This window comes from Carcharodon carcharias, chromosome 23 (genome assembly GCF_017639515.1).
Source record: "Carcharodon carcharias isolate sCarCar2 chromosome 23, sCarCar2.pri, whole genome shotgun sequence".
Lineage (NCBI taxonomy): Eukaryota > Metazoa > Chordata > Chondrichthyes > Lamniformes > Lamnidae > Carcharodon > Carcharodon carcharias.
This window is the reverse complement of record NC_054489.1, coordinates 26,817,747-26,961,925: the sequence shown is the minus strand read 5'-3', so window position 1 is coordinate 26,961,925 and position 144,179 is coordinate 26,817,747. Positions and strand designations below refer to the sequence as shown.

Genomic DNA, 144,179 nt, shown 5'->3' with positions numbered 1-144,179 from the left:
AATAGAATGATAATTACAACAGACCTGGAAAGCTTTTCCTTGGCAATTGCAGCCACATGTGAACAAGGCCCATTTCTCCTATCTGCTGCTTGTCCCTCTTTATGTCTACTTCATTCCAGATGTATGCAAGCTCCGTTTCACATATCCCTTCTGTTTTGTGCCTGTGTGTCCACTACTTTCTCAGGCATTTCTGACCAACATAGGTCATGTAGTTCTTAAAATCCGCTCTACATGCAACCTAAGTTTTATTAGGTTTTTTCAACCTAACTGATCAGGGAGCTGTTAGAAGCTGAAAAGGCAATCTCACCTGGCTCGACTTTGTATTGTAAGACTCTTGGTCATATGGGCCCAAACAAGAACTCATGGTAATTCAGTTTTTAATATATATATTGTTCGAGAAGTGCAAATTTCTAACTTAATATTAAAATAAGTGCCCCACCACCTCTGCTGAAGGCACTAACTTGGGAAATGTTTATTTTTCATTTAGTTATTGTCAGCAAACAATGTGACCTTAGAAGCAGTAAAATTGACCCTGATCATGTTTATACTCATCTGAACATTGGTGCTCAATTTGTGGTCAGGATTAGAATCTCTGGGATGAATTTTACACTGCTAAAGTGGAACTGCTGTCGTCTCGTGGAAGCGTCATCACGTCAGTCCGCAATAATACGGTGGCGACGCAGGCTCTGAAATTGGCAGCCTGCCCGCTATTTTGTAATTTAAATTAAAGGCCTTTTAAGCTAGTTAGCAGCACAGTTGATGGCGATAATACGTTCCCAAAGGAATAATAAGGTGGGTGCACGTGCAACATGGGTGGTGGGATCTCATGAAAGGGCAGATATAATGGCTGGAGGTGGGCCTGTGCCTGAGTTTAGCAGGAGGAGCTGCTGACAGTTGTTCATTTAGGAAATCTTTGCTGTTCATAAACCTCTAATCATAATCAGGGCTATTCCTCTTTGGAATGACCAGACAATTGTTAATCCTGTCAATTTACATCACTACACCATTTGTGCTGAGAGACAGTGTCCACTATGGGCATTGCGTATTCTTTGGGAAATATCTCCTCCAATGAGGAGGAGGAGTAGGCGAGATCTTCAGGAGCAGGATCTACATAATTTGGAAGAAAACGGCCAAACTTCTGAGGAGCCAGGGACTCGGAAGAAGAGGCAGCAGGCACTCAGATGTAGGCAGAGGTCATACCCTACCAATCGTGTGTATAGAGTGCAAATGTCATGTCTTCAGATGATAGCGCAACAGTGTCTCCGTAGACTTCACTTTTTGCAAGTCACTGACACCTTCCTATGCAACATGCTTGCCCCTAAGATAGCAACCGATTGTGTGAGTGGTCACCTGATGCCTATGGCATTAAAAGTCACAATGGTGCTGAACTCCTTCACCTCAGATTTATTTTAGGCCGCCTGTGGAGATCTGAGTGGGATCACCCAGCCTGCAGCACATCACTGCACAAGGGTTTACACAGATGCCATGTTTCACCATGCACATCAGTCCGTTACCTTCACTACAGACAATAGTTGTCAATTGGAAAGAGATTTTGCGGCCATAGCTGGTTTCCCAAGGGTGCAAGTGATCATTGATTGTACCCATGTAGCCATCAAGGCACCAGCAGAGCAGCCAGGGGCATTTATAGACTGCAAGGGGTACCACTCCATCAATGTCCAGATAGTGTGTGACCAACAACAACATATGCAGGTGTATATAAGGAAGCGGGGGAACAGCCATGACTCGTATATCCTCAGGCACTCCCAGGTACCGTGAATGTTCACAGGTTCAGATGCATTGGATGGATGGTAGCTTGGTAATAAAGGTTAACTTTAAAGAGGTGGCTGATGACTCTGGTTCAAAGTGCTAGATGCAATCGGGGCAGGTCCAGGTCCATCATTGAGCAGAGTGTTGGTCTGTTCAAGATGAGATTCAGATTCCTCAGCAAATCAGCTGGATTCCCCCAATATGCTGCAGCCAGAGTATCCCTCATGGTCTTAGTCTGCTAAGCTCTGCACAACCTGGCCATTCAGAAAGGGGAAACCCTTTCAGAGGATGAGTCAGAAGAGACAAACTGGTCCTCCGATGAGGAGTCAGATGAAGAGAAGGCTGAGTCGCAACAGCTAAATGTGCATACCAGTCCCAGAGAGGGTCTTGATGGCTGTGAGACATGAGAAGCAACCAGCCAAACTTTGTCACGTGTTAGGATGGAAAGAACCAAATAAGGCTATCAATTAAATCCTTCTCCATACATACAAACACATATACTTCATGAATGATTGCAGCCAGGTAAAATGTAGAAAACACCATTCATTTATATGCACAGAAAGGCATTAAAACGTGCAAATCCCACAAATGAAAAAGACACCCATGTGCACCCATGAATGACTAATGTGGGGTTTTCTTATTATTTTCTAGGGGCTGTGGTGTGGTGCTACCCCCTTGCCTCCAGCTGCACTGGAGACAGGCTGCTGAACCTTATGCCTGGGGTAACTTTGGCGGCCACTGATTGGTTGCCTGAGGCCATGAGGGCCCTGGCATGGTTGGAGTCCACTGCACAGTTGAGGTCACCCATATGTGAGTGCTGTACTCACAGGTATCTGTGCTAATGGCAGATGGATGGAGGAGAGTCTTTCCCCATTAGAAACACCCTGAGAGGTGCCCGTCCACCCACCCCTCCCCACCCCGGTTGGAATCAGCTCTTGCTCATTCACCGCCATGCAGTCCATTTGGGCGTGCCTGCTTACCTGAGAGGGACCAGGAGCTGGATGTGACTCTAGCTATCCCCCTCTCAGCCTGGCTCTGGATCCTAGAGCACAAAGACAAGGTGATGGAGTGCAGATCAGAATACATACCCACTTATCACATCAGTTATCTGCTGGGCTTGACCCTCCATAACAGTTGCCAGTCTGTCAAAGGAGGAAGCCCTGCATTCTGTAGAGTGCTCATGGCCTGGATGAACTCCTCCAAAGTCCGTGCCAGAATGAGTGACCTCTCTAATGTTTTGCTACATCTTCACGCAGCTCATGCTGCGTATCTAGCATCTACAGCCTAACAGACAACTCAACAAGCTCGTCTTCAGACAGGGGCTCAGCATCTTGGTCATCTCTAGCACTCCTCTGACTGCCAGAGGCCTTCTCCATTTCAGTCTCTGGCAACGTCACATGTGAGGGTGATGTGCCCTCGCCAGTTTGTGATTCCCTTACTGCCAAGGTGCATATACACCCTGAGGTGTCTGTATCTGCACTGGTGTTGGATATGGGGCAAGGATATGTGATGCTGCACCCTCTGAGGATTCCTCTTCCTCTTCAGAGGTTAATGAGACCCTCAGTGCTAGTGCCAGCAGCTGCTGATGTTGCCCCTGGGTAGGAAGCAAAAGAAGGAGAGTCGGGGCATCTTGAACCTTCCAGGTGAGTGCGGTAAATCACCCTTCCTCATGAAAAGCACTGGAACGATTATGAGATGCACATCAGTGTTTGAACACTGCATCTTTCAACATTAATTGACATACTCCTCCCCCATTCATGAAAGCCTTCAAAGTAGTTAATCATCAATGATTCATTCCTGACAGCTTTTGCAATCCTCATGCACTCACCCTTCCCCAGCCCTCATAGCACAATTAGTGGAATTATAAAAATGCGCCCTTGCAACCTCACCACTATGAGGCCTTCCTCCTATCTCGCCTCAACCAACAGACCACCTCCAATCATTGGCAGCCAACTGTGACACCAAGTTTGGCACTCCACCTCCAGTTCTGTTTCTCTCACTTGCATTGTGTGCCCTCTTCTCCTTCAATTAAAGACAGACATTGTAATGATATGATACTGTGCTATAATCATTCCTTCACATGTATGGCCTATATTAATGACAACTAACAGGTGTGGCATTTACCCCCTGCTACCTCCATCCCTTCATAATCCCCATTGCAGAGTATCATTGCGTGTATCATGCAGCCTTATACATTGGGCATTATAAAAATGACAATTGCATAATAGAGCCAGCACATAATCTTCTATGTATGTCCATCTCCAGAATGGTGATACGTTCATTCTTGCAGATCTCAGAAGGTCATTGTGATGTTTGGTGCACTGAATCCGACTCCTCCACTATGACATACATCCAGGCTGCTTTGGTCAGAATAGGAGGTCTCCTCTTCCCCTCAAGCATGAGCATGAGAGGAGCTAGGTGTTCAAAAAGGGCGTGAGAGGAGCCGAGAGTTCAAAAAGAGTGCGAGAGGAGCTGGGAGTTCAAAAAGCACTCGAGAGGGGCAGGGAGTTCAGAAAGAGCACAGGAGGAGTCAGGAATTCAGAAGGAGCTCAAGAGGAGCAGGGAGTTCAAAACCAGCGTGCGAGGAGCTGAGATTTCAAAAAGAGCACAAGAGAAGCCAGGAATTCAGAAAGAGAGAGAGAGAAGCGGGGAATTCAAAAAAAGCACAAGGGAGCCAGGAGTTCAGAAAGAGCATGAGAGGAGCTGGGAATTTAGAAAGAGCTAACTGCTGCTGCTGCTGCTGCTGCTGTTGTTGTTGATGTTGTTGTTGTTGCTGCTGTGGGTCTCAGTGGACTGACCAGATTTAGAAAAAATCAAATGTGACATCATATCAAACTAGTTAAATAATTGGTTGGTGAATATTTTACTTGTTTTGCTCATTTATCTTTTAAATACTGGTACAATTTATTGGTAACTATAAAAATTTTTCTTCATGGTAAGGTTTTTCTAATAGCTAATGCTTAAAGAGAGAAATAGGGTTCATTAAATAAATGAAATAAAAATAAATAAATATAAATAACTACAACTTTAAAATAAATAAAATAATTAAAGTAAGTAACTAAAACACATACCTGTGTAATTAAGAAATGTATAGCTTTTATTTGTAAATGGTATAGTTTTTAATGAGTACAGTAAGTTGTAGTGTACATAGGAATTATTCCAAATTAGTTAAGAAAGTAATTAAACTAAATTAACTAAATAACATAAGTAACAATGGCAGGACATGTGATATATTGCAGCTGTGGAAAGTGTGATCCAGGACAAATACCTCCACAAAAAGTGTAAGCAGCTAGAGGAAATCCAGATCAGGATTACTGATCTGGAAGCTGAGCTGCAGACACTGTGCAACATAAGGGAAGGAAAAAATTGCCTGGCCACTAAGGCCAGGATATTGAGATCGACGAGCGGGGGGCATTTCAACTTTCAGGTCAGCGGGGGCGCAGCCGAATCAGCTGTATACCTGCCGACCTGTCAACAGCCTATTGAGGCCTTTTAAAAACTAATTAAGGTTGGTGGGCAGGCCGGGAGCCCTGGCGGGCTTCAGAAAAAGCATGAACCCTCATCCAGGAGCAAGGTGAGGTTTCATGAGGGTTTTTAAAGATTTAATAAAAGTTTGATTAAAAATGATGGACACGTCCCAACTCATGTGACAGTGTCACATGAGGGGACATGTCAGGGAAATTTAATTTTTGTACGTTGATCATTTTTAATTTTGGCGCCGATCTCCCTGAGGCAGCACTTAGCTTCAGCTGAGGGAATCCCCCCACCCGCACAGGGAGTTCATAGCGCTTCCTGGCGGAAGTCATGCTGGGCAGGCTTTAGTTGGCCCGCCCATGTAAAATGGCGGCACGCCTGCAAGCGTCAGCTCCTGCACTTTCACCCCGATGGTGAGAAGATTCTTCCCTATGTTCCAGAAGACAGTCATACCTCTTAGAATAAGGTTGTCACTTTGGTCAGCAGTAATGGACAAGAGGATGTGACCATGAGCGAGGTGTAAAGGAACTGAAGAGACAATAGCGGAGGACCTTCAGCCTTTGCAATTGTCAAACATGTTTGAAGTACTCTCAACCTGAGTGGACAAAAGTGGGGTCTGAAGGGTGGATGAACAGGCTGGCCATGGCACCATTGCACAGGAAGCTGTTCAAGTTGGGGGGAGAGCATAAAGGAATGTAGTGGTAGGGGATAGTATAGTGAAGGGGGTTGACACTGTTTTCTGCAGCAAAGAGCGAGAGTCCAGATGGCTGTATTGTCTGCTCGGTACCAGGGTTCAGTACATTTGCTTAGGGCTGGAGAGAAACTTAAAGTGGGAGGGGGAGGATCCAGTTGTCATGGTCCATGTAGGTACCAACAACATAGGAAGGGCAAGGAAAAAGGCCCTGCATAGTCAGTATGAAAAGCTAGACATCAAATTAAGAAGCAGACACCCAAAGGTAATAACCCCTGGATTATTACCTGAGCCATGTGCAAATTGGCATTGGGAATAAGATTAGATAAATGAATGTGTGGCTCAAAGACTGGTGTGGGAGAAGTGGCTTCTGGTTCCTGGGGCACTGGCATCAATACTGGGGAAAGTGGTGGCTGTACCAATAGGACTGTATGCACCTGAACTTTGCTGGGTCCAATGTTCTAGGGACCGGCATAACTAGGAAAGTAGAGATGGTTTTAAACTAAGCAACAGGGGGTGGTGAAGAATCAAGCTTGGGTAGAGGTAGCAAATCAAAGTGTAGAGTCAAGGCAGGAGAACAAAATAGTCACATGGGAAATAAGGGTCAGAGAAAGGCAGGCAGGGAAAGAGAGAAAAAACTTAAGAATTCATTAACAGTCAAGACTAGATGTTACAAAGATAACAAAAAGACAAAACTGAAGGCTCTGTATCTGAATGCGCACAGCATTCATAACAAAGTAAATGAACTGATAGCGCACATTGAAGTAAATAAGTATGATCTGATAGCCATTGCAGAGATGTACTGCAGGATGACAAGAATTGGGTTCTGAATATCAGGGAGTATATGACTTTCAAAGATAGGAAGCGAGGTAAAGGTGGACGGATAGCACTGTCAATCAAGGATGGTATTGGTGCAATAGTTAGAGATGACCTTGGTTCAGGACATCAGGATGTCGAATCAGTTTGGGTGGAGGTGAGGAATAGTAGGGGAAAGTAGTGGGACTGGTCTACAGGAACCCCCTAACAGTAACCACAATATAGGGCAAAATATACAAGAAGAAATATTGGGTGCTTGTGGCCTTCCAAGAGTGAGAATGGGGAGTTAATAGTAGATAATAAGGAAATGATGGATGAAATGAATAAATATTTTACATCTGTCTTCACTATAGATTAATAATTAGGAGGTGGAAGACAAAGGGGAACTTGGTGAAATTACAATCACTAGGGAAGCGGTACTGAGAAAACTGATGGAGTTGTGGGCTGACAAGTCTCCAGGTCCTGATGGACATCATCCTCAGGTCTTAAAAGAAGTGGCTAATGAGGTATTAGATCCGTTGGCATTAATTTTCCAAAATTCGTTAGATTCTGGAAAGGTTCAACCAGACTGGAAAGCAGCAAATATAATCCTTCTATTCAAGAAGGATGGGAGGCAAAAAAAAAAATACTATAGTCCAGTCAGCTTGACATCTGTCCTGGGGAAAATGTTAGAATCAATATTGAGGATGTTATAACTGGGCACTTCAGAGAAACTCAAGGTAATCGGGAAGAATCAGCATGGTTTTGTGAAAGGGAAATCATGTTTAACCAATTTATTGGAGTTCTTTGAAGGAGTCACATGTGCTGTGGATAAAGAGAAGACTGTAGATGTACTGTTCTTGGATTTCCAAAAGACATTTTGAAAGGTGCCACATCAAAGCTTATTGTGGAAAATAAAAGCTCATGGTATAGGGGGTTAAGTATTAATGTGGATAGAAGATTGGCTGGCTGGCAGAAAACAGAGTATGCATAATTGAGTCTTTTTCTGATTGGCAGGATGTGATGAATGGAATTCCGCAAGGCTCTGTGCTGGCACCTAAACTTTTACAATTTATATCAATGACTTAGATGAGGGGAGCAAAGGTATGGTAGCTGAATTTACAGATGATACAAAGATAGGTAGGAAAGTATATTGTGAAGAGAAGGTTGCACATGGATATAGATAGACTGAGTGAGTGGGCAAAGATCTGGCAAATGGAGTATAATGTGGGAAAATGTGAAGTCGTTCACTTTGGCAGGAAGAATAAGAAAAGCAGAGTATTACTTAAATGGAGAACAACTGCAGAGTTCTGAGGTGCAGAGGGATCTTGGTGTTCTGGTGCATGAGTCACAAAATGTGAATATGCAGGTACAGCAAGTAATTAAGAAGCTAATGCAATGCTATCCTTTATCACGAAAGGAATTGAACATAAAAGTAAGGATGTTATGTTTCAGTTATTCAGGGCATTGGTGAGCCGAATCTCGAATACTGTGTGCAGTTTTGGCCTCCTTGTTTAAGTAAGGATGTAAATGCATTGGAAGTGATTCAAAGGAGGTTTACTGGCTTGGTATCTGGAATGAGTGGGCTGTCTTATGAGGAAAGGTTGGACAGACTAGGCTTGTCTCCACTGGAGTTTAGAAGATTGAGAGGTGACTTAATTGAAGTGTTTATGATACAACAGTCTCGACAAGGTGGATGTGGAAAGGATGTTTCCTCTTGTCGGTGAGTCCAGAACTAGGGAGCACTGTTTTAATATAAGGGGTCATCCTTTTAGGACAGAGGTGAGGAGAATTTTTTGCTCTCAGAGGGCTCTGCAACTTTGGAACTCTCTGCTCTAGAAGGCTATAAAATCGGGGTCTTGAATATTTTTAAGGCAGAGATAGATAGATTCTTTTTAGGCAAGGGAATCGGGAATGTGGAATTCGAAACACAAACAGATCAGCCATGGCCTTATGGAATGGCAGAACAAGCTCGAGTTGTTGAGTACTTCTGCTCTATTACGCATGTTCATATAAGGACCTCCTGCCTATCACTTACAGCCCGGAGGAGGGCTCGCAGGGAGTCATTGTCAAACCTTGGGGTCGTCCTTGATCCTTTGACCTGCCCATCACTTGGCCATCTGTGGAGAGACACAGAGAGTTAACAGCCTGCTGTTCAGTATCCCCCTAAACACCTGACATTCATCAGGGTGATGGGTCAACTGCATTCCAATTTTATTTCTTCCCTAGAAATGATACCAAATGCTTCCCAGCTATAAGAACAGTCATACACATTTATAAATAGTCACTTACCTTCTGCAATGGTTTAAATAAATTCAAATTCACCAATACAACATTCTGATGTGTGGGATTTTCCAGTCATGCCAACGGTGGGTATTATTGTGGGCAGGGTGGGAAAATTTGGAGAGCAGCCAAAATTCAGTTGATGGGACCGGAAAATGCCGGCCTATATGTTTCCAGTCCCGTGCCAGTGGCCCCTTTACATGAGTGGTCGTGACCTCCTTCGGGTTACAGCCTGCATCCCCCCTGTGCCTAGCTGTCCTGCCAGTTGGGTGTGCTGCCCACAATCTCCCGAAGCTGTTAGCTGGATTTCCGCCGAGCAGCGTTTAATTGGACAATTCACATATTATCGGACATCGTTCCGAGTCCGGGGTGGGAGTCGGCAAAGTACTGACTTCCAGAACGGACTCCTGCCCCGGTGCGGCGAGGCACGTTTATTTTTCCCTCCCAAAAAAAGGAAACACTGAGGCTATACTTGTAGCACCTGTATAGTAACCCAGGCCAAGAACAGTTAACTCAGCACAGACTGATGATCGACCCTGATTTAACATTCAGAGGTAAAGTTGAAATCACAATAGGAATGCCTTGTAGGAAATAAAATGCTCTCATTGCACAAATATTCCAATTCAGCGAACATTTCAAATGTGTTTACCGATCCCGGTCTCTGCACTCATGTTTTCTGTTAAATGCCTGCTTTCGTTAATCCTATCTCTAAAAATGTTTCCATTACTATACACGATAATATGATATAAATCTAAGCCATGAATCACCTCAGGATGTGGTGTATTATATAACAAAAGCAGGAGGCTGTATACAACTGTGTAATCCTGCTCACTGTAATTCATGTGTTCATGAAAAACATTGTACTCATCATAAGGGACTATGCTATCTGGTTACACAATTAATGTCACAATGAGTACTCCCTTTTAACAATCAATTGCAAATGTTTTACCTTATTTTGTACGAGGAGGGAGAAGGCAGGGGTTATATTTCCAAATGCGAACATTTTATTTGCAAGGGCACTGGCTTCGGGACTGCGCCTCAGCCTTCTCACTGGCTAGTATTATGTACACAATAAAGGTACTGAGTGATGTTGACAGCTTCAAGTGCATTATCAAGATTGGGGTCAACTGTACTACTCCCTTAGTCAAAAGGCCAACTGATACTCACTGCATGAAGAATGGACATTTAGATTCAGTACTGGATTTAGCCTAGGACAAGTTAATGCCTTCAGTGGAGGTAGTAGGGAGAGTTAATGTAGGTAATTACTCAGCCTTTGTACCATAGGGTGTAATCCATGGCATGTAAAATCTGTCTTTTAGCTGTTTCAACACAGAATTCACCATGCTATATCAAAAAAATTACAATTAAGTACACCATTCCACTTCTTACCTTTATAAAATCTTTCATAACATTTTTCTGAGAATGAACTTGGAGGGGTTACTGAACTTTGTAGTGTGAATTAAAAGAATTCAGAGGTATAGTTATTGACCCAGCATCATTCAGCTTAATCTGAATACATGTTAATTCAGTTCCCCCAGATGCTCGTAATAGTGATACTTGCTTTTTAACTAACCGCGGATGAAGCCATCATTTTTGCCCTAAGTGTTTACATCTGCTAGTATCATGGGGAATATGCATTTCTTTGTAAGGAAATGAACTGTCTTCATAATGTGGTCAGAAATCTGGTTTAATGGTTATTTAGTAAAGAACTGAAATTGAACATAAAGGAGTAGAACTTGCCTTGGGTGGTCGAGCAAAACTGACTACTTCAATGGAATTGAGTATCATGCGGGCCATATAACAAGATGAATTTCTATCCCTTCATTTCTTCAGCGTACTGTATACAGTGAATCATATCTGGGGTCATAACTGATGGAAAGCAACATCGGGAAATATGGGATAAGAGTAGAGGAACAACTGGAATGGTTCTAGACTCTTATCACAAATGTGTTTGAAAAGGTTTCTTCTACTCCACATTTCCAGTAAAATCATAACTGTATTTCATTAAAAACATATTTACAATTCCGCTAGAGTTACCGGAGGCAATTTTCACAAACCTGCTTGCTATGTTACCACATATGGTAACTGAAGGAATTCTTACTCCACTGTTTAATATTATTCAATATATTAGCAGCCTTGGGACTATATTGATGAATGCAGTTATTTTAGCTGATCTATATTATGTGTGCATAAGTGTTCAATTCAAAAACTCATATTTCCCACTTCTCTATCACAGAGAGTTAAAAACAAAACTGCAGGGTCAGATCACAGGCCTGTGCACAAGGCCACTCTGAATTATAATGAAAACAAATATCTGGCAGTTCCTGCAAGAGATTATTGAACAACCAATTAAAGAGCCAAGGTTCAAATCACAGCATTTACTGATGTCTGAACTACCCTCACTATGCTTTTTATTAAAGACAAATTTATTACAGTTATTTGAGGATGTAACAAGCAGGGTGAATAAAGGGGAACCAATAGATGTGGTGTATTTCAATTTCCAAATGGCGAGCAATAAGGTGCCACATAAAAGGTTGCTACACAATGTACGAGCATGTGGTGTTAAGGGTAATATATCAGCCTGGATAAAGGATTGGCTAACTAACAGGAAACAGAGAGTCAGGATAAATGGGTCATTTTCAACTTGGCAGACTGTAACTAGTGGAGTGCCACAGGGATCAGTACTGGGGCCTCAAATATTTAGAATATATGTTAATGACTTGGCTGAAGGGACCAACTGCATTGTAGCCAAATTTTCTGATAATTCAAAAATAGTTAGGGAGGCAGGTTGTGAGGAGGATAAAAAGAATCTGCAAAGATTGTTAAGTGAGTTGGCAAAAAATTGGCAGATGGAGTACAATGTGGGAAAATTTGGAAATGTCCACTTTGGCAGGAAGGATAGAAAATCAGAATAGTATTTAAATGGAGAGAGACTGCAGCATGCTATGATACAGAGGGATCCTGGTATCCTCACACATGAATCACAATAAGTTAGCATGCAGCTACATGGAGAGCTGGCCTTTATTGCAAGGGGGATGGAAAAGGAGGGAAGTGTTGCTACAACTGTACAGGGCATTTGCAAGACTACATCTAGAGAATTGTGTACAGTTTCCTTTCTTAAGGAGGGATATACTTACATTGAAAATGGTTCAGAGAAGGTTCAGTAGGTGGATCCCCTGGATGAAAAGGTTATCTTATGAGAAAAGGTTGAGCAGGTTGGGTCTATGCTGGTTGGAGTTTAGAAGATGAATAATATTCTGAGGGGGCTTGGAAATTAGCTGATGAGAGGATGTTTCCCCTCTTGGGGGAATCTAGAATTATGGCAGTTTAAAAATGAAGGGTCTCCTGTTTAAGACAGAGATGAGGACAAATTTCTTTTCTCAGAGGATCATTAGTCTTTGGAATTCTCCTTCCACAGAGAGCAGTGGAGGGTGGTTGTTGAATATATTCAAGGCCAAGTTAGACAGATTTTTGATTGACAAAGGAGTCAAGAGAAATGGGGGGCAGACAGGAAAGTGAGTTAAGGCCACAGTCAATCACTTATTGAATGGCGGAGTAGGCTCATGGGGACAAATGCTGACTTCTGCTCCTATTTCTTATGTTCTTATATATTTGGCTAGGTGACATATATTAATTGAATCAACATGCTCAGCAAAAGGTGACGTTAAATGGGTAAACCTGGCCTATAGTGCTGAGGATATAGTCTGATTTGGTTGGACTGAGTTAAGTGCCAAATAAATGCCATTTCTTTCCTTCTTTCAGACTTTCAAGTGATATAAACCACCTTCCCACTGAGGCTCAAAGTTTACCGTGGTCAGCTAGCTGGCAACTATCACCAAGGAGAACAAAAAATACCACCCCTGGTGTATTATGGGGGTATTTGGTGCTCTCCCTGTTGGTGCAGTTTGGAGGTGGAGAGGACATTTAATCGGCTGGGGCTGGTGGTTGGTGGGGATCCCACCACATACCCACCTCCACCCTGATTAAATTGTGGTGGGGTGACCATTGGGCAGCCTCCTATCCCGCAGCCAGTTGAAGCTCTTAAGAGGTAATAAATGTCCATTTAAGGGCCTCTTCCCTCTGTCACTAGTATTAGCCCAGCAGTGAGCAAACCTGTTGCCATGCAGGAAGAACAACATGCAAACCTGTGTGGGTCACTTGTGGGTTTCCGGGGGTTGGGGCCGGGTGGGGAGTGGTGGGGTGGCGCAGGCCCTTGTTCAAAGGTATTCAGTGGCTGATCGAGGGACCCAGCATCAGGAAGGGCAATGGAGGGGGATGCCTAGAACCATGCCCGTACCCTTGCTGCTGATTCCCTAAACCAACCTCCCCCATGACCCCCACACTGTGAAACTCCTCCTGCCGTCACTTATACCTCTGGCCTGGGTTGCTCTGCAATCCTGGGCCTCCAGTGGTGTCATTCCGGCAACAGCAACTGCCTCCTGGTGAGCAAAGGAGCCGCCGGCCAATGTTGGCAGGCAGGACTTCCCGCCTCCAGGGTCCTGATTTCATGGAAAGCCTGCTGATAGCCTGTTAATTGCCTGATTGGCTGGTAATTTGGCGGGCCTTCTCCAAAGGAAGCGTAGAGGGTCTCTTTTCAGCTCTCCAGCCAGTGGCCCAAGACCCCCATCACCTCCATAAAATTCCACCCTCATAATACAATGCAGGTACATTGCCACAACCCTCAAGTGAACATAATGTCCAGGGCAGCATCTATTGTTATTTTCCTCAGGCAAAATGCCATCAACTTCATTTAATATATGATTTCTTTTCTTTTCAATTCATCAAACTGCATTATTTCAGGTAAAACATTGACCAGGATTTTACACACTCTCCCACTTGGCGGGATATTACAGTCCTGCTGAACTGAGTGCAGATTTAAGTGACTCGCCGCATCCTCCAGGGGGAGACATGCCGTGGCGGGGTTGTAAAACCCTGACCATTGATACATTTTGTTCTAAGGTTCAAAGCTGTTTTTAAAGTACGATTTTAATTGCACTATTACAGCTTTGCACTTCAGGCAGGATCATGTACCCTTTGTTTTGCAATGGAAACTGTCCTGCACAAAGTAATATTGCATACTTTCTACAAAATAAAATCCTGTATTTTCCATTTTCATAATTGTATTTAACATGGTCAAAATTCATATCAATTTGCAATCAGTTAGTTTGATATAACAATTTGCTTTCATTATGAATTATTCTCAGTCTTTTAAATTTGTCCAACTTTCCAAACCAGTGCATAGTTAATGTAGATGATGTAATTAACACTGCAGGGCATTCCTGCTGTATTTCCACCAGTAGATGTACTTTTGGTGTCCAGAATATTTGGACCATAATCAGTTGCTCTCAATGGTGTGTTTGATTGACTGTGCGAGTGACTGTGAGCAGTAAGTAAAAGGGATGCAAGTTATTGATGTCAGATTGACTGGTTGGGGAAGCTTGGTGGGGTGAATAATTTCCATGATGTAACACAGATTCGTCCTCTGTTGAGGCACCCATGGCAGGTCAGTGGAAGCTTTGAATTAGAAAGGTTGCATGAAATAGTACAGATGTCTGATTAAGCCATACTGTGTAGCTTTAAAAAAAAAACACTCACTTGCATATTGCACCTACCCTGTATTGCGAATAGAACGTTGCAAAAAATGATAAAGAGCAGATTCATTTTAAATGACATATTATCCACCAACAGCATATGTTGTGTGAAATTCATTCCCCACCCGCACCCTCCCAGTTCCTAATTCAATGCAATATATCTGGAAACCTTAACAATGATTTTCACAGTGTCATTATACATTACCGTTGTAATGCCTACAAAAAGTGCAGCCAGCAGCCTCATTGTTATGTTGGCTGGCTAGGAATCATACTCTGCCACCTGGAAAGGGCTCTGTATATGCTTGCTTACCACTACAACCCTGACTAGGAATGTCGGCTCTCTCCAAACATGAGTTAGATTCTGCAATAAGCTCCTAAAGTGCTCAGTGGTCCAACATGCCACATGAGCACTTTTAAACCTGGTTGCACATTGTGTTGGGCTGATATTGCGCACCATATCAAACGTCCAGGGAGTGTGAGATGGCCTCGCTCCCCACGGAGTTTTCATACCGCTTGAGTTTAATGAGGTCTGCTGAAATTATTGTTTTCCCTCATACAATATCATCAAAAGAGATTATCTAGTTATTTACCTCACTGTCACTTGCAAATTGGCTGCCCTGTTTTCTTACATTATATCATCCATACTTTGAAAGTACTGCGCATTGTTTGGTGTGAAGAATTTTGGGACATCCTGAGGCTCTGACTGAAGGTATATATATTCAAATTCTTTTTTGTTTTCTTCAAGTTGACGTGAGTTTTATTATATAACTCCAATCATAAGCCTAGTGGTTATTATTGATGTCATTTGACATTTCTCTTTTGCTATTTTATTGAATTAAACTAAACAGATTATTTTGTTTGAAATTAGCACTTAAGGAAATATCACATGAATGCATCTAGGTTTTTTAATTTATTCTTGGGATGTAAGCGTCACTGCAAAGTCAGCATCTGTAGTTCACCTCCAATTGGTCTTGAGAAGGTGGTAGTGATCTGACTTCTTGAGCGGCTACAGTGGTGTAGCACCCACAATGCTGTTAGGGAGGGAATGCCAGGATTTTGACCCACTGAGCGAATGATGAAATAGTTCCAAGTTAGGATGGTGTGTGGCTTGGAGGGGAACTTATAGGTGGTGGTGTTCCCATGTATTTTCTGCCCTTCCCTTTGAGGGGTAGCGGTTGATTGTGGCTTTGGAAGGTGCTGTCAAAGTAGCCTAGATGTCCCTGGACTTATGTTGACAATTTCTAGACTCAAACCAATCACCTAATATGTTGTTGAAGGAGGACCAACCAACAGGGTGGGTTTCTATATCATAATGAAAATTGCACAACATATCTCTGACTGCTTTTATAATTGAGGAACTTCAATTCATTAAGTATCTTAAGGTCACATGTCCTCTTAGCCACTACATCAACAAAATCCCTGGGCAAGATCACAGTTTTCATTGCAAAATGAAAGATATCAGATAATTTCTCTGGATACTCAAACTGTGAGCCAGATTATATATCTCTTACATTCTAACCCACTTTGATTGCACTGACATTGTGTGGTGTATTTGTGACAAGCAGCCCCTTCAAAAATTACAAGCTTCAGGCAATTGAGGTAACCCATATATCTCTCAAGCTAAAGGAAAGCTCTTAGCTTCAAATGAGGTTGTTTTAACACACTAAGCACTCCCTTAACATCTAGTTCCAGTGTTAATACTCTAGAATGTGATCTACACAGTAAAAGCAAACATGAAATGAAAGTATTCACTCAGCTTTTCGATGTATGAAACAGTATGCCTTTAGCTTAATTAGCTGCAGACTTGCAGTTATACGGCCCCTAAGTCTTCATCATCAATGTGCAGGATAGTCACTGACACAGAGGAACCCTCTTTTTAATACTGGTAACAGATATTTTTCCAACAAAAACAAATTTTAAATCACCTACAATGTTACAGATTCTTTATATGTGCTAGTATCATTTACAAGGGCTATATCATTTTTTGATCATAAAGGGCTGCCAGGCACCCATCTGGAAATGGCTGTTCTCAGGGGAGGTATTTAATGCCCTCCCCCGAGGCATATTTGGCAGCAAGGGGGCATTTAAGTAGGCAGGAGGATGGCGGGCGGGGACCCCGGAGCCCTCCCACCTCTGCCCCCATTAAGTCCGAGGTGGAAACACTTGTGGCCTGTTGCCAGTTAATGCCCTTAAGTAGGAATTAAGGGCCTCATCCCACTACTGATGGGACTTGCCTTGTGGGAAACCAATAAAAACCAGCCCTGTTTGGGTTGCATGTGGGATTCCAGGGGAGCTTTATTTATTTGTTCATGGCCTGCAAGTGTTGCTGGCTGGACCAGCATTTATTGCCCATCCCTAATTGCCCTTGAGAAGGTAGTCCGCCAGTCAAAGCACTCAGTGCCTGATCAAAGAACCTGTCATTGGGAAGTAGCGGGGATGAGGAGGTGGTGCGCTGAGAGACACACCCCTGCCCATGCTGCTGACCGCCCCACCCCCGCTCCCAGAAGCCGTCCCCTCCCCCATGGCCCCATCCCACTATCACTCACTCATAGCCTAGGTTCCTCGGAGATCCTGAACATCAGGTGGGTGTATTACCAGCAGCAGGTACCACTCCAACTGGTGATACAGAGCAAAAAATAACTGCCAGCTTCTGATTGGCTGAAAACTCTCGGGGTGGGGGTAGGGGTGGTGGTGGAGTGGTAGGATGGCTTTTCATTTGTTAGGCTTTCCTGAAAGGAGGTGACATGGGGCTGTCATCGACTCTCCAGCCGATAGGGGAGACCCCCATTGCTTCTGTTCAATACCATCCAGTGGATAGAAAAATAAAATCCAGTGACTCTAAAACTGCAGTTATACTGCAACTAAAAATTTCAAACTGGGGAATGCAATATGTAACTGACACATTGGAGTTATCCTAGAATGCTCATTGCTGCAGGTTGCACAAAGATCAGCCACAAAGTACACACATGACTACACATAAAGCTCTAAAAACAATTCATCTTTAATGTTAGGAGAGAGTGAATGCAAACATCTACCCTTCACTAATGTTGAAAGCAGAGAAAAATAACATTTCCAGAGATGAGATAAACTCCATGAGAAGAAGAGGAACTTACATAGAAATTTTATAATAACTCAGGTTATCACAAAGTGCTTCATAACCAATGAATCTCTTTTACAGTATAGCTATTGTTGTTTATAGGCAAATACATCAGCTTAATTGGTATTGTTGGTTGAAGAATAAATAATGTTATGACACTGGAGTAAGTCATTGTTTTTCTTTAGTTTGTGTCACGGCATCTGATTAAACGTTGATTTACTATCTCATCTAAAAGATTGAACTTTGGATCAGACAGCACTCCCTCAATACTGCATTGGCATGCCACTTTATATTATATGTTCAAATCCTAGAACGGGGATAAACCCATGGCCTTCACATTAAGTGATAACAGTGCTACCACTGAACCATATTGATGCTCAGATTGGTTCTAATGTGCCTGAGAGTCCAATCTCACTCAGCTCCCAAATGCTATGCATCCAAAAGTAGCTCACATCGATATATTAGTTGAAGTACCATTTCGTTATTAGATGTCTTTTCTTTCTGTGAATCACATAATCACAGAAGAGGCAATAAAATAGAACTTCTTCTGGAAATTGAATATTGGTGTTCTACAAATTGAGCAGAACTTCCCTCCGATTGTAGTTTATTTGAATCATCCCAGTCTAACATGACATTAAGCTATAGAATTCTGTACTTTTAGAAATTGGATGAAATATGCCAATCTGTACCATGTAATTGAAAATTAATTGCTACGTTCTGTCTGAATAGCACGTCAGTTTAGTCCAATACTGTTATGGTAGAAAACAGGCAAACAAAATTTCTTGTGTGTATATATAATTGTTATGTATTTGATTATAATTTCCAATTAGATGCATATGTAAAAGGGGCTCATTTTTTAAATAAATAATGTGCAGCTTTTTTTCACCATTATGTTGTTATTTCTTACCCCACCCTATTTCTTTAAGATCCCCTTGACATATATATCATTCTCTGTTGAGAGCTTGGCTAAGATCATTTCATGCATTCTTGTATGGTAACCTGGTCAAGGGTAGATGCGCGAGTGACTGGGAGGACTTGTCCCTTTATTTGTCTTCCACCAGTATCTGGCTTTTGTCATTGCTTCCTCTGCCCAATCATTTTAAGATCAGAGTTCTCTATCTCCTTCTGTTATAAATCCAAGACATAGCACCTTTTAGTGCAATACAGTGAAGCATTAAAAAAATCCTCTAAGTATTTGTGTGTGGTTTTAATTTATTAATTCAATTGAAATGTGTTTATTACAAAAAAAGCTAAGCATTTTTTATAAGGGTGACTAGTCCTGACTTTAAATCACTGAAAATGACAGAAAATAAACTGTACTGAGCCATTTGTTGGTTTCATTAATATGCTCTAGTCAGTTTTTTAAATTAAATATTTTTAAATACTTAAAATACTTTTAAAATGTGCTTATTAAGGCCTGTGCACCTGAAAATTCAGCTCAATTTGAAATGACTCCTCCAATGGCCACAAATGAGCAGAAACTCAGCATGTTCATTGTTCAATCTGGGGGCATGTTCAGTTTTGTAACTGGGCTGGCTTCCAATGCAAATTTCTTTAAACCAATATTAAAGATTGCAGAACCTCATGTCAAAATTAACGTCACTTGTGGTTAAAATTTCAAGATCTTTTTGCATTGGTTTCAACCAGGTTGTGCTGATCATCCATGGAAGAGGACACTTAAGACCATGGTCTATAACAAAGGACAGGACTTTCCAGCCCTGCCCACCGCTGGGATGGTCCGGTCCCTCCAAAAGTCAATGGACTTTTGGCTGGGCCGCCGAATCTCCCACGGTGAGTCCCGCCATGACAGGGCCGGAAAACCCCAGCCAAAGACTTGCATTGGTGTGTAGGCAACAGTACCCTGCTCATGTGGAAGTGTTCCATTATTGGAGTTACCCCACGTCCACAGAAATCTCTGTTTTCTAGCAATAAATCCAACTGCCTCTTTTATTTTGTACTTTTACTAACCTAATGACTGGTATTGCACTAACAAGCCTGAAGATATGTGTTGTAACACATTCTAGGAATGCTCAGTTTGAACCCAAAAATTCCATGTTGTAGCTCAGTTGTCACATAAGTAAATAATACTTCTGTTATAATGAAGTGATTGCCTGATTAGAGTAAATGAATAATAATTTTAATTGTTTAGCCAATAAAGTGGCATAGCATCGATCTCCAAGATTGAGAGAAATTGGCTTGTTATTTATAGCACATTTAATCTGTCTGTACATTGGATGAATCTCTTAATTACACATTTAAAAGCATTTAATTCCAGCTCAGCAACAGGAAACTGCGTTAAGATCGTACGTGTTTGATGAGTCAGTTTTATTCCATGGTATTAACCTGTGGCTTAGTCCTGAACCACAGGCTTCCAGTTGATAGCAGTCTGTGGTCTTAGCAATGGCCATGCTGTTGTCTGGCAGTTCTAAAGTTGAATAAATATAGTGTATGATGAAAATTAATTCTATCACAGTACTTAAAGGAAGTTAAAGACTTATTTATTTGATGGTTATTTTGGTAAGTATTTCTGAATTTACCAAAATGATGGAGCTTTTAGTTGCTATGTGACAGGAATTTGGATGCACTAATCTCTGGGTGCATGGGGGTGGAGGAACAGGACACCATCTCAGGATGAAGTATAAAATTATATTTAATCAAGCTACAACACTTTAACTCTTGTATGGAAAGACAATCTGGCCTAGAAACGTAGCTGTGCAGTACACATTTCTCAGATGCTAAAAGGCCTACAAAGCTCCCAATATGGAGGACAGGACATTTCTGCAAGAATGGGCACTTGGCCGATCATATTGGATAAAGTAGATTTGCTGGCAACAGAATTGCATGGTGCCAGCATTTAAAGTGAAGAATAATTTATTTAAATTAGGGTCCTGCGCACCCAGGATCTACTTTTGATTTTTGAATCAGTGCTGAACTCGCAGACAAGGAAGACTCAGGTTTTGAAATGTCTGGTTCAGCCTAAAATCTGAAGGGAAGGTGATGGAATCAAGGGCAAGAACATGGATTTTGTAGGGAAGGCCAAAAATGAAGAGATTGAGAGAGGAAAGGTGCCAGCAGAGTAAATATGGAGGCTGAGAACTTATCTCCAGATGACATAACCAAGGGGCAGTATGCTGTTGGCAAGGATAAATCCCCAGTGGATTCTGAGAGAAGTGTTGCTGGAGCAAGATGAGAAGTCTTTGATGGTTATGATCGGATGGGTAAGAGTGGAACCAAGGGCAAAATTTGGTGCCTCGCGGGCAGGCGCATGCCCAACCCGATTGGGTGTAAAATAGCACGAGAAGACATCCCGATGTCATCCTGCAGGTGCTCAATCTTCAGGTCGGTGGACGCGCAATGGTGTCGGAGCCACACCCGCCAGCAATTAAAAGGCCACTTAAAGCTATTAAAAACCCAATTGAACCTGGTTTTAAGTTGCACGTGTGATTTCACGCACATCGCACGAACAAAATGGGCAGGCGGGCAGCCCACATTTTGCAAAACCTCATCCAAGGGCGGGATAAAAAGAGTCCACAGCATTGCCATTGTGAGCGGTGAGGAGTTTAGGCGATAGTTTGCTGCTGGTTGCTTATTTGAACTTGACAGCTTCATCTCTTAGCATTTCTAGGCTTCATTTCAGAGCTCATTGGTGTCTCCTAGGCTTCCGGAGAATTTTGACCGTGTGGACCCTTCCAGGTTTCAGACAGCCTCTGTTACCCTAGTAATGGAGATTTTGGTTTCTGCTGGTGACACCTCATCTGAGGAGGAATAGAGGAGCAGAAGGGAGAGGAGGCCGGGTGTCCCAATGCAGCTTCTGGGGGATGGACCTGTGGGAGGAGAAGCGCAGGCACAAGGGGCGCAGGGCCAGCAGGAAGCCCAAGGTGAAAGGGGCTGCAGAAGATGGCACTATCCTGCTGTCATGGTTTACAGGCGGTGATGCAGTTACCTCAATATGTCCGAGGTGCAATGCTGAAGGAGGCTCTGCCTCTCCAGGGAGACCGTGACCTCCATTGGTCAGGTGATTGAACCTGAGATCAGCTCCCACTGTGTGGGTGGACACCCCATAACTGTGGCTCTAGAGGTCACAATGGCCCTCAACGTCTATGCCTCTGGATCTTTCCAGGCGTCAGTGGGGGATCTTTGTGGAGTCCCCCAATCAGTTGTCCACAGTTGCATCAAACTGGTGACAGAAGCTCTGTTCAGGTGGGTAATGAAATTTATTCATTACCATGCCGACAAGGCCAGCCAGGCTGAGCGAGCCAGCGGCTTTGCAGTGATTGCTGGGTTTCCCCACATCCCTGGTGCAATCGACTGCACGCATGTGGCCAGCAAGGCGCCAGTGGGTCAGCTGGGTGCCTTCATCAACAGGAAGGGATTCCACTTGATGAACGTCCAAATAGTGTGTAACCACAGTGTGCAGATTCTGCATGTCTGTGCAATGTACCCAGGCAGCTCCCATGACACTTATATCCTGGTGCCAAGACTATTCAGTGTTCCTGCCTGAGTAATGGATGGCTGCTGGGTGACAGGGGCTATCTGTTGAAAAATTGACTTATGACAGCTCTCCACCACCCAAGAACAATTGCAGAACAGCATTATAATAAGAGACATGCCTCCACAAGGGTGGTGATAGAGAAGACCATAGGCCTTCTGAAGATGCACTTCTGATGTCTGGACCATTCAGTGGGACCACTACAATACCCCCCTAGAGCAGTTGTCACTGACAGTGGTTGCATGCTGCGCTCTCCACAATCTGGCACTGGCAAGGGAGCACCCAATGGAAGAAGAGGATGTTAATGCAGCTCCACAGGTCACAGAGGATGAATCCAGTAGTGAGTCAGAAGAGGAGCATGGTAAGGAGAATGCTAAGGGCTCAATCTGCCTCCGCCTGCTCCTCAAGTGAATGTGAAGTGCCCTCACCGCTATGCTTCAACATTCTAACTGAAGCTCTAACTGAAGTGCTGGTATCTGCGCTGGTGCCTGGTTCAAAGAGTGGGTGTGAAGTAGGTGCAGCTGAAGCACAGCGGCCCTTGGCTTCAGGGGTGGCTCTCTGGGGTCCTGCGAATGAGTGCGTGCTGGCAAATCTAAAGGCAAAAAATTACATGTCATTAATTAAAGTCATCACACTCTCACTGTGCATGCCAGGCACCCTGTCGGGAAACTGGAGATCTGCATCATGGTGCTATCATCTTTCAAGGATCAATAGGGATTCCCGTTTTGAGGCTCCCATCAATGAAGAGACTAAACAAGAATGTTTGCACCATCCGAAACTCTGTGCACTGCACTCTTACCTTCGTCTGTCACCCCAGCCTCTCCATGACCGGCTGACCGAGGTGCATGGCACCTCTCCAGCTCCAAGGTGCCCTGCTTGAATCTTTGGGCTCCTCTGCCTGTCCATCATCTCTCAATGTTGTTAGGTCTTCTCCTGAAAGAACAGAGGAGCATTGATTAGTCCACTCTCTACCTGCAGCACCATTGCAGCCTGGCCAACCCCACCTGAGGAACACCTCACAGGGCATACCCAAGTTATGGCCCTTGAGTCGCAAGGCACTCAATCCAAGCAGCCAGGGCTCACCCCCTTGGCCAGCTCTGGCATCTATGACAGTTGGCACTCAGTCTATAATACCTCTGAGTTCCACAGGGGGACAGCCAGCCCTTAACACTTCAACACACTGACCCATGCCAACACAGTACTCACCCTTCCTGAGCGCCACAGGTTATTAAACCTTTTGTGGCACTGCACCCATGTGCGCCGCACAATGTCGTGACTGCTGACCTGCACTGCCACCTCCATCCCAAGCGATGACCTCCTCCTTCCATCTCTGGGGACAAGGGTGTCCCTCCTGGCAGCCAACTCCTCCAGGAGGACTGCAAGACACTCATCCGAAAACTATGCTTTCGCAGGCATATCTGCCAAACAGCCAATGGAGCCCATGACCCAGGGTCTCTAATCCAGCCCTGCAGAAACCTCCAAAGAGGAATCTGAAGGCACCACCTTGAAGTCCCATCACAGCGCTCACCCACACCCTCCACCAGCGCAGTGACGCACACCTCGATGGAACCTAGTTTTGGAGTAAATTTGGGATCACAATCTGGCGAGCACATTGCATTTTCTGATCCACAGCAGGTGGTGACAGGGACTTCGAGGTCCCCAGCACTTGGAGAACTGCTGGAGGCTAGAATGTTGCTGAGTCCAAGTCAGATGATGATCCTCTGGACTTGGTCATCTCACAATTGCTGGAGCTGCAAAGGCAAACTCAGGAACATCACGAAGGGATGCCCGCTGCAGTCTTCAGATTGCAAGGAATGATGGAGTAGTCTGTCCACCTTCAGGCTGAGGTGATCATGCTGGCATGCCAACGCACCGAGGTCAACACTGGTAGGATGGCAGCCACTGTGGAGACCTTGGTCCAAGATGTTGCTCCAGCACTGCTGCGCTGGCTGAACTTCATCGCCAACGCGATAGTTGGCCTCCAACAGTGCGTACGCGAGAGGGGTGCGGGGCAGCCCGATATCACACCATCTACCCTATCTCCCTCACCAAGTCAGCCAGGAGCCCTTGGGCACCCAAAGGGAGGAGGAATAGCAGGTGTACCCCCCCCCCCCCACCCCAGCACCATCCATCCACGTGACTCCGGGTGAGTCCGGCCCCCCTGAATCCCATCTTCCTTGGCCTCAGAAGCTCAAGCTCCACAGGCCAAGGAGGGTGAAACTGCCACACAGTAGGACCCCGAAAGCAGGCCAGGGCCCTCCAGGTTTCGGCCCTCCAGATGAGACCCAGCAAGGTCATTACAGACAGGGAGTAGCAGTCCACAGGCTGCCTCCACCTCCTCTGTGGATGACCGGGGAGCACCAAGACGTAGTGGCAGAATTAGGAGAGTTAAGGATTTGTAGTTGCACAGCCTGGGCATGGATGTTAATCACTTATACATAATGTTCACTATTGTAAATAAACTCCCAACAATGTCTCCCTGCCAATGGCTTCTTGTTCTGATGAGCAATGTTTGTGTCACTCAGATGTGAAATCTTTCTGCACAAGATAAAGGCAAGTGTCTCAGTCTGGAGCCTCTTCCCTGTGCTCTGTGCAGCCTTAGAACAAAGTGGTGGTCTGGCCTCACACTCCCTGGACACATTACTGATTCCTGCACTTTGACAGTGCTTGTCATTGCTGCCAGAATGGCGTGGGCAGGTGTCACAGAGTTCTATCATTCTCTCTGTGTGCTTTCAGCACCTTCAAGGTGGGCTGGCCCCCATCACTTCAGCATCTGTGACCAGTGATGCTGTGCTCCTGATGGGGTCAGTTGCTGAAGGCAGACAAAGGATGAGGCACATTAAGTTTCACAGTTGCGTAACTATGATATTTCCCTGATCACAGAGCACAAGTGAGCTGCCCTCAGCCAGACAGAAGTCAGACATTCTCAGAGTCTATGTGAAGATCTATGGGGTGTCCTGACTGTATGTTATCATTATCCACCTGCAATCTGGCAACTATTAGGACCCCCACTGCCTCTCAATGACAGGAGCATTAGCACAGCGGGTAGATGTGCTGCTATAAGCCTGACTGGAGTCATCCGTGGTGTCTCCTCACCACATGTCATCATCATCCTCCACAAATCTAGCAACTATGAGGGTCTCCTGTGCACACCTGCCACGTCTGGCCAGTCATCATCACCTTGAGGGCCTCCTAACCCTCATCACCATGAGTGTCCTCATTGTAGGAGACTTCCAGCTCCTGCACTTCCTCCTCAGCCGACTCGTCTCCCTCTTGCAGTGCCAGGTTGTAACGGACACAGCAGATGACGACACTGCATAACACCATCTGTGGACCATACTGCAGAGCTCCACCAGACTGGTCCAGACACCAGATTCTCACTTTCAGCATCCTGATGGTTTGCTCCACCAAGTTGCAATTTGCAGCATGAGTCTCATCATACCTTCACTCTGCTGCAGTCTGAGGCTGCCGCATGAGTGTCATCAGCCACAGCCTCCATGACTAGCCCTTGGTCCCCCAGAAGCCAATCCTGCAGCCTCTGTGGACCCTGGAAGACATCAGGGACCTGTGACCGACTGTGAATATAGGAATCATGGACAGTCCCTGGAAACCATATGCAGATCTTTAGGATGCCTTTGTGGTGGTCATACACCAGCTGCACATTCAGTGAATGGAATCCCTTGCGGTCAACATAGTTGACCACGTGCTGTGGCAGAGACTTGAGCGCCATGTGAGTGCAGTCAATGGCACCCAGTACCTATGGGAAACCCGAGATCTGGGCAAATCCAATTGCTCTTGCATCCTGGCTCCCGTGGTCCTGGGCAAAATGCATAAAATTGTGTGCCCTCGCAAAGATGGCATCAGTGACCTCATGGATGTATTTGTGGGCAGAGGCTTGTGAGATCCCACAGAGGTCACCTATGGAGCCCTGAAATGAGCCATTGGCATAAAAATTGAGTGCTGCGGTCACTTTCACGGCCACTTGCAATGGATGCCCTCCATGTCCCCATGGTGTCAAATCCTATAGTAGCCAGCAGATATGACAGGCCCGTTCCCTAGACAGGCGCAATCTTCAGCAACACTTGTCATTTGCAAGAATGAATGGCAGCATCTAGAGACCCTAGGTCTAGCTTAGTGCTGACGAACGACAGCTCACTGTGGCTCTTCAGCAGCGTGTGTGAGAGCCCCAGCTGCCCCTTTGTCCTGAGGGTGCTGCTCCTCCTTCTGCTCAGCCAGGAGCCTCTGTTGCTCTCTTCCCTGTCATCTCTTCCCTGTCCCCCATGAGGCATACCGTTAGTTCTCCAGGCTCTATGCTCCTGATGTATGTCATGAAGAGATTAATGTTTATAATGCTATTGGAAATTATTTTTAAAAATTGAGTTTAGTGGTGTCTACGTATGTGCATGTGTGTGTGTCTTAATTGGATTAGCAACTTAGTCTGGGTGCTTTGATGTATAGAAAAAGTGGCTTTGAAATGGTAATTAGAAAAACATGGGAAAGTTTAGAAATATAGGTGCCAAAGGACACATTTGTATTTGTTGAATAAACCATTCAAGAATGGGGCTGAAATATTGTACCTAACTAGAATAACCAAGCAATTGAATTCAAAGCTTGCATCTCGAAACGTACAAATTGAAAAATTAGATTATGACAGTTGTTTCAAGTTTATCCCAGGCATTTGAACAACTCAGCCTTTACCATCAGCTGTGTCATGGTAATTGGGGGCTTGCACAGGATATATTTACAATTCCTTGAGGTGCTTTCATTGTAATGAAGTGCAGCACACAAAGTCAGTGTGTTAGAAATTGCAGGAAAAATCTGTTGGAATTATTGGGGTGCAGCAAAGTTCTGGAGGTAAAAATACATGGGTTCTGAGGTTCAGGCACAGGAAAAACCTATGGTTTGTGTACCAGTAAAATAGGGAGTATCAGATAGGTAAAGAGGTGGAATTGTGTTCACAATTTATCCAAGAGAATTCTGAGGAACTGGTTGCAGAAATTTTTAAAGATTCTGTGTGTGAAGGGAAAGTCTTTCCATGTGTACAGGGTGGTGTAGGTAAACATGTTGAAATTTTAAGAGACACAAGGGCTAGTCAACCCTTAACATTGTGGGATAGTTCAGAGGGAGTATTGCAGGAGCAGGTGATAATAAGTGGGGTTCATGGAGATGCTCAACCGATTCCATTGTGGAAGGTAAATTTAAAGAGTAAATAGAAGACAGGTAATGTTACTGTTGAAGTGGTGGGAAAATTGCCCATTGCAGGGGTTCAGTTTATTCTAGGTAATGATATAGCTGGATCACAAATGTGGGTGAAGCCTATGGTAGTTGGGCAGTGTGTAGAAGTGCTCTCAACAGATGTGTTACAAGAAGTGTTCCCAGACTGTGTGTTAATGAGATCACAGGCACACAGGTTGAAACAAGAAAAAACAAGACAGACAGGCAGCTCAAAGGCAGGAAGAAGGTGTCAAAATCCAATTAGCTGGCACAGTGTATGATAATGTTGTTCCAGAAGAAAGAATACAGGACAATTCAGCTGAAGTGTTTAATAATAGGCAGTTGATTGAGTTGCAGCAGGAGGACTTGCAATTAAAATAGTTATATCAGAAAGCTTACTCAGAAACAGAAGCAAAATTTATACCAGAATGTGTTAACCTTAAGGGTGATACTTTAATGAGAAAATGGAGGCTGGATCATGTCTAAGCAAATGAAAACTTGAAGGAGGTGCATCAGATTTTTTATCACATTAGGGTATAGAAATGAGATTCTGAGGATTGCTCATGAAATTCCAATGAGGGGACATTTAGGAATTAGAAAGACAGAGGTAAAAGTACAGAAACATTTTTATTGGCCAGGATTGCATAGGAATGTAGTCAAATTCTGTAGAACATGTCATACATATCAGAGAACAGGGAAACCACAAGCAGTAATTAAGCCACAACAATTAACCCCAATACCAACATTTGAAGAACCCTTTATTAGTGTCATGATTGATTGTATAGGACCCCTTCCTAAGGCTATAAGTGGAAATCAGTACTTACTGACAATAATGGATGTGTCTACCAGGTTTCCTGAAGCAATACTTTTAAGAAATATTACAACTAAGAAGATTGTGGACGAGTTAACTCAATTCTTTACATGATATTGTTTACCTAAAGAAATATAATCAGATCAGGGATCAAATTTTATGTAACAGCTGTTTAAGGAAGTAATGAACAGCTTGGGATAAAGCAGTTTAAGACAACATCTTACCATCCAGTGTCACGAGGAGCTTAGGAAAGCTGGCATCAAACTTTACGAACTATGATAAGAGTGTACTGTCAGAATTATCCACAGGATTGGTATAGGGGAATTCTATTCTTGTTATTTGCTATTAGGACACTCCTAATGCATCGACTAGTTTTAGTCCTTTTGAACTAGTTTATGGTCATGAGGCAAGGGGACCACTGAAATTGATTCATGAGAAATTGGTGGTAAAAATCCAGACACTACTCTCCTGGATTATGGATCAAACTTCAGAGAGAGATTAGACAGAACATGTGAGTTGACTAGGGAACATTTAAAGATATCGCAGCAAGTAATGAAAATGAAGGCAGACGAGAAAGTGACAGCTCGTAGTTTTGTTTCTGGAGAGAAAGTGCTAGTTCTGTTACCAGTAATAGGTGATTCATTAAATGCAAGGTTAGTGGACCTTACAAGGTTGAAAGGAAATTGAATGAAGTAAATTATTTAATAAAAATACTCAAGAAAGAAGAAAGACGCAGAGGGTGTGTCACTTTGGCAGGGAAGAGGACCAAAAGGAAGTGTTAGTAGTGGTAGATAATGAGAAAGAGGTAGAGATGCAAGACTCTGAAATTGATTTTCCTCTAATCCAATTAAGATAATGAGGGAGCACTTGAAAACTTAAACGTAATATTGAGTTACCTTCCAGGCAAGTGTCAAAGTGATTTGGAAAAGCTATTGCAGTTACACAAACCTATTTGTGGGAATAAGTTGGGATGGGCAGATTTAGCTGTACATAATGTCCCTGTAACATGTTCATCTTCGATAAGGCAACATCCTTATAGGTTAAACCTGGCAAAGTTATCACAAGTACAAAAAAAAAATTGGTTTCATGCTTCAAAGTGATATAATTTATCATTTTACAGTTACAGTAACTGGAGTTCACCTATTGTGCTGGTACCAAAACCGGATGGAATACTAAGACTGTGTGTACTCTAGCCAAAGGTGAATGCAGTGACAAAAGTGGATTCATATCCTATACCACAGTTGGAGGATTGTATTGAGAAAGTGGGACAATCAAAATTTATCACAAAGATTGACTTGCTAAGGAGATATTGGCAGGTACCATTGTCCGAGAGAGCAAAGGAGATATTGGTTTTTGTGATCCAAAATGGACTATATCAGTTTAAAGTCATGCGATTTGGTATGAAGAATGCACCTGGAACATTCCAAAGACTAACAAACAAATTAATTGCATGTCTGAGCAATTGTGCTGTTTATATTGGTGACTTAATTGTTTTCAGTCAGTCATGGGATGAGCATTTACAGCATCTGGAAGAATTATTTACTCAGTTACAAGAAGCTAATTTGATGAACTTGGCTAAAAGTGAATTTGCAAAAGCACAAGTTAAGTATCTAGGCCATACCACTGGACATGGTAACATGGCTCCAAGAGATGTGAAACTCAAGGCTATTGTCGATTTCCCAGTGCCTACAACAAAACAAGAAGTTTTGAGATTTCTGAGGATTAGTGGGTTTTACCAGAAATTTGTACCAAATTTTAGCAGCGTGGTTCCTCCACTGACTGAACTATTAAGAAAGAACAAAAAGTTACAATGGAAACTAAAGTGTCTGAAGGCATTTGATAGTTTGAGAACTGTATTAACTACAACACCAGTTTTGGCAGTACCCAATTATGCCAAGCAGTTTAAGTTGGCTGTTTACACGAGCAATATAGGCATTGGGGCCATACTGTTATAAAAGGATGACACTGGAATTGAAAAACCAATAGGGTATTTTTCACGGAAGCTGAATGTACAACAGAGAAGATATTCAATGATCAAGAAAAAGGCCTTGGGTTTGGTGTTAGCATTGCAGTATTTTGAAATTTATGTTGCAAACAATTCATCAGAAACAATTGTTTATACAGCTCGCAAACCTTTGAAGTTTTTGGACAAATTTTAAAGCAAAAGCACAAGACCTTTCAGGTGGAGTCTATTGTTACAACCATTTAATGTATGGATTATACATGTTGCTGGTAGAGAAAATCTGTTTGCAGATGCATTATCAAGAGTTTGAAGCTAAAAGGAAAATATGGACATTTTAAAGCTTGGATACTGAACTGGAATGGTTCCTGCTGATACCCAAGATTTGTGTGTGTGTATATATATATATATATGTATAAAAATATATGAGTGTGTATATATAAACATATATATATATATATATATAATATATATAAATGGCCATGTAATAGTGTAAGTATATAGATAAGTATAAGAGATAGTGTAAGATGGGTTAATAAAAATGAAGCCGTCTTTTAGAATAATGACGGTTGATTATTCGATAAGGAGGGGGATGTCTTGAAGAGATTAATGGCTATAATGTCACTGGAAATTATTTTTTAAAATAGAGTTTAGTGGTGTCCGTGTCTGTGTGTGTGTACGTGTATGTGTCTTAATTGGATTAAAGCCTAAACAAAAACAGAATTACCTGGAAAAACTCAGCAGGTCTGGCAGCATCGGCGGAGAAGAAAAGAGTTGACGTTTCAAGTCCTCGTGACCCTTCAACAGAACTAGGAGAATCCAAGGAAGGGGTGAAATACAAGCTTGTTTAAAGTGGGGGGGGGGTGGGGGGGCGGGAGAGAAGTGGAGGGGGGTGTTGTGGTTTTAGGGACATCAAAAGATGTCCAGACCACAAAACAAAAGAACACATAGGTGTTGAAGTTGGTGATATTATCTAAACGAATGTGCTAATTAAGAATGGATGGTAGGGCACTCAAGGTATAGCTCTAGCTCTGGATTAAAGCCTGCTGGTCTGGTTGCATTGATCTATAGAAAGAAGTAGCTTTGAAATGGTAATTAGAAAAAACATGGGGAAGTTTCAAAACATAGGTCTCAAGGGGATACATTTGCATTTGTTGAATAAACCATTCAAGACTGAGGGTGAAATCTTGCAACTAGCTAGAAGGTGCCAAGCAGTATGTTTTTTTTAGCTTAAAAAAATTGGTGGAATCAGAGGGTGTTATTGTTAGAAGAGGTAAAATTAAAAACCTAGTAATACAATGGGAATTTACATTCAAAGGAGAAGCTAGGTATAAACAGACAGGAGTTTGTATATGTAAGGCAGAGGCATTTAAGATCTAACCGGCCTGTAAATTTCAAGTCTGTCTGCAAGGACCCAGGGCTGAAAGAAACTCATTTTGAATATGACTGTCCAGGGTGTGCTTTATCAGGGGTCTGTTTAAATCTATCAGTTTTATTGTTGCCTAAACGGGGACGGGGGAGAGGGGTGTTGTAATTAGGAGTCAGATTATTTAGGGGATTTTTGTAGTTATTATAGTAGGAATTTTGTAGACATATATATGTGCTTACAATCTTTAGTTCTATAAAAAACCTCGAGATTTAGTGGTCTTATTAAAACTGAATTCAAAGCCTGCATCTCAAAACATGCAAATTGCAAAAATGGATTATGACAGCTGTTTCAAGTTTCCTTCTGGGCTTCAAATAACTCAGCCTTTACCATCGGCTGTGCCATAATAATGTACTCCTCCTACAGGATGAAAGATAGAGACACGTGGTTTAACTTGGGTATACTAAGAACCTGTCTTGGTTAAGTCTGAAGGCTCCTTAATGCATCCCAGTGGGTGCTGGCCACCACTTGGATGGCCAGAGATTAGTGCACTGCATGACTGCCCGAAACCCCACCCACCTTCGCTCCACTCCACCCGACCAATTGGTGGCAGCTTTGCCCAGTGGACTGCATGCTGTGCTCTCAGCTGAGGCACAGGCATTCTGTGCTGCACTGTTAGCTTGAACCATGGGGGACACTGGTCCAAACCAGGATGATGACATTGCAAGGGACTGTGAGTGCCTCTACCAGTGACTGCTCCATGGCTAGCTTTAGCAAGGAGATTGTACAATTTGCCCAATTGTCCAACTGTTCTGCAGGCCACTAAAACGCTCATTAGTTTGTAGTCAATGCCGGAGGGATGAAAAGCTCTGGAGCACTTGGTGGCACTTGCATGCCTCTGTATGCTTGAGTGGGCACATAAGCTCGAGACCTGACTCCATGCATGTCAACGTGGCTGCATCTGAACTGTCTCAGCCGCAGGGAATGGTCACTTTATACGAGGTTTCCCTAATGTGTGGCCGCTTCCCTCCCCCACCCCACATGTGTTTGTGCACCACCTTCAACTGCAGGGCAGCCCTTGCACTCCTTCCCCCCAATACGCCTCAACCTTCAGGGCAGTCCTTGCTCTTAACTGCAACTCAACTTTGGGGCAGCCCTTGCCCTCCACCCCCACAACGCGCCACAACTTTGAGGTCCAACAGGCGACCCGGACAAGCACTGTGCAACGTTACTGTACATTCATTTCCAAGTTCCCCTCAAAGTGCAGCCTGACAAGTGCACGCCTTATATATACTGGTGTGAAACATGTCGGCAGTGATTGGTGGGGGGATGATTCCGGCAGGTTGACTTTATAATGATGTGCAGATGTATTACAATGGGTTCCTGATTCCCGATGGTGGGAAACATGGCGTGCCATCGATGGGCTGAGCGGACATTCGCAAACTGGTTTCATGACGTCTTGAAACCAATTTTTGCCCTTCTCACCATATTGTCTGCTCATGCCGTCGAACATGCCCAATGCCAGTGGGTATGAAAACTTCTGCCCTTTGAACCTTGAGGATGGCTTGGTGACATAGGCTTTGAAAAAGAGAGGAACTGTCCCCAAGGAAACTGAAGCAGGACTAGTTACAATATTAGCTGGCATAGGAACCAAGAAGGAAAACTGGTTAATAAGATCATAAGATTACAAGGAATAGGAGCAGGAGTAGGTCTTTCAGTCCATCGAGCCTGCTGCATCATCCAATAAGTTAATGGTTGATCTGATTGCGGCCTTAAGTCCACTTTCCTGCCACACCCTTGACTTTTTTTTATGCATTCACGGGACATGGGCTTCACTGGCTGGGCCAGCATTTATTACCCATCCCTCGTTGCCCTTGAGAAGGTGGTGGTGAGCTGCCTTCTTGAACTGCTGCAGTCCATGTGGTGTAGGTACACCCACAATGCTGTTAGGAAAAGAGTTCCAGGATTTTGACACAGCGACAGTGAAGGAATGGCGATATATTTCCAATCAGGAAGGTGAGTGAATTGGAGGGGAACTTCCAGGTGATGATGCCCCATCTATCCCTTGTCCTTCTAGGTGGTAGTGGTTGTGGGTTTGGAAGGTGCTGTCTAAGGAGCCTCGGTGAATTCCTGCAATGCATCTTGTAGATGGTACACACTGCTGCTACTGTGTGTCAGTGGCGGAGGGAGTGAATGTTTGTGGATGTGGTGCCAATCAAGCGGACTGCTTTGTCCTGGATGGTGTCCAGTTCCTTCAGTGTTGTAGGAGCTGCACTCATCCAGGCATGTGGGGAGCATTCCATCACATTCCTGACTTGTGCCTTGTAGATGATGGACAGGCTTTGGGGAGTTAGGATGTGAGTTACTCGTCGCACAATTCCTAGCCACACAGATCAAAAATCTGTCTCACTGAGCCTTGAATATATTCAGTAAGCCAGCTTCCAATAAGCTCTTTGTGAAAAAGAGTTCCAAAGACTGAGAGAAGAAATTCTTCCTCATCTCCGTCTTAAATGGAAGACCACTCCTCTATTCACAGATTTCCAACCTGAAAATGATCCATTTATCCCAACTCTCTGTTTTCTATTCCTCTATCCATGCTAATATATCACCCCAACAACATGAGCTCTTATCTTGTGTAGTAACCTTTTATGTGTTACCTTATTGAATGCTTTTGGAAATCCAAATACATTACATCTTCTAGTTCCCCTTTATCGATCTTACCTGTTATATCCTCTAAGAACTTTAATTATTTTGTCAAATGTGGCTTCCATGAAAGGCTGGTAGTCAGTAGTTTGGTTGGAACAAGGTCAAGGGAGTGAGGGATGGGCCTCGTGGAAGAAATAAGCTTGGAGAGGATAAAGGAAGTTGGATGAAAATCCTGTGAGAAAGATGAGATTGGGGCTTATGCAGAGTGGAGCATGGGAAATGGAGGAGAAGGGGAGGTAAGGGGAAGATAAAGAAGCAGAGGAGTTGGATAGAGTTAGTCTCCATGACAAAGATGTCAATGAGCTCCTTCTGAACTAAAAACAGCAATCCTATTATCCTTCTCTCCCAAATTCTCTCTTAGTCTATTTCTTTCACATTAAGTTGGATGCCTTGATGTGAATTTCCCTATAGAATTACTCCCTACTTCATAACTGGTCAAAATAAGAATTATCTCCTATCTTATCTTTTAAATTTTTTGACATAAATTCAGTGGGGACTACAATATTGGGATGGGGACTACATTGAAAGTGCACTCCCTTAGACTATCTTTTACCCTTGTCATCGGTTAGAATAAGATCCAGTTTGTCTTTCCACATAATGGTAATAGCACAACTTCATATCAGCAGTGCTGAGGCAGTAGAAACTGTATAAGGAGGTATACAGATTAGTCTTTCTTGGCTGCTGGAACATTGAAACACTTGGAGAAGTTACACAGGATAACCAACAGGAAAAACATTTCCCAGAACCTAATATTTGAAACGAGAACCATAACTTGGCAAATGACGTTAACTCAGATTAAGTAAACAAACACAACTGAACAGCAGGGCTCTGATGATAAGTCACAGGCTTGAAATCATAAAACTGTTTCTCTCTCCACAGATGCTGCCTGACGTGCTGAGTATTTCCAGCATTTCAGTTTTTATTTCTTATTTTACAATGGAACAGCTTATTGTTACAAAGAATTTCTCATAATTTCCAATAATGCCTATGTTAAAAGAAGAATATTGACTAATAGCATTGTTCAATCTCAGTACCAACATCATTAAAACATGGGAGTGAACCCTCAGTGAAAATGTTAGGATGCATAGTTTTCATTCAAGTTGGCTTTAAAAGGGAAGTTTCACCAGTCCTGGAAGAAGATCTCCTTGTAGGTTTGAGGAAACACTGACTATGCAGGTTTCTTGATCACCTATCTATTAGTGCTCAGGGAGTAATACACAGCTAGTAGTGTCCTTATATTTGGAAGAGACTTTAAACAGAGGTCCCATCTGATGATCCAGGTGCGTGTAAAAATCCCCAAGGCGCTACACAATGAAGAGCAGGAGAGTTTTCCCAGCATCCTAACCAACATTCCTCCCTCAACCAACAACATCAAAAAGAGATTAATTGATCATTTAACTCATTCAGTTTAACTCATTAAACCATTTGCCAGCCTTTGCATGTAAATTAGCTGCTGCATTTATCTACATTAAAACAGTGCCTTTGCTTCCAAGGTAATTCTTTACTTGTAAAGCCCTTTGGGGCATCCTGAGGATGTGTTAAGAAGATATAGAAGTTCATTCTTCATCCTTTAACTAAACATTTTCCCCAAGTGGGTCAGCCAAGATCTGGAGTCCACAAAAAATTGTCTGTTAACTAAAATAGCCCTGTTCTTCCAAATATGCAGCTCACTTAGTTGGGGTGGATGAGTGCAGCGGATGCAGTGGGCATGGGGTGTGGGAGAGAAAATTGTGAAAAGGTGAGGTGGAAGCAAACAATAAACATCATGTATAATGTGTTCTCAGCAAAAAATTTAAGCACATTGGCATTGTACAGCATTAGTTTCTGTGCCTTTGGGTGATGCACTCACTTTACCAATATCATGTGTTAGGATAATCTCACTGGAGAATTATTGGAGAATTTTCCATTGTATGGTTGGCTAAATCTGTTTATAAATGGAGACAGAAAAAGAGAAATTACACATTGGCACAGGAATTTAAAAGCAGTCGAGACCAATCTTAAGTCAATGTAGCATCAAAGTGCACAATGTGACATGTAAAAGCCAATCTGCAGCTTTTTGGTTTGTAATTAACCAAAATTTAGGGTTTTTGAATCCAAGACTGAAAATTATCAAACGCTCGGGATTGTTCAGAGAAAATCAGCTGTGACAATTAACATAATTAAGAAGCATCACAGAAAATAATCGGTGATGGAAAACATCCAAAAGACTAAAGTTTCCCCTTCAGACCTTGTTACGTGTCACTCCTTTTGAAAACAAAAACTCTTTGTCTTGTCTCACTTTGATTCTCACAGAAAGGATTTTAAAGTAGTGACTGGACCAATTGTCAATGGTTTTGACAGGCCAGTCTGACAATAAGAATGCTTCCAGTAAATCCTTTCCAGTTGTGCCATGCTCTTTTATTGGAGAGGGATTTGTTCTGCTAATGAAGATCAGACATAACAAAGAAGGAAATATTTTTTAAGTCTCATAATGTATCCAATAAAAATCACTGAGAAAGGATATTACACCATTGAGGCTTGCATGCAATGATATTTGTGATGGCCCAGTATTAACTGGACTGGTTTTGGAAAGTATTATCGGAACCAGTAAGACCAATATGGGTCCTTCTTAAGATAGTTATACTATGTCCAGCATGGGTCTAATATACTGTGTTACGGAGTCAATTTGGTCTGAATTTGATCAAACTGCTTGATCTAAACTATTGATCTATATCTGACACATTTATTTATTTGCAGAATCTCAAATAGAGAACAGTGCATCTGAGATCAGTGGGGAAAATAGTTCATCAATTAAATTTCATAAGCCACGTATTACAAAGTTATCACATTGGTCCAGGTTCCTGTTTAAATATTTTTGTTAAGCAGTGAACTCCTGTGTCATATTGTATTTATGATATGTTTTTTATTAATAGTTCTTGGTGTGATTTCAGTTGTCTTTACCAACACCTGAGGGGCGCTGATGGCCTTTTGTTGTTGCCTCAGTTGAGCTACTGGAGAGAAAGGTCCCTTTGTGCGGTTGCCACCAGCCATGGACCAGTTGCATAAGCGGCAGGGATGTGGGTGCTTCAGGGCTGCTGTTGTCGTCGAGTTGGAATTTTCAAGATAGCTTCAGGAAGGTATTTATCTGGTTTCTATGGGAAGAGATGGGGTAATTTTAACCTAACGCATGAGTGGAATGTTGGTTTTGCACACCACCCAATATTGCTCTGCACCGACTTCAATATGAAATCTGCGTTGCAACAATCTCATTGGTTTCCCAATAGAAGGGTTTGGTTAAAGTTGCCCCTTACAAATAAAGCTGTATAATCCACTTGCACTGATATGGTTTTTGTTCAAAAAGTTTGTGTTGAAATGTTACTAATTATTTTAAGACCATTCAGAGCTGACAGCAGCTGACTTAGGCATAGTGACAGTCTCACTCAAATAACTTGAAGATCATGCTTTGCTTTGACTTTGGGGAGGTATATGCTTGCATGATATTGAGTTTAGCAATTGATCCAGAAAAGTGGTACAGTATTTGATATCTGGTAGGTAGGAAGTAATTCTGTCACTTCTTGTGGTGCCATGGTAATATAATGCCATATTAAGATGGCAAACCTGAAACTAGCAAGATCCAGTAACGAACCGATAACAATACTTGGCATTTATATGTCATCTTCGTGGGCATTTGCACAAGACTAGATTTCCATCTACTTGAGAAGACTTGAGGCCTGTGCCTATGTCCAGCAATGTCCCTTCTGTCCAGCAATAAAATGTTGTATGTAGATGGAACTGTATTTTAAAAAGGGTTTTATATTAGTTGTGCAGGATACCCTTTAGCTGAGATGAAGAGATGAAACAATAACTGAAAAAGTGTACAAATGCACGCACCTTAAAGTCAAATAGCAATGACTGGTCACCTCTGTAACATCTCACAGCTTTTAATCCATAAAAAAGATGAAGTGCACTGTAATTTACCCATGTGTTGTACACTAAAAACAATTTTAAGCACAAAATATTCACATCACAATAAACTGTATCTTATTTTCTCTCATGTTATTAGGTACATTTCTTTTCTGTCTTGTTTCTCATGCTGGGTGTGGAGTCGTGGGTAGAGATTAGCATGTGTTGTGTTGCATCAGATTTGTTGGGGACTCCAGCCTGAACTTGCTTCTTAATTCCGAGCTGCTTTCTGTCAGTGGTCCCCTTGCTTGCAACATCACTGATATGTGTGTGGGGAAGAGCATAACAAGACAATGGTTGAACCAACTTTCTGTCATGTTCCTCAATGCTGATGCACACAGCAGTTTGCCATGTTTGCAGAATGTTTTCAGTCAATCTGGGATAAACAAAGTAAAAAATTACTTGGGAATGTCCCTGCCTCCAACTACACTCCCACATTCCCCATTCACTGGGTTCAGTACGTCTACCTATATATATTTTCCCAAGGAGATTTTGCTCCTCCCCCTCCACTGTCCAGCCACACTTGTTCGCAGTTGGTAACAACATAAACTTAATTTGCTCGACTGTTGAAACTTATTGCTTTCAGACTTTTCAGCTTGTTGCGACACAAAGCTAAGAGGCATATGGGATCCACAGTTTTATTCATGGAGGAGTAGAGTACAAAAACAAGAAGTTATGATAAACCTTTAGAAAACACAGCTTAGGCCTCAGCTGGAGTATTGTGTTCAGTTCTAGACACTGAATTTTAGCAAGGCTGTAAAGTCCTGGGAGGTGGTGCAGAGGAGATTTACTAGAATGTTACCAAGGGTGAAAGATGACAGTTATATGGAGAGAATGGAGAAGCTGGGGTTGTTTTCCTTGGAGCTGAAAAGGTTTGACAGAGGTGTCAAAAATCCTGAAGGGTTTTGTTAGGGCAAGTAAGTGTAAACCTTTTGCAGTGGCACAAGGCTCGGGAACCAGATTTAAGGTGATTTACCAAAAGAACCTTATCAAGTTATTGTGATCTGGATTGCACTATCTGAAAGGGTGGTGGAAGCAGATTTAATAGTAACTTCCAAAAGAGAATTAGATAATACTTGAAAGGAAAAAAACAATTAGAGGTGTGGGGAGAGAACAGAGGAATTAAGATTAATCGGATAGCTATACCAAAGAGCTAGCAAAAGCATGAAGGGCAGAATGGTCACCTTCTATGATGTATAATTTTAAAATTTTATGAAAATTAGTAAAATATTGCAGTATGTATGGCAAGGTAGAGTCAAACAACAAACAAATGAAGAAATTGCCATGATTCAGTTTTTATCACATATTTGCAATTTTCAAATCTTTTTTACTATGCATTAGTACTAATAATACTTATAATGCTCACACAGTGTTTGTTGGGTAACTACTAAGCCATTCTACTCTTGGTGTAGATTGGAGCTATTATTTACGCTCTATTGCCCAGATTTACAATGGGCTTCCATGATTCTGCATATTTGTGAACATTGAACAAAGTGAATATAGGGTAAAGTTACACGTTAGGAATTTTTCAACAGTGCTAAGACACACTGCTGCACTGTATGGGTCAAAACTTTATTCCTCAGGAGCAGAGTTTCCAACTCCCACTTTTAGCATCAGGATAGGGTTACTGGAGCTATCAGATAAACAGCAATTAAACGTGTTAACGTGACAGGAGCGGGGTTGGAGTTTAATCCAGTTTAATGAGCCATAATACAATTGACACATGCTTAAAGAGTCTGTGGACCAGTCACTTATCAATCTAATTTAAAAGAAAAAGGGAGAAAATTCGCCTGAAAGCCCAGAAACATCCTTTCAGCTGGGCAGGATAAATGGTGAGTCAAGGTACACGTATGCAAAGCTCTTAAGAGAAGTCCTTGAACATTGCATCAAAGAGAATGGGTCAACTGGGCCAAATGGTCTATATGGAACCGTTAGGGAACAGTGCCCGAGAGCTTGAGGCTTTCTGTAGATGCAGTTGTTGGACCGTTTCAAATGTTAGCTGATGAACCTGTAGATCTGCTGTGTGAGTAGAACTGCTCGACCAGTGGCTATAAAGATCTGCCTTGAACGCTTTTGCTATTTGATAATTTTGTTAGCAGCCTTAAGTCCACCTCTATGTAAAAAAATGTCTGTTACACTGATTCACAGCAGAAGTAGGCTCATTCCTACAGAGGTGCATGGCAACAGCAGCAGAAACAGGAACAATTGAACGCTATTGTGTCTTCCTTAAGGCCTTGGGTGTCATTGACTGCACAAACATAGTGATTAGGGTGCCTATCATCAATCCCATGGCTTATATTCACCGCAAAAGCTCTCATTCCACAAAACAAAGATCCAACATGTCAATGCATAGCTCCAGGAGTCAACACATTACTCCTTCATCCCCAGTCAGTCATCACTTGTTGTAGTATTTCACCATAATGATAGGTTACAAGACTGATTATCAGGGATTTTGGACTATAGCCTAAAATTCAGGTTCACGACCTCATTGGCTAGCGCGCAGACACCAGAAGAACAAGGCATATAGATGACGCACCATCATTGAGCAAACAGTTGGTTCTTGAAGCAGTGTTTATGGATTGAACACTTGGGGATTGGAACACTTTGAAATATAGGTCAGCCAAAGTGTGCTTTGTGATTCCAGTTCATCATTTGCTGCCTAACTACAATGGTAACGTGATCTTGGTAGAAGGGAAGCTCCATCTGCTATGAGCCATAAAGGATGAGACATTATATGCCCGAGAAGTGAGGGATATTTGATTAAGACCCACTTCATCAGAGATGGATCTCCAGTACTAATTACAAAGCACATGATCAAATGATGTCTTATCAACAGTATACCTGTAGAAAATATTATTGGTATTAAAAATATGTTTCATTTATGAATTAAATGAATAAAATTATCTAACATTGTACTATTTGTTTAACCCCTTGGGTGGAATCATCCCAGATTTGCATTAAGTGTGGTAGTGGGCAGGTTCCTGCCAGCTGCAAAGGCAGCATTTCATGCTGTATCATCCCAAACCCACCGCATTAATTATGCAGTCCTGGGAAACATGTCGTTTTGATGGCAGGCAGGCTCCAATCCACCTCACTGCTTCCTCACGCCGGGTGCCACATTTAAAGCACAGCCACGTCACCCCTGTCAGTGCTTCCAGCCCAGGACTGCTACAAATAAGACATGACCCTGAAAGACAAGAAGTCTACAGTCCCCTGATTTAGTGATGCATCCCTTGGGTGCCTCAAGTGCCTCGAGCACCTTTTGGACACCATAGAGGCCCTCCATGATGTCCTCTACCCCCACCCTGACCACAGGAAGGGCAGCAACATTACCACTCCAGCTTGGGAGGCGATGGCAGTGGTGATTTGTGCCAATGCTGCATAGAAGAGGTTGGCCATCCAATGCAGATAGAGGGGTGAATGATGTAATCCATGCCACCAGGGTATGGCAACCATCTCATCACTCTAAACTCACACACTCAAGCCCATCACATATGCATTGACATCTCACTCACTGCCAACTCAAGGGGCATCACCATCCATTCTCACACACATACCCTCACATCTCCATCTGGCCTCATCTCCTCTGGAGACTGCCTTCTCAGCCCTCACCATCTTGAGACCACTTGCAAAGATCAACTTGTGCCACCACACAAACCCTGGGATATCCCCCTTCGTCAGTACAGCCCTCACCCGCAGCCCCTTCCCTTGCCTGAGGCCACTTCTCGCCCTTCCCCAAGCAAGCCCTAGCCCTGCAGCTGTACAAAGCCACTCCCACCTTAGGGCTGGTCTGATAGGTAGAGACTTGCCCATGAGCCCCCCCAAAGGTGATGTGGTGCTGTCTGTGAAGCCTGGTGCTAATGACTGCAAGTGCTGCCCGAAGCAAGGTAGGCAAACAAATCTCAAAGTTCCAAGCGAAGTGCAACTTGCCAGGTGCATGTCACTTATGTGCACTTGTGAAGCCAATGTGGGTGGACGATCCAATGTGTAGGGATGAGTCTGGTGAGCTAGCCTTATAATATGCAGATGTATTACAATGAATTTCCTGATGTCTGATGGCGGGTAATGTGGCCCACCATCAATGGGCAGAGCTGACAGTCGCAAACTGGCTTTATCATGTCATGAAACCAATTTTTGGCCTTCTCGCCATATTGTCCCTCACACTGCCAAGCACACCCAACACCAGCAGGCACGGACGATTCCACCCGTTATGTTACACCTGTAACTGTTTTAAGCATGTGAAACTCCCTTTGCCTCATGGCTTATCAGAAAAACACATGGGCCGGGACCCACATGGGAGATTCGGCGGCCCAGCTAAAAGTCCATTGACTTTTGGTGGGACCAGACGGCCCCGGCAGCCGGAGGGTCTGGAAAATCCCACCCATGGTAAATGTTTCTATTTTGTTCACAACTTGGTCCTTTCCCTGTGTTCTTTTCACCCCATGTGGATGTAACTGTGACTGCTCTGTCTGTGCAGAGCATTATGACTGTTGAAAATGATTCATCCAAATATGAACTCTTAAATTCTTGCAAAGAGAGTGGTGAAGGGATCAATACCACTGCTTGAAAATGAACTATCCAAGTGAGGGATTATACCATGCCTACCAATGGGGCACATGAAGAATTCAGACCAAGGCTGTGTGCCATTTGGGACAGCGCACAGGCCTAATTTCCACTTCCTGCCCCTGCAGTCTTCTACCTATGCCACTAGTGATTGAATCTCTTCCTAGCTGAGACTGATCTGTTTAACATAGACAGTTTAAGGTGACCAAAATCTTTCCAATGATTGACATCATTTTTTTCTCCAATATTAGCTCGCCCTTAAGTTATGGATCGGTTAGAGTTCTAACATCCATTATGTTAGAATAACAGGGAGTCATATTGAGAAGCAATATCCCTGTACTACTCAAGTCCATACTTCCTGGGTCCAGTGTAACCCACTATGTCCCCAGCAATCAACTAATGCTTTTATCTCTGAGATGCACTTATTTATCTCGGCCATGGATCAGTGTACATCCAGGAGATAAGGGGTCTCTAACCACCTGGTCTTTCTTCCACACTTGGGAAAGCTCAACGTAGAATTCTTAGCATCATTTCCAGATTCACACATTTTAGTTCCAGTCTTATAATCTAGAATTTCAATCCCAGTGCAGCTTTCCTTGGTCATAGTATCTTTTTAAAAAATTTTGTGGGGCCCACCAAGCTTCAGCATTGATGTTTTCTTAATATCATGAAATATTGTAATGACATCCTGCCATGTTGTTCATGTAGGATACGTGGTATTCATTAGTAGTAATCAAGCTTGCTATCTTGTAATTGGGAAGTGGAGTGCGAAGGTATCACAACCATCTTGGCAAGGACTACTTGCACTACCTGCCATAATAAAATTTGTATACCTTGAGGACTTTTCATTTAAGGTTGTCACATTTTCTGTGATTGGTGAATGAATTGCTTTTTGATTGAGGTTGAGAAGCTTAATTCCTGTTCACATGATTCTAATAACCAAATAACTTTTCATCAGACTCACTGGGGACAAGTTGAACCTACTTCATCCTTCAGGAAACTGACTGGGTCAAGTGCAACACTGTTTTACACCCTGACCAATTTTATTCTGCATTGACGACAATGGAGAGTGATATTGGGTGGGTGTAAAACTAGTGTTCCACCTGATCCCATGGATTTTCCTCCCAGTGCGTTAGGTTCAAATTACCTCCATTGTGACTAAATTAGATATTTTGGTCTAATTTTTATTTAGTAGCTGGTCCTTTAAATCTAGTGACAATACAAGGGCAATTTTACAAATGACTACAATTCAGTGCAGATACCAAGCTACTTCTGAAACACTGTGGGCAATTTTTGACTTTCATCTGATTATGGGCTGAAGTCAGAGGAATGGCTACACTACCTGCCTGAAGCTGTCATCAAGTGGCTCAAACCATTTCTGGATTTGCGCCACATTTAAATGAGAAGCAGGCAGTTGAAAGTCACCTCCAGTGTTTCAGATATAAACAATGCCATGTGATGGGTTCAGTCTGTGTAGTTCTTTAGTGTACAATAGTGCACAATTTTCTTTTGTACAGTTATGCAGAGTAGACAATTACCAGGAGTCCACATGAAGCATACTGCAGGATTATACCACAGTTCTCAAAGACATAACGTCATTGCTGAGGAATCAGTCTAAGTTTTCTCCAGTTTCATTATTCTTCAGTTCAACGAGTAAACAAAATTCTTTTGGCAAACTTGTTTAAAAGCTGTTGTTTATTTACAACGGCAATATAGATTAGAAAACTTTGAAGACCAAAAGGGTAATGTGTGCAGAGTAACACTTATGTTTGTATGTCTCCAATATTGAGTGCACTGGTGCCTATTAACCCTTACAACAGTTCAAACCTATATTTAAGATTGCAATAACCACCCAAATCTACAATAAGGTATACTTTCTGTATGTACTGTTGCAATTATTAGATTATATAATAATAGGGTGCTGTAGGCTTTCCTAGTTATGCCTTGAAGTAATGTGCCCTGTGAGGGCCAGGAAACAGGGGGTAACTGGAAGAGATATCTACTGAGTGAGGGTTAGTAGATGGGGAGAAAGTGCAGATTGACTGGGAGGAGAGAACATACCTGGCTGCAGTGACAGTTGGAAATTGTAAAAGGGGAGCTTTGGAATTATGATGTGATGGTGCTATGAGTATCTGTGTTTGAGACAGTTCTAATGAAACCCTAATGCAACACAATGTAACAATAATGACTTTCAGTATAAGCATCTGTTGATCATAGAAAACAAAAGAATAGGAATTTGTTGGGAGCCAGAGAGGCAGAAAAACATCAAGGTGGGGGCTGCAAAACACATGAAAGTTTGAAAGCACTTGAACTTTTGCATTCATTATTGGTTCTTATTCACCAGTTGCTGTATATCTGAGATATCTGATTTATCTCAGGACAATGCAAAGATGACTCTAGTTCAAAATCCAAACAGGTTTATTTACATAACTTTAAAACACCTCAGAGCGTACAGGATTTTGTACATACATGACGTTGGATTTTCATCCTCAAGGCAGGTAGCAGGAATTCAAGAAAATACCTGGCTGGGCCTGTCCACCCCAGGAGAAAGTGCCGGGAAGGTTGGGATTTTCATTCATGGGATGGTTGGGGGGGGTTGGGGGGTGGTGGGTGGTGGATGGGTGCAGGCTGCAGTCAGCCAGTTGACCTGGAAAAAAGTTTGGACGCAGCCACGGAGACAGGGTGGCGGGGATATGGTTTTGGGGGGTGGTGGTGGGGGTGGGTGGGGGGTGGGGGGGTAGGGCTGGTGGTGGATGGGTGCGGGCTGCAGTCAGCCAGTTGACCTGGGAAAAAGTTTGGGGGCAGCCAGAGGGGCTGCCGGATGCAAAGGCAGGATGTTTAAAAGGTCTGCCTTAATGCTGTTGGTCATTGTCCCAGTTATAATGAAAACACTAATTGACTCCAGCCCTCAATCCTCATTCTCCTCCCCCCCATTCACCTCCCCCAACACACTCCCCATGCCCCACCCACACAACCTCATGCTCCCCTACCTATTCCCCATGCCCCCTCATGCCAAGATATGCCCCCCCATCCACCCCTCCATCATTTCCCCATGTCTGGCAATGGTGCATCAATGTCCATTCACCCACAATACACTGTATGGAACAAATAAACCCAAAAGTAACATTAGGACGTGTAATAAAAACAAAATAAGTCATTTGTTGATATCTTCTTCAACAAAATCTACAGCCAATACAAGGGTCAATGAGTCAAGCCTCATTATACATTCTTTATTGAGAGCCCAGAAATTCATTAGACTGTTAAAACAGCTGAGCTCAGGTGAAAACATAGCTTGATTGACAGCTCTGGCTCTCTGATCTCTTCTGTCAATTGCACAATGTTTATTTACACAACATAAAGAGGGTTCAAGTGCTTTCAGTTTCTGCTATTGATACTTTAATGTGTCTGGATTATTGATACTTTTATCGTCCTGTAGTAAAAAGGAAGTTTTTTTAAGAAAGCAGGAAGTTATCAATGAATCAATGTTTTTATAAAGCTTATTTTTTTAAACATCCTTCGTTCATTAAAGGGCTCATTGATTCTATAGAGTATATTGTTGGTGAATGGACAGGCAATTTACATGGCATGGGGATATAAGGGGGAAGATGTGGTGCGTGTGGGGCATTCTTGGCATTGGGGCCATGAGGAGCCATAGGGGGTGGGTGGGGGGAATACTTTGGCATGAGGGGATGAGGAGGACCTTTTGAACTTAACTTTCAAAAGGCCGCCTCATGCAGACTATGGTTCATAACACCTCTGAAGTGCCGTGAACCACAACTCTTTGAAAAGCTGGCCTGACCCCATGAAAATTATGGAGGACTAGAACATGCCCATTCCCAAAATGGTCCTGGCCAGCTCTGAAGTGCAGGGTGTGGGCTTGCAACCTAAAGCAGCTTACACCCTGAAAAGCAGTAACCCTGGGAATGGATTCGGGAATACTGGAATCAAATTGCAGCTGCCATTTTCGCCCCTCCATGGAGTCCCCTCCATTCCATGAAAATCCAGCTCATGGTCTCTCCAGGGAGCCTCAGTCTTTCTACAGCATTCTCAAATTTATTCACTCTCTAGCTCCACCCATAGGCTTAAGCAATCAAGTACATTTACAAGGATCAGAGAACTGACTATCATAATCTTACACAGATCAATCAAACCATTGAACTCTACAGTTATCCTATCAGATAAGTTCAATTTCAGGGAGCCAGAATCATGACCATGAAGCAGGGTTAAACAAGCAAGGCAAACTAAATTAGTTAGCATAAAATACAAAAGCAAAATAATGCAGAAGCAGGAAATCTGAAATAAAAACTGTAAATGCAGGAAATACTCAGCAGGTTCATGGAAAGAGAAACAGAGTCAATGGACTGAATTCTACTGGCCCCAGGATAATGTGAACAGAGATGGCGTGGGGGTGGTATAATAGTAGGATGACTTCCTGACATGGTCCCATTGGTGGGACATTTTTCCAGTGGCAGGCTTGGATGCAGAGAGGTCACCCTCTCCAAGGAGGCAGGCAGCTGATTAGCCTAATTAAAGACCCAATTTAGGGCCATCTCAAAGGATCACCACCATTTTGCTGATGGCAGATCAGCTTAATGGAGGTTGCCTCCCTATGGCAGTGGCTGAATGGCCCAAACAAGGATCCGTGGGTAGGGAAGGCAGGCCCGGAGGGCTTCCAGCTCTCGACCCCCTGAATTTTTCTTTTTTTAAATTTACCTGCTGGAGGCTTGAGGTCTCCTTCCTTCTTCATCAATGCCCACTTTTCCCATTGACACTACTGATGTCTCAGTGCTTCCAGCCCTGTGATTGGGCTGGCAGCATCAGGAACCTGCTGGCCATCCTCGATAGGACAACAGAGGACAACAGAGGACAACATTGGCAGCCAATTAGGAAGCAGCCTGCGGTAAAATTGCCAAGCTGATCCCGCTGCTGGCAAGTGCAGACATGCAACCTGTTTTTTGTCAAAATGCTGGGGTCCCACCACCGCTGGTAAAACTTAGACCATGGGCAGAATTTTCTCCCCGTCGGGGGGTATGTTGAAGAGTAGGCGCATGGCGCCATACCTCCGATTGGTGCCCCTAATTGGGGGCGCACCACCATTTGACTTGGGTGGGGCAGTTAAGGCCCTCCCAGCGTGATGTCCACATGGAAGTGCTATACGCTCCCTGTGTGGATGGGGTGGAATCCCTAAACCTGAGAGTGCACTGTTTCATGCATACGCACAAAAGAGCTCACTCATCTCCCTGAGGCTAAGTGCTGCCTCAGGGAGATCGACTCTACTGTGTAAAATATTAAAAATAGAAAAAAAATTCCATGACATGTCCCTTCATGTGACACTGTCACAAGAGTTAGGACATGTCCATAACTTCTAAAAACACTAATTAAATTTTTAAAAATCAACATGAAACCTCATCCCGCCCGTGGATGAGGTTTCATGCTTTTTCTAATGACCGCCAGGGCTCCCAGCCTGCCCACCGACCTTAAGATTGGACGGGCAGGTTCATTAATTACTTTAATTATTGATTCTGCTGAGCCCCCACCAACCTGAAAATTTAAATGGGGCGCGGTGACATCAGGAGTTCCGCCTGACATTACCGCATGTCATTTTACGTGTTGGTGTGTGGGTCCTGCTCCCCGCTCGTCGACAGGAAAATCCTGGCCCATGTTTTAGTCAATGACGCAAATTAGTTAGCGCATTGATATACTTAATAAACAAGCAAGTTGAAAATTTTTTTTCTCTGTTCAATTATCTGAGGATAAGTGGCCTTTGATAAATCAGAAGAGCTTTTTATGTGCACAGAAATATAATTTTGGAAAGAAGTGGATTCGACTCAAGAAGAAAGGAAGAAAGTGAACTCAGGGACAGTTTTGCTGCAACTTTCCACATTTAGTTAAATACTATGGATTTTCGCCTTATGATCAATGGCAGCCAGGAAAAGACCCGCTTGTCCATCTAGCCTGTCTCACATAATTGTGATATCTTGCATGTCACACTACATACACATCACATCCATACTGCATACATGCAGACATCATTACATACACATCACATAATTGTGATATCTTGCATGTCACACTACATACACATCACATCCATATTGCATACATGCAGACATCATTACGTACACATCACATAATTGTGATATCTTGTGTGCCACACTACATACACTTCCCATGCCACTGTAGGTAAGTTACTTTGAATGACAAGGTGAGCTGCGATTGTATTGTAGTGGGATTTTAGGGTGGAAGTTATCTCATAGCTGACATAGCCTGAGTAAATCATTGATCAAGCAATATCTCAAATGTGACAGAGTGAAGTTATGATCAATCAACAAGTAAGTAGGCAGACAGCAGGAGGAGCTACATTGCCTGATTGAATATGGAGAGAAATTGCAGAAAAAACAATAATAACAACTTGCATTTGTACAATACCATTAATCCAGAAAAATATCCTGAGGTGCTTCATAGAACTGTGCGCAGACAAAATTCCAAAATGAAGTAGAGAAGGAAATATTGAGAGCAGTGACCCAAAGATTGATTTCAGAAAAACACCTCAGCCAAAGAAAACGAGAGCAAAGGCTCTGGAGAAACACAAACCTACATTACATGTGAGATACTTGCACTGCCTGCCAGAGGCACAAAGTACTGAAATGTAATTCCCAGTGGAAGGAAACGTCTCAGTGCAAAGCAGCATAGAAGGTGATTGGTAACATTTCAGAGAAAGGTGCTGAAAATGCTATTATGGATTTTCCAGGCACTAAAGCAATCAAAGGATCCAGGGATAGTTCAGGAAAGTGAAGTTGAGGTAAAAGATCAGTCATTATCTAATTGAATGGCATAGCAGGCTCATCAGGCCATAAGGCCTAATTCTCCTCCAATTGTTTAAACTATGGCTTGATTGTGATAAGTGTTGCAAAATGATGTCAATAGCTTGGGTTCAATCCCTGTACTGGTTGCAGTGGTTCATGGAGGGCTGCCTCCTTGCCTTGCTTCATGCTTACTGGAGACTGGTGGTCCTCAACTATATAACCATTTGTCTCAAACAGCAAGAGTTGCCTATAGTTCCTCATGGACTATGGCCAATTATCATACCTGGCTGTGATAGAAAGGAGAACCAATAGGCAGTAATGTTGTACCATAGAAAGTGCCCATGGCTTTAAATTGACATGAGAGCAAAGATAATTTCCAATTTCCAAAGTAAAAAGAAATGCCTACTAAAAACCCAAAGAAAGTTCGACATGAACCTAGCTTATAATGTTCCGGATGTATATGATTGGTTCCAAAGTTTAAGGGCAGAATTTTGAGGTTGTTGGGCGGGCTTGATGGGTGGATCCAGGAGCAGCCAGGAAACAGTCGCCTCCCGCGATTGGCCACCAACCGCGATTTCACGCTGGTGGGTAAATTAAAACCGCACAGTGTGAAACGTGGCTCTTCACTGGTCGGCAATCGGAGGGTGGGGGCCAATGGTGATCCAGTGGCTGGTTTAAAACCGGCACAGTCAGGCCCTGGAAGGCTGCCTGTGACAAGGAAAACCCCAGTGTTGTGAGCAGGTGATTATAAATTATAGAGAGTAATGCAGCTGCAGATGCCAGGCGGGAGGGCACACGGCCCCCTGTTTTTCTGATGAGTGCCTTGCAGTCCTCCTGGAGAAGGTGGCTGCCAGGAGGGACACCCTTGTCCCCAGGGATGGAAGGAGGAGGCCACCGCGCCTATCGAAAAGAGCTTGGGAGGAGGTGGCAGTGCTGGTCAGCAGCCATGATGTGGTGCAACGCACCTGGGTCCAGTGCCGCAAGAGATTTAACAACCTGCTGCATTCAAGATGGGTGAGTACCATGTAGGCATAGATCCGTGTGGCGAGGTGTTAAGGCCTAGCTGTCCCCCCGTGGAGCTCAGGGATATTAGAGTCTGAGTGCTAATTGTCAATGATGTCAGAGCTGGCCAAGGGGGTAGGCCCTGGTTGCTTGGACTGAGTGCCTTGTGGCTCAAAGGCCATGACTCAGGTGTGCCCTGCAAGGTGTTCCTCAGGTGGGGTTGGCCAGGCTGCAATGGCATTGCAGGTAGAGAGGGGACTAATCTATGCTTCTCTGTCCTTTCAGGAGAAAATGACCATAACAACACCAAAAGGTCGTGGACTGGTGGAAGCCTAGCTAACTTCTTAATCCTTTCCAGGTACAAGCAGGACATCCTGGACCTGAAGAAGCACCATACACCTCAGTCCACTGGCCAAGGAGAGGCTGGGGTGTCAGCCTCTGGGGTAAGGGTCCAGTGCACAGAGGTGAAAGTTTCGGATGGTGCAAATATTCTTGCCTTGTCTTATCATTGATGGGAGCCTCAGAACTGGATTCCTCATGGATCATTGAAAGATGATGGCATCATGATGCTGATTGCCATTGTCTCACCAGGGTGCGGGCATGCACAGTGACAGTGTGTTGACTTAAACTAGTGACATGTCATTGTTCCCCCTTAGGTTTGCCATCACTCACCCAATTGCAGGGCCCTGAAGACCCACTACTGATGCCAGAGGCCCACCAGGCTCCAGAAGCATTTGTGTCACACCCACTCTCTGAACCGGGCACCAGCGCAGACACCAGCATCATAGTGGGCGTTAGACCTTTGGCTAGAGTGTTGGTGCACAGCAGTGAGGGCATTTCACACACACTTCAGGGACAGGCAGAGGCAGAGAGTGCCCAGGGAGCTGGCAATCAAAGGACTACTGGAGACCAGGACAATGCTGAGTCGAAGACAGATAATGAGCCTTCCGTTACGTGGCAGATGCTTTATGTCCACCAAGCTGTCCGGGAGGATCTGACGGAGATCCATGAGGATATGCATGCCATTGTCTCCTTTATGAAGGAATCCATGCGTAGCATGACACTGCAGTGACCCTCATGGCCTTCTCAATTGAGGGAGTGGCATCTCTCATGGAGAGGCAGCTCCAGGAACAGAATCAGGGGTTCCTGGGGTTGCGCTCAGACCTGTAAACCCTCACACAGGAAATGAGCTCAGGTGCTCACTGACCATGTGGGAGATGGATCAGGTACCCAGCATCCCAGCTTGGTGCCTGTCTATCAATGGTGAGTGAACAGGGAGGTCCAGAGCGTCCTCACATTGGGGCACGAGATGCCTGCCATCTCTGTGGGCTTCTCTCAGGGTCCTCCGGATAATGGCAGCAGCTCCAAAGACTCACTACCCTCTGAGAAAAAAAATTTCTCCTCATCTCTGTCTTAAATGAGTGACCTCTTATTTTTAAACTGTGATCCCTAGTCCTAGATTCTCCCACAAGAGTGAAACATCCTCTACACATCCACCCTGTCAAGACCCCTCAGGATCATAAAGGTTTCATTTGAGTCGCCTCTTACTCTTCTAAATTCCAGTGGATACACGCCTAACCTGTCCAGCCTTTCCTCATAAGATAACATGCCTATTCCTGGTATTAGTCTTGTAAGCCTTCTCCGAACTGCTTCTAACACATTTACATCTTTTGGAAACCAGTGCTGTACACAATACTCCAGATGTGGCCTCACCAAAACCCTGTACAACTGAAGCATAAACACCCTACATTTGTAATCAATTCCCCTCACAATAAATGATAACATTCTAAAGGCTTTCCTAGTTAACTGCTGTACTTACATACTAACCTTTTATGATTCATGCACTGGGACATCCAGATCCCTCTGAATCTCAGAGCTCTACAATCTCTCACCATTTAGATAATAAGCTTCTTTTTTATTCTTCCTGCCAAAATGAGTGATTTCACATTTGCCCACATTATACTCCATTTGCCAGATATTTTCCCATTTACTTAACCTATCTATGTCACTGTGTGGCTTCATTATGTGCTCTTCACAATTTACTTTTCTACCCATCTTTGCGTCATTGGTAAATTTAGCAACCATTCCTTAGGTCCCTTCATCCATTAATTGTAAAAAATTGGGGCCCCAGCACTGATCCCTGTGGTACACTACTCATTGCATCCTGCCAACCAGAAAAAGACCCATTTATGCCAACTGTCTGTTTCCTGTTAGCTAGCCAATCTTCTATGCATGCCAATATTTTACCACCTACACCATGAGCTTTTATTTTCTGTAATAACCCTTGCTGTGGCATTTTATCAAATGCCTTCCAGAAATCTAAATATAGCACATCCATTGGTTCCCCTTTATCCACAGTACATGTGACTCCTTCAAAGAACTCCAACAAATTGGTTAAGCGTGATTTCCCGTTCACAAAACCATGTTGACTCTGTCTGATTGTCTTGAGTTTTTCTAAGTGCCCTGCTATAACATCTTTAATAATAGCTTCTAACATTTTCAGATGTTAGGCTAACTGGCCTGTAGTTTCCTGCTTTCTGTCTGCCTCAATTTTTGAATAAAGGAGTTGTATTTGCTACTTTCCAATCTAATAGAACCTCCTCTGAATCTAGGAAATTTTGGAAAATTAAAATCAGTGCATGAACTGTCTCACAAACCCTTCTTTCAAGACCTTAGGCTGAAGTCCATCTGAACCTGGGCCCATAAGGCCTCATAATAAGATAAGAGCCCATGATGTTGGGAGTAGTGTATTAGCATGAATAGAGGATTGGCTAACTAATAAAAGACAGAGAGTTGGGATAAGGGGGGTATTTTTGGGATGACAACCTATTACTAGTGACGTGCCACAGGGATCAGTGCTGGGGCCTCAATTATTTATAATATATATTAATGACTTGGGTGAGGGAAGTGAATGTACTATCACCAAGTTTGTGGATGACACAAAAATAGGCGGGAAGGCAAGCGGTGAGAATGACACAAGGAGTCTACAGAGGGATATAGACAGGTTAAGTGAGTGGGTAAAAACTTGGCAGATGGAATATAATGTGGGAAAATGTGAGGTTAGACACTTTGGCAGGAAGAGTAGAGGAGTGGAATATTATTAAAATAGAGGAAGACTGCAGAAGGCTGCAGAACAGAGGGATTTGTGTGTCCTTGTGCTTGAATCCCAAAAACTAACATGCAAGTCAAACAGGTAAAAGGGAAGTCAAATGGAATGTTGGCCTTTATTTCAAAAGGAATGGAGTATAAAAATAGGGAAGTCTTGCTAAAACTCAACAAGGCACTGGTTAGATCACATCTAGAATACTGTGAACAATTTTGGTCCCCTTATCTAAGGAAAGATATACTGGCATTGGAGGCAGTCCAGAGAAGATTCACTAGGTTGATCCTAAGTATGGAGGGATCTTCTAACAAGGAGAGGTTGAGATCGGTTGGGCCTGTACTCACTGGAGTTTAGAAGAATGAGAGGCAACCTTATTAAAATATATAAGATCCTTAGGGGTCTTGACAGTGTAGATGCTGAGAGGTTGATTCCCCTTGTGGGAGAGCCTGGGATCAGTGGGCACAATCTCAGAGTAAGGGGTTGCCCATTTAAAACAGAGCTAAGGAGGTATTTCTTCTCTCAGAGGGTGTTGAACCTGTGGAATTTTTTACCGCAGAGGACTGTAGAGGCTGGGTCATTAAGTATATTCAAGGCTGAGATAGACAGATTTGCAATCAGTAAGGGAACCAAGAATTATGATGAAAAGGCAGGAAAGTGGAATTGAGGATTATCAGATCAGCCATGATCTCATTGAATGGCGGAGCAGACTCGATGGGCTAAATAGTCTACTTCTCCTATGTCTTATGGCCTTATGATCTTACTTGTCAGGCCACAGCTCCAACAAATTCCTCAATACTACCTCCCTGGTGATTGTAATTTTCCTAAGTCACTCCCTCCCTTCCATTTCCTGATTTACAGCTATTTACGGAATGTTTCTTGTGTCCTCTATAGTGAAGGCCAAAGCAAAATACCTGTTTAATTCATCCACCATCTCCCTGCTTTCCATTATCAATTCCCCAGATGCACTCTCTATTGGACCAATACTTACTTTAACTCTTTTCTTATTCAAATATCTATAGAAGCTCTTACTACCCAGCTTTATGTTACTAGCTAGTTTTCTCTCATACTTTAATTTTTCCCTTCTTATTAATCTTTTTGTCATTCTTTGCTGTTTTTTATATTCTTTCCAATCTTCTGACCTGCCACGCATCTTTGCGTAATTATCTGCTTTTTCTTTAAGCCTGATACTGTATTTAACTTTTTTTAGTTAACTATGGATCATGGGCCGTCCCCTTGGAACTATTCTTTCTCATTGGAATGTATACATTCTGTGTATTCTGAAGTATCCCTTTAAATGCCTGCAGCTGAACTATTGACATCTCCCTTAACCACATTTACCACTTTAGCTAGCTCCACTTCTATGCCCTCATAATTGCCCTTATTTAAGTTTAAAATACTAGTCTTGGATGTACTCTTTTCTCCCTCAAAGCGTATGTAAAATTCAATCTTGACATCACATAGACGGAATCAAATTGGCTGAAGACTGGCATCTGTGATGCTGGGAACTTCCAGAGGAGGCCGAGATGGATCATCCACTCCACATTTCTGGCTGAAGATTGTAGCAAGTACTTCAGCCTTATCTATTGCACTGATGTGCTGGGCTCCCCCATCATTGAGGATGGGGATATTTGTGGAGCCTCCTCCTCCAGTGAGTTGTTTAATTGTCCACCACCATTCATAACTGGATGTGGCAGACTGCAGAACTTATATCTGATCCACTGGTTGTGGAATTGCTTAGCTTTGTCAATTGCTTGCAGCTTATGCTATTTGGTAAGTAAGTAGTCCCGTGTTGTAGCTTCACCAGGTTGACACTTCATTTTTAGATATGCCTGGTGCTGGCCCTGGCATGCCCTCCTGTACTCTTCATTGAACCAGGGTTGATCCCCTGGCTTGGTGATAATTGTAGAGTGGGAGATATGCCAGGCCATGAGGGTATAGATTGTGGTTGAGTACAATTCTGCTGCTGATGATGGCTCATAGCATCTCATGGTTGCCCAGTCTTGAGTTGCTATATCTGTCTGAAACCTATCCCATTTAGCATGGTGCTAGTGCCACACAATATGATGGAGGGTATTCTCAATGTGAAGACGGGATTTCATCTCCACAAGGACCGTGCAGTGGTCACTTCTACCGATACTGTCATGGACAGATGCATCTGTGGCAGGCAGGTTGTTGGGGATGAGGTCAAGTATGTTTTTTCCCTCTTATTGGTTCTCTCAATACCTCGTGCAGACCCAGTCCAGCAGCTACGTCCTTTAGGATTCAACCAGCCCGGTCTGTAGTGGTGCTACTGAACCACCCTAGGTGATGGACATTGAAGTTCCCCACGCAGAGTACTTTCTGCATGCTTGACACCCTTAGTGCTTCCTCCAATTGATGTTCAACATGGAGGAGTATTAATTCTTCAGCTGAGGGGGGCGGTACTTGGTAATCAGCAGGAAGTTTCCTTGCCCATGTTTGTCCTGATGCCATGAGACTTCATGGGATCCAGAGTCAATGTTGAGGACTCCCAGGGCAACTCACTCCCAACTGTATAACACAGACCTCTGCTGTGTCTGTCCTGCTGGTGGGACAGAACATACCCAGGGATGGTGATGGTGATGGTGGTGTCTGCGACATTATCTGTAAGGTACGATTCTGTGAGTATGACTAAGTCAGACTGTTGCTTGACTAATCTGTGGGACAGCTCTCTTAATTTTGACACAAGCCCACAGATGTTAGTAAGGAGGACTTTGCAGGATCCACAGGGTTGAGTTTGTCATTGTCGTTCCCGACGTCTAAGTCGATGCCATTTGATCCATCCAGTTCCATTTCTTTGAGCCTGTTTAGTGGTTTGATACAACTGAGTGGCTTGTTAGGCCATTTCAGAGGAAATTTTAAGAGTCAACCACATTGCTGTGGGTCCGGAACCACATGCAGGCCAGGCCAGGTAAGGACGGCAGATTTCCTTCCTAAGGACATTAGTGAACCAGATGGGTTTTTATGACAATCAACAATGGTTTCATGGTCATCATTAGACTTGACTGATAACTGGATAAACTGCTCACAGTACAAATATACAGGGGGAAGGGAAAAACTGTGGCCAGCCACAGTTTTGAATGTGATCCATATACTAACCAGAAATGTTACACAATGTAATATTTCCATGTTGGCCTTCGTCATAGCATGAAAACTAGTGCCAACTTAAAAGTCTAAGTATTTTCATTTGGATTTCTTTACAAGCTAGCTGATTTGAATAATGATAATTAAAAACATTTCCACCTCCTATTAACTAATTTCCTACATTTAGTCTGATTTAATGTTCTTTGATGTTTTGATTAGGCTGGAATTGTTTCAGTAAACCGAAAACAGGGTTAAACTTCCAGTGCAAATGCCATTTAATTCTCATCTATTGTATAAACTTCAAACAGTTTTCTCGTGACTCCAATACTATTTCTTCCATTGCCATATGAGATTTTTGCTGAGACAATCATTTGGGTAGTGCTGGTTGTGGATTTGGCTGAACTAACCAGTTGGGCTTATTAAACGAATGTGGTTCCCTTCATAACCATAGCAGGGGACTGTATAAGAAACATCAGCACTGAACAAAATTGTTTATGATTATACTGTTATGCTGCAATAAGCACAGCTCTCAATGTCGCAAAAGGACAAGATTTTCTTATAAGGAAAGTAATATCGTAAGTTAAAAGTTATAGTACATTGGTGCATGTATGATTTGGAATCAAAAAAGGTCACAAGAAAATAATTAATCAGAGAGGAGCTTTCAAGTATTTTATGATATTTCCACCAATGATACACTTATGAATTTCTTTAGCAGTTAATGCTGCCGTAAAATATGTGAACTGTCATCCTTTACAATGTCTTTAATATTGTATTAATTTGTTGAAGTGCTCAGGAAATGAAGAACAAATTACTGTATCACTTAGTTTGTAAGTGTAAGACAAATAAAAAATCATCTTATTTGCAACATGCAGTTCATTATTCTGTCAATCTTTATCGCCAACTTGGCTACAGTCCTACAAAATGTTGAAAAATTATTTCAACATGCATCTGCACTAGGCACATCATGTGATACTTTCTGTTGGCCAAACGTGCCAAGTATAATTAATTTGGATTTGCAATGTCATAAAAGAGACTTGTTCATTATATATACTCATATGATGATAATTTTCTAACTGAATAAACTCTTGTGTTAGATGTTTTAATGTGCTGAATAACGAGGCATCAGGAAATGCTTATTTTAATATTTAGCTATTTAATGTAATCTTTCCACTGAACTGTTGTAACAGATCACGTGCTAACTTCACACAACATAACAATCCATCATTAAAAGATCTTGCACCTTGTTGTCCAACTGTACGTTATATTCTGTTAGCACCAGCATAGCTTCTAGTTAGCAATTTTAGCTTCCAGTCTAAGCATTTGTAAGTCAAAAGTGACAGTCATCAATTGTGGTATGGTTATCTGCAAAATTTTATGAATCATTCCAGAAAAAATCCTAATATATAAATGTATTGTTTTTAGAGTAGAAAACAATAATTATGTACTGATTTGCTTATGCTGCTCATTTGGTGACAAGTACACACTACAAAAGCCTGAAGCTAGCTGGTATGATAAAAAAGCTGTGTTTAGAAGTAATATAAAATGTATATAAGTTATTCATATAATGCATAACATATCAAAACATTGTGTGAGTATATTTGTGTATAAAATATAAATTATGTGAAAAAAAAGACCCAGGAACTGTGTCAGTCATAGCTCAGTGGTAGCACTCTCTCCTCTAAGTCAAAAGGCAATTTCAAGCTCTGCTCCAGAAACTTGTGCATGTTATCTTAGCTGATGCTTCAATATCATCCTGAGGAAGTGTTGTGCTGTGAGAGGACTTTCAGATGAGATAGTAAACCAAGGTCCATCAATCCTCTTGGATGGATGTGAAAAAATTCCTTGTTCTCGAAGAGGCTTGGCCAATATTTATCCCTCAAGCAACATCACTAAAACAGATTATATGATTATTTATCTCATTCCTGTTGATGGGACCTTGCTGCACGTTGTAGGGCCCATTTCCTTCCATTAGAATAACCACATTTCTAAGGTACTTCTATTTGCTTTCAAGTGCTTCGGCGCATTTACCATCTTATAAGTTACTATATACCTGCAAATTGTTCCTTTCTTAAGCATTTACATTATTAATTTAAAATCTCAACTGCAATGAGAATCTATTGAACAAATTACAGATTTAGAGAGTAGAGGCAATTAAACAGAAAGTGACAATAGCAGTAACAATAAGTGGAACTGATGTCATTCCAGTACCTGAAATATGTCATTCATTTCATTGCCGTTTGTGGGACTTAGCTGTGCTCAAATTGACTGTTGTGTTGACTACATTACAACAGTGACAACACTTCAAAAGCACTTTGTAATGTTCTGAGGTTGTGAAAGGTGCTGTATGAATGCCAGTTTGCTTTCTTTTTTAAATTGTTGCTGCTTCTGAATTTGTGCATTTTCTCTTCTCATTTCTGCTTAAGAACTTTTCATTTCCCTTCTCTTCTTGATTAAACTAATACATGTGAATACCACTTCATTTATTTCTGTTTCTTTTGAATCCAGCTACTTTTTGGAATCCAGTGTTCAACCACCCAAATTCTAGCTGATTTCTGTGGGCTACCTCATTGAAGCTACTGATTTAGTCGCAACAGCAGACAAGCCAAGAATTGTTGGCTTTTGTGCATATGTTGTTTAATTGCTTTGTTCATCTTTCAAGGCTTTCACTTGGGAGCTAAATAGTACTTAGTCTGTGTTTTGGGTGTCTGCTATCTAATCCATGCAGCTGCCTCAATTGTTTTAAACCTGTCTCTTGCCACACAATCCTCTGTGTTTAGATCTTGTCTTAGTGCTTGTTAACAATTAAAGTTGTACACTTTTTCTTCAAGCTTATGTTGAAATTTCAGTTGATCCCATTTTGCCCACTTTCTTTGCATTATTAATGAATATAACATAAATATTGTTTTATTTGAATAGTATAGTATAGGTTGAATGGTATGGTGGATCACCATCCTAGACGCATGCTCCAATGTATTGTTGAAAAAAATAACATTGGTTGTTCTCAATATTCTTGTCTCTCTCATCTGTGGGTCTTTGGCCAGCTTACTCATCTCTGTATCGAGATACTAAGTTACTCATTTATCTTTGTTTTTGCTTTTCCCTTCGTTATAATCCTCATAATGTATATCCTGGTGCCACTTTTACTATTGGTTTCCTGCCATGTTTCCTCTGTGTGTCATTTCTGTTTTTCTTTAAACTTAATCTGCTGCCATAGTGAGGTGTCTCATCAGACAAACTGGTTAAGAATTATAGTGGTAAGCAAGCATAAGAGATAGACACCCTAGGACTCGAACCTATAATCATCTCCAGGGGAGAAAGGCAGGCACTCAGCCACCTATCTTAATGGAACACCCACAGAGTGCCGCTAATGGTGGCACTGGAGATCTCCATACAGAAACAGACTGGTCCACCCTCCCTGCTGAAGGAGGTAAGATGGTGGTGTGACATTGTAATGGCAGAACCAAATGTCAGGAAAAACTATGAAAAAATGAAAGGTAAAAACTTATGAAAAACACAAGTTGTTATGTGCAGTTGAAAACTGAAAAGATTTTCAAGGCAAGGTATTTACAATTTTCACAGTTCTACAGCAAGAATGGCAATAACCTCCTTCTTTGCAGTAAATGTACAATTATGGCAATGACAAATATAAGAATGCTGATATGTATGTTTTTCAATGGTCAGTTTTCAAATACACTTTTAAAAATTGCTATTAGATTCAATGGGCTTGGTCTGATTGGGGGTAGATCGATGGAAATCAAAGTCAGGAGAGACGTATAATGGCTGGTGACTCACGATTATCCATTTTACACCATTGCACATAGATCTACACCACTGAATATTTTTTGAACGGAATGCATCACACATTTGTTTCAGCTACATACAGTAGTTGACGAAGTTTCAGCGAATAAAATCACAGGATATACTGCAGATAACAAAGGGATAATAATTTAGTTGATAATCTTTTAGGACATTGATAATATCCTTCAAAGTAACAACAGATGCTTCAGCCCACAAGCACCACAAGCCTAAGTTCTGTTGATGTCACGAGTGGGTAATTTGTCTGTAAACCATTATTAACTGATGAGTTCCTCTTGCACTTGTTGAAAAAAAGAGTCATGGAATGTAGGAGTTATTTTTCTTTTAAATTATGTATTTGATACAGCATTTGTTTTATTGACAGTTGTTCTTTTCCGATATTTAAAATTAATGTAAATCTGCAGTCTTCCAACGGGCACTCTTAACTGTAGAAAGGTTTAGATTCATATGTTGGATAATTTATTCTTGAAAACTCATGGAATGCTCATTTGATGCTGCTCTATGTAACCAAAAAGAGATCCCTGTACTTGTAAACAGTGGATATGGAAATAGGGCTGTGGGCTTAACAACATCGTCCCACTGCTGAGTTTTGTAATGAGGTTCAGTGATCACAGATGCCAGGCCATTCATTAACCTCTTTCTGACAGTACAATAAAGGCAGCAAAACTCCCAATCCCTTTGATTTTTTTACATTGGCCCACGAAGGGTTATTATTACTTAGCTGAAGTTTGAGATCTAAATTGCAGGCTACTGTGCTGTCAGTCAGGTTGATGGAATGCAGACAAGACTGCCTTGGGCTCAGTGTGGTTACAGTTCCACCCAGGAGACAAGCCTAGGCGCCCTTACTCCAGAGATTTTTGGGTACAATCCAGGGACCGTGAGCTTTTTCTTTAACACACCCATCTTATGCCATTCCATTTAAAAGGGAAATATTTAATTTGTTTTGCTACTAATTTCTTTGATTCCTTTTTCAGTTTTGCACCAATATATCCCAAAATGTATGAATAGGAATGACTGTATTTTTGTAGTGGTTATTTGGTTCATTTTCATGAGTAGAAAAGAGAGTTTGAAGATCAAATCTGAATTGGTATAATTAGCCACAATATTCAAAACCAGATATGAAGTTGTCTCAATTTGTAGTCATATGGTCTTGTCTCCTTAAATGAATTGCTACACATGTTCAATGAGGGACACATAATCTATCATCTGGGAATTGCAATCTTTGTTAATAATTCTGAAGTCACAACAGTAAAGACAATTCGACATGAGGAATTGGTTGAAGATTTCTATCACATTTCAGGTTTTTATTAGTAAGTGTCTGTATTAAAAGGATTGACAGAATTGTTCTAATAGCTCTGTTACAGCTAGTGAAAATCTGGCTACTAATTTATTCTTCAAATATTCCTTGCCATTTTTCATTCATGGAGGAACAATTCTGCGATTCAGTGCTGTAACTAACTATTGTTAGCTATAACTTTCATTGTCATCTTTGGGATTGGGTACAAGCCTTCACTTTCTGCTTTTTGCTAATGTCTGAAGTTTTCACTTCAGTTTCTGGGGAATTTTTGTTCACAGTGCAAGACCATTTAGATTCTTTGTGGGTAGGCACATTCAGCATGAGGCCAATAATGTCAGTTTGATAAATGGAATAGCCCATTGTGTGCTCTTTTCAAGTTAGGACTAATCGGTATTATTAGGATACAATGCACATTGTTAACTTATGCTTTACTGATCCTGGGGATTCTTGATGCTGACTCTTGTGTGCAAGAAAATGTAATTGTTTCATTCTTCCTTTCCATTTTCCTTCATTTTGAGAAGCATAAGTTCACAGGATTAGATAATGTTTAAAATTAAAATGTTCGCTATGTTGGTAGAAGGCTATCTACTTTCTTCCTGAAAGCAGCAGCAATGTTACCTTGAAAGATTTTTTTTTAAAATGCCACAATCCTTCAAAAATTTCTTTCTTCTTTCATGATTCTTAAGTTTTTGACGGTTGCAATTTTATAAGCTGTTTTGCTTCATAGTATTCATGAGAAATATGGATTAGAATGTTGATGAACCTGCTAGCAACAAAGTTAATCAAATACTTTGATGGATTTTATATGTTCTTACTTTCAGTACTGAAAAATTGAATATGATGTGAAGCAGTTTGTATCGTAGCTTACGTTCGAGAGAGTTCGGAGAAAATTGACCATTATCATTCTGGTCATCAAAGCATTAAATAATTAAGAAAGGTTCGGAGAATTAAACTTTTGGAGGAAAATAGATTGGATGGATTTGGATCCTTTGAATGGTAGGAGATAAACAGATGTTATAATCAGAAATAAATGGAAAGTCTCAAGTAGAATTATGACCATTTTTCTCCCTAAAAGACAACAAATATAAAGTGTAGGACCTCATTAAAAGTAATAAACATTGTATTAACTGTTTGATAAAGGACGAGACGGAAAAACTGGAATTGGAGATTGTGAAGATCTATATTGGAAAACAGGATAAAATATGACATGGAGCACCATGGCTCGGATTTTCAGCCACAAGCCAGGTGTGGAGAGTAAGGAGAGCTACCAGCTCCACAAATCCAACAATGGCTGCTCGTACATCAAATATTTGGTCTGGGGAGTGGGCTAGATTAAAAGTTGGGTTGGGTGACCCTGGAAGAACTGAGGAGACTGCCAAGTGCAGAGGCAGGCTGGGTGGAAGGCCTGCCTTGAGGCTCTGGCACTGTGTCCAAAATTTTAAAAAGTAGAACAAAACATGAAACATCCCTCCAGTCCTCACCCCTCACATCCCCTCATTCCACCACTTACTCCCCATGCCCCATCTATGTCACCTTATGCCCCTCTGCCCAACCCCATGGCCCCTCATACCCTCCATGCCAACCTATGTCCCATACCCACCACCCTTTGCCCTTACACCCACCATGCCAACTCACCCATTATCCACCATGTGTAGACCTCAGGACCCATGCAATGAGATTAAAAGCTATAAGTGTCTGTTGCAGCCTGCACTAAATTGAAAAAAAAACTCATTCATAAATGCCTTTTACTACATTTACATTCCTGCAACTACATAGAGTCCTATGACAACAAACATTCCAATGAAGTGCACAATCCCTTATAACAAGCATTGGAATTCATAGTCCCACTTCAGACAATCTATAACCACTTGTAGCTGTCAATCCAACTGTGAAATGTCAGGCAACCTACTGTGATATTGGAGGTTGTGAAATCAGTAAAGCAGCAGTAATCTGGTTAAGGAGGCCATCAGGCTTATGTCAACAGGCAGAGTGAAATAGCAAGCAATAATTTTCTTTAAACACACCAGATTTTTTTTCAAAGATTTAAAAGGCAGGACTTTTAAATGCCTTGACAGTTTCACAGCTCCCTTTGCAGGTGCTTTTGACAGTTTCTCTTGACACTTTTGACAGTTGATTTTGACAGGCCTGTTGACAGTTCCAATGAGTTTATGCACTTTTTTTCAAACCTCCTTACTTTTAACGATACCAAAGGGTACCATATCTCCCATTAAGGGTATCTGACCTCTACCAAAGTACACCTTATTTCCACCAAAGGGCACCTGACCTTCCCCAAAGGGTGCCTCAGGACCAAATACAAAGGGATACATTGCCTTTTCAAGGGATACTGGCAAGCCAAATGAAGCCACAAAGTTCAGACCTGCTCTTACCAGATCTAAGCTGCACACTTCGGGCCTCCAAACACACCAATTCTCATTTTCGTGGGGGCAGGAATGGGGACGGGCGTATTTTGCACATGCAGGCTTTATGGAGGCTTCTGGCCATTTAAATCATCAGCTGCTTCCACTCAAGTGGGACTTTGGTAGCCTTTGATTGTGAAACAGAACTTGAGTTTCTCGGCTACTTACGTCATTTTCGCCATGACAGAGAGGCTCTCTGTTGTGGCAAAAATTTGGGCCTCTCATCTTCTGAGGGCTATTGAAATGTATTGAATGCAACTGCTTAGGTTAGAATAAGATAAATTGCAATGTTTGAATGTTATCTTTGAGCTTGGCTTGGTTAGTTTTGGGGTTACTGAGAAAGTTCAGAGAGCTTTCATTTCTTGGAAGTGTTCTACAAATTGAATAGGTTAGTTGGAAAAAATAGTTCAATGGAACAAATGAACCTTTTCCTGCTTTTTTGTTTTGTATTGATGTCTACTCTTGCTTATGTGCGCAGTAAACTAGAAAAAAATATCTACATTAATGGGCAAAAAGGTCATTTTTATTTGCCCTTCTTTTGGGTTAGTTACATGAAGGGAAGTTAGGTGATCAGCAATTCATTGCAAATGCAGTAAAGGAAGCACAAGGTGGGTCTCATAGGTCAGATGAGCTCAGAGAGGGCATGATGATTCAGGATCAAGTCAGGGGGTGTCTGGCATTTAGGTTTGGCTTGGTGGGTAGGGGGAAGATAGAGGATGCAACAGAGACAATTGAACTGGTGGTCTCAATCTTAGTTATATAGAAGTTCATCGAGTTTTTACATTAGTTGTCGGAGGTGAGGATAGAGAAGGCTGGACAAAGGGGTTTAAAAAGATGGTGTAGAGTGGAAAAAAGAAGCCAGAGGTATCTTCAATTCTCAAAATGATCCTGAAGTGGTGGTATTTTTTTGGAAAAAGAGCAAGGCCAATAGTGTGTGTGTAGTCCAGCCAAATCTAGCGAGGAATGGCAAAATCAATTATGTGCTATATTCACTGAAATTAGTTTCCTTGGGCTTGAGGGACAAAAGATGGGGGCCAATAAAGTTGAGAATAAGAGTTTTACTGGGGTTAAGGGCATTAAAGGTGGCAGGGAGGGAATGGGTGAGCAGATTAATAGCTGCAGAAATATCATGGCAAATGGAGGGGCAAAGGCTGAAAAGTTGGGGGTTTGAGGGTTTGAAAGTGCAGCTGTAAGTGATTTGGGGGAGAGCTTTTTCCATGGGTGAACACGAAAAGAGATGGGATTCGGAAGAGGGAAGAATGGAGTGATTCATGCAAGGAAGTATTTGGATCTCATTATCTGTGATTGATTCAATGGCAGTTGATAGGTCACTTGAGTTGACTTGGTTGAGGGAGTTCTGTGTGTATATGTGTAGGAGAATTTATAAAGAAGAGAATATATGGTAAGTAACATGGCTATAGTGTATTAAAATTAAAAGGTAAAGATTAATTTAAACTTATGAGAGAAACTCAAATAATTTATTAGTATTGCTGAGATGTGTCGTACCTTTGAAATATATTCCAACCTCAGGTGCTGTAAAATATCAACAGACAGAGCTCATAGTGGGTGATTTTAGTTCATTTTTACCAAGCAGTCTGTCAGCTACATGTATTATGGTGGACAGCAGCAGACAAATAGGGCAGAATTTTACATTCGGCATGCGGGCATGCCTGACACACCCTGGTGTAATATGACACACGATGACGTCGGGCGTGTGTCCCAATGTCATCATGAACTCGCGCGATATTTCATTTGGTGGGTACGTACCGGAGTCGGCTGTGCGCTCACCGATAATTGAAAGGTCTATTAAGGCCATTAACAAGGTAATTAAAATCAAATTTATGCTGCCCATCCAACCTTACTGTTGGCAGGCAGGTGAAAAGGCCAAGCGGCCTTTACATTTTTTAGAAAACCTCATCCACGAGCGGGATGAGGTTTCCTAAAGCAAATAAACGTTAACTAAAAACTTTATTTTTGAATTAAAAACATATCCCAGCTCATGTGACAGAGTCACGTGCGTGAACTGCACACCAGACCCACCCTCCCTCCTCCCTTCACCCGCACAGGCAGTGCTTAGCACTGCTGCTCGCGAGCCACGCAGGGCGGGCCTTAATTGGCCCACCTATATGAAATCGCGGAGCAGAGCTGATGAAGGGAGACGTCAGCTTCCCGACCGCGCCCACCCCCCCAGCTTCCACCAAGCCCACCCGACGAGGGAAAAATTCTGGCCATTATATTAAAAAATCTTGCATCTGTAGTGATTGTGTTGCACTTAGAGGTATGGCTGGATTAAGTTTGTGTAAATAGTACTGAGTTAATTTTATGTGCTATTCATTATCGTTCAAGTCAAAGACCAACATGGGACCCCATCTACATTCATAATTTATTACCTAGCATATGGTATATTAAATAATACTTGTTTAAGCTACTTCCCCTTGTTCAGGTTGTTCAGTGTAGACATTAAACCATAAGACCATAAGACATAGGAGCAGAAATTAGGCCATTCGGCCCATCGATCATGGCTGATAAGTTTCTCAACCCCATTCTCCCGCCTTCTCCCCGTAACCTTTGATCCCCTTACCAATCAAGAACCTATCTATCTCGGTCTTAAGTACACTTAATGACCTGGCCTCCACAGCCTTCTGTGGCAATGAATTCCATAGATTCACCACTCTCTGGCTAAAGAAGTTTCTCCTCATCTCTGTTCTAAAAAGTCTTCCCTTTACTCTGAGGCTGTGCCCTCGGGTCCTAGTCTCTTCTACTAATGGAAACATCTTCCCCACGACCACTCTATCCAGGCCTTTCAGTATTCTGTAAGTTTCAATCAGATCCCCCTTCATCCTTCTAAACTCCATCGAGTATAGACCCAGAGTCCTCAAACGTTCCTCATATGTTATATTATATCCAAAATAAAGCTGGATTGAAGGTAACAATGTATACGTAATGTTGAAGGAACAGAATTATGGGAAATAAGAAATCTACAGAGATATTATTTTAGATGCAGAAAAATTAGGCACCTTCTTTACATTACATGCACTCATGTAGGTATCCAATACTTTTGTAATAAATTGATTATTTTGTCATAAACAATGAGAACTTTCTCGATTGATTTACAAAGGGTGCTGAGTTTGTTTGCTATATTAATGCACGTAAAGTTAGTTATGTCCATTAATGGTAGTTAACTGCAGATTAATTTTTGCTAAACCTATAAGACTGACTTCACAAAGAGTTAAACGGCTTTGGTAAAAATTATCATACCAGAAAATGGAGCACACTGAGAGCATCAGTGCAGCCAGCTGTACAATAACAGAATACTACCCCCCACACAGGCACCCACACACATGTACAATTCAAACAATATATATTATTAAAAAACACAAATACCCAGGACAGATTTCAAGGCTGACATCTAATGGTGGGTTTCAGATAACAGTTATAAACTACTCAAACTTCTCTCTCATGGTTTAACGATATCATCTGAACCCCTCAATTAGATTACAGCCTTGTAATCACTCTCAGGTATCCGACTATGTAAAATTGTTCATTTTTTTTACCATAATCACTGATATCCTCTGATGTCACTGCTGTGTTTTACCATGCAGGCTTTTACCTTGTACGTTTACTGTTAAATTTACTTCCTACAATTTGTCTCTTTTGTATTGTCCAATACCAACAATAAGTAAAGAGAGTATTAGTGTGGGAGGAAGAATTCATTTTGCTCCTACGTGTAGCAACTTCATAAATGGGTTCATCAAGCTTTAGTCATGCCAATATTCCCAGCAAAATTGTAAACAAGTTCCAAAATATCATGTTAAGAATATTTTTCTTCAGCTTTCATCTGTTGATCAGTCTTTTGCACATTTTCAGCATTATTGCGGATTATCACCATTTAGTTATCTTGATCTGCCACTTTTAAGGAGTCAAGCAGAAATCAGAAGTTAAATGTTGTTTAATTTCCTTACAAAGTTGCTTCAAAAAAGTTGAATAATTTCTGTGGAAAGATTGAAACAGAAATTATTACAGAATCTCTCAAACTGACAAAAGATATTGAAAATATTTTAGACTTATTGATTAGAGCATTGAGTTTGTTTTAATTTTAACTTAGACTTTGAAAAGAATTAGCTCATAGAGAAATGAGGAATACTGCCTCTGTAAAATATAATATCCTGTGTAACCTACACTTACTTCCCACACTCCCACTACAACCACACTTCCTTTCTAATATAGCACAACATATAACACCACAAACCCAATTATACAGTTCATTTTTACTTGGGTATGGCTACTTCAAACCAAGATAGAGGACTAGCTTTAAGTCTGCAATCTATCTTCAATGGCTGAAACTTTTAACACATATCAAAAGAACTTGGGCGGTAGCATCTGTGTCATTTACTGAACTGGGTTTTACATCATGAGGATTAATTGAAATGTTCACATATAAACGCTTTTTTAAATTTGCAGATGATATGTGTGAAAAGGGGGACACCGAAAAACCTACCTCCTTCAGCTTGAATCATGTCTCTTCTATCATGCAGTGGCTTTAGCAGTGTTTCTGCAGACATCTGCAGTCCAGACCATCCACCCACCCTCCTGTCTGGAGAAAGATACATAGCAGCAAGGGGCCTTTAAAAGGGCAAAAGCAGCAATGAAGAAATTGATAATCAGGGATCCTTTTATGACTCAACTGCCTCGGTGTTGTCGCACCATGTGTAAAAGCGACAGATTCTCTGAAATATTTTGGAGTTCACAGTTCCATGAAAATCCTGGTCATCCAGTTGAACATCTTCTTAACACATATACAGCTTATGCGCTTCCTCTGTGACGAACAGTCGCAACAACCACTGCAATTCAAATAGCATTTCAGTTAAAGTCATGCAAGTCAGATGTGGGAGGCTGTCATATATTACATTATCTGCCAAGAGATCAATTGTCAGGAAATAAAAAGTGCAAAATCTGCCAAAAATTGAGCAAAACTGCTTCAGTAATCACCACCTTGGCTATGTTGAATTTTGCTTCAAGAACTTTGAGTCTATATTGTTAAAATGCTCAACCATCACTTCTGTGGATTATGACTTCTAATATTCTATTTTCTTCATTATTGTACATATAACCATATTGTTCTTGTTATTTGTATATCACCACTATCATAACACATCACAGCCCTTCTCCCCTGTGATAGAAATATATAGAATTCAATGATATATTAGATAGCATGATAGCTATTGAATGCTTCTGTACTTTGTCATAACTGAATGTAGATGCATGAGGCAATGGCTTTCCAAGGCCTGGCCAAGCGTTTCAATTTTGGTTCTCAGAGCAGTTAAAAAAAAGCAGTTGTATATTTTTCAGTTTACTGATGCCAAGGTTCTTCTAGGTTCTTCTACAGAAAGAGCATTAGAAACAATCTTTCACCATTTTATTGTTGGTGTTGACATCAGAAATCCGATCAGCCCTGATTTATTCCTGATGGCGTGTTCGTAGTTTTGAAGTGGTTTAAGGGCAATTAACATTTGTAATCACTGTTGACAATAAGTCAGCTGCAGAGTGCAAAATTCAGAACCTACTTCATTTCAGCTTTGTCATTGTTGATGTATTATTAGGCATGATCAAACAGCACATCAGCTACCTGTTTAACAGATCAGTGGACTGAACAGCAGCTCATCCCTATGCTGAATACTGTTAAGACTTAGAAGCTACCACTGGCATTGAGTTTGGTTCTGTCATTGACCTAAATTGCATAAAGAGGGAAGTGCTGTTTGAAGACTATCCCTGAAGCTTGTTGATCAGGAGAGGATCTGCAGCAGTAAGCACTTTCTTGTCCACCTCTCACTCTTTGTACAGGGGGGCACCGTGCCCCTCGTTTTTCCAATGATTGCCTTGCTGCCCCCCTTGAGGAGGTGGCAGCATAGCAGGATGTCCTGGTACCCAAGGACAGGAGGAGGAGGCCCCCCCACATGACCAAACATGCCTGGGAGGAGGTGGTGGAGGTGGTGAACTCCTGCGATGTGGTGCAGCGCACCTGGATCCAGTGTTGCAAGCGCTTCAATGACCTGTTGCACTCAGGAAGGGTGAGTACCATATTGGCATTGGTCACTTAACCCAGCTGGACGGCTTTCTCCACTGGCGACCCCAGCTCCCCCAAGTCTGAGTGTAGTAACTGCATTGAATCATTGACAGCATGTGTCCTTCGCTGGATAGGTCAACAGATATTGCCCATGCTGAGGTCACCCTGAGAGGGTGGTGATGAGATCGGTTCTGCACCCACAGCATGTGGTACATTGAGACCCACATTACTGTTTTGGGGGCAACCTGGAGGAGCTGCACCTAGGCGCAGTGCTGGAACTCCAGGACATGTTACAGTCAGGGTGATGAGATGGTGAGAGGGAAGCTTCAAGGTGGCGTGGCAATGAACCATCGGCTGCCCTCTGCACTCCACATGCTTGCCCCTCCTTGCTATGGGAGGTTAGACCATGTGTTGCCTAATGTGATGTAAGCAGCATTTGGCCAAGGGGGTGGGTGCGGGGAGGATAGGGCTAGCGTCTTTGTGTGAGTGTTCGGCAGCAGCGGGGTGAGGAGGCACTGGAGCCCTGCAATGTCCCACTCTAGTTGGGGTGGGCTGTCCGTGAAGAGTGTCCAGGTACAATTAGCACTAATCAATGCTCTTCTCTCCTTTTCAGGAGAAGAATGCACATAATGCCGCCGAGCGGGTGAGGACTGGTGCCAGCCGGCACAGTTAGTGATTCCCAGCCACTTCGAGCAGGAGGCCCTAGATTTGGAGAGGCGCCCTGCGCCCAGGTCCACCAGTGTTAGTGAGGCTGGGGTGCCATGGCCAGGTATGTTTGCCCAACAGTGAGGTCACCATTGTTCTCCCAAAAGCCATGGCAGTGCTGAACGTTCAGTGATTGAAGTTTGCAACATGGCTTGACCATTGCTTATGGAAGGATGAGCGCATAATGATCCGAGGAACAGGGATACACATTGACATTGCCTCCACGTTAACTGATCCAATGTCCTTGTTCTTCCCCTCAGCATCAGCTGAGCAGGGCCAGGAGGAGGAGCAGCAGAGGCCCCCTCTCACAAATGAGGGCCCTGAAATCTCACCAGTGTCACACCATCTCTGCCAGGCAGGCACCAGCACAGGTACAAGCACCTCGGTGGGAATTAGAACATTGGCTAATGTCCCAGGGCACAGCAGTGAGGGCACTTCACAGCCACTGGAGGAGCTGGCAGAGACAGAGAGTGCCCATGGCACCAGCAGTCGGAGGGCTGCACTGGACTAGGCACATGCTCAGTCGGTGCCTGATGATGTGCCTCTGGCGTTGTCTGCAATGCAGCAAGTGCAGGAAATGCAGCCAGGTGTACGGGAGCATCTGGGGGGGATACATGAGGCTATGCTTGGCTTAGTATCCATGGTAGAGAAGTCTATGCAGACTATTGCTGAAGCAATGAGCCTCATGTCCAAGTGCCTTGTGTCCTCCATGGAGAGAGCAGCGACTCTCATGGCGAGGCTCCTCCAGGAGACCAATCAGGGCTTCCCGGGGATGTGCTCGGACCAGCAAGACCTCACATCGGCATTGACCTCAGCTGATCAGTGCCAGTGTGGGAGATAGTCTGGGCACCAAGTTCCCCAGCTCGGTGCCCATCCATCTCATCAGCAAAGCAGCTGTCTGTCATCTCTGCTGGCTCCTCTCAGGGCACTCTGGATGAAGACAGCATCTCCTCCGTCCCTCTGCCAGTGACTGTTGCATCCGATGAACCTACAATGGCTGGGGAGATGCCAGCTGTGGAACTGGCAGCTCCATCCCAGGCGGGGTCATCAAAGGCTCCTCGGGCCAGAGGATGACTGCCAAGGTCATTGAGGACAACAGGACAGCAGAGTCAGCAGGCTGTCTCTGATACCACTCTCAGCGAGGGAGCAGCACCAAGACGTAGCACCTGAAAATGTAATCATAAGATACCTTAGGCACACCACGGGTTTATCACTTAACACCTTTTTCATTTTGTTTCATTAAGCTTCTTTGGCAGCAGTATTAAATTCAGACATGTCACCATGGCTGAGGTCGCCTCTTTTGTACTGCAGGTGGATGGTTTCCAATAATATAATGAGTGCTTTGTGGGACAATCAGCTTTATTAACAAGGACCTTAGTTAATGTTCCTAACCAGGCAGATTTTGAATTTAGGTCTTGAATATGGAGCATGCAGCCCAGGCTTGTCCTGGAGGCCCATATGTGGTCTGCTAGCTGAAGGTTCATTGGATTAAAGCCCCCCCCGCCTCCCTGAAACTTGCCCGGCTTAACGTCTACCCCCTCAGCGTTTCCCTGTGCATGCTCATCCTTGGACTCACTGTTGGCGTCATCGCAGCCACTGTGTCTACATCTTCATCATCCACTGCGTCCTCCCTTTCCAGCGCAAGATTGCGCAGAGTGCAGCATGCAACCACTATCAGCGACACATGATCTGGGGGGTACTGGAGTGCGACCCCTGCATCGGAAGCACATCTTGAGAAGACCAATGGCTCTCTCTACCACGGCCCTTATGGAGGTGTGGCTCCTATTGTATCGCTGCTCAGCTTCTGTTCTTGGATAGCGGAGAGGCGTCATGAGCCACCTTCTGAGGGGATAGCCCTTGTCACCCAGCAGCCATCCATCAAGTCGGGCTGGAGCACTGAAGAGCCCCGGCACCTGGGAGTGTCTGAGGATGTAGGCGTCATGGGAGCTGCCTGGGTACCTGGCACAGACTTGTAGAATCAGCATCCTGTGATCGCACACTATCTGCACATTCATAGAGTGGAATCCCTTCTTGTTGACAAAGGCACCAGGCTCATCTGCTGGCACCTTGATGGCCACATGTGTACAGTCTATTGCACCCTGGACACGGGGAAAGCCAGTAATGGCTGCAAAGCCTCTGGCTCGCTGTGTCTGGCTTGCCTGGTCCCAATGTTAGAGGATGAAGGTTAATGCGTGCCTAAACAGAGTGCCTGTAACCTGCTTGACACAAGTGTGGACAATTGATTGGGAGACACCACAAAAATCACCTACAGAGCCCTGGAAGGTGCCAGAGGTATAGAAGTGAGGGCACCTGTGACCTTTAGAGCCACTGGCATAGGGTGTCCACCTATGCCACCGTTTGCATAGTTTGCGGAGATCTCAGGCCCAATCACCTGACAGATATAGTTGACTGTCTCCCTTGAGAGACAGAGCCTCCTTCGGCACTGCACCTCAGACATATTGAGGTAGATGCTTCTCCGCCTGTATACCCTGGCAGCAGGATAGTGGCATCTTCTGCGGCCCCTTCCGCCTTGGCCTACCTCTTGGCCCTTCACCCCTTGTGCCTGCACCCGACCTCCCGTAGGTGGCTCCCCTGGAGGCTGAATGTGCACTCCTGGCCTCCTCCCCCTTGTAGCCTTTCCTTCCTCCTCAGAGGAGGTGCCTCCAGTGGAAAGTTCAGCACCCAGGCATTCCCAAGTTAAGGGAAGGCTTCCTGAAACATGCAGGCCCAAAAAAGATTCCTCACTGCAGAGTGCTGACCTGAGTCCAGACCAAGCAGCTAGTAAGCGTTTTGAAATATTGCAGATCACACCGGCAAGTATCAGTAACTTTGAAACATTAATATTTGACACTCGCAGTTCCACTGAGCCCTCTTATCCCGCTTATGGCTGAGATTTATACAAATGTGTCCTACCCATTTCACCCATGTGCTAACCTGAAGATTGCACGGGCTCTGAAAAATTGTGGTCGATTGGCACCTCAGGGCCTTAAGTAGCCCATTAATTAATGGTGGGCGTGCATCAGAGAACATTGCGCACCCGTCCAACTAAATATCACGATGGCACACGGTGCCGTCGGGACGCTCACCCGACATCACCACACGTCATTTAACGTGCGTGCATGGGGGGGTCAGCCCCCGCATGCCAATGGGAAAATTCTGCCCCTTGTTTTCGCTGCTAAGTCATTTCTTTCTATTTGTCTGCTAGTAGTGGCTGTTTCCCGCTTCTCGGCAGAGTCTTGCATTTTCTTGCCCTCTTTGGTTGGCATTTCCTGCCCAGTGTGGAGGCTGGCACTATTTTGCGCTCCCTGTATGGCTTTTGAATCCCTTGCTGCACTTTCTATGGCCAGTGCTATCTCTAGTGCCTTCTTAAAATACAAATTTGTTTCAGAAAGTAATCTCTTCTGATAAGTGTAATCATTCACACCGCACAGTAAACAATCCCTGAGCGTGTCAGTTAAAGGTGGACCAAACTCACAATGTTCTGTTAACTGTTTCAAATTTACCACATAACAAGCAACTGTCTCCCCCGGGTCTCTTTTTCTTGAGTTAAATTTGAAACGTTGCATCATTACTGAGGGCTTTGGCTGTTAATGACCTTTTACAAGGTCCACAAGTCATCAAAACTTTTTGAATTTGGTGGCACTGGGTGCTGTCAAACTTCAAATCAAGGCGTAGGCTTTACTCCCACATATAGATAAGAAGATCGCTCACCTCTTCTCTTCCCCCACAATGTCATTTGCTTGGAAAAAGAACGCGAGGAGTTCAACATAATGAGGCCAATCATCCATGGTTGGATCGAAAGGATCAATTCTCCCAATTTGCAGCACTCTGTGAGGGGATTGTTTCCACGATTAGGATTGAAATTCTACTTACAATTACCATGTGATGTACAGCCCCATTTCATTCCTCTTGATTTCTTTTGTTAACTTGTCTTATTCTAGGAGCCAGTTTATTGTATCTTTGTTTTATCCTCGCTTTTTTCTTGCTATTTCCTCATCGCCAGTTTGTTGGATCCTGGTCACTGGTTGGTTGAGACTTATGGATCCATGTTACATGCTTGTTTTGGGATGGCTGAGTTGGCACAATAGGCAGAGTTGACCAGCAGACAGCTCTTAGGTGAAACACATTCTGTTTATTTACAAAGGTACTCAGCAGCTACACTTGTGTGCTTTTCAACTCAAACCCTGTCTCCATACTTCTCCTTACTTACTCAGACAAATGATTGCCGAGGTGGCCCACGCCACCTCTATTGGTTACAGAATATCATGTGGTCTTCCTTTATAACGTCCTTCTTAAAGATATACTACACATTACATAAAATCATAATTGCCACAGGAGGTTTACAAACCTAAGGGAATTGCCCATTGCAAGTCCAAACATCCTGGCAGTTAACACATAGTCAGTTCATGGGGACTTCTGAGGGGTCCACCAGTGCAAGGGGTGGGGGTGGAGAGGGGGATTCAGAGATCCAGGGGGTGGATGGGGGGGTGGTCAAAGTTCCAGGGGGTGGTGGGGCTGGGAAGGGTCGATTAGAGGTCTGGGGGTGGTGTGGGGCTGGAGGGTCTGGCGGGGCAATGGGGGTGGGGGTTGGTGTGGAAGTCCAGTGGGAGTAGGGGGGGGTCAGAGATGCGGGGCAGGGGCTGAGAGGCTTGGTCAGGTCCATGAGGAGTAGGGGAGTTCAAGGTCAGGAGGGATGTGGAGGTATCTGAGTTCTGGGTGGGGTTAGGGAGGTTCCGAGGCCTGGGGATGGTGGCTGGAGGTTGGGGAGGGTTGGAGGGGTGGGGATGTGGGGGCATTGGAGGTTGGGGGGTCAGAGGTTGGGAGATTGGGGTGTCGAAGTTCAATGGGGTGGGGCGGTTGGAGGTCAGGCAGTGGGAGATCAGAAGTCAGGGTGAGGGGTGTCAGAGGCCATGCAGGTGGGGGGATCGGAGGTTGAGGTGGTGGGGGTTTGTGTGTTAGAGCGGTCGATGGGGTGGAGGTTGGTGAGTTCAGTGGGGGTGGGGTCGGGGGTAAGGGGAGGGTCCCATGGGTTCGGTCTGTGTCTTTACAATAGTTACCCAAAAGTTAGCAGAGGTTTTAACTCTTCTTTTTCTGAGTAACTATTACTGTAACTATGGCGGTACCGTCTGAAGTTTGCAACTAAAACCGAATTTTCAGATGGTTCCTAATGCAGGGCAATTGTCCAGAGGTGTGCACTTCTGGGCATTTGCCGTGCAAACCCTTACCTAGGAACTTCCAAGAGGGATTCCTCAGTGCATCTTTGGGGTACTCCCCAAATCTGATAGGAGCAGAAGTAGGCCCATGGGCCCCTCAAGCACACTCCACCTTTCGATATGATCGCGGCTGCTCTGATTGTGGTCTCAACTCCACTTCCCTGTCTGTCCCCCATAATCTTTCACTCCCTCATCTATCAAAAATCTATCTAACTCAGCCTTGAATAAATTCAATGACCCAGCCTCCACTGTTTTCCAGGGAAAAGAATTCTAAAGACTAATGACACTCAGAGAAAAAAATTCTCCTCATTTCAGTCTTAAGTGGGAGACCTCTTATTTTAAAATTGCATCTCCTAGTTCTAGGCTCCCCACAGGGGGAAACCAGAAAGGTTACCAAATCTGGTGAACAAATGGGTTTAAAATTGTGCAGAACTGTAAGTCCGGCAATAAACTTCTGGGAAGCCCAGAGAAATGGTGCAAATGGTTGAAAATGGCTGTGTATATTTTTTCTGGGATTTTGGCTGATCTGATTTTCCATATATTTACAGTGGAAGACTAACAGTAACCCCACAAAATTTGTGGCCCTTTAATTCTAACAAAAGTTTGAAGCAGCAATGATCAAACAACAAATAGCACCATAAGAATATAAGAAATAGGAGCAGGAGTAGGCCATGTGGTGCATTGAGCTTCCTCCACCATTTATTAAGATCATGGGCTGGATTTTCTGGCCATCGAGTGGACGCAGTAGGCTGGCTTCCTCAGCAATACTTCCCAAATTCATGACCTCCACTGCCTCGAAGGACAGTGCAATAGGTGTCATCATTGCCAAGTTCCCCATCAAGTTACACATCATCCTGACTTCAATATATGTCTTCAATCCTCCATTGCCTTGGATCAAAGTCCTGCAAATCTATTGAATACTGAGAATACGTTTCCCACACTGACTGCAGCCCTTTAAGAAGAAAGCTCACCTTCAACTTCTCAAGGAAATGCCGACCTTGCCAAAGACACCCAAACTCTGAGAATTCACCCTTAGATGAAGCACCCTGGTGAGCACTCTAATGAGACAAGATGAACTATGCATGAACAAGGGTGAGGATTTTTCCCGGGCAGGCTCAGCTGGGGTGGCCGGGGGTGGTGGAGAAGCTGACCACCGCCTGGGATTGGGGCCGGACCACGATTTCAAACTGGCAGGCCAATTAAGGCCTGCCAATGTGAAACCCGCACTGCAGCAGTCAGTGCTGCCTGTGTGGGGGAGCCGGGGGGTGGTGGAGGGGGGCAAGCGTGAACTTTGTGCATGTGTGTGAGTGCATGCTTGAAAACCTCCCTGAGGCACAGAGCTGCCTCAAGGAGATGAACATTTTTCAAAAAATAAAAATAAAGCTTTCTAAAATGTTATGAAACATGTCCCCTCATGCAGGGTCATGTTATTAATTAAATTTAAAATTTTTATTTTTATTTGCTGTTGGAAACCTCATCCCGCCCGTGGATGAGGTTTCCAAAAAAAAATGCAAAGGCCACTTGGCCTTTTCGCCTGCCTGCCGACCATTAGGCTGGACAGGCAGCAAAAGAATTTTCTTTCAATTACCTTTTTAATGGCCTTAATAGGCCTTTTAATTGTTGGTGAGCGCACTGCCAACTCCGGTGCCGCCCGCTGACCAAAATATCACACGAGTGCGCGATGATGTCAGGAACGCTCGCCCGATGCCATCACCTGTCATTTTATGTTCAGTCGGGTCTGGCATGTGCCCACCCGCCGAGGTAAACATTCTCCCCAAGGTGTGTTTTTTAACAAATAACATGTATTAAAAAAATGAACAGAATAATATTCAAATTCCGGTTCTTTTTAACACTCTTCAAAATGTAGAAAATAACAAAGTACACTACACTTTTCTGACCAGTCATTTTCATTACATTTCTGCATTAACCTTAAGCCCTTGCTCCCTGGCTGGAATTTTACAGCCCTGTTGGAGTCGGATGTTGTGGCAGGAACACTATGGCGAGAAGGCCAAAAATTGGTTTTACGCCACCATGAGACCAGTTTGCAATCGTCCACCCCGCCCATCAATGGAGGGCCGCGTGTCCTGACGCCAGGCATCAGGGACGTCATTTTAATACATTTGCATCTAATTATAAGCCCTGCTCGCCGGAGTCATCCCCCCCATGTCAAATTTACTGCCCACGCCGGCGTGACTTCAGAATGGCGTGCTTCACGGCTGCTTTTTAAAGGCGTGCGCCTGGTGATCTGAGCTTTGAGGGGAACTCGGAGGGGAGTGCACACAACCTTGCACAGCGCTCATGAGGATCGCCTATAGGATATTGAGGAAGAGGTGTATTTGCAGGGTAGTGGTGGGGGGGGTGGGGGAGAATGCCAGCAAGTCACTTTTTCCTGGCTAACTTTCAGTGTGGTGTCGGGGCAAGAGCTCCAGAGCAGGTCAGACCAGGGCCAGGGAGTTGGGAGCAAGTCAGCGCAGGCAGAATGAAGGAAAAACTCAACCATACGATGGAATGTATGTGCGCGGTACTTTAAATATGGCGCCCGGCGTGCTGAAGCAGTGAGGTGATGGCGTGGCTGGTAAATGAGAGCCTGCAAATCTGGGATGATTCCGCTACTCAATTCTTTTATAAGCCACCACGGAAGCGGCATGTTTCTTGGGAATGCATAATTAATGCGGCAGGTTTGGGGCAGTTCGGCCTGAAAAGCTGCCATTCCAGCCAGCAGTAGTGCAAATCTGGGACGATTCCGCCCTCTGTTTTAAGTTTCAGGACTTTTTAGGCTAATTAATTTGGGAGGAATTGTGTGTAGTTTGTATTAAGATATGGTAATTAAACTAAATTCAGTTCAACAGAACTTAAATCCCATAATGTACAGCATCTGACAATGAGGATTAGGACTCAATACTTAAGGAATTAAATCTAAATCCTGTCAATATATCTGTCCAGCAGAGGTTTTAGACAATGGAATTAATTAACATATCTCACAGAAGGTATTGGGTGGTACACTGGTGAGCCAAGCAAAACGTGCTTCCATGAAAGCTTTCACCTAAGACGATGGCAGCTGGTTTAATTGGCAGCTCCCCTGCTAACCCTTGGGCACAAGAGAAATCAGCACCAAAAGAGTGCCAGAAACACACAGAGACAAACTTCCAATAGCTCATAAAAGAATTGAGTGGCAGAATCAACCCAGATTTGCACAAAATGCAGTAGTGGGCGGGGAGAAAGGACGTTTTACCCGCCAGCCGCAATGGTGGCTTTTCACACTGTATCGTCCCATTCCTGGCGCCTCACTAAGAATGCATTCCCAGGAAACACACCACATCACCGGCAGGGCAGCCTCTGATTTGCCCGCATTGCTGTCACCTCAGGCCTCAGAAATCTGGGTGCCATATTTAAAGGGCGTGCCCGTACAGAGCCAGCACTTTCTAAGGGATTGGAAGCTGCTGGAAAGTCATGGGCTGCCAAAGAGAGGAAACATGCTGCCCTTAAATTTAGTGACACCACTCTTGGGCATCTACTGGATGCTGTGGAGGCTCGCCATGAAGTCCTCTACCCCAGCTCTGGGCGAAAACCAGCAAGCAAAGTGGCCAACCTGGTGTGTTTCCTGGGAATGCATTATTAGTGAGGTGGGGCATGCCAGGAATGGGATGATACGGTGTGAAAAGCCACCATTGCAGTCGGCAGGTAAAACATCCTTTTTCCCGCCTGCTACAGGTGGCAGCAGTGGTCAGCGCCAATACCCTTCAAAAGAGGACAGCTGCCCAGTGCCGCAAGACGATGAATGATCTCCTCCATTCATAAGTTATTCTTATCCTCACTCTCAACTCACGCATTCACAAACCCATCACCCATCCTCACTCACTGCCGGTTCAAGGGACATCAACATTCATTCTCTCACACACAACTTCATTGCCCTCATCACATCCATGGGGCCATTCACCACCCACACATGCCAGGCATACTTATCATCTGGCCTGTCAGACATCCTGCTTACACTCTCTCCAGCTCTATTCATGCAGAACAAGCTGGCACCAGTGGAGGGATGCCTGAAATCAAAGTCCTCACAGCCTTTGAAAACAGAGGCATCCAGCCATTCCTTTGATGGAGCGAGGTTGGTGGTGCTCTACCAAGTGAGGATCCAGCACTGCAGCATCCATCAGACAACCATGCTGTGAGTGCAGTATCCTGTTTTACAGGCCACTGCCATGCACTAATTATTTCCCCTTGCCTCCGCAGGCACATCTGGGAAAAAACCATCAGAGTCCATGATCCAGTGCCTCCAATCAAGCCCTGGAAAAATTTCTTAAGAGGAATCCGGACGCACCCTCCTTGAAGTCCCGTCACAGCGCTTTCCCACACCCTCCACCAGCGCAGAGACGCACACATCAGAGGGATCTAGCTTTACAGCAGCCTTGGGATCACAATCTGATGAGTACATTGCTCTGTCTGATCCACAGCATCTGCAGCGGGGACTTCCCAGGAGGACTGCTGGAGGCCAGAAATTTGCTGAGTTTGAGTCAGATGATGAGCCTCTGGACTCAGTCATGCCACATTTGCTGGCGCTGCAAAGGCAAGCTCGGGAACACCAGGAAGGATGTCCACTACACTCCTCAGATTGCAAGGCACGATGGAAGAGTTTGTCTGCCTTCAGACTGAGGTGATAGTGCCGGCATTGCGATGCACTGAGGTCAACACTGGTAGGATGGCAGCCGCCATGGAGGCCTTGGTCCAATACGTCGCTCCTGCACTGCTGCATGGGCTGAGCTCGATATCAATGCCATAGTTGGCCTCCAACAGTGTGCACACGAGAGGGGTACAGGAAAGCTTGATCTCACTCCACCTTCACCTTCTCCTCAAGAAGTCAGCCGTGGGCCCTTGAGTACCCATAGGGAGGAGGATCAGCTGATGTAACCCCTGGGGCCATCCATCCAGGTGACTCCAGGGGTGTCCGGACCATCCGAAACCCCTCTTACTGTGACCTCAGCAGCTCAAGCTCCACAGGGTAAGGAGGGTGCCACTGCCAAACAGCAGGATCTCGAAAGCAAGCCGGGGCCCTCCAGGTCTCAGCCCTCCAGAAGATGCCCGCCAAGGTCATCGCAGACAGGGCATAGCAGCCAGCAGGCTGCCTTAACCTCCACTGTGGATGTCCAGGGAGCACCAAGATATAGCAGCAGAGTTAGGATGGGTAAGAAGAATTAGTTGCACTACCTGGGCATGGGTGTTAATGACTTGTACATACAGTTCACTATTGTCAATATACTCCCAAGTATGTCTCCTTGCCTATGGCTCCTTATTCTGATGAGCAGTGTTCGTGTCACTCAGATGTATAACCTTTCTGCACAAGGTAAAGGCAGGTGTCTCAGTCCAGGGCCTCTTCCCTGTGCTTTGTGCAGCCTTCAGACCAAAGTGATGTGCCCAACCTCATACCCCTGGACACATTACTGATGCCTGCCCCTCAGCGGTGCTTGTCACTGTTGCCAGAATGTCATGGACAGGTGTCACAGAGTTCCCTCATTATCTCTGTGTGTTCTCAACACCTTTAAGAGATGGGGCTGGCCCCCATCTCTTCAGCATTTGTGACCAGTGATGCTGTGCTCCTGAAGGGGTCAGGCATTGAAGGTGGACAAAGGATCAGTTGCTTTTAAAGTTTCATGCCTGCGTCTCTATGATATGACCCTGATCACAGAGCGGAGGGGAACTTCCCTCAGCCAGACAGGAGTCAAACATTCCCAGAGGCTGTGTGAAGATCTATGGAGTGTCCTTACTGCATGTCATCATCATCCTCCTGCAATTGAGGGACTATTAGGGCCTCCACTGTGTCTCCATGGCAAGAGCATTCTCACAGAGAGTATGTGCTCTGCCATAGGCCACACTGAAGTCAAACATTCATAGATGCAACGTGAGGATCTATGGTGTCTCCTCATCATCCTCCACAAATCTAGCAGCTATGAGGGTCTCCTGAGCATACCTGACTCATCTGACCTGTGCGACGGCCTAACCCACATCACCATTACCTTTGAGGGCCCCCTCACCCTCATCCTCATCAGTGTCCTCCTCATTGGGAGAGACGTCCTGCTCCTCCATCTCCTCCTCAGCCAGCTCCTCTCCCTGTTGCAGCACCAGGCTGTAATGTGTGACACCCTCTGTGAACTGTATTGCAGGGCTCCACCAGACCAGTCCAGGCACCGGAAACTCATTTTCAGCATCCCGATGGTCTGCTCCACCAAGTTGTGAGTTGCAGCATGAGCGTCATTATACTCTCACTCTGCTGCAGTCTGAGGCCACCGCACGGGTGTCATCAGCCACAGCCTCTGTGAGTAGCCCTTGTCTCCGAGGAGCCATCACTGCAGCTTCTGTGAACCCTGGACAGAGAATGTAGCAGTCGTGCATAATCCCTGGAAACCGTGCGCAGACCTGCAGGATGCATTTGTGGTGGTCGCAAACCAGCTGCACCTTCAATGAATGGAAGCCCTTGCGGTTGACTTAGTTGACCACTTGTTGCGACAATGATCTGAGCACCACATCAGCGCAGTCGATGACACCCTGAACCTGTGGGAAACCCAAGATCTGGGCAAATCCAATCGCTCGCAACCTGGCTGCCCTGTTCCCGGGGCGAAATACATATAGTTGTGTGCCCTTGTGAAGATGGCATCTGTGTCCTCACGGATGCATTTGTGGGTGGAGGCTTGTGATATCCCACAGAGGTCACCTGTGGTGCCCTGAAAGGAGTCACTGGCATAGAAATTGAGCACCTTGGTGGATGCCTTCCATGTCCCCGTGGGCACCAAATCCTGCAGTAGCTGGCAGATGTGACCAATTAGTTCCCTAGACATGCACAGCTTTCACAACACTGGTTTTTGGTCATCTGCCAGAATGAAAGGTGGCGTTTATAGACCCTGGGTCTAGCTAGGCACCAACCAGTGATGGCACGCTGTGGCTCTTCATCAGCGTGTGCGGGAACTCCATCAGCCTCTTCCTCCTGAGGGTGCTGCTCCTCCAACTGCGCAGCCCGGCGCCTCAGTCACTCTTTTCTCAGTCGTCTTCACTCTCTGTAAACCACGAGGCATACAGCTAGGTCACTAGGCTCCATGGTCCTAATGTACTCCTCCTGCAGGATGAAAGAGAGATGCATGGGTTAGGATGGGTGTACTAAGAACCTCTCTTGGTTAGGTCTGAGGCCCCTTAATGCATTCCAGAGAGTGCTGGCCACCATTTGGATGGCCAGAGACTAGTGCGCTGCATGACAGCCCGAAACCCCACCCACCTCCGCCCCACTCCAGCTGACCAATTGGTGGCAGCTTTGCCCATTGGAACTCCTGCTGTGCTCTCATCTCAGGCACAGGCATTCTCCTAAGCTGCGCTGCAACATTGTACTTTTAGCTTGAACCATGAGGAGACTGGTTCAAACCAGGATGATGATGTTGCATGGGGCTTTGAGCAACTCCACCAGATGGATGATTTTGCCCAAATTATTTTAACAGTTGAAGATATTATTGTGAGGTCCCATCTTCTGTTTTTATGGTTCAGGAATTGTTAAAGATCCTATAATGCCATTGAAATAAATGCAGGTATTTCTAGTGTACTGGACAGCATTCTTCCCTAAACTAATACCATCAAACAGATTAACTAGACATTCTGCTTACTACTGTTCATGGTGTCTTGCCACGTGCAAAATGACTAAACACATTTAAATAGTTCGTTCTGTGGAAGGGTCATGAGGACTCGAAACGTCAACTCTTTTCTTGTCCGCCGATGCTGCCAGACCTGCTGAGTTTGTCCAGGTAATTCTGTTTTTGCGTTACATTTAAATAGTCACTTCAAAGCAATTCATTGTGACATTTTGGAGGCAACTTATAAGGTGAATGCAAAGCTCTCTAAAATGTGTTTGTTGCCAACAATATGTCATTGGATTGTGTGGATTATCTGCACAATAAATCTGCATCTTAATCTTGATGGATCAACGGAAAGGGAGGATATTGCCTACTTAAATTATGCTTGTCTTGTTCATATCTTATCAGATTAAACAGCCAGCTTTGTGATACTTGGTTTATGCTTTCATAGGTATTTTCTGTCCTTTTTTTGCTGCATTCACTTATTCACATTAGTATGCACAAAAATTGAGCCATTTTGATGTATGTCAAAAGTTTGATTCATTGCCTCTCCTTAGCAATGCAAGGAGAAACTCCCTGGAATATGATCAAAAGATCATACAGTAAGCAAACCCCATTCAATTTATCTTTAGTGCAATCACTCTAATGAACAGGGAGCAGATAATCATGGGACACTTAAATCAGCTGTTTCAGTCTTCTACCTTTATAATCTTAATACCACTGTTCCAGTCCAGGCTTTTTCCACAATTCCTTTTATTAACATTCACAATGAAATACGTTACAGCAAAAAGTGGATTTGTAAATTCTATGACACCCTTACGAGCCCTATCAATATGAGTAACAAATACCCTTTAACCAAGGTAGTTTGTATGGGAAGTTGTACAGGCACTGAAACATCCCATAATCAAACCATAATATTTAGGTTAAACTACAAGTTACATTTATATAATAATTGGGATGGCACGAAAGCCAAAAAAGAGAAATTTTTAGTGCAAATATATACAGGAAAATTGCAAATAAATCAATAGAATCTAAACATTTATTTTCCAGTATGTACGTCTTAGTCTCACAAATAGCGTCGCATGTACAAGATATTGACTTCAATCAACTTGCTGATATATTTATCAATGTGCGATGCAGTGTCTTCTGCACATTGCTTAGACACAAACAAAGCTGAAATGGAGATCTGTCAAACAACCTGATATATTTATGTGTATAATTTGTCAATCAAGTTCAAAGTTACAATGTGATATCCTCTGCATACAGCCACTTGATAGCAAATATTCATCCTTATCCAATACTCACCTTTCCAATACATGTTTTAATGAGACATAATCAGATTAATCCCTGGACAAATCAAAAGGCCCTGGTTTGTATACTGTCCACTGGCTGACTCTAGTTCTTTGCTTACAGCGAAAAACAGCTTCTGTTTTAATGTTAATTAGGTCAAACAACTGCATTGTTCTATATATAGCCGAAGCCATAAAGAAACATATATTTCAAAATATTATAATTTGAAGCAGGACAGATCTCTGCTTCTGTCAGAGCCACTATCATTTAAAACCTGTTGCTCCATTAAATTGCCAAGTGATAGCATACTAAATGGTAAGTGGTGAAATATGCAGGAGAAAAATAAAAAGCTGACTTCCTACTGCATGCTCAGTAATGTCTCTGAATTGTGAATTGAACGATATGGCTGGTCCCATTCTGATTTATCCATTGTTGGCTTTTATTCATATTCAACATTATTTATTTGTTATTCAGTGGGCACTGTTCTTCTCTCACAATTAATTGTGAAACCATTAATCATAAAATTTTCCACCAACGATGCAGAAGTATTGTCCTTTCCTCTGATGGCATTTACCTAACTTAGGTTCTGTTCTTTCACTGAAATTAGCAATAAGCTTTTGAGATATTGGAAATTCTGTATATTTCCCACACCAATACTTCATACATTTGGAGACCCAGAGTGAGAACTGGGATGGAGAAGTGCACTAACTTTAATTTTTGAAAGATACCTGAGAGTTTTCACTATCAATTCAATCAATCAAAACCGATTGTAACCAATATGGTGGGATGTTGAATTTAATCAGGATGGTATATAACACTATTTATGCAGCAAAAATGTACTACCATGACAAGTAGTGAGTACCGGTCCAGATTAGGCAGGATGACATAAACATGCACAAACAGCTCTTACTTTCTTCTTCTTCCTTGTCTCTTCTTGGTGCCACAATTCTTTTCAACTTCTTGAACCAGTCAGGAGTGTTGGACCAGAGCCTTCCTTGGGAGTTCTTTTGCACCACTTACTGCACTGAGCCCTCCCAAAATCTTTTACTTTGTACCCCTTTTCAGGGGTGGACATGGGTGGATTATTGGCAAAGCATTTCACCCTTTCTATTGGTAGATGACGGTCTGGGCATGGGGTGTATGCCACTTCTATAATGTACAACATCTGTTTGGCTGTAGTGGCTGATTTGTGAGCAATAGTCCATTCCGTAACTGGCACAAATGAATACCATTGGCTCGAGGTCGACTGATATCGTTTCCTGGTGGCGGGCTCTCTTTTCTGCCATATGGTCATTTCTTTTGTCCTCTGCTTCTTCAATGCCCATGCTGACTGCTCATCTCCAGATACTCTGGTCAGCAGCGAGGACGTCCCATGCATCAACTCCAATCTTAGTCAACTTGAAGCCTTGCTTGCGGACATCCTTGTATCACAGACATGGATGACCTTTTGGTCTCGTGCTGATAACCCTTTCATGATATACTTAATTTCAAAATGTTGAATCCTTGTCTAAACCTTAGGTTGAAAATCCTACCTTTAATGCTATTAATCTATCATTAGCTTCTTGAGCCTTCGCATGTACCTTATTGCATCTCAAGCTTTTCTTCCTGACCGATTTAATCCTACCAGTAGCATCCCATCTCTAGCATCAAACTAACCCCTGTAAGTTTTATTATTTTATCTATTCTACTGTCAGTTATTTATGTCTCTCAGGCTGTTCCTGAGGCCTGTAAACAAGTTGTTCATAATGGCCATTCAGTTCAGCTGCTCTTATTTCTTATTAAACTGGTGAACCATGGTGTTGTTCACTAAAGTGACTTCTAGTCTACTTCCAGACATGAATGAACTCACATACTTCAGCAAGCATCTTAATTAAGCAAGGTTAAATGAAAAGCCCAGCAGTTTTGTACTATGGTTGTTTGTTTTAAGTACCTGCCCAGCACTCTCCCACTAGGCCTCATCTCTTCATGTGCCCCTTTTCAGGCTAGGTATTACTGTCATCATCGAAGAATAATCATTCCGCCAACTTTGTTTCCAGGGAAATGAAACCTTCAGCAGTTTCCAATAAAACAAAACTTACCAATATTTTACCTCTTTCAGGCTGAATATATATATGTATATATATAAAAATATATTCATATCTTATACATATATATATGTATGTTGATCATTTCTAACAGACTCCCCAACTTGAGAGGGGAAAACGTCATTCAACCTCACACTTTCAATCCTATTGACCATGCCAGTTCTAGATCCAGAGAAACAGAACTCCAGACCAGTAGGAACATTTTGGACCTTCAGTTGGAGATATGCTTGATAAATTAAAATTTGAAGTATTGAAATTCATCTGTCATCCTATGTTTCACTGAATTAAATCAAGTGAATTAATAATTTTAAAGAGATTGGATTACTTTCTTTCACAGTCCCTTGAGTTTATAATAGTTCATTATAATAGAAATTGATTGTTGAATCATTTCAAGTAAATGACATTCAAAACATTATGGATGATACTTTTGTTGAAGCTTAATTGCTTGTGATTAAGAACAAGTTATACGATGCAATAGAACACTTAATTTTACCTTAGAGGCGATGTCATTGGGACATATAAATTTTTAGAGGGCTTAATAGGCTGGATGCTGAGTGGTTCTTTGCCCTGCTGGAGCATCTAGAACAAGGAGTCATAGTTCCAGAATAAGAGGTTGACCATTTAGGACTGAGATGGGGAGAAACCTCTTTAGTCAAAACGCTGTGATTCTTTGAAATTCTCTAATCTAGTGGGCTGTGGATGGTCAGCCAATGAGTATATTCAAGATTAAGATTGCTAGATTTTGGGGCACCAGGAGGGTTAAGGGATATGGGGATAAAGTGGGAAAGTGGAGTTAAGGTAGAAGATCAGCCCTAATTATTGAATGGCGGAGCAGCTCAATAGGCCGAGCGCCTGCTCCTGTTCCCCTTTCTTACGCTCGCATGTCGATGGGCCATTTTCAAACCATTACCGCCTTATTCAGACCCAGGCGGAAGAAATTAAAATCAACCCTATAGAGTAAAGCCAAGTGAACAACACATACAAGGATTGGATGTTCCAGCAATGTTTGTGATTATTTGAACTCTTGAACTATTGTAGACCTTGTTGCTCATTAAATGTTTTTGTGGGTAGAGGTGTATATTGAACTATATTGAAGTACAGGAAGTTCTTTAATTGCCCTCACTGACCTGGAAGTTGTTTGCATGATTGACAGCTGCAATGTAATAGCAAGTGCATTTAGTTAGCTCATTTGTTTCGTCTCAGCTGTTTTGTTCAGTGGTAGCAGTCTGACCTTTGAGTGTGTTCAAGCTCCACTCCAAATGCTTGAGTACAAATTCTAGATTGACACTCCAATGCAATGTTGAGAAAGTGATGCACTGTTGAAGGGTTTGTCTCTTGGATGAGATGTTAAACTGAAGGCCTATTTGTCCTCTCAGGTCAGCTCATGACCCTGTTCAACCCCTGTTTCAATATCATGAGGAGTCTGGGCAGAGTAGATAGGGAGAAACTGTTCCCACTCATGGAATGATCGAGAATGAGAGGGCACAGATTTAAAGTAATTGGCAAAAGAAGCAAAACTGACATGAGAAAAAACTTTTTCACGCAGCAAGTGGTTAAGGTCTGGAATGCACTACCTGAGAGGATGGTGGAGGCAGGTTCAATTGAAGCATTCAAAAGAGAATTGGACTGTCACCTGAAAAGGAAGGACGTGCAGCGTTATGGGGAGAAGGCAGGAAGATGGTACTCAGTGAAATGCTCATTTGGAGAGCCAGTGTAGATACAATGAGCCAAATGACCTTCTTCTGCTTTGTAACAATTCTGTGCGATTCTGTGTGGAACACGAGCACAGGAGCCCTCCACAGTATCCAAGCCAATACCTATCCCTCAATCAACGTCACTAAAAAAAAGGTGATGACAATAATGCAGCGCTGCCTGTGGCAGCTTGCTGTGCACAATTTGGCGGTCGCATTTCCTAAATTACGACAGTGACTACACTCCAAACGTACTTCGTTGGATGTAAAATGCCTTGGGATGTCCTGAGGTTGCGAAAGGTGCTTTACTGACGTAAGTTTTTCTTTCTTTCTTATTATTACACACTGGTAGGTAAAAACCAACTCTGTGATATTTATAGAGATAAAAACAAAAAAACTGCGGATGCTGGAAATCCAAAACAAAAACAGAATTACCTGGAAAAACTCAGCAGGTCTGGCAGCATCGGCGGAGAAGAAAAGAGTTGACGTTTCGAGTCCTCATGACCCTTCGACAGAACTGTCGAAGGGTCATGAGGACTCGAAACATCAACTCTTTTCTTCTCCGCCGATGCTGCCAGACCTGCTGAGTTTTTCCAGGTAATTCTGTTTTTGTTCTGTGATATTTATGCCTTCCTTTTGGGTTATTTAATTTTTCTGAACACATGGCGCCCCTGCCTCCCACCTCCCCAGCACCCTCGCCCCCACCCCCCGCACCACCCCCCCTGGACCCATCCCACCCACCAGAACCAGTTCCTCCAAGTTACTGATAGAAAAAACAATCCTTCAATGACATTCTGTCATACTTGTTACCTGGGAGTCATCTTGCTTTGCACTAAAATTTGGTTTCTGTTTCTCTATTGCAGACATAACCAGAGCCCCTAAATATACAAAGCTAGCTATAGTTAGCAAGGAACCATCCCCACATATTTTGTGCATTCCTCAGTTGCATTAACATACTTAGGCATGGACAGGGTGGATAGGGAACAGCTGTTCCCCTTAGTTGAAGGGGACATAAGTCACAAGGGGACATAAGTTCAAGGTGAGTGGCAGGAGGTTTAGGGGGGATGTGAGGAAAAACTTTTTTATCCCGAGGGTGGTGATGGTCTGGAATGCACTGCCTGGGAGGTCAGGTGTTTCTCACGTGTCGGTGGTGGAGGCGGTTTGCCTCACATCCTTTAAAAAGTACCTGGATGAGCACTTGGCACGTCATAACATTCAAAGTTATGGGCCAAGTGCTGGTAAGTGGGGTTAGGTCGGTAGTCAGGTGATTCTCATGTGTTGGTGCAGACTCGATGGGCCGAAGGGCCTCTTCTGCACTCTGTGATTCTGTGATCAGCATTTATACTGGCTACATGGTTTGTTAATTACTTGAAAATCCTTTAGGAATTACTAGTGCATGTTCGCATATTCTTTTGTTACTCCTGAGCAGGTTACATTTCAGGAACAGTATTCCCATAAATTTCTTCAAACATCCTAAATTTAAAAGGAAAAAAAATCACCTTTCTCTTGGTTTTCTCAAACAGTGAAGATATTACCCAAGATTTTCTGAAATACCTAATGAGGTGGGGGGAAAATAAAACTGATCTTAGTCAAATAAATTAACAGCAGCTCCTGGCCTTTTCCAACTTAAATTGAATCTTCCTGTATTATGTCTTAATCTGAATTTAGCCATTACATCTTCCCATCCCTCAAGCCTCTAGTGAATGCAACTACTGATCCATTAGTAATGATCAGATCAAAAATATTAAATATCAGCAAAATTTATTCCTGATTTTGGAGACAACTGCACAGCCAATTATTTTTATATTATTCAACTACACACTATTCCACATAAAAATACTTTCCTTTTTATCTTTTCCATCAATTTAAACCCTTCTCCTTCCTCCCCTGAAGAATTAACTTCCTACTTGGCTACAGTCATCCTTCACAATCTCTTTTAAATATTCACATGCAAGCTTTTTACAGTGACTGTGAGCAGAATATTAAATCAGTGACGGTACCTTATTGTTAAAATAAAAAACAAAAAACTGCGGATGCTGGAAATCCAAAACAAAAAATAAAAAATACCTGGAAAAACTCAACAGGTCTGGCAGCATCGGCGGAGAAGAGTACAGTTGACGTTTCAAGTCCTCTTGACCCTTCAACAGAACTAAATAAAAGTAAAAGAGGGGTGAAATATAAGCTGGTTTAAATGGTGGGGTGGGGGGGGCGGGGGTGATGGTGGTGGGGAGAGAGAAGGAGGGGGGTGATTGTTGGGACAAGCGAGCAGTGGTAGAAGGAGATAACCAAAACATGTCAGACAAAAGAACAAAGAGTGTTGCAGGTGGTGATATTATCTAAAAGCATGTGCTAATTAAGAATGGATAGCAGGACGAGCAAGGTACAGTGGGGGTGGGGTGAAATAAGACTAAAAGGGCGTAAAAGGTATGGATAAATGATCAGTGGAATACATTAAAAATAATAGAAATAGGTGGGAAAAGAAAAATCTATATAAATTATTTGAAAAAACAAAAAGGAGGGGGAAGAAACGGAAAGGGGGTGGGGATGGAGGAGGGCGTTCAAGATCTAAAGTTGTCGAATTCAATATTCAGTCCAGAAGGCTGTAAAGTGCCTAGTCGGAAGATGAGGTGTTGTTCCTCCAGTTTGCGTTGAGCTTCACTGGAACAATGCAGCAAGCCAAGGACAGACATGTGGGCAAGAGAGCAGGGTGTAGTGTTAAAATGGCAAGTGACAGGGAGGTCTGGCTGATGCTTGCGGACAGACCGCAGGTGTTCTGCAAAGCGGTCACCCAGTCTGCGTTTGGTCTCTCCAATGTAGAGGAAACCGCACTGGGAGCAATGAATGCAGTAGACTAAGTTGAAGGAAATGCAAGTGAAATGCTGCTTCGCTTGAAAGGAGTATTTGGGCCCTTGGATGATAAGGAGAGAGGAAGTGAAGGGGCAGGTGTTGCATATCTTGCGTTTGCATGGAGAGGTGCCGTAGGAGGGGATTGAGGAGTAGGGGCTGATGGAGGAGTGGACCAGGGTGTCCCGGAGGGAACGATCCCTACGGAATGCCGCCGGGGTGGGTGAAGGCAAGATGTGTTTGGTGGTGGCAGCATGCTGGAGTTAGCGGAAATGGCGGAGGATGATCCTTTGAATGCGGAGGCTGGTGGGGTGATAAGTGAGGACAAGGGGGACCCTATCATGTTTCTGGGAGGGAGGAGAAGGTGTAAGGGTGGATGCGCGGGAGATGGGCTGGACACAGTTGAGGGCCCTGTCAACTACTGTGGGTGGAAATCCTCGGTTAAGGAAGAAGGAGGACATGTCAGAGCAACTGTTTTTGAAGGTAGCATCATCAGAACAGATGCGACAGAGGCGAAGGAACTGAGAAAATGGGATGGAGTCCTTACAGGAAGCGGGGTGTGAGGAGCTGTAGTCAAGGTAGCTGTGAGAGTCGGTAGGCTTGTAATGGATATTGGTGGACAGTCTATCACCAGAAATTGAGACAGAGAGGTCAAGGAAGGGAAGGGAAGTGTCAGAGATGGACCATGTGAAAATGATGGACGGGTGGAGATTGGAAGCAAAATTAATAAATTTTTCCAAGTCCCGACGAGAGCATGAAGCAGCACCGAAGTAATCATCGGGAGGGGTCCGGAGTAGTACTAGAACAAGGAATGTTCCACATACCCCATAAAGAGACAGACATAGCTGGGGACCATGGACCATAACCCCACCTCTGAACATCAAGCCATTGTTTCCAAGTCTGACACTGACCTCATCTCCTTCCAACCTGATAGTCGCCCAACCTCGGACGGCCCGCTTCTACCTCCTACTCAAAATCCATAAACAGGACAGTCCCAGAAGACCGATCGTGTCAGCCTGTTCCTGCCCCATGGAACTCATTTCTCGCTATCTTGATGCCTTTCTCTCTCCCCTTGTCCAGTCCCTTCCCACCCACATCCGTGATTCCTCTGACACCTTATGTCACATCAACAATTTCCAGTTCCCTGGCCCCAACTGCCTCCTCTTCACCATGGACGTCCAATCCCTCTACACCTCCATCCCCCACCGGGATGGTCTGAGGGCTCTCAGCTTCTTCCTCGAACAGAGGCCCGAACAATCCCCAGCCACCACTACTCTTCTCCGTCTGGCTGAACTTGTTCTCACACTGAACAATTTCTCCTTCAACTCCCCTCACTTCCTCCAAATAAAAGGTGCGGCTATAGGTACCCGCATGGGCCCCAGCTATGCCTGTCTCTTTATGGGGTATGTGGAACATTCCTTGTTCCAGTCCTACTCCGGCCCCCTCCCATAACTCTTTCTCCGGTGCATCGATGATTACTTCGGTGCTGCTTCATGCTCTTGTCGGGACCTGGAAAAATTTATTAATTTTGCTTCCAATCTCCACCCCACTATCATTTTCACATGGTCCAACTCTGACACTTCCCTTCCCTTCCTTGACCTCTCTGTCTCAATTTCTGTTGATAGACTGTCCACCAATATCCATTACAAGCCTACCGACTCCCACAGCTACCTTGACTACACCCCGCTTCCTGCAAGGACTCCATCCCATTCTCTCAGTTCCTTTGCCTCCGTCGCATCTGTTCTGATGATGCTACCTTCAAAAACAGTTGCTCTGACATGTCCTCCTTCTTCCTTAACCGAGGCTTTTCACCCACAATAGTTGACAGGGCCCTCAACCGTGTCCAGCACATCTCCCGCGCATCCGCCCTCATGCCTTCTCCTCCCTCTCAGAAACATGATAGGGTCCCCCTTGTCCTCACTTATCACCCCACCAGCCTCCACATTCAAAGGATCATCCTCCGCCATTTCAGCCAACTCCAGCATGATGCCACCACCAAACACATCTTGCCTTCACTCCCCCGGTGGCATTCCGTAGGGATCATTCCCTCCAGGACACCCTGGTCCACTCCTCCATCACCCCCTACTCCCCAACACCCTCCTATGGCACCTCCCCATGCAAACGCAAGATATGCAACACCTGCCCCTTCACTTCCTCTCTTCTCACCATCCAAGGGCCCAAATAGTCCTTTCAAGTGAAGCAGCATTTCACTTGCATTTCCTTCAACTGCATTCGTTGCTCCCAGTGCAGTTTCCTCTACATTGGAGAGACCAAACGCAGACTGAGTGACCGCTTTGCAGAACACCTTCGGTCTGTCCGCAAGCATCACCCAAACCTCCCTGTCGCTTGCCATTTTAACACTCCACCCTGCTCTCTTGCCCACATGTCTGTCCATGGCCTGCTGCATTGTTCCAGTGAAGCTCAACGCAAACTGAAGGAACAGCACCTCATCTTCCGACTAGGCACTTTACAGCCTGAATATTGAGTTCAACAATTTTAGATCTTAAACTCCCTCCTCCATCCCCACCCCCTTTCCGTTTCTTCCCCTCCTTTTTGCTTTTTTGTTTATATAGATTTTTCTTTTCCCACCTATTTCCATTATTTTTAATGTATTCCACCAATCATTTATCCATACCTTTTATGCCCTTTTGGTCTTATTTCACTGCACCCCCACAGTACCTTGCTCATCCTGCTATCCTTTCTTAATTAGCACATTCTTTTAGATAATCTCACCACCTTCAACACCTCTTTGTTCTTTTGTCTGTGACATCTTTTGGTTATCTCCTCCTATCACTGCTCGCTTGTCCCAATAATCACCCCCACCCCTTCTTTCTCCCCCCCCCCCCAACCCCACTTAAACCAGCTTATATTTCATCCTTCTCCTATTTTTACTTAATTCTGTTGAAGGGACATGAGGACTCGAAACGTCAACTGTACTCTTCTCCGCCAATGCTGCCAGACCGGCTGAGTTTTTCCAGGTATTTTTTAATTTTTGTTTAAGGTACCTTATTTTGACCCATTATTCAAGATCTACACAAATTCACTTGAATAGTCATCGAATAATGGTCAGGATCATGAACCATGCTGATATATTTGATCCCTAATTCAGGGGCATTGAGGGCAATGATTACAACCCAACCAGGTCTTGCTAATTCAGTGCAACCTGGAAAGCAAATCAGGCACTTTCCTGATGTCTATAGTTCATTTACTTACCAGGTAAACTTCATGAGCCCTCAGAGAGCTTTGTCCATGTTGCTTAATTACAGCTGTCCTTGTTTGCTTGCGCACTAATTGGTGCAGCATTTAGTAGTAGAAGATAATAAAGTCAGTAATTTTTCAATCCATGTCCAAATTCCCACTGTTAGCTGCACACATTTATCATATTTCCTAAACCCTTTGAGTAATCGAACACTGTCCTATTATAAGAACGACTGTTGCTTCCAAATATTTCTTTGGTGGTAACAGTTTGGGGGTAATTTTCAACTGGAGTATAAAACTGGCCTTTATTTTTTCAGTGGAAAGGAAGGTCAGACATATTCTGTAATGGGCACCCATTAAAGCAAATGTATGGCTGTTTTATCATGTGACCTGTTTCAAGTCTAAAGTCCTTCTCCAAATAAGGTGGGTGTCTACGTTGATTATACATCCTGTGTTGTGGCTTTCATACCTTGAGAGTTTGAGTCAGCCAGAGTCTTTGTATCTGAATGACCCAATCAATTTGTAAAGTCATTGGGTGGAATTGTCTGCTGCTGTTTGCAACGGACGTCATAGCGGGCAGGAACAGAAATATAAGCAGATCACAAAAATTGGTCTTATGACGTCGTTTGTGATTGCTCACTCCACCTGTCAATGGGAGGCTGTGTTTCCCACCATTGCACGTTGGGAACCGATTTTCAATACTTTAGCATCTCATGATAAGCCATGCTTGCTGGAATCATCGCCACACATTGGATCATCCAGGTATGTCGGCGTGATTGCATAAGCGATGTGCAGCTGGCGAGCTGCACTTCGCTTGGGACATCAAGGTTGGTTTGCCTAGCCTGCTTCGGGCAGCACTTGCAGTCATCAGCACAAGGCTTCGCAGGCAGCACCACATCGTTTTTAATGGGGTTCATGGGCAGGTCTCTACCTACCAGACCAACCGTAAGGTGGGAGCGGCTTTTAAGCCAAGCAGCTTGACTCTGATTGGTCAAGGCATTGCCTTGAGGCACGAACCAGCGAATGGCTATCACTTATTTTGTTTACATGCTTTTTCTGCCTGCACAGGATCAGAGTCAATCTGCTTAGCTTAAAATTTCAAACAATGCTTAGCAGTTAACTGTCAGTCACCATTAACTGGTGCATTCTCCATGGCAACACCTCTGCCAATCAAAGTTCACTTGCCAACCAATCAGCACTCTTTTCTCATACAGTATAAAGTTGTTGCTTCTCCCTGATATTGGTATTTTTGCAATTGTCCTGATGAGTACAAGTCAGAAAGCTACAAAAAAATATCTTTTTTCAGCAATTTCAATCCCCCTTTCTTTCAAAAATCATGCAAAAAATAAGACACAAAGTGCTGAATTTTCCCCACCGAGGCAGAAACAAGAGTTGGAACTGTTTTCAGGTCCCAAACCCGCCTCCAGTGGGAAACTGATCAAAGCCAAGATTTTCACTTGGGTGAGATCTTAATTGACCTGGAGACAGGTTCCCTGTCCAATTAAAGGCAGCTGACCAGCTCTCAAAGCTGAAGAACCAACGAGAAGCCTTTCAGCTTCAGAGAAGCACCTGGCTGCAGTTAAGTAACCGGGAGGACTCTTTAACAAGAATGTGCTCTCTCAGCCACTTTTTAAAACTTTAATTTAAAAATACAGAAAGCAGACAGGCCACCACAGTGGTGGTGGAGGGGCCCTCTACAGGAGATCCTATGGCTGTGCCCCTATCCAGGCATCAAGAAGGGCTGTGAGCCTTCCTGCAGTGCCTGTTGCTGGATGCCAACCTCCAGGCAGTTGATCTGCCCTTTGTCGCATTGCAAAGCTGGAGGCCACCTGGAAAATCACAGTCAGCCTCCATGACCTACCTTTAACAGGGCTGTCAAAGATTGTGATGGTGGGCAGCCTTCAAATACCCCAAACCCACGATAGCCAAAATAGTCTCCATCGGGAACAGTGTTGGATAGCCAATTGGATAATCATTTGCAGGCTCCTTCCAGCGCAATTCCAGATGCCAGTGAGGAGCAAAATTTCAGCCCAAAGTCCCTTTAGATGACTGAGCACATAGGGCTAGATTCTCATCTTCAAGTTGGGCAGTGGAAATCAGGAAAATTCTCCATAAGGACGGGATTTTCATTGCGTGGATGGGGGTGAGTGAGGGGAGGGGGGCAGCTATGAGGTAGCCAGGCCAGCCAACCTGGGAAAAAAGTTTGGAGGCAGCCATAGGGGCTGTCAGGTGCCGGGCAGGCTGTTTAAAAGGCCAACCTTAGTGCTGTAGGACATTGACCCTGTTAGAATAAAAACAGAAAGTCCTCCAGCCCTCAGACCTCACACCCCCTCAGCTTCCAACACTTCCCATGCCACATCATGCTCTCCACCTACCCCCTATGGCCCCTCCTGCCCCCATGCCAAGCTATGCCCCCAAACAACTCCAATGGCCTCTCGTGCTCTCATTCTGAGCTATGGTTCTTCTATACCCATTCCTATACATAGTATAAGAACAATGGATGCTTCAAGAATGCATTATGAGGCTTGGCTGAGAGCCCAGAAATCCATTTGCCAGTTGGGGCAACTAAGCCCCAGAGAAAATATTGCTTGAGTGACAGCTCTGGCTCTCTGAAAGATGCTGTCAATTTCACAATGTTTATTTACACATGATAAAGAGATTTCAAGTGCTTGCAGTTTCAGCTATGATACTTTAAAGGGTCTGGATGATTGGCATTTTTATTGGGCTGTAGCAAAAGGAATTTTTTTGTATGAAAGTGGAAAGTTATCAATGAATGACTTTTTAAAAGTGTTTATTATATACCCTACTGTCACTATAGGATTCATTGCTTCTATACAATGTATAGTGGGTGAGTGGGTATGGAAGTGCCATAGCTTGGCTTGGGGGGGTGGGGACATAAGGGCCATGGGGGGTGGGTGAGGAGGCATACCTTAGCATAGGAGCATGAGAGACCATGGGGGTGGAGGGGGGGTGGGAGTTGGAGGATCTTATCTTGGCATGGGGAGCATGAGGAGGACATTTTGAACTTACCTTTCAAAAGGTTCCATCAGACAGACAATGGTTTATGACATATCTGAGGTGCCATGAATCATGACTCTTTGAAAAGCTGGGCTGACTCCATGAAAATTGCAGGGGACTAGGAAATGCCTGTCCCTGCAATGGAGCCAGACAGTTTGGGAATGCAGGGTGCGGGTTTGTGACACAAGCCAGCCCACACCTGTAACAGTTGAAAGGACCACAGCCAGCTTCTGATTTCCTCGGTCACTTCCATGCACACCCGTTTGTTTGCAGAGTCTGTTCTCTTCCTCCTGTCTTTGGGAAAGTTTACTTTACTGAAATCCCTCTCATCCTGAAGAAAGACCTCCAGATAAGAATGAGATGCTTAGAGAGCAGCCTACCCAGGTCTCCTCTCCATTCCTATACTGCAGTCTCAAAGATCCATGCATAATTGAGCATTTCTGATCCCTGCCACAGCCCCTTTAACTAGAAATCCTTCCTTTGAAACACCCAGCACATGGTCCCACACAACTTCTCTAATTGGTTGGGGTACCCAAAGTGGGATGCTGATGCCATGGCTCAATTAAGCAACCAAGGCAAGGCCCATTCTTTCACCATTTGGGTTCCTGACCCGCTACTGATCCCATTGCTTTGGCAGGGGCTACGAGTTGAAAATTCTGCCCGAAAACCGGAAACCCTGGGAATGGGATTGGGAATCCCAGAATCTGGACTCACTAGCCATTTTTAAAGGGCTGCTGACTCATCCCGGTTTGGTGAAAATTCAGCCCATGGTGACAGCAGTAAGATGCTTGCTTCGAAAGGACTTAACTTACTTTTAACAGAAATAAAGTGTGGGCTAACCTTTAAAAAAAAAAGCACAGTACAAACTTATTTTTAAGTAGAACATGTTTATGGCTAAAGCAAAATAGGTTATATTTAGTTTTAAGCTAACAGAGTAAACATACAAGAACATTTGGTATGTAAGTTTTTTCCTTAATCCTTGGGACTTTATTTGTACAGCTACGGCCTTATTCTTCTGTCTCATCTACAGACTGCGGCCCTTACTATTAAAACAGCAGCACCAGATAATTAGACAGGCCTGGAGGCCAAATTCCACCAGATGAGGAATCCAGAGGAAATGGTTTTCTTTCATGTTCAGAACCTCCTCCTTCCTTGAAGTTCCTTGCCAAACATAGATTTATGCTTCCAGCTCAAAAACCTAGAGACTCACTATTTTGCTTCAGTCTCCCATGAATGAAAAATGTGCTGCAAAAACCAATTTAGTTTGATGACATGAAAGACCCCAAAAAATGATGTATAGAAGCATGACCTGAATCAAAAGTGATGTTTAATATTTGGTAGCCACTAACTAATGGTTATTACTGATTTCACAATGGAATATTGTTATCTCTTATAGAATTGTTTTGCTCTCAATTATGTTCACATTTCTGTCGTCCACCTCCCTCAATGCTTTCCTCCTTCAACTAGAGGATTAGCTGTTTACGCTGATGGACCTTTTGATAACAGTCAATGTCATTCTTTATCTTTTGGTAGAAGAGCTTTGTGGGCAGGATAGATGTCGGGGTGGGTTTGTTCCCTGTAACACTCGATTACCATAATGTACTCTTCTAACAAATTCAAAGCGGCAAAGTTCACCTGCTGAGAATTGGTGGGGTTTCAGGGCCCGATTTTTAACTCTGTGTAAGTGAATGGGGGGAGTTTTATCTGCCCCAGGGAGGCAGGCTTGGATGTGTGTGAGAGGAGTTAAATCTCCCAAAAGCGATGTCATGTTGCTGGGATTTGGACATCACCTGTCGCCTTTCCGGTTTCACCTTCGTGGACTTGAAGGTAAATGGGGAACCCTCCCCTGGGACTATCAGCAAGGTAATCCTTCATTTCAAGTTAACCCTTCATTTTGGCTTTTAACAACTAGCAGTCTTATTTGCTGAGCTATCAGCACTCAGCAAGGTCAAGCAGGCAAGTACACAATGGGAAGAGCTTCTTCAGTGAAACTGACAGGGTGGGAAGCCTTTGATCAGTTATGAAACTGAAGAGCTCCAGCCATGGTCAGGTGAGAGGCTGCTGAATTCACTTCATCTGTCTTGCATGTCACACACCTTCTGCTGCACTTTCCTGCTGCCAGCCTTCACCTTGACATGGGAGCAGCTTATGCAATTCCACCTTGCACCTCTGATAAAGAACCAAAGAAACATTGGCACTACCGCCAAAATCAGCAGCAGCACCAGTTGCCTTCTCTTCAGCCACATACTAGTCTACAGGACAGAGGGGATGGATACAGAGATTTAGCTTCAAGGAGGCAAAATCCCCCCCTAACAAAGGGCCTACAGGCTGAGAATCAGCTCTCTCGAGATGTGTGAGTGCCAGTGTTTCAGGGTCTCAGATATTCACAGCAGATCATTACTGAACCTGCAACATTCTGGAACAAGAACTCGTCCCCAGTGGGTCAGATGGGTAAGCATTGCTAGTGGCCAAAGGGTTCCTGTCACTGGACTGTCACCACCCTTGCCTCCCAGCTCCACCTGAGTTCCTGCATTTCCCAAGATTGTGTGCTCTCTTCTCCTGAAAGAAGAGAAAGCAGAGAGTTATGAGTGTTATAAATGCCTTGTGTGGATGGAAGGGAAGGACAACATTTGTGGAGGGTGGCTGTGAGGCCTGCGTGTGAGAACACAATAGGGTGAGTCTAAATATTTTTCCTGATTGGCACAGGCCTGCTGTACAATTATTTTCTATATGGCTCCTGCTCTAAGTAATGGAGCAGTACAGATAGGATCTTTCAAGGAATTTCTGCTCTAAAGTCTGGGCCTGTTTGAAGTTTGATGGTTATAAGGAGTTGACACCTTCCACTTTACTTTGCCCCACCCATTTTCTGGGCTAAGTGTTAAGGACTGAACTTAACATATTTAAATTCAGTGCCAGTGGTATTCAAGTAATTTAGCACAAAAAAACTCCCGGAGGCAGATTAATGCAGACCTCTGCCGTAGCCGATAAAAATGTGGACAGGTTCATGTAAAAGACTCTGAAGTACTTTTACGCAAATGGTGTACAGGAGATGTCAAAAGTGCAGCTCTGTCCCCATCAACTACTCTCATAAATATAAATAAGTTTATGCATCATAAGCCCTCAAAAACATGGGCCTGCAAATCTCCAGTTGGATTAAGGCTGCCTATTAAAGAAAAATAAAGGAGGGAAGCCGTGTTGTGTGAATGCCTGTTATTTTTTTCCATTTAAAATTTGGAACTGAAATTCAATGTTCTTGGCAAAGCGATGTGCTGGGCGAATGTGAACATTTTTCTACAGGTGTGTCACAGACGTGTAATCTGCTTAAAATTTTCTTAATGATTTAATAACATTCTTTTTAAATTTCAGATTTGTTTTATCAAGGATGATAGTAATTTTCTGGTTGAAAACTCTGGCTCTCTTATTTCATCTTTGTGAAATGGACCCTTTATATAGTAAACATGAAAAATGTTCTTCCTAACTTGCTTTGTCTACTTCAGGTATCCCTTGAGAGTAAATGGTGTCCTGGATAGAATCTTGCTTTCTTCCTCCTATGAAGATATCTGAAGAAAGTGAACAAAGAACTCTCTAATCTTACTGTTCTGAGGGGAGTCATAGCCATATCCAGCCTTCCCACTGGCCATAGAATCAGGATATTGATTGCCACCGACCTGTGACCAGACAAAACTTGTACTTTGGATCTGATGAGCCAAGTCTGCAAGGTGTAGGTGTGTGGAACATAAGCAAAGATTATTACATCATTACACTAGTGGAAGTTTACTAAACTTATACCTGAATAGGCAGGTTGTCTCATGAGGAAAGATTGAAACATGCAAGGTCCTGAGGGGTATTGACAGGGTGGATATGGAAAGGATGTTTCCTCTTGTGGTACAATCTAGAAATAGCGGTCACTGTTTAAAAATAATGGGTCACCCATTTAAGACAGAGACGAGGAGAATACTTTTCTCTCAGAGGATCGTGAGTCTTTGGAACTCTTCCTTTGGAAGCAGAGCCTTTGAATATTTTTTTAAGGCAGAGCTAGATAGATTCTTGATAAGCAAGGGGGTGAAAGGTTATTGGGGTTAGGGGAAGTTGAGGTTACAATCAGATCAGCCATGATCTTATTGAATGGTGAAGTAGGCTTGAGGGGCCGAGTGGCCTACTTCTGCTGCCAATGTGTATGCTTGTATGTTCATATCTGTCACTTGGTCCAGGCATCGTTGAGAAACCCACTCTGACATTGCCTTATAGGAAATCATTAGACTCTGCCAGCAATGCTTGTCAACTGCTATACATTTTGAGCGAAGCTTTGCAGTGCTTTCAATGCTTGAATACAATCTTTTTATAGCAGGATCCTGAGATCATTGCTCAAATTTTCTTCTCCTGAGGCTGACATTCCCTTAGCCACCACTGGAACAACTTTGTCCACTTCCACTACCTCTGGCTTCCTTCTTGTTGCATGTGAAAAGGTAAATGGTGTGGGCATTCTTGCTGGCCATCCATTCTGTTGAGGGTCTTATCATTGGATTATGTTATCTCTCTGCTCCTTCTTATCTGCTTCCACTTCACAATGGAGAAATAAAATGGTTTGATGCTAGCTGTTGTTTTCTTACATTAGTGCTTATGGAAGTGTCTTCCCAGAGTATGAATATCAGAAAATGGAAATCAGCTTGGATTGTCTGAATGTTAGTGTGCATTGTCAACCCTGGGTGGAGGATGTCCATGCAATCCCTCCTGTCTGTTTTCTTCACTGACTCAGCTGAGTGGGATTCCAGTATCTCAACTGATTCCTTCTTCTGCTGGAATTATAATGGCCACATATCTCTTATTATTCCTTTGATAGTGTTATGGCAGGAGGGAGAGAAGCTGAACTTCTTTATCCTCTCCCTGTCTGTCCACAAGCAGAAGTGTTTTTGAATTATTTTTAAAGTAGGCTGTGACGTGTTTCCCCAAACCCTCAGTTTGTATGATTTAATTTACCAATAACTCGCAGCAAACTCATGTTACAATTAACTCAGAATGTTAGTTGGCTCACATTTAAACCTGAGGTGGAATTGTTTGCAACTTCACACATACACAGTGCACACACACACACTCACACACATACACACACACATATATATATAGTAAGGGGGGATAGAAAAGAGGAAGATTTACAGTTTTGGGCAACAACAATAAAAGAACCACAGAAATGACTACTAGTTCACCTAATTTTCAAAGTCTGAGAAGTCAAAGTCAAGAGGGCGTTTCCTTCATGGCGGGGATGAGTCCAGACAAGTTTCTGATTGGAGACAACAACGCGAAAGTCCTTGAAACAAATGATGCTGCAGCACAGTGGGCTTTCTACGTTTAGACAGCTTGGCAGGCGATGATCAGAGGAATTTAAAGTCAAACAGTTTATAAGGAGTTGAGAAATGATGGCCAACTGCATGGTCAGCTGGGAGCTGGCATTCTTCCTGGGCTGGTGTTAAAGCAGCAGTCTGAGGGTTTCTCAGTTTTCAAAGAAATAAAGAGATTTCAAAATGGTCACTCAAGTCATGTGACCTTCTTTTGCCACAATGATGTCAGAAGGGACTGGCTTTGGTTTCAGAAGTGATAATATCCCAGCCATTAACTTTTGAAAGAATTACCATCTATATTGAGGTTCATGTTTGGAAGCTATTGTCTCAGCAGACCCCCTGACTCTGCTAGAGTGGTAAGCTTATCAAGATGCAAATTACATCCATTGTCCCCTCAATGGCTCACCTTTGAAATAGACCTGGGTGGTCCCAGGTGTGCGATGGGTCTGTTAACAACTCTGCAGGAATAACAATTTTCGATCTGTGAGTCCCCTGGCTTTGTGATTATAATGTCCTTACAATTGGTTGTGAGATTCCATGACGATGTAAACAGGATTCTTTTGTTCTTGTAATTCCTGTTGGTAGCTTCCAGAACAAAGGGCCAATCCTGTGGTCATGTAATTTGTAGCAGCCATCTTTTTGGTTCAGCAGAAAGTTCATTTTAAAAATAGCAACAACAAAAAATGTTTATATATATACAGTTTTGGATTTTGTTGCCTTATTGACATAATAGCTTGGACTTCCCATAATTTATGTGCAATCTTCTCCTTTATGATAACATAATGATTGTTACTTTGAATCATGGATGAGTTTTTTTGACAACTACTGGAGAATTTGTATCAATTGTCTTATGGGATCCCTGTAGAAAAAATGTTTCTTCAAATGGTATGCAGAATTCTCCAAGGCTATAATGTAATTGTTCCATGTGGAGGATTCAATACAGTTCAATTAATTCACTTATATATACATACTTAAGTTGGTTATTGTACTTTTTGAGCTAATATTGTTCTGTTTATAAAATTTAAAATATTGATGAATAGTAATCTGTTGCAATCACATTTACCTTTGCTGACATTGCAAGATCATTGAATTTCTTCCTGCACTGGAGGAGCCTCCTGGAAGTTAGGTAGTCAGTGCCTATACCATCTCTTACTGGGTGATCCTGAGTTGTGTATGACTTGTTCTCATCTCCTTATTCCAGCACTCCCGTGTTTACTTTCTATTAGAAAATTATTGATATTACTTGCTGAGAGGTTTGAGGCTCTTTTCTTACTTGTTCCTCTTAGAACCATGCATTCATCCTACTGCCTGCATTTTTAAAATTCTTTCTTGGGACATGGACATTGCTGTCTAGGCCAGCATTTATATTGCCCATTCCTAATTGCCCTTGAGAAGATGGTGGTGAGCCGCCTTCTAGAATCGCTGCAGTCAATGTGGCGTAGGTACACCCACAGTGCTGTTAGGGAGGGAGTTCCAGGATTTTGACCCAGCAACAGTGAAGGAATGATGACATAGTTCCAAATCAGGATGGTGTGTGGCTTGGAAGGGAAATTGTAGGTGGTGGTATTTCCATGCATCTGTTGCCACTGTCCTTCTAGGTGGTAGAGGTCACAGGTTTAAAAGGGGCTGTTTGAGGAACTTTGGTGAGTGCTGTAGTGCATCTTGTAGATGGCACATGCTGAAGCCAATGTATGTGGGTGGTGGAAGGACTGAATGTTTAACCTAGTGGATCAGCTGCCAATCAAACGGACTGCTTTGTCCTGGATGATGTCAAGCTTTTTGAATGCTGTTGGAGCTGCACTCATCCAGGCAAGTAGAGAGTATTCCATCACACTCCTGACTTGTGCCTTGTAGATGATGCACTGGCTTTGGGGAGTCAGGAGGTGAGTTACTCCCTCCAGAATTCACAGCTTCTGACTTGCTCTTGTAGCAACAGTATTTATATGGCTGGTCTAGTTCAGTTTCTGATGTTGATAGGGGGTTACCATTTCTGCTTTAATGACAGTCCATCTTGAAAAATGACAGTCGCAGCCTTAAATTGCTTAATCCAATACTTTGTGACCACATATCTTCCAGATCTCTCAGTATAAATGACCTATGGCTGGGGAGAATTTACATCTTTGTCCCACACAGCAACATTCTAATTCACTGACTGTGAGATTTCTGATGAAGTTAGTATTGGGCTCATGGGCAAGTGCAGGTCCTGCCCGAACATATGAAATTCAGGGCAGACCATTGGGACTCAGAATTTCAGGACCAACAATGTTATTGGATAATATGCTGGACTGGATTGTGCTACTGTAATGTTGAGGACAGATCAGGCTAAATGGGCTACAGGAGATTAATACTGGAGTCCAAGTTTTCAAATTGTGGGCCAAGGTGTAAAAATTCAGCCCATTCAAATGCCTGGGGCTGAATTTTCCCTCTGGGGTGGGAAACAGAAGTCAGGGCTGTTTCCAGGTCTTGAACTGCACCAGCTCCTCAATGGGAAACAATGACTGTGGGATTTTCATGGAGACGCCCCCTTGTTGGCAATGGAGACAGGTTCCCTGTCCAATTAACAGTCGCAGGCAGGCCCTAGAAGCTACAGGGTCAATCAGAGGCCTTCCAGCTTGAGAGAAGCAGCACGCTGCAGTAAAGGGCAAATAACTAAGAGGGCGCTTCAACATGGAAGTACCCTCTCCCCAACCCCTTAAAAGCTGTAAGTAAAGAAGAGAAAAAGCAGCCAAGGAAAGACTGTGGAGATAATGGGCGATCTCTACAGGGCAGCCTTTGACTGTACCCACATCAAGGCAGTTGGAGCCTTCCTAGAGTGCTGCCCCACTTCTGACCTTTCCCCCCTCCCCCACCCCGGCATACTGTTGGGGGCTCACCTCCATGGCAGTTAAACTGCCCCTCACAATGCTTTTGAAAACTAGAGGCTGACTAGAAAACCCCACTTATTCTCCTTTAACTATGGCTAACAAGGCTCTTAATTAGTCTAACTTCCCACCACTTTGTGGGGCTGGTAGCACTGCCAGCCCGGGACCTGCCTTGGACAAAATGGCCAACACCAGGAACATGGTCAGGAAAACAGCATGATGGCCGGGTAGTCTCAGGCCCACCCACTTCCTTCACTGACCTCGGGGGTGCCCAAATATTCAGCCCTGATTTGCCCATAATCTGCTATCTAATCACTCATATTTTGGTGATATTATTTAAAAATAAAGGTATATAATGCAAAGTTGGCTTTGCAGTGCTGAACAACATTGTTTTTGATGTCGCACAAATAGGGAACCGTTGAGAAATCCTTCCCCTTTTCACGCATTTTAAATTCAATGTATTTTCCTAAAGACATAATGTAAGAATAATTATGTCATCAGGTTCGTGAGTTCCCTGTAAAGGATTCAACATGCAGCTCGAACCTAAATAGAACATACGCTCTGTCAATATTTGGACACCTAAGATGCTATACAGATCTATGCAGTTGTAGGTTGATACTTTAGATATCACAATATAAGGTAGCTGAAAGAATGTTGTGACAAAATATGAATAAACATTTTCTTGAGTTCTGTTAACTTTTATGGCATATTTCAGTGTTTGTACATGGCATGATAATTTTAAAATGGAAGTTTACCATTCTTCTTGTGAAATTCTCATACTGTAATTAAACATTGAAGAGGAACAATCACTGTACTGCAATATCATAGGTCAAAGTCTTCTTGAAGGACTCCATTTCAAACACAGGGGAATCATTCAAATCTCGTTTTTATAATTCTTCGAGATTTGTTTCATTTCAAAATCACTATTGCTTTTTTTACTTAGTAACCGACTGAATGGAATAAACTTAGTCTCTGCCTGTGACACACTACCAGATGGACATGATAATGTATGACCCTGGAGAATAACTGTTTTGGTTTGCATGAAGCTTATTGGTGGTGTAGATTAAAGGAAGATATATTTAAACCGTTGTATATGCCCCAGCTCACTTATCCAGGATGTTGTGCATTTCCATGCACGCCTTTGTGAGCTTAATATTCCTTCTGCTGAAATTTGGAGGGATGAAATGTAACAGCTTCTTTCGTTACATCAACGTATTTTAAAGACCAATTTATTAAATGCTCACTGTGTTAAAAAACAGTTCACTTGAAAAATTTAGGTTACTTTTAATACAGCAATTTAAGAAAAAGAACAGAATTACATTTGTTTGTTATTTTTTTCTCAGAATTCTACTGGGTTAGTCAGAGGTAACCTATCCTTTAGAAACCTGTGCTGATTGATCTTTGTTAATTCATGGCCAGAATTTTACGTTCGGTATGTCCGACATGCATGAGCGTAATATGATGCGTGATGACATCGGGTGTGCGTCCTGATGTCATCACGCGCTCGCACGCTATTTTGTTCAGCAGGCGGGTGCCAGAGGCGGCTGCGTGCCCGCCGATAATTGAAAGGCCTATTAAGGCCATTAATGAACTAATTAACTTCAAATTTACACTGCCTGTCCAACCTAATGGTCGGCAGGCAGGCGAAAAGGCCAAGCGGTCTTTACATTTTTTAGAAAACCTCACCCATGAACGGGATGAGGTTTCCTAAAGCTAACACAAATTAAATAAAAACTTTCTTTTGACATTAAAAACATGTCCCATCTCATGTGACACAATCACATGAGAGCTCATGTTTCGTTAAAATTTTATTGTCTTTAATAATTTTTTTTAAAAGAGCTTCAATCTCCCTGAGGCAGCTCCGTGCCCCAGGGAGATTGAGGCACTCTTTCGCACGAACTGCACATGAGGCCCAGCTCTCCCTCCTCCCCCTGCCCGCACAGGTAGTGCTCAGCGCTGCCACTCGTGATCCATGCAGGGCGGGCCTTAATTGGCCCGCCCATGTGAAATCGCGGAGCGGAGCCGATCGCAGGTGCCAGTCAGCTGCCCTACCGCCCCTGCCCGCTTCCGCTGAGCCCGCCCGACGAGGGGAACATTCTGGCCCAAGTTTCTCCAAGTGCTTAGTGACTTCAGTTCATTTTATTGGTTATGGTAGTGAGCCACCAACTGAAATAAGACTAATTGCCTATAACTTCCTGGCTTACCACTGTCTTCTTTTTGGAAGAAGGGTGTTGTGTTTTCCAGTCCGATGGCACAAATTGTCCTTTGCACGGAATTTTGCTCATTTATAGTCCGAGTCTTTTCTATGTCTTCCCTAACATCCCACAGGACCCTCAATGTTAACTATCAGTTCCCAGTGATTTGTTCAGCTAAAGTTTGATTAAATTGTTTCACATATTTTGTCCTTAAACAGAAAGCTCCAGGAATCACTGTTGGTGACTCTATGGGTGGAATTTTTCATCCCCGCTGGTGTCGGGTGTGTTGGGTGGCATGAACAGACAGTGTCGATAGAAGGCCAAAATCGGTTTCACGACATCGTGAAGCCAGCTTGCGATCGTCCACTCAGTCCATCGATGGGGGGTCATGTCTCCCGCCATCAGAATTCGGGAACCTCAATGTAATACATCTGCATATGTACTTCAGGGCTAAAGAAGAGTCATAACGACTCGAAACATTAACTCTGTTTCTCTCTCCACAGATGTTGCCAGACCTGCTGGGTTTTTCCAGCTTTTTCTAGTTTTATATCAGATTTCCAGCAACTGCAATATTTTCCTTTTAAGCTCTTACTAATATGACTACAAAAGCTACTTTTGGATAGTTTTGCCTGACATTCCCTCTTAAACTTTCTAATCTCCCTAGGTTTTATACTGTCCTACTTTTCACTTTTATTATCTGCATGTAAGTTAACTGCTTAATTTTTTTTTACATTTAACTTTGGTCTATTCTCCCAGTCATCCATGGAAGCACAACCTTCAACGCATTCCCTTAATTGTTTATTGGAAAATATTTGACTTGCACAATTTCTGTTTCTTAGGGCAGGCTTTTACGTTTTGCAGGCAGGCACATGCCCAACCCAATCGGGTGTAAAATAGCACGCGATGACGGGCGAGCGCCCCAATGTTAACGCACACTCGCATGATATTTCGGTCGGAGGACACACGCGAGAGTCAGCAGCACGCCTGCCAACATTTAAGAGTCCTATTAAGGCCTTTAATCAATTAAGTAAAAGCTATTTTTCGCTGACCGGGCAGGCGAATAGGCCAGGCGGTCTTTGGATTTTTTAGGAAAACTCATCCACGGGTGAGATGAGGTTTCCAACATTAATTTAAGAAAACATTTTTTGACATAATTTTTATTACATTTACATGTCATGTGAGTGAGTCTTATGTGGGGACATGTTTTTCACATTTTCGGAGTCTTTATTTTTGATTTTAATGTTCTTCAGCTCCCTGCCTTCAGGGGGCTTTCAGTGTGCGCGCTCCCCTGCGCATGCGTAGACTCTAGTGACTGCACATCTCCCGCCCCCACCCCGGCAGTGCTGAGCTTCCCAGCGTGCCTTTCATGCTGGCTGCCCATTAATTGGCTTGCCAGCGTGAAATCGCAGTCGGGGACCAATTGCGGGTGGTTAACCATTTCACGGCCCTCCCCGGGCCTGCCCACCATGCCCAACTGACGACCTGAAAATCCTGCCCTTACTTATATAATTTATATGACTCTTTGCCAATCTTGCCTTCCATTTAATCTTGGAATGGTTGCTTTTTATTTTGCTATAATTTACTTCTTCAAAATTCTATTCTATTCCCCTATTCTATTTTTAACCTGGACCTAGTTGAATTGTTTCCTTACTTTTGGCTTCTGCTCCCAGACCAGGTCAAGTATTGCTTCCTTCCTATTTCGCATAGCAATATCTTTACTGAGATAATAGTCCTAAGCACATTGAAAAATCCTCCCAGCTTCCTAAAAATATTTCCCCTCAGGCAATTTATTTTGGATAAAATCTGCAATTTTAACTTGATTATTGATGCATGATTGATTAATTTATCTACAAATCTCATCCTTTAATTCCTTCCTACTGTTGGGTAATCTTTAATTGTTACAGTTGTGAGGTTTATAAGATGTTTTGAAACAATGGCCGGAACTTTCCAGTCCCCCTGCATCCCCGCCCCCCCAAACCAGCCCCCCCACAACACCCCCCCCTCCACCACAGCGTGTTCCCAGTGGGCCGGTGAGCCATTGAAATCTCCGTTCACATCGGTGGCACCGGAAGAACCCACCAGCATAAGGGGCTAGAAAATTCTGGCCAGCGTCTTTAATTTAAGGGGCTTGCAGCAAATTTACACTAATAAGGTAAAATTAAGGTGGTCATGTGAGCTGTCCTGAAGTCTGCCTGACATCAAACCTGGGCAGTTTAATTGCTAGGGATTAAAGTTTTGCTGGGAAGCAGGTGCAAGGTACTTACAATTAAAGACAATGGCAACAGCTTGTGTGCTAACAGTGGATAGATTGTGAGTCTCCAAAGTCCCAGAAAAGTGTTGAGAATGTCAGGTTGTAATGAATTGCGCTTTAAACCATCCATTTAGTGGCAAGATGAAAGAGCTTTGTGTTCTCAAAGATAGCTAATTAGCATTTCTACCTGGATCCAAGGCCTATATGATTCACATTGCCATGGAAATGGGCTTTAAGAGGGGAAGGGTTTCTAAGGTATCCTTGAAAGTTCATAGACAAGTCAATTTAGCTAGAGTCTGGGAGAAAGAGAGAACAGCTAAAGGCTGAAAGTCACTATCGTTCAATGTAGAAGAATATGGTTGGGAGGTCATGTTTGGATTGGAAAGACCAAATTAAAAGAAGGCTGGAAAATTTGTCTAGCTTTAACTAAGGGGAGAAGCTTCCTAGAAAACTCACATTGTGAAAGTGAGTTTTGGAGGGAAAAGTTTCCAGGCTGGGAAAGGAAAAGGTTAGAAACTGAAAACAGGTGCTACTCGGCCCAATCTAACCCTCATTGTAGGTTGTGTGAATAAGAGCAGGAAATTACAAAGGGACACCAAGTGAGTGGGAAAGCCTATGGCAATTGAAGTTTGATGTAAGGAAGCGTGATGTCATCTACTTTCAGTCTGAGAAAAAAACTCAAAATATTTCCTTTGTGGGAGATGCCAAGGGCTGTGAAATATTGGCATCTATGTACCGAAATCCCTAATAACCAGTGCACAAATAAAAAACATAATCAAAAAGGTGAATGGAACCTTGGCCTTCATCACCAATGAGATTTGAATTCGAAGGAAATAAATTATGCTTCAGTTGTACAAAAATATGGTCAGAACCCATCTGGAGTACGGCATTCAGATTTGGGCACCATACCTCAGGAAAGATGTATTGACCTTGGAGGGAGTACAGCACAAATTTAGCAGAAGGGTGGCTAAATGGAGGTGGGGTGCGGATCAGCCATGATAATAATAGAATGGTGGAATAGACTTGAGGGACTGAATGGCCTACTTCTGTTCCATTGACATAGAGCAGGAGGGGAAGGAACAGAATTTGAAGGAGCATTAGGGAAAAGTTCTTGGAGAACAAAATTGAACAGTGATGAAATAGAGACTAGCAAAGGTCTTTTACATTGTTATCAATTGTAATGTGAAGTGAGCATTTCAATTCAATGGTCTAATGCTGTTATGCTTGCATAATCATATTGATCTGTTTGATAAGAATGAATATTTGCTACAGTGGCCATTTATAGTGATATTGACATACCTTTAATATATTGCAATCCAATAATTTATATTTAGAATATTGTCCACCTCATACTTTTTGTGTTGATTTTCAGGGCCTGGAACTTCCTCTGTAGGTGCATTCCAATAGTTAGAGCTGAAACTGCATCCAATATTTCCTTTATTTTGCCAATGTCATTTTGCACCCAAGCATTGTTTTAATCTCATTAAAACGAGACCCACTTTGAAATTCACTGCCAATGTATACCCTGCTGCTCTATTGGGAAGGAGAACTTCTTCTAAGAGACTGCAAATACCAACATGCGACCTGCCAAGATAGTCTGAGCCCCTAAGGCACTAGTGAGCAGCCATGTCAAGAGAGCTGATTCTCTGCATGAAGACTTTGTGATGGGGGGCGTCTTATTTCCTTTCAGTTTGATCTTGGCATCCACTCCATCTGCTCTGTAGAAGAGTGTGCAGTTGAGGCAAAGACAGTTAATGCTGCTGCTAGAGTTGCTCCTTTTGCTGCTGGAGCTGTTGGTGGTGTGACTTCTGCTCTTGTCCATCAGTGGAAGTGGAAGATGTAGCTGCATAAGCTGTTCTCATACCATTGTGAAGTCTGGCAATAAGGAAGTGCAACTGAAGGCGAGTGATGTTCTAAACAGGTGAAGTGCCTTCCAAAAGGCTTGTAATCGACTATCAAGCAGTGCTAGGACTATCTGAGAGAACAAGTGCTTGACTAGCAGCCTGTAACCTCACCATGCCTGGAGCTCTTCGACTTCACTGATCAAAGCCTTCCTAGCCTGTCAGTTTCACAAAGAAGTTCTTCCTACGATGCACTCACTTTAGTGATTCTGGTGAGAGGCAGACACAGAGTGGAAGCTGTACACTGTTGGGACAGAAGGTAATCATTGTTAGAAAGGATCTTAATTGTCTTTTTAATTATCTTCCTGCCAGACCACCAGGGTTTGTCACAGGACTCAGGACGCACCCCAGGAAAAGTTCGAAGAGGACGGGAAGACATTGGGATCCCAACTCAACCTCATTTTCCAGAACTTTCCTACTCTGTATGCACTGGAACCCACTTCCACTTGGTTGGGAAAATTCTGCCCAAATAGTTTAGATTTACATGAACAGCTACCACAGATTTGCAAGACTACAGTGTTACTGTCTAAATATGCCTCTGTTTCCCTGCATTGAAACATTTATTCATTGAAACCTATGGGTCAATATTTAGATCACTGAGTTATACATAATCCTTCCTCAACATTGACATCAAAATGAATCTGTCCACAATCTGTACAATGGCTTTCTTTTTTGGTTAAATTATGATGTCATATGGGTGACATAGGCTCCAAACTAAAATGAGAGAATTTTGCTGTTTTAATGGAATATGGCACAATCTCATTATTTTTTTTCTTTCAGAGTCCAATCTCCAGTGTTGTATTGACATGTGCAGTGTTTCACCATCAGTCCCAAGTCTGCATCGAGTTAGTTAATCTTAGCCAAAGCAGTAATAAAGGCACTACAATTGATTCCAGGCCCCTGGACTAGAGAGAGGAAAAATCAACTGGAGCTCCTGCTCCTGATTACTATCCAGTGACCTGTGCAGGAAAGTGCACATTTGTGGATGTTTGATGAGGCAGAATTGTGCTCAGTTATGAGGGCTCCACAGTTTAATAGCCTGTTAAGATTCACTGTTGCGACATATATACAAAGAAATGGGCATTTCGGTGAGATTTTCAACACCCATGGTGTTAACCCAGCAGGAGTTGACACTTTCAGGAGCAGTGAGAAGTACTGGGGCAAGTCAGAGCTGATGCTCTCAAATTTTAAGATAGGTTCCAGCTTGGCTCAGATCAACCGAAAATTTCAAAATTTGAATTGGCTTGGCCTTTGACTATCTGAAGCTTTATTCATCCTTAATTGAAGGCACGTTTTGAGTATCTCATCTGCCATCTTCTTGTCAGGGCAAATTAATTTGAATAAAATAAGGCCAAGGCATCTCAACAGTGACTTGACTCTGGCTAATTTGGTCATAGCACATTGCTGGTTGCTGGTCATAGCATCTTGGCCATAACCATGCCCTTGAGCCAAAAATCAAGCAAATATTTTCTATTGATTTCAATATGACTTTTTATCCCTCCAAATAAAGGATTTTCAAACATTAACTCTTTTTGCTATGCCTGATGAAATTACTAACAGCTGCTAACCATCACATTTAAAACCAGATTGCTTGGTTTCCCAATAAAATCAACACCAAATGGTGTCCTGTCAATTCTTTGTGCTTCTGCACTGTTAGCAACCTACGCATAGCAGTTGTGTCCTGGGAAGCAGTTCAGATGCCAAGTTTCCAATCAGTAACTATGAAGATTTGCTCATTGAATGTGAAATTGCATTTCCTATTAGTAACTAAAAAATCTAACATTTTTAATATCGTGAAATCTGAGACGGAACAGGAACATGTAATCAAGTTTATTGTAATTGTTAAAAGTTATAGTGCTGTAAATGATCATGTTTCCTGATTATCTATGGATGTGCATAATGCTTTAGAAAAGAAAATGCTGTTCCTAAATTTCCATCTTATATTCTATGAGTGATTTATTACTCCTGGCAGGGAATCCAAAATCTCTCATAATGTTCCCCTCGGCAATGTCCTCCTATAAACAAGTGTGTAATGTGTATAAAATGAATGATTTCAAACTGGGGTCCACAGACTCTGTGGGCTTTACAAGGAGATCTGAGGGGCTCCCCTGAGTAATCAGAATTCAGGTCATCCGACCTTTCTGTGAACATATCTGCATTGTTATTTAATCTATATTACTCTTCTAGATTTGATGGATTCCCAGTATATTACAGCATATACATTGACGTTGTCATATTGAAACTGAAAATTTTATAATCGAGATTCATGGATTTTTGTTAGGCAATCGACTAAAGATTACCAAAGTAAGGCAGATAGATGAAGTTAACATGCAGGTCAGCCATGATCTAACTGAATGGCCTAACAGTCTCGAGTGCCCTACTCCTGATTCTTCGTTTCCTCCTAGCAATAAAACATTTCTGCAATCGCTTTCTTGGAGTCAGTCCTGGGCTGATAACTCTCTGCTCCCTGGGGTGAAGTTTCTCTGCTTATTGCCTTACCCCATGAACCAGCCAATGGTCGAAGTTCACTGTGTAGTAAATCACGTGCCCAGTCTTTAGTCCTACCAAGCTGTGAGGTTGGAGTCACACCAAATAAGGTAGGTTAAAGAGGTATTGCAGAGACCTGATTTTACTTTTGCATAAGTGAATGGGCTTTGAGTGAAGTAAAACTTGGTCCTAATCAGTCTACAGCACAGAAGAGGGGCAATGCAGTCCAGTTAGTCTATCTTGTCATTTATTGCCCACACAAGCCTCCTCCTGAACGCTCTTCATCTAATCATATTAACATATCTATATTAATTATCAATATGTATTTTCCTTTATGTAGCGAGAGAAATATATTCCATACTGATAGTCTGGCAGCATTGGGATCATCCAGATGTCTGCTGTGTGACAGGTGAGCAAACACCCAAACCCTGGTGCTCCGGGGATGGTATCCATATATTTGTCGGGTTGATGATAGTTTACGATGCACCTACAGTTGTGGAAATCCTGTGGCATTGATATAAAGGATAAAGTGAATGTTGGCAATGGAGTAACTGGATAGTGTTGAAATGATTTTTAATTGGTTTAAAATTTAAGCCGTAATTACTTCCTTTCTGATGTTGATCCAAAGGCATTGACCTCCTGGTTGTTATACTTTGAAAAAGGTTAAGTGAAGCTAGCAGGAAATCACTGTCTTTCTTTCTCATTTTTATCCCTTTTTAATGATGCAACTTGTTCATTAGTAGGCTCCCTAATTGTTTATTTGTGATTTATTGCTGTTTTAGGAACGTAACATTTAAGCTACTGGGTGCAATTGTGACATGCACTTTGAAGTGTAACAGATGTACACGATGCAAGATTTTAATTTGATGGACAGACGGACGCACGGATGGACGGACGCGTGCACGCACGCATACGAGGGACAGAGTTGTAAACAATACAAGTTCTTGACAGAGAATTCCCCAGGCTGGACTTTGTAAAGCACTTTGCACAGATTGTCTACTGACATCCCGTGTCGACCTTTTTGCACTGGTGAAAAATACCGAAGTCCAACAAATTGCTTTCAGGTAATGATAACACATCCAAGGATACGTTATGGGAGAAGTGAGCAGGAGGGATGAAAGAGGTGACGTAGATTGCGGCCAAAAAAAGCTTTGAGGTATCGTTTACGGGTGTGTTAATGAAGTCATTCGAGGAGACAAAGGGCAGAATCTCACGATCCCACCGAGGCAGATTGAAAGGGGAATCCAGAGAAAGGTAGGACTGGAAGGCATCGGGCTGGTGGGCCAGTGAGTTCCCGCCTCTGGCTGACCTTACCTGAGGTGGAGTGGAAACTCAGCATTGGTGGGTAGCCAGTTTGAATACGTAAGTCCCTGTTGTGGGCAGTGTGTGTGTGATGCTGGGAATTTTCTGGCAGTGGACAGCACCCCCCGCCCCCCCAAAGAGGTTAAAGCCTGGCAGGTGCCTTGAGAGACCTGTCAGTGGCTAGCTGAGGGTCCTACGAGGTCTTCTGTATTTAACACCCTACCTCCTCACCCCGGAACAGAATGTACTGGAGGGCAACAGCTGCAGCTGCAGACCCTGTTAAAAAAAAGGAAACGTCTTCAAAGGGCACCTCAAGATGGAGGCATCCTCACATCATCCCCTCCTAGAGTGGCATTGCCCACTTCTGCTTAGGCCTGGAGCATCAGGAACCCACCCACCACCCTTAATTGGATGGCGGATGCTGAGGGGGTCAATTACGTGGCCACCTCTGTAAGATCGCATCAGCTGGTGCACTGCCAGCAAGTGCAAAGTTGGGAGCCACAAATGGCACCAACCAGCAATTATTTTTTAAAGCAGGTAAGATTCCACCCATAATATGAAAGTTCCAGAGAGTGCAGAAATGCTTTGGCTGAAGTTCTGTCACTAATACTGGGTGGAAGGGTATAGGATGAGAAATGAATAGTATTTCAGAATCAGAACACAATATGAACTGCATTAAACGACAGAGATGGGGCAAAGGAGCATAGAGGGGAATTTGTAGCTAAGGATTTTGGAATTGATGACTTGGGGAATATGATTTCGCACACGACATAAAAAACCTTCCACAATATTGCTATTGGCTGTTTTGCCATTCACCTTAAATCACCAAGGCACCTTAGACAGTACCTTCCAAACTTACGACCACTACCATCTAGAAGGACAAAGGCAGCAGATTGATGGGAACACCACCACTTGGAAGTTCCCCTCCAAGTCACTCGCCATCCTGACTTGGAAATATATCGCCATTCCTTCATTGTCGCTGGGTCAAAATCCTGGAACTCCCTTCCTAACAGCACTGTGGGTGTACCAACACCATATGGACTGCAGCAGTTCAAGAAGGCAGTTCACCACCACCTTCTCAAGGGCAACTAGGGATGGACAATAAATGCCAGCCTACCCAGCAATGCCCACATCCCATGAATGAATAAGTGGGCTACTTTGTTCTGGATGGTGTTGAGCTTCTTGAGTGTTGTTGGAGCTGCACCCATTCAGATAAGTGGAAAGTGTTCAGTCACACCCCTGACTTGTGCCTTGTAGATGGTGAACAGGCTGTGAGAGTCAGGAGGTGACTTACTCGCCACAAGAGTCCTAGCTTATGACCTACTCTTGTGGCTACAGTATTTATTTGGCTGGTCCAGTTCAGTTTCTGGTTAACGGTATACCCCAGGGTGTTGATAGTGGGAGATTCAGTGATGGTAATGTCAAGGGGTGATGGTTAGATTCTCTCTTGTTGGACATGGTCATTGCCTGGCACTTGTTAGGCACAAATGTTACTTGCCACTTGTCAGCCCAAGCCTGGATATTGTCCAGGGCCAAGATTTTACAGCCCCACCGTGGCGTTTCTTCCCCCCCACCCCCCCACCCCCCCCCCCCCACCCCCCCGGATGCGGTGAGCTCTTTAAATGTCCATTCAGTTTGGCAGGACCGTAACATATCGCTGGGTGGGAGGGGACCATAAAATCCTGGCCCAGGTCTTGCTGCATTTGGACATGGACTGCCTCAGTACCTGAGGAGTCGTGAATGGTGCCAAATATTGTACAATCATCAGTGAACATCCCCATTTGTGTCCTTTTGGTGAAAGGAAGGTCATTGATGAAGCAGCTAAAGATGATTAGGCTGAGGACACTACCCTGAGGAACTCCTGCAGTGATGGCCTGGAACTGAGATGATTGACCTCTAACAACCACAACCATCTTCCTTTGTGTGTGTTAGGTCTCCAACCAGTGGACAGTTTTTCCCCTGATTCCCATTGATTCTGGTTTTGCTAGGGCTCCTTGATGCCACACTCTGTCAAATGCAGGTGTGATGTTATACAAACATATGAACTAGGAGTGGAAGGATGCCACTCAGCCCTTGAGCCTGCTCCACCAATGAGTAAGATCATGGCTGATCACCTCATACTCCGGCCTACTCCTGATAATCTTTCACCCTCTTGCTTATCAAGAATCCATCTACCTCTGCCTTGAAGATATTCAAGGGCTCTGCCTCAACCAACTTTTTAGGAAGGGAATTCCAAAGTCTCAAAACCCTCTAAGACAAAGGCCAGGATTTTACGGCCCCACCGTGGCATGTCTTCCCCCCCGGTGGACGTGGCGAACTATTTAAATCTCCATTCAGTGCGGTGGGACCGCTGGACGGGAAAAGCTGCAAAATTCTGGCCAAAAATGTTTTCCTCATCTCTGTCTTAAGTGGGTGACCCCTTATTTTGAAACAGTGACACCGAGTTCTAGATTCTCCCACTAGAGGAAACATTCTACGTTCACCCTGTCAAGTGCCATCAGGGTCTGACATGTGAGTATATATAAGTATATAGTCATCTCTTACTCTTCTAAACTCCAGCTGATAAAAGCCTAGCCTGTTCAGTCTTTCCTCATAAAACAACCCGCCCATTCCAGATATTAATCTAGTAAACCTTTTCTGAACTGCTTCAAATGCATTCACATCTTAAGTAAGGAGACAATATTATACACAGTACTCCAGATGTGGTCTTACCAATGCCCTTTTTAATTGAAGCATAACCTCCCTACTCTTGTATTCAATTTCCCTTGCAATAAATCATGACATTCTACTTGCTTTGCTAATTACTTGCTGCACCTGCATACTAACATTTTATAATTCATGCACTAGGACAACCAGAGCCTTATACATCTTAGAGCTCTGCAATCTCTCACCATTTAGATAATATGCCTCTTTTTCATTTGTCCTGCCAAAATGGACAACTTCATTTTTCCTACATTATATGCCATTTGCCAGATCTTTGTCCACTCACCTAACCTACCTACATCCTTTTGTAGCCTCCTTATGTCCTCTTCACAAGTTACTTTCCTACCTATCTTGTCATCAGCAAATTTAGCAACCATATCTTTGTTCCCTTCATCCAAATCATTTATATAAATTATAAAGAGTTGAGGCCCCAGCATTGATCCCTGTGGCACACCCTTCATCACATCCTGCCAACCAGAAAATGAGCCAATTATGTGTCCTCTCTGTTTCCTGTCAGCTAGCCAATCTTCTATCCATGCCAATATGTTACTCCCTACACCATGATCTTTTATTTTCCACAATAATCTTTGATGTGGCACCTTATCGCCTTCTGAAAATCTAAGTACAGTACATCTACCAGTTCCCCTTTATTCACAGCACCTGTTACTCCTTCAAAGAGCTCCAATAAATTGGTTAAACATGATTTCACTATCACAAAGCCATGTTGTCTCTGCCCTATTATAATGTATTTAATAATAGCTCCTAACATTTTTCTTATAACAGGTGTCAAGGTAACTGGCCTATAACTTCCAGCTTCCTGTCTCCCTCCCTTTTTGAATATAGAAGTTATATTTGTTATTTTCCAATCCAATGGAACCTATCTTAATCTGGTGAATTTTGAAAAATCAAAACTTGTGCATCAAATATCCCACTTAGGATGCAATCCATTAGGACCTGGGCACTTGTCAGCCCGCAGTTCCAACAATTGTAATTTTCTTGAGTTTCTCCTTCCCTTCCAATTCAGGATTTGCAGCTATTTCTGGGATGTTACCTATATCCTCTATAGAGAAGACCAATGACCAAAATACCTATTCAATTCATCTGCCATCTCCTTATTTTCCATTATTAATTCCACATACTTACTTTCTATAGGACCAATGCTCACTTTGTTAACTTTTCTTTTTTAAATATCTATAGAAACTCTCATTGTCTTTATACTTCTATTTGAAGGGCAGTCACGCTTACCTCAACTCTGGAGCTTAGCATACATATACCCTTATTGTGATATGCCTTTAAGGATATCAGCAGGACATCAGTAGAAGGGAAATGTGTCATGTGATCCAGTATTAGTTTCACTTTTGCTTTGAGCAGAGCACACACACAGCTCTGATGTCTTCAAGCCTTATACCAATGTAAAACTGTTCTTAAATGCCTAATCTTAATAAATGAACCCACAATGCGTTTACCAAATCCCTTATGAGTTGCTGTTGCCTTGTGTCTTGTACATTAAATAGGTCCAGGTATTATATCATTATAATAACATGACATGGTGATCAGCGGTGGTCAGATAGGTGATAGCCAGATTAAATACAGGTATGGCATGGTGAACAGTCTTGGATCATGCTACATGGCATGAAATGGACCTCTACATTTTGGTCAGACCACAATGAAGTCTCAGCATCAGGGCGCATTGAAAATGCAGCGTGGTGACTGTAAAGAAAAGCTTTGGAGACACAGTGCCATTTTAAATAAATGAACCCACAATGGGTTTACCTTTGCCTTATGAGCAATTGGTGTCTTTATATATCATTATAAAAACCACAACATCATGTTCAGCAGCGGTCAAACAATGTGGCAACCAGATTAAGTACAAGTACGACATGGTGAACAACTTTAGATCATGCTCGATGGCATGAGATGACCCTCAACGTTTTGGCCAGAGAACATTGTGATTAAAACAGGTGGCTACGGGAATTGCTGAACAATAAATTTAATAAAACCAAAGACGCCATTGCTTCGTGGTGTGTTCCCACCACAACACATTTTCATGGGCGGAACTTCAGAAAGTGCGCAAAAGCGGCTAGAGCGACATTCATCTCAGGTACTGCAGAAGAAGGAAAGTCAAATGGATATTTTAGAATGTCCACAAAATTCCCTGGTTTGAATTGGGATACAGCTGACCTATTATCTGAATTCAAAATGTACAAACAGCGTACAGCATTATGGTTTCTTGATTTACATATGCCTGAACCAGACCAGCAAGCCATAAACATTCGCCTAGCAATTCAGAATGAATGACTACACAGGTAGAGCATTCCAGGATTAACAGAAGAGTGAAAAGATCCTCAAAAGTAATGGGCTACATTGGAAGACCGGTTCAAAATCAGGTTAAGCTTCCACATTCTTCGACTAGAGTTCATGAAATTTCAACATCAGCCTACAGAATCTATAGGCCACTTGGTCAGCAGATGCAGAGAAAAGAGTACATATTGTGATTTTTCAAATGCAGAGCTGGCAGACCGAACTGTTGAGTTGGTGATCGCATCCACTCCCATGGAAGCATTCCAGAAAGACCTGCTAGACAAGCCCAAACTGTATGGCATTGAAGAGCTGTTCAAGGATTGATGTAAATACAAAGCGATCCTCACAGGTCGACAACACTTACAGGTCCTAAACAACCGAGTTGTTGGCATACTCACTAGAACACCCAAAGCTAGCAAGACATGTGGAAGGCGCGGCCTTCTGCATGCAGCAAGGAAATGCCCAATGTTTCATCAATTTTGCAGGGCATGTGGCAGAAAGGGTGTTGGCAGCGGCAGTATACTAGAACAAAGGCTGATGCAGCTGCAAAGAGCTGTGCACTGATACAAACAGACTGTACACAATGGGCATCTTCCAGTAATACATGTCTAATGATTTCATCTGTCTCCATTTTATCTTGTTCGACCTTCAGTTTGTCTTGCATGCGGCTGCTGCACTAGTGTGCTGGATCAATTGATGAACGCATGTTTCACACCGTCAATCTTGTGGAAAACATAGATGCCATCATGCCGCTCAAAGTGCTTGCCAAGATTCGAATTATCTGCCCTAAAAAATTTGTTAACTATTCATTATTGGCCAATATTGAAACTGAGACAAGTGCCAACATACTACCTCTGTGAATTCTAAAAGACATGTATCCACAGATGTGGAAGGCCATGGCAAAACCTATTGCTGTGCAACTTTCAGTGTACAGCGGTTCACTAATTGCACGTGCATTCCATAGTCCTGGAATGCAAGTACAATCAATCATCCTGGATATCACAGATGTTCTACATGGTGAAAACTAAAGGCTCAGCGATTTCAGGTCTACCGACATGTCGTGACCTCATGGTAGTAACAATCCACGGAATCAGTCAGACATCACAAGGCAGATCGACCTTAGAAACTACTCCTTTAACCCCAGTTCACAATCTAACATTGAAATATCCCAAATGTTTTGTCAAAATTGGAAGTTTCAAGAGAGCTGCAACATTTCACTTTCAGGAGAATGCAAGTTCATCAATTGATCCAGCACACTAGTGCAGCATCTGCATGCAAGACAAATTGAAGGCCGAACAAGATAAAATGGAATCATTAGAAGAGTACAAGAGCACACCGATTGGTGCAGCTCAATCACGTGTCATAAGGAAGGACAGATCATTCAGAGTATGCCTCAATTCATGACATTTAAACTCAGCTTTGAAACTTGCCCTTATAAAATGCACACATTAGAAGAGATAAATCCGAGATTTGCAGGTGTAAAATTCTTCTCAAAGCTTGATGTCAAGCATGGTTACTGGTCAGTACATCTTGTGGAGAAGTCCCAAGAGCTTACTACATTTCATACCGTATTCGACAAAACTGTTTTCAATGACTTCCTTCTGGGCTATCTGTTAGCCAGGATCTCTTTCAAGTTCACATGGACCACATTACATGCATTGTGGCAGGATGCATCTGTAGCGACGATGATATAGCTGTTATGGGAAGAACGAAGCAAGAACATAACCATAATCTACATTTATTGGTGCAAGTGGCACGTAGTGAAGGATTGGTGTTCAACAGTGTGAAATACAATATCAACATTTAGATTGCAGATTGCAGATTGATTTCTTCGCTTCTATATATTCTTGTGCTGGCATATGTCCCAATCCAAAGAAAATAGAGGGTATTAAGGCCATGCCAACTCCTCAAGATAAGGACGATCCTCAAAGATGTCCAGGTCTTTTTAATCTCTTGTCTCCATGCATTCTCAATCTTGCTCAAAAATCTTCATCTCTGAAAGAATTGCTGAGAAAGAATGTGCCTTTCCTGTGACACGAAGACAACCAATACCTCTTTGAAGTACCGAAACAGTCTTTATCAAAAGCAACTACATTGCAATTTTATAATCATGGGAAACAACTACGTTGGAGGTAGATGCCTCACAGCAAGGTCTGGGAACAAGTTTACTACAAAAAGGCAAACCGATTGCTTTTGCTTCAAAGACTCTGTCTGTAACGCAATCCAACTACTCCAACATCGAGTGGGAAACATTAGCTTTAGTGTTTGGCATCATGCACTTTCATACCTATTTGGCAAAAGATTTGTGGCAAAGATTGATCACAAGCTACTGGAGATGATTTGGTGAAAACTATTGACTAGTGCACCACCAAGACTGCAACGTATCATGATAAAAATTCAGGTTATGACTGTGAAATTAGGTACAAGACAGGTAACCTGATGGTCACGTCAGACACACTTAGCAGATTGCCTAACCCAGTGAAAACAGAAGATATGTCCTTAGATCTACAAGTTGATTTCATTGACATCAGACTTGAAGATGTTCTCCCAATTGATCTGGTACATGGGATGGGAAACCATAATCATAGGAAGACCAGATTTAACTCAGAATGTCCACAAACATGTGACAGAGCTAGACATCTGCCAGGGAGTCATTTTTAAAGGCTCATCATACTAGAATCTGTGCAACCTGATATTTTTCAACAACTTCATCACTCATACATGGGTATAAATCAGATGAGAAGACTTTCAAGAGAGGCAGTCCAATGGCCGGGTATGAACAATGACATTGAAGTCATTGCCCAGAAATGTGAGACAAGCATATATACCAAGTCAGCACAAAGCACCACTGATTCCGGCATGAAGTTCCTACCCATCCTTGGCCCAAAATCGCACCCAACCTCTTTCATGCAATTGCACTGGCTTCATTAGGGTCATCAACTACTTTACCAAGTACCCCACTATTCGACAGTTGCACGATATGTCAAGCACAACTGTCGTGCACACTCTAAGTGCTATTTTCAGTTTATTTGTCATGTCTAGAGCGATCATTACAGAAAACAGCCCACTATTTATTGGTAAGCCATTTCAGGATGTGTGAGAGAAATGGAATATCAATCACACTACTTCTCCTCATTACCCTAGATCACAGCCTCACTGAATGAATGATTTGCACGGTGAAATCCCTAATTATCAAATGCAGGCAGACCAAGTACGCTCTACACATTACAATGTTACATCTGAGAGCGACACCTTTAAGTGCAACTACTCCATCATCGGCAGAGCTCCTGTTTGGTAGACCTGTGCATGCTAATGGTACTTAACCTTACCTATTGTACTCTCTCAGAAACTAGAGAGTCACTTCTAAAACTACAAGATGATCAATATGCGCAATAAAAATGCAGGTACAGAATTGCCAGGTTTACAGTTGGGACAAGTTTGCATCCAGGATCCCACAGAAGACATGTGGCAACCAGATGAGATTACAAGTTCAGAGCCAAGATCCTATGAAGTCGTTACACACAAAGGCACAACAGTCAGGCATAATCAAGGACAAATCAGATCTATTCCAGCTCCTCAATCAACATAACGTTCTATTGCATCTAAGATAATTTCCCAAATGCTTGGATATTTCAGCATCCAAAAATGACAATCCCACAGATCCCTTTGAGAAATTAAAGGTTACCATCACAATATCTGTATGTACCAGCAGATTACCTTTATGCTTTAGCGACTCATGGGGCAGAATTTTACCCTTGACGTGCGGGCTCGGCGGGGCAGCTGGGAAGCCGACTGCCAGGCCTGGAAGGCAATTTCACGCTGGCAGGCCAATCAAGGCCCGCCCAGCATCAAATGCGAGCAGTAGCGCCGTGTGCTGCCTGTGTGGGCAGGGGGTGGAGGGCGAGCCGGGCGAGTTCGAACTTCGCATATGCATGCGAGTGTGCACCACATAATCTCCCTGAGGCAGAGAGCTGCCCAGGAAGATGAACTGATTTTTTAAAAATATTAAAGATCTTATAAATGTTATGAAATATGTCCCCTCAGGTGACTCTGTCACGCGAGCAGGGACATGTTATCATGAAAAAAATAAAGTTTTCATTTGATTTTTATTTGCTTTTGGAGACCTTATCCTGCTCGGTCAGTTTGGGCACACGCGTGCCCACTGAGCTAAAGATTTTACCCATAGATTTATCAATCCTATGCAATTATGTTATGGTAACTAAATATGAACATGTGTTGTAAATAGCTATACCTCTTTGGAAGGGGGAAAGCATCTTTGAAAAGAAAGGGGGATGTTGTAATATGTCTTTTAAGGTATATCAGCAGGATATTACTAGAAAGGAAATGTGTCATGTAATCCAATCTTAGTTTCACTTTTGCTTTAAGCAGAGCACACACACAGCTCTAATATCTTCAAGCTTTATGCTTATGTATAATTATTCTTATGTGCCCAGTCTTAATAAATGAACCCACAGCATGTTTACCAAATCCTTTATGAGCTACTGGTGCCTTGTGTCTTGTACAGTAAATAAGTGTAAGTACCATATCATTATAATAACACCGCAACCCAGTTCTCTGTTCCTGCACTACCTTTAAAATTGTACATTTTTAAAGTTATTTATAGGATGTGAACATCACCAATAAGGTCAGCATTTGCTGCCCTTCCCTTGAGAAGGTAATGGTGAGCTGCCTTCTTGAACTGCTAAAGTCCATGCGGTGTAGATATCTAAATTTTGACCCAGCAACTGTGAAGGAACGATGATATATTTCCAAGTCAGAGAGATGTGTGACTTGGAGGGGAACTTGCAGGTGATGGTCTGCTGCCCTTGTTCTTCTAGATGGTAGAGGTCACAGCTTTGGAAGCTGCTGTTGGTGAAGAGGCCTGGAAGAGGCTTGGCGAGTCCCTGCAGTGCACATGGTAGATGGTACACACTGCAACATTTGACCACTTACTTAGTAGGTTAGAGAGAACCAGGGGTCACAATGTCAAAATATGTAAAGGCAGAACTAGGTGAGATTTCAAGAGATAATGTTTTTCACAGACAATAGTGGACCTGAGGAACAGGCTTTCAGTTCATGGAGTGATCTCTGATTCACTGAGTTCCTTGAAGTGAGACCTGGACCCATTCTTGTTGGGGTAGAGGTAACGTTAATCAAGACCAGAATGATCTCTTTAGACTAGTTTTCAATGCCTAAGGGAGTTGAAGAAGAATTTTCCATATTTTTTCCCCTTAATTGGCCTGGGTTTTTATTTGCTTTATCTCCTCTTGCAGGAAATTTTATGACCTCTTTTTCCCCTCCATCAATTTTTATATGTTCATATGCTCACCACCAATGACAATAAATGTAGACAAATTCAGCCTATGCTGTCAACTGTGAACAAGCACAACAGGATTTGAAGAGTTCCAATTGAAAATGACAACAATATAGATGGACTTTATACTGGATCAGGAATTAACTTGTATCTAAATTATATGTACAGTGAGTAAAATTCATTGGGCTGTCAATTGCTCTTCGGTGAGTAGGACTTTACAACCACAATGCTAAATGGCTGTTTTGATTTATAAGAACTATTAGATTTATCTTTCATTCAAATAACCTGTAGTAACTGTAGCTTTAAGGAATGTAGTGACTGTAGCTTTAAGACTTATTATACTGTGTAGTATCAAGTGACAGTGTGAACAAATCAACCCTAAGCGCAGGGAACCTTAGGGTGGAGTTTATGTCTAGTTGTGGGTCTTGATGAAAGCACGTAACTGCTGCTGAAGCCTTATAAATAAAGTTCACTGTTTCTTATGAGAAACCTGTCTGGAAAATCAAATCCATAATGTAAACCCATTAAGCCTCAATTGTTAGTCCTTTGTTTGAACTGGTATAATAATATAGAATATCTCTTGTATGCTGTGAAGTACTTGGTGTGCTAAATTTGTCTGATAGTTATTTTTATCAGTTATTTTGCTGAGAATTATTCCCACTTGCAATCTTTACAAGAGCAAAAGCTACACTTTAAGACAGAAGAGTATTTTCTGTGTGGAATTTTCACTTTAAAATTAGAAATTTTGCACGACAACAGAAACATCATCAGCTTTTCTCTAAATTCTCAATAACATTTCTCTTGAGGCATGGCCTCAATCACAGAATGCCTTTCCTAGTAAGATTAGACTGAACATAAAATAAAAACAGCAGCAAAAAATGAAATGTGAAATGGGCCAACAAAGGCTGCAATTTGTATCAGTTTAAATTGGTTTGGGATGTACGTCACCTTAAAAGTGGCAGCATATACCTCAGGAATCAGGTCCAAGTTTTATTCTCAAGTGCACTTAATCGAAGCAACATGAGATACCCCTCACTGTTTTGGATTGGCTCTAAATGCATTAGAACTCCAGTCTGCTGTGAAACTGGATTTAGCAAGTACACCGGCACTTCATAAACCTAATAATTAGTCTTTTTAATATTATGAAAATATGAATATGTTTCCCTGCTCTCTTCTAGTTCAAAAGATCGCACATTAATATGAACCCTCTCCTCGAACTCAAAATGCAAGTCAGAGGCAGGAGTAGCCTAGTGTATAATTCTAATCCTACAGTTGTGCTTTACACATGACACCTACTATTCATAGGTATACTAACAGCAAATATATATTGTGTCCAGAGATAAGGTCTGCAACAATTAGTTGGCTCAAAGTAAGGTACTCTTTAAACCTACATGTTCCTGGGTTACATAACCTACTTCGATTATATTTCTTTTCCTTTTTGACCTTGAAATGTCAACATTCTTTTCAATTTATCAGATATTCTTTTGTTTTCAATTTGGTTAGATTATAAAATTGCTCTGTTACCAATTTCACTTCAGAGGGGGATCCCCACACTGAGCATAGCTGGGCAGCCTCTGCCGTTCCCTATTTACTTTGTAATTTCTGATTGCCGGCAGATTGCTTGTAATCTGAGACCCACACAGCCTGTTTCCTGAGATTACTCATCTTCAGGCCTCTCTCTCGCTACAAAACAGAACTGTGTTTGTTAGACAGCCAGGTTCCCATATGCTCATTTCCCTTGCACATGTCTGTATTGTTTCACTGGAAAATCGAGTCTGACACTACAAACACAGACACTTAGAGCTGGTACGTTCAATACATTTGTTTGGCTACAGGTGCAAATTGAATTTTTGCTTTTTAGTGCTGTTGTGAATTATGCTGTTGACCAACTTGATGATAAACCAGACAGCTAATATTCATTATGCAACTATATTTGTTGTAGAAGAATGTATTAGTTAAACACACATTTCATTCACAAATTAAAATGTTTTGACTCTGGGGTTGTGATAATGCTTTATGAAGTAAGATACGTTTGGATTCTGCATGATTTGCAGCACTGGTTAAATCCATATGTTTGAATACAGGGTATATGAAGGCTCATCAGATGTTTATGATGGTCTCTGAGTAACCTGGCATGATGAATGAGCTAAGAGCCGCATCAGATCTTAATTGTGAATTGGACAATATCCATAACCCATGAGTTTCTGCTTATACCCCACACACAACTTAATCAGGAGTGAAATAGATCAGCTCCATTTTTAACTTTTTCCTTTTTCAATATTTGAACAGCTCTATAGAAGTTCCTCCAAAGGAATTTGTATCTTTTGTTGTTGTCCTCCAGCCATCTGTAGAACACAAACTTCACCTGCAACCCTTTACCCTCACCAACTTTGCAAAGACATGAATGCATTCTTTAATTTAATATCCACAATGAGTTTCAGTCATAATGCTAGAGTAAGGAATACTTTGGCAAAATACATTCCTTAAGTTAATTGAATTTCTTTAATGTCATTAAAGCCAAAATAGGCTGAAATCACAGATATGTAAATAAGATAGTAGGGTAGAGTGTCCCTTAGTTTGTGTTAGTTTTATTAGCACAATCCATGCCAAATTAGCCAAACCAGTGCAAATGATCGGGGAATTTTAACTTAATTTACGTCAAGTGTAAATCAAGTCTCCACGATCTTTAATGCTGGTTTAAAAATAATTTTGCCCAGCCGATGTCCCCAGCCACAAAAGTGACCACATCTCCAGGCTGAAATTATGAACATACTGCATTTTCGCAGATTCCGCATACTTGCAACTATTTGAGGGTTTTCAAATTGAACGTGTTTTCTTCAACACACTGACACTAGCAGGCATTTCTGTAAGAAAAATAATTAAGTTCCTGAGAATCTGACTTGTTCCTCCGATGAATCTAGTAAATATTTCAGCATAGAATTTTTTTCAAGTCATTTTCAATGATTCAAAGTCAGGTTATTCTCAGATAGAGAACTAGACACTCTTATAAATGTGCTTATTCTTTTGATAAACTCATTTTCAGTGGCATTTGAAAAACTGCACCACATTACCAGTGCTAAATACACCATGGAATTTTTTGAATGCAAAGAAAACCAATTATGTTCAATCTCACTGAGAGATTGTGGTGGTTCATGGAATATTTTACATTTGTGATTAAACAAATGCATTTTAGTGGAAACTTGAACTATAGCTTAACTAGCACAATTTCAACCGCAATTTGCACCCAATTTCCCGATTGCACCAAAAACAGAACCTTACCCCCTGGCTGTGGAAAGTTTTAAATGATGTATAGGTTTAGTAAACCTGGTAAATGAAAATGACACAACATAAAGATTCACATTAGCTATTGCTAACTACATTGTCACCAGGATTTCACAGTAAGGGTATAAATTAAAAATTTCATGAAGACATTTTACTACTCTCATTTTGCCCTTTCAGTAATATCATATTTAGTCAAAGTCAAATTCTGCCTTACAAATATATGTTTCATAGATTAATCTCCTCCGGACTTCCTGACAGTACAGCTGGTTAATAAATATTGTTAATAAATAATTAATAAATATCCCAACAACTCCCCTGAATACTTTACACTTAATTTCAAAAAGGAAAACATGAGATTGTTCTGCCTCTAAGGAATACTAGAGGAAATCCATGGAACGATCCTTGGTTTGTAAATAAATAAAGAGTAAATAAAGGGTTCGTATATAACTGATGAACTTTGCGAAGAACAGTGTGCCCAACTTGTCATCTTTTATTTCCATTCAGCCACCTTGACAAGAACCAGTTTGCAGTGTTGCATATGTGCTTTCTAAAATAAACAATGACAAACAGATCTGTTTTCTTTTATGAAAATGGAAATAGCGATAGTTAATGGGGAAATGTCACTTAATTCACTTTCTGTTTCCCTCAATTTCTGGTCTCTCTTCATTTTTTTCCTGTCTTCTACAGGAGAGTTGGGTTTACTTTACTTGTTACTTTGGCCCAAGTATATTGCTGTTTGTTCCATGTTACCATTCAATTAATTTTCCAAATCTTTTATGGCCAGTTGTATACAGGCCAAATGAACATGAAGCAGTTCCATTTTCCCATCAGTGCTTACTATGTAGTATAATTTGGGTGTGAAATCGCCCACGCTGCGTTTTAGCAAGTGGTGTGAAGCCACATGCTGCAGATAGTCTTATATCACTTGTGGATTGCATGGGAACATTCTCAATTTCATTCTTTTCCCATCCCATCTGACTGACCTGCACTGGATACACCATGCTTGTGGTACCTCAGCCAAGTGGCTACCTTTTATGTTTGAGACACCACTGTAAAAGAAAGCTATTTGACTATGAAATGTGCCAGAGTGAGTAGAATCCATTCTCGCAGACCACAAATAATACCTGAGACTTTTTGCTCTGAACTAATTAGTGAGGAAAGGAGGTTCCTTTAGCCATAGGCCATGGAGGAAGGATTAGATATTTATATATTTAAAAGTCAGCACAGAGATATTAAGATAGCTGCCACTGTATAATATCATCTCTAGAAGCAGCTGTATAGCGCATCATGTGTGAGCTTTATGTTCTGTAGAGATCCAGAGAACTAACTGCCTCGGAAAAGTTGGATTTATGATACTGCACCCGATGTATTTTCCAGCGTGTGCAATATCTCCTTCATCGTATCACAGCCATTCTGGTCTTCATTCATTTGTGAATTGTCACAACTAGGGTTCATTCAAAATAAAATTGAGTCAAGCAATGACCAGTATCATCCGGGGAAAGAAATTCAATGAGAATCTTGCCTTCCTAGGAGGGTTGGCACTGCATTCAAGGATGAAATCCACTTCAACCGTTAATCAGATGCCAGGCTGGAAAATTAGGTGGAACACAACTATTAAGAAACTACGTATCTTCATAGTTATCCATGTAATGTGGGTATTTTTTATTAACCTTTAATAAGTAATTATTTAATCAAAGTATAGAAAATTTATGATTAAACATTAAGCACTGTATATGAGTATGGATTATACATAGCAGAGACAATTTTATGATTTAGGTACAGAGTTTTGCATGAGAATATCTCGGGAATTCAGACATGTAGATCAGCAAGTTCAATTAATGCAGTAAGAGGATAGGCTTGTAGGATGTTTACAGTTCATGAAAAATATAACAGAGAAATATATGATTAGCTCTTCCTTGGGCTGGTCTTGACATGAGGATTCGATGTTGTGGTCATTTTTTTCAGTTTTCCTGGGTGTAGTTGGAGCAGATTTCCACATTTTACTCCAAAAGGTCTTGGTTTACATTAGATTTCTCTTCCCAGAGTGGTTACTTTGTAAAACCGGTCCTGAGAAAGAGGCAGAGAGGGCACACAGCTTCAATAGTCTTTGTTTAGTACAACATTGTCTTTTATTCTCTCTCTCCTGCTTGGTAAGGGATCCTTAAAAGTACCTTGCTGGCTGTATATCCCAGAGAAATTCTATTTGTCCATGTCTGCTGCAGTTATTGTTTCAGAACAGGTAATTGTATTTTGTTGTCTCCTCTCAGAACCATCTGAAAAGTCTCAGGATGGTGTGAAGCCAACAGGGATGGTGTCTTTCACACTCTACAGGTCTGTTTTTTTCCATCCAGTTTGGTGGAATGCAAGATTGTATGGACTGCCACCACCTGGACAATTTTCCATTGTCTGCAGAGAGTGTCCCAATGTTTTTTAAAAATACAGCCAGAGAAAGAAAAATCAGAAATTGTATCATTAACAAGCTCATCCTCGTAATAAGAGCTACAATAATTTGGCAGGAAAAATATATCCTTTTCCCAATTATTTAATTCTGGGCATCTATAAGTTGTCCACGCATAGTAATACACCAGACAGAATAATCTGTTTGAGTAATAGGACCATCAAAATATTACTGGAAGTATACCAGAGAGGGGGCTCCTCTTCAGGACCAACCATCATTGGGTGCACAGATGAGCTGAATATATGGGAGAATGAGACCATCACTTTTAACGCTCACTTCAACTTTTAACACACCATGAAGCAAGGCCACAAACATGTATTGGCCTCACCAAGTCAGGCAAGGCATGCTTATTGCATCAATTTATATTTATACAGTATAATAAGCATATACAGAATATTCAGCCTCCCCCCCTCACAGTGTCTTCCTATGCTTTGAATGCTTACCACAAATGCCAATTATACAGCAGAATAGACTTTGGAACAGCATCATACCCTTATAAGTGTTCCATCACACACATCTTTAATCTTTTGTATCCAAAAATTCTTCCACCTAGTGCAGATGCATGATGATTGTATCACATCGACTGTGGGCTACACAGTGATGCATGGACATCCCTGTACATCTTCCTGATAACCTGAATTTGTCACCTCTTCCATTCATGTTTGTGGTGACGGTTGACATGACAAAAGCAAGAGGACTCAGATAGGAGCACGACACTCAAACTATTCTGTGCCATCTTACTCCTTCTGAGACCACCCTGCAGATTCTCAGCTGAAAGACAATTGAAGTAACAGGATTGGAATCAGGAGGCTTTGTCTCAATTCAGAGTTAGCATCAGTCTCCTCCTGCCCTTTCAGTGAGGGAATGCTACTTTGTTGGAGATGCGGTCTTTTGGCTGAAGCACTAAACTGCAGTCTTTACTATGCTCTCAATAAAAAAAAACCTATATTTGAAAAACAGCAGGGAGTGCCCTGGCTAATACTTATTCCTCAGTCAACAGATTAACTGGTCATTTATTTCATTACTGTGGTCCTAATTACAATTGATTTTACATTTCAAAGGAACCCCAATGACTGTGAAACACATTTGGAAATCCTAAAATTGTGAAATGTGTTATATAAGTGCAAATTTGTTTTGATTATTTCTTTTCACTCTGTCCACTCTATGACTGTCTGCCATCAAAGCATACACTGAAGCACAATACTGTGTGACTAATTCTGCTGAAAATAGACCTGCTGTGTTCACATAAATATAGCATTGTGACCTCTCTTGTTCTCCTTTTTTCTCTGGTTGTTTCAGGAAGCACAGTCACATCCATCCCAGGGGGCTTTTGAGACTGAGGGAGAGGAGAGTCCACTGAGTGGTACACAGCAAAAAAGTGAAGGCAAACGGGTAGCCATGACAGAAGGAGAGAGGACGGGACTTGCTGCCTGATAGATCAGCTTATGTCTGTCCTCAGATATAAATTGATCAGATTTGTAGATGCCACCATATTAAGAGGGGTAGATGAACCTGAAGAGGTACCTCAGAGCTGCAAAACATACTAACAAAACATGTAAGTGGAGAAATCAATGGCAGGTGAAATGTGATACTGAATCGAATAAGAAACTTTACATAGAAAGAAAATATGAGCAACGTAAACTCTCTGTGAACAGTGTAAAAACAGATAAAGATATTTAAAGGGAATGTATGATATTTCTGGGTGAATGAACTATGATGGGTTGAATGGCCTTCTTCATCACAATCTGTCTTGCAATCTTGTAAGGTAGCTTGCATTATTTAATTTATAAAGAAACAAATAGTTTCTATTTATAAAACAGAAGAGCTTAAAACTGCAAAAACAGCAGATATACTGGCTGTGTTCTGGTAATTAGTAATTAAGTTGGTGTCAAACAGACCCATTAAATTACATTTAAGAAAGTGACATTTCCAGTGTACAGGCTTCAGTTTGTAGTGTATCCAGACAATGGCATTAAATGGAAAAATAGGACTTTTTATAATATACAATGTATCAGATGATCACCAAAACAAATGAGCAAGATTGATACAGTGTAAGACCAACACTGGTACACATTAATCCTTTGATTATAAGATGAATTCATTCAATACTTTTCCTCCTTTTTTTAACTACTGAAAATACTTATTCAAACCTGAATACTTGCACCCTCTGTCAACATAGTGATCATTCTTAAAAGTGAGTCTGAACAGCAAACTTTGGCATGTATGCTTTGTATTTGAATTGTTACCTTTGTTTGTTTATTTTGTCATGTGCTCTGAGTGAGTGGAGTGATGAAATCTCTTATTACAGCTCATTTGAGAGATAGCAGAAAAAGGGTTAACTTAAAGCCAGCACATCCCTGATGGATTGCACCATTATTCAAGTAGCCAGGGAAGATCCGGTAAAAGATCCTTAATTTATATCTGTTACAGAAACAAAACTTCTTACTCATATGACATATTATTACAGTGATGTTTGATAAATAAGGAATTACACCAGTTATTTTAATTCTTTCTTGTGTTTTAGTTCTCACTGTAAACATACTACCCAGCTTAATAGATCAATATGTTTCTTCAATATCATAGATTCATAGAATAATACAGCACAGAAAGAGGCCAAATTGCTTGTGTCTATATCTCCAGGTAAGCTGTTTTGGGTAAATGAGTTCATTGGCCAACTGAACTCTAACTGCATGCCTTCCTATGTTCTCAATTGCTACTTGCAATCAGTAACAGGGAGAGACTGATGTAAGAATAAACAGTGATGGTTTATTGAGACATTGGGCAGAGCACCAGATCATACGTGCTCACTCAGGGAGCTCCAGAACTAGACTTACAGTTCCCAGTTGCCCGTGCTGTACAGTGATTTGTCAGTGCTGTCACATGATCAGTACACTTGCATTCTCTTAAAGGAATAGGGTACCTCACTTTACCACATCCCTCCCCCTTTACTTAAAAATACAGATAACAAGCTTAAAACACATTAACTATTTACATAATAACTATTTACAGGTAAAGTGTCTCAGGAGGCTTTCTTTGACAGGTTGAGTATTGTAGCCCAACAACCTCAGCTGATGTTTCCAAGACCCTCTTTTCAGGGGGCAGTTGCCCACTATATCCCTCAGTGGATGATTTCACCATCTTCCAGGTGCAGTCACGTTCATTCCTGCTGCCCCTCCCCTCCAAGCTGTAACAGGGCAACATGAAAGGGCAACAAACACAAAGCAATATAGCGATGAGCTACATGATGTGTGAGGAGAAAGAGGAAAAGAAAAAAAATATTTTTTTTTTCCTGAGAATTATCAATAATTTCTTTTTCTTCCTATGTGTCCTTTTCTTGGTAGCACTGACCCATACCTCTGTCTTCTCTTTAATTTTGCTGTTGGCTGGACTAGACTCAGGTGTGAGCTGATTGTGAATGAGCTCAGTAGTTGGGTTTCCCAACAGTTCTTCTGAGAATTCAGGGTCTTCTAGCTTTAAAACTTCAGGGCTTTTACACAGCTGCTGCTTCAGCTCTTCCAATTCTTTCCTATTCTCATTTATAGTTTCCTGTAGAATCACATATTGTCGCCCCCTCTCAGCTAATTTGTTCATTAACTTGGCCAGAGACAGGCTTAACTCTTCCTTTTTTTTTCATATCATTTTCGTGGCACAAATTGGGAGTTGATTGAATTTTGTAGCACATGAAAGTCCTTTAATAGATTTTTCATTTCCTTTCAAAGGATGTTGACTTCAGCTTGAACTCTGTCCTACTGTAACACTTCTACAGGCTTCACCCATTGGTCTTTGCATAGTCATTTTATTACAGCAGCAATTTCTGGCTTTGAATTGGGAACTTTGCGGGCCCTCAAGATTTATCTCTCCCAGCCAGTTCCTTCTGAGGAAACTCAGTCCCCTCCTGACAATAAGGGGTTTCAAATAGGGGTAATTTTGCAGACTGTTCCTCATGACTTGACATAACTCTTTTTAAATTTATTTCTTCACCCACGTATGCCCTCAGCTTTGTGTCCGAAACTTCTAATTTCAAAGGATGGGTTCCTTTACTCAGATATCTAAATGCGTCTTTCAAATGACGGATATGGATGCTCCCATATCCACTTCCAGCTTAATGGGTTGTCCGTTAACTGTAATGACTTTTTAGATTGGCTCGGTTCTACCCACTTTGAGGTAATATAACGAATGGATGTCCGATTCGATTTCTTCCAGCTCTTCCATGAGGCATATTTCATGATTTTTCCTTCTGCCTTTATAGTGTTGCTTTAGCCTTTCTCTGCAGTGCCTCACTATGTGACCATAGCAGTGGCAGAAAAAGCACTCGACTTGTTTGAGCTGTCACTCACTCACTGGAGGCCTGGATCTATTTCTCTTATTTATTTTGTGGGTTTTCACTGCAGTACAGTTGTTTTTCAGTGGTCTGGAGCTAGCAAGCATTTCCTGCATTTCCGTGAAGTCCGAAATTTTCGTGTCTTTTGTTGCTGGATTGTCCCACTCGACCAGATGGACAGCGCCGTTTTGTTTATCTTTTATAATTTCAGAATTTCTAACAGCACTCTCCATTGCGGTAGATAATTCTAATGCCTTATTAAAGTCTAGACTAGGCTAGCAAACGCCTTTGGGTAGTATCATCTCCAATCCTGCATATCAGCCGGTCTCTCAACATATCGCTAATGGAAGTTCTGAATTCGCAATGCTCAGTTAATGCTTTTAAAACGGGCACATGGACAGCTGTTGTTTCCACTGGAAGCCTGTTCCTTGAATTGAACTTGATGTGCTGCATAGTAGCTGAGGGCTTTGGTCTCAGATGGCTCTGTACAATTTTTATTAACTTGTCGGAAGTCTTTGAGTCTGGAGCACTGGGTGATGTAAGGCTGCGGATAAGCCGATACGCTTTGCTCCCGCATGAGGAGAAAAGAATCGCCCTCTTTTCCTCCCCCACAATGTTGTTAGTGGTAAAAAATCACACTTGGTGTTTGACATACTGAGACCAGTCATCTGAAATGGGGTCGAATGGATTTTCACGCCCGAACTGCGGTATCATGAACAACTGCAAGGGGACTGCACTTCCAATAGACTTTCCAGGTAATGATGAATTTAGGTGTTTGGCTAACCATGGAGTTGTCCTCTCTCTGGGTTCTCTTATAATTTCCTGGTCCTTAGCCATTTTTCATGTATTTACCCTTTTAAATGCATTGCCGTTTTAAGCTGTCAGCTTTTCTCTGCTGGGTTTCACGCTCTTTTTGAGTTTTGGCGGGATCCCCACGATCGCAATTCTGCAGGGTTTTTAAAAAAATTTTAAACTGCAGCTCTGCTTTCTGCTCCGATTGCCAGTTGTTGCCTATTTTACAAGGTAAGTGCAGATGCTGTTTCCAATGCTTTGCTCACCTATCTTGTGGACTCACATTCAGGGGTCTTGCAATGGTTTTATTCTCGTCGCCCCATGTAAGTCTTGGGTAAATGGGTTCATTGGCCAACTGAACTCATAACTGCATGCCTTCCTATGCTCTCAGCAATTGCGACTTGCAATCAATAACAGGGAGAGACTAATGAAAGAATAACAGTGATGGTTTACTGAGACAAAGGGCAGAGCATCAGACCATATGTGCTCACTCAGAAACCTCCAGAACTAGACTTACAGTTCCCAGCTGCCTGTGCAGTACAGTGATTCGTCAATACTGTCACATGATCAATACATGTGCATTCTCTTAAAGGGACAGGGCACCTCACTTTACCACAATTTCCCTTTCCATTAAGCTTTTACAGATGTTATAATTTTTATTAATTTTGTTCAAAATATATACTTTGCACCTCTTGCCATGAAGGAAGCAAAGAAGGAAATGTAAAGGCAAAATATTACTTAAACTGTGGCTATTAGTGAAAGGCCATTAGATAAAGCAACTTAACTCCTGTGCTTGAGTTAAAATAAGAGGTCAGACAAATGTAAATTTAAATAAAAACAAAAAAACTGCGGATGCTGGAAATCCAAAACAAAAACAGAATTACCTGGAAAAACTCAGCAGGTCTGGCAGCATCGGCGGAGAAGAAAAGAGTTGACGTTTCGAGTCCTCATGACCCTGCGACAGAACTTGAGTTCGAGTCCAGGAAAGAGCTGAAATATAAGCTGGTTTAAGGTGTGTGTGTGGGGGGCGGAGAGATAGAGAGACAGAGAGGTTGAGGGGGTTGGTGTGGTTGTAGGGACAAACAAGCAGTGATAGAAGCAGATCATCAAAAGATGTCAACGACAATAGTACAATAGAACACATAGGTGTTAAAGTTAAAGTTGGTGATATTATCTAAACGAATGTGCTAATTAAGAATGGATGGTAGGGCACTCAAGGTATAGCTCTAGTGGGTTTTTTTTTAATAATGGAAATAGGTGGGAAAAGGAAAATCTTTATAATTTATTGGAAAAAAAAAGGGGGAAACAGAAAGGGGGTGGGGATGGGGGAGGGAGCTCACGACCTAAAGTTGTTGAATTCAATATTCAGTCCAGAAGGCTGTAAAGTCCCTAGTCGGAAGATGAGGTGTTATTCCTCCAGTTTGCGTTGGGCTTCACTGGAACAATGCAGCAAGCCAAGGACAGACATGTGGGCAAGAGAGCAGGGTGGAGTGTTAAAATGGCAAGCGACAGGGAGGTTTGGGTCATTCTTGCGGACAGACCGCAGGTGTTCTGCAAAGCGGTCGCCCAGCTTACGTTTGGTCTCTCCAATGTAGAGGAGACCACATTGGGAGCAACGAATGCAGTAGACTAAGTTGGGGGAAATGCAAGTGAAATGCTGCTTCACTTGAAAGGAGTGTTTGGGTCCTTGGATGGTGAGGAGAGAGGAAGTGAAGGGGCAGGTGTTGCATCTTTTGCGTGGGCATGGGGTTGTGCCATAGGAGGGGGTTGAGGAGTAGGGGGTGATGGAGGAGTGGACCAGGGTGTCCCGGAGGGAGCGATCCCTACGGAATGCCGATAAGGGGGGTGAAGGGAAGATGTGTTTGGTGGTGGCATCATGCTGGAGTTGGCGGAAATGGCGGAGGATGATCCTTTGAATGCGGAGGCTGGTGGGGTGATAAGTGAGGACAAGGGGGACCCTATCATGTTTCTGGGAGGGAGGAGAAGGAGTGAGGGCGGATGCGCGGGAGATGGGCCGGACACGGTTGAGGGCCCTGTCAACGACCGTGGGTGGAAAACCTCGGTTAAGGAAGAAGGAGGACATGTCAAAGGAACTGTTTTTGAATGTAGCATCATCGGAACAGATGCGACGGAGGCGAAGGAACTGAGAGAATGGGATGGAGTCCTTACAGGAAGTGGGGTGTGAGGAGCTGTAGTCGAGATAGCTGTGGGAGTCGGTGGGTTTGTAATGGATATTGGTGGACAGTCTATCATCAGAGATTGAGACAGAGAGGTCAAGGAAGGGAAGGGAAGTGTCAGAGATGGACCACGTGAAAATGATGGAGGGGTGGAGATTGGAAGCAAAATTAATAAATTTTTCCAAGTCCTGACGAGAGCATGAAGTATTTAAATAATACTTGGTGACTTTTGGTTAGCTAAGTCAATTATTATTTTTAAAGTTTGCTTTAGTGTTGTCCTGTCCTTAGTGAAAACGCATTCTGCATGAAAGTTGTTACTTTAACAAGATGTTGCCAACGTCTGTGCTTAACTATGAGAGCAAGATAAATCAGATGCAAGGTCAAAGTACTGCAGATGCTGGAAATATTAAAATTTTCCAGTTTTCACGAAAGGCTGGCCTGCATCATGAATAGTGTTCCTTCCTCTGTAGATGCTGCATGACCTACTGAGCATTCCCAGCATTTTCTGTCTGTATTATAAGAGAAGCCAGTTGATGGAATACAAAGAAAGCTGATGAAACAATCACAGAAACGCAACACAATATATTTGTACAGAGATGACTCGTTTCATAGTAGGAAGTAGAAGTGTTTTCTTCCCACTATATGATACATCAGCAATATCAGAATTTAACCCATTCCTGCTATCGTTCACTGTACATACACACACACACACACACACACACACACAGACACTAGCCAGTAGGAGTCACTGAACAGCAATCACGAATGGGAGTTTTAGCAAATTTACTTAAGATGTGAACAAAACCTTTTGTAATGGTCAAATTGCTGCCGTTTCAATTAATGTCAGTGAGGTCAACCCAGACTGGCAATCAAGACTGGGACCTTCGAGCCCTGTGTGGCTCAGCTCAGCCATTAAGAGAGTTGAATATGTTTCGACTGCTTGTTTCTTTAAATTATGGTAATGATTGGTGAAGCCCTACCTACTTCTACATAGGGATATGTAAATTATGTGAATTTATTCTTCAAATCAGTATTGAATACTGATGTTTGATTACTTCCTAGTATCTCGCCCAAGTGGCTGTTTTTTGCTTTATGCCTGGATAGTGAATGCAATCAGATTTTTCTATTACATAGATTTTCACAGCTGTGTCAGAGTATGCTTTCACCCAGTATCCACAAAATCATATTCTTCAGAAGGTGACAACCCAGGGCATGTTTGATGGAGACTTCTGGACTACAAGGCATCCAGGAGCTTCCAAACGTTTATTACCTATATACAACAATGTACAGGAATAGATAAGCACAAGGCTCCTTCCAGGAGCATCTCTCTTTGAATTCTAGTGACATGTGATCTGACATCACTGATGATGATGATGATAATCGCTAAAGGTTAGTATGCAGGTGCAGCAAGTAATTAGCAAAGCTAATAAAATGTTATCATTTTTTGCAAGGGGAGTTGAATGCAAGAGTAGGGAGGTGATGCTTCAGTTATACAGGGCATTGGTGAGACCACATCTGGAGTATTGTATACAGTATTCATTCTCCTTGTTTAAGAAAAGATGTAAATGCATTAGAAGTGGTTCAGAGAAGGTTTACTAGATTAATACCTGGAATGGACGGAGAGGCTGGACAGACTAAGCTTATATCCACTGGAGTTCAGAAGAGTAAGAGGTGACTTGATTGAAACATATAAGATCCTGAAAGGGCTTGACAGGGTCAATGTGGAAAGGGTGTTTCCTCGTGTAGGAAAATATTGAACTCGAGGTCATTGTTTCAATATAAAGAGTCACCCATTTAGGACAGAGCTGAGGAAAGAAGATTTTTCTCAGAGGGTTGTGAGACTTTGGAATTCTCCTCCTCAAAAGGTGGTTGAGGCAGAGTCCTTGAATACCATTAAGGTAGAGGTAGATGGGTCCTTGATAAGCAAGGGGATGAAAGATTATCAGGGGTAGGCAGGAATGTGAGGTTAAAATCAGATCAACCATGATCTTATTGAATGGAGGAGTAGGCTAGAGAGGCTGCATGGTCTACCCCACTCCTAATTTGTATGTATTTTGTGTTAGCTATCAGCATAATAGCTATTAACTATACTCCAACAATAAGGTAGTGAGAACACTAGTTCAATTTTCCCTCCTGTTTATACAAAGTAGAATGGGGAAAATCATATCCCTCTTCTTACTCTATTTATTTAAATTTTATTTTTGGAGAAGATTAACATTTGATAGAAGTTTAGCAGACGGTAAATACTAGTTGCATTGTGAATTGCACTGTTTAGGGGGAATGTATTTTGAATTTATTGTAGCCCTATGTCCTTCACTGGGCAGGCTCTTATTACTCCTGTGTGCAAGTCCATTACTTAGACATTTCAGAAGCAGGTTAGTGGTGTGTGGAACAGCCGGATCACAGATCACCACACAGAGGCAGGGGAAATTTATGGCCAAACATGGATTTTCCAGTTTCCCTCTCCATATAGAAAGTGGCTCAAATTCCAGCTGGGAAAAGTGAAGTGAGTGGCCACCCTACATCCCTGTAACTCCCTCCCCAGTGGTTCTAACAGACCTGCTCATAACTTCAGGGAACCCACCATAAAGTGTCAGCGACTCCAGTGTAGTAGGTCTCTGCTGGCTCCAGATTTACAGGCCGGTCTTGTAAGAGATGGGACTTCTCCCAAGGTAAGGGAAAGATCTGTGATAGGGTAGAGGGCGAGAGTAATTTAATGACTCTTTGTAAATTGTAATGTTACTCTACAGTTTTTTTAAAATAAAAATGTCTTATCTTCCCCCCCTCTTCTGCTATTACTGACTATAGCTAAGTTGTGGTTTCATAGTCAGTGGTGGTTTGTGGCATCCATGCCTAAAGACTATTCGCCATATAAATAAACCCAGTGACCCCTGATTCTGTCCTACCCTAAAAATTGCACACATGCACCTCCCAGCAAAGGCCACTAGATAGCAATTAGGAAAGGGAGCCCTGGCTGATGGTATCCTTTCCCTCTTCATGTCCATAATCAGGACGCCAAAGCCTATTATAGTATCTCATTGTCAACTTGGCTATGATCCAAGATCCGCAGTCTGAACTAATGTAGTGCAGACTGGAGAACAGATCTGGGAACTCCTGTTTTGTTGAACTCAGTTTCATCCTAGGTAACAGATGTACCAACTGAGGTACCATAGGAAGTCTAAAACAAAAATAAAAATACCTGGAAAAACTCAGCAGGTCTGGCAGCATCTGCAGAGAGGAATATAGTTAACATTTCGAGTCCGTATGACTCTTCAACAGAACTAAGTAAAAATAGAAAAGTGGTGAAGTCTGCTGGATAACTTGTTATGGTTGAGTATGTTAATTTGCAATAAATGTTGTGAATGAATATCATCTATCCTGCAATGTTAGTATACATCTATTTGTCTTAGTTTCACACTTCGTCTTGCTATTTCACGCCAGTGAAACAATAAATTATAATAAGGATATGAAGAAATAGTAACTAAAAGGCCTGGCATGTGTTGTATTGTGCTGGTGTTGGAGGTTAAGTACCACTATTGTTTACTATCATCATGTTATGACATGTGAATTAGTAAAGGCTGTTATTTAAAATCCCTGAGGGAAACTTTAAATAGCTGTCATAACCTATATTTTCAATTGGTATGTTTGAGATGCAGCTCTAAATTCAGGAATAAGACCATCAGTTCTTGAGAGGTTTTTTTTTATCAAACTAAATGAGACATCTATTAATTTACAAGGTATTAAACACAAACACATGGCTACAAATTACTACTATCATAACTTTTCAACAAGTTCCCAAACTAATCTCCACTAAGGCAACAACAACCCACAGACTTTAAGCAGACATCAGGCAAAGCGTTTTCACCTTACAAATTCAAAATGAGGTTCCTTTCAATTTGGTTCCTTTGAAGACAGTTGTAGGCTTATAGCTGCTTTGATGTTACATGCCTCTGCTCTGCACAGACAAAACTGCTTTCTGTTACACCCAGCACTTCTCTTTGAATGTAAATTTTCATTGTATCACCAGGCCCTTTGAACTCCACTTCTTCTAACAATGAAACCGCTTTCATAGCAGCAATTTTATCAGTGATATAAATATATTGCTTGGTGTCTCCTAGCTAGGTGCAAAATTTCACTTCCCTTCTTGAATACTCTATTCAACAAAATGCAAATGTACCTCCCGCTCTGTTTACATCTCAAAACTATGATACATCAAAGTACCCAGACTAGCTGGTTTTAATCCAGTTAGGACACACAAAGACACACCCACAGACTAAACTCTATTTTAAAAAATTCCAATAACGTGATATACATTAATAGCTTCATGACATCCCCCTTCCTATCGAAAAATGAACCATCATAATCTAAAAGTTGGCTTTGTTTTTAATAAACAATCTCCCACTATCTCCTGCACTTATTACACTATTACATTACCAGATGCATGCATTAACATAACTACATATATATAAAAATATATATATATATATATATA

At 42.8% G+C, this 144,179-nt stretch overlaps 1 long non-coding RNA gene across 1 annotated transcript; it reads left to right on the top strand.

Moving 5' to 3' along the window:
- Window positions 1-60,139: 60,139 nt before the first annotated feature.
- On the top strand, window positions 60,140-115,859 carry LOC121294036. Its single transcript, XR_005946682.1, has 3 exons — window positions 60,140-60,189; window positions 115,378-115,446; window positions 115,820-115,859. It is a non-coding gene; the product is annotated as an uncharacterized LOC121294036 (long non-coding RNA).
- The last annotated feature ends 28,320 nt before the right edge of the window (window positions 115,860-144,179 follow it).